At 38.4% G+C, this 144,179-nt stretch overlaps 6 protein-coding genes and 2 long non-coding RNA genes across 22 annotated transcripts in view; 2 read left to right on the forward strand and 6 right to left on the reverse strand.

The window, feature by feature from the left end:
* Positions 1–7,701, forward strand: part of sipa1 (signal-induced proliferation-associated 1) — a 66,284-nt gene extending 58,583 nt beyond the window's left edge. For 4 of the 11 annotated variants that reach the window (XM_083531568.1, XM_083531569.1, XM_083531570.1 and 1 more), the window contains 3 exons: positions 1–71; positions 1,049–1,127; positions 6,298–7,701. The exon at positions 1–71 is cut by the window's left edge and continues 11 nt beyond it. In XM_083531568.1, the coding sequence (XP_083387694.1) occupies positions 1–71; positions 1,049–1,127; positions 6,298–6,441 (294 nt within the window). In that variant the 3' untranslated portion in view covers positions 6,442–7,701. Of the gene's footprint in view, positions 72–1,048; positions 1,128–1,296; positions 5,609–6,297 lie in introns of those variants that run through there. The other 7 variants (XM_083531572.1, XM_083531571.1, XR_014531802.1 and 4 more) reach the window with 6 other exon arrangements.
* A 2,748-nt stretch (positions 7,702–10,449) lies between these two features.
* LOC310720743 lies at positions 10,450–12,340 on the reverse strand. The gene is made up of 2 exons (XR_014531816.1): positions 10,958–12,340; positions 10,450–10,922 (listed from the first exon to the last, which is right to left on the reverse strand). It is a non-coding gene; the product is annotated as an uncharacterized lncRNA (long non-coding RNA).
* A 6,512-nt stretch (positions 12,341–18,852) lies between these two features.
* On the forward strand, positions 18,853–64,139 carry LOC310720712 (sodium/potassium/calcium exchanger 3). 2 transcript variants are annotated; one of them, XR_014531806.1, is made up of 18 exons: positions 18,853–19,360; positions 27,502–27,612; positions 47,000–47,076; positions 48,251–48,325; positions 48,748–48,832; positions 49,302–49,405; positions 53,210–53,284; positions 53,506–53,531; positions 53,799–53,852; positions 55,524–55,666; positions 57,254–57,423; positions 58,053–58,257; positions 58,370–58,536; positions 58,873–58,987; positions 60,086–60,198; positions 61,499–61,564; positions 62,565–63,381; positions 63,511–64,139. XR_014531806.1 is itself a non-coding variant. In XM_083531606.1 (17 exons), exons 1-17 carry the CDS (start codon positions 19,249–19,251, stop codon positions 62,673–62,675), a joined length of 1,809 nt encoding a protein of 602 aa, XP_083387732.1. In that variant the 5' UTR covers positions 18,853–19,248; the 3' UTR covers positions 62,676–64,139. The 2 variants fall into 2 exon arrangements, 1 of the variants encoding a protein (XP_083387732.1); XM_083531606.1 differs by having other exon boundaries at positions 62,565–64,139.
* LOC310720736 lies at positions 63,884–65,748 on the reverse strand. The gene is made up of 2 exons (XR_014531809.1): positions 64,646–65,748; positions 63,884–64,398 (listed from the first exon to the last, which is right to left on the reverse strand). It is a non-coding gene; the product is annotated as an uncharacterized lncRNA (long non-coding RNA).
* A 3,021-nt stretch (positions 65,749–68,769) lies between these two features.
* On the reverse strand, positions 68,770–84,637 carry LOC310720729 (14-3-3 protein epsilon-like). The gene is made up of 6 exons (XM_083531640.1): positions 84,332–84,637; positions 75,507–75,706; positions 74,492–74,598; positions 74,142–74,348; positions 70,825–70,961; positions 68,770–69,860 (listed from the first exon to the last, which is right to left on the reverse strand). The coding sequence occupies exons 1-6, from the start codon at positions 84,390–84,392 to the stop codon at positions 69,808–69,810; spliced, it is 765 nt and encodes a 254-aa protein (XP_083387766.1). The 5' UTR covers positions 84,393–84,637; the 3' UTR covers positions 68,770–69,807.
* A 4,514-nt stretch (positions 84,638–89,151) lies between these two features.
* Positions 89,152–94,184, reverse strand: LOC310720483 (adapter molecule crk-like). The gene is made up of 3 exons (XM_083531060.1): positions 93,510–94,184; positions 89,966–90,534; positions 89,152–89,803 (listed from the first exon to the last, which is right to left on the reverse strand). Exons 1-3 carry the CDS (start codon positions 93,727–93,729, stop codon positions 89,669–89,671), a joined length of 924 nt encoding a protein of 307 aa, XP_083387186.1. The 5' UTR covers positions 93,730–94,184; the 3' UTR covers positions 89,152–89,668.
* Positions 94,185–100,782: 6,598 nt separating this feature from the next.
* Positions 100,783–124,938, reverse strand: LOC310720236 (leucine-rich repeat-containing protein 75A-like). Its single transcript, XM_083530674.1, has 5 exons — positions 124,359–124,938; positions 123,185–124,275; positions 119,354–119,482; positions 113,555–113,667; positions 100,783–101,914 (listed from the first exon to the last, which is right to left on the reverse strand). Exons 2-5 carry the CDS (start codon positions 123,413–123,415, stop codon positions 101,428–101,430), a joined length of 960 nt encoding a protein of 319 aa, XP_083386800.1. The 5' UTR covers positions 123,416–124,275; positions 124,359–124,938; the 3' UTR covers positions 100,783–101,427.
* Positions 124,939–126,806: 1,868 nt separating this feature from the next.
* poldip2 (polymerase (DNA-directed), delta interacting protein 2) lies at positions 126,807–143,502 on the reverse strand. Of its 4 annotated transcripts, none has more exons than XM_083531058.1 (11): positions 143,130–143,502; positions 141,921–141,996; positions 141,107–141,204; positions 138,047–138,146; positions 137,825–137,900; positions 137,135–137,242; positions 136,491–136,627; positions 135,580–135,606; positions 135,341–135,466; positions 134,482–134,561; positions 126,807–129,669 (listed from the first exon to the last, which is right to left on the reverse strand). In XM_083531058.1, exons 1-11 carry the CDS (start codon positions 143,309–143,311, stop codon positions 129,555–129,557), a joined length of 1,125 nt encoding a protein of 374 aa, XP_083387184.1. In that variant the 5' UTR covers positions 143,312–143,502; the 3' UTR covers positions 126,807–129,554. The 4 variants fall into 4 exon arrangements, with proteins under 4 accessions (XP_083387184.1, XP_083387183.1, XP_083387182.1 ...); XM_083531057.1 differs by having other exon boundaries at positions 141,921–141,999; positions 143,130–143,344; XM_083531056.1 differs by lacking the exon at positions 126,807–129,669 and adding an exon at positions 132,797–133,224 and having other exon boundaries at positions 143,130–143,344.
* Positions 143,503–144,179: the final 677 nt, after the last annotated feature.

Raw genomic sequence — 144,179 nt, forward strand, 5'->3', positions numbered from 1 at the left:
GGTGATGGCACTCAGGTAGGAGCTGACACAGTGTTGCAGACTGATGGCAAGCTCAAAGATTTTAAAGACAGGTGAGCAGCAACGAATACTTAATCACACCATTTGTATTGCTTATTGAATAGATTTAGTTATATGCTGAACTTGTATGTATTTATTTTATTTATTTTATTTGCACTATTTGTCACTGTGCATATCCACTTGTTTTTGCCATTGTTTCCTGTTAAACGTTGCACCCTAATTCGGGGGCAACTATATTTTATTCCATTGCATCTGTAATAACAGGCTAAATATTGTGATCATTCACTCAGTACAGGCCATTGATTATGTTATAGTATGTAGTAATAGACAACAAATTTTACTAAAACCAAAACTGCATGTACAGAACAGTGTATCTGAAAATGTAGAAATTCAGTGGAAATGTAGAAATTCTCAATGATTTATAGTGACTTATTTTTTAAAATATGTACACTGCTAATTTTACGTTCATAGCACTTGGCAGACACTTTTATCCAGATTGACTTTGACATTTATCTAATTTATACAGTCTGAACCAGGGAGCTATGAGTCTGGTGGAACTAAAAGATTTGGTGGAAAATCTGTCCATATGAAGTCACTTGCTCAGTGGTAGTAAATGTTTTAAATGATATTCTTAAATAACTGAAATGTGATGATGTTTGTGCATCATGGTATACTTACATTTCAATGTTTTTTTTAAAGAAGAGGTTAAAGAAAGCATGCTAATGTATCTGCGAATTTATCAGTGTACCATCAAAGGCTTTGTAAGACCTTTGAACCAGTCAGATTAAATTGTAGCTTTCATACAGTATTCTATTAGGATGTATGCATTCACGTTCACAATGGAAGATTACTTCAAAGCAAAAATGTAGAAGAAAAACTCTAAAACCAACCACTGAGATATTATTACTGACATCTAAAAATGGCCCTTTGTCTCTCTCTCCCTCTTTCTCTCTCTCTCTCTCTCTCTCTCTCTCTCTCTCTCTCTCTCTCTCTCTCTCTCTCTCTCTCTCTCTCTCATCCTCATTCTCAGTGACTCACCCAGTCACCTGGAGGAGAAGGTGTCCCAGTTGGAGGCCATGCTGAAACGACTACAGGATGACCTCCAAAAGGTACTTCCACTTCCTTTGCCAGATCCCACTGAAAGACTTTGAGTGCCCTGTTCCCACCCCTACAGCGCACACAGTGACCTTTGAACTTCCCCATAAATATCCCATCCTTATCGCTCATCCTGTCCATGTAACTATCCCCCCGCCCATCCCTCACCCTGAACTATCCCAGAGCTATTTCACAGAGCCAGTCAAACTGAGGGATGATAGAGGTAGGGCGGGACAAGCCAAAGAAACCTGTCTTGTCATTGGGCAGGGTGAACAGAGGAGATAAGAAGATGGCCAGAGGGACAGGCTCCCTCTCTCAACACTAAGCGACCAATGGCAGTCGAGGCAAGTACAGCATGAAATTTTTTCTCCGTCACGCCAAAAACCGAATGAAACAACTGAAACCAACCCTGCAGTATCATGTAACACCTTTTAATTCTTAACCTGTGCAACCAAAAAACATGGGTGTTTAAAAGTGGTAAAGGGGGGTGTGTCTTAACACGCAGGGCGGTGCGTTGCGTGGGTAAAATCAGAAATCAGCATTAGTCCACGTCTGTTGTGAATACACTCTCAAATGGAGGTCCTGAATGTACGATCAAAGCAACCCAACTAAATCCTAGAGCACACTTTGTCTGATTGGTACCTCGAGGATGACAAGTCAACAAATAATTTGTTTCTCTGATAGAGATTGAAGAGGCGAATAAGAGAAAAGGCTGGATAACATCGAAAATAATATCCTAGACCAAAAAAAAAAAAAAAAAAAAGGAACATGCTATTAGCAAGATACCTCTCTTTTAAAATTGAATCATTCCAGAAATCAGAATCAGTAGCATGTCCTGGGATTGAAGTGTTAACTGCAATTTATGACAACCTCCATAGAGAAACAAGACGGGGTCTGATCGGATCTGAATCCTAACGCGATAATCATAACATCTTGGTGTGTCTTGACGCTATTTGTTTGTTTTTTGTAACCCTTTTTCCTTTCTTTCATATTTATCATTAATCCTCAGACGTGTTATCATCAATCTAGTTCACATGACCTCACATGGACAACATCATTTTCCAGTTATTCTAACAAAAGTTCAACAATCATATACATTGATCAGGCATAACATTATGACCACTGATTATTTCTTTATCATGGCACCTGTTAGTTGATGGATATATTTATTAGGCAGCAAGTGAACTTTTTGTCCCCAAAGTTGACGTGTTAGACGCAGAATAAATGCATATTTGAGTTTACGGGCCAAATTGTGATGGCTAGAGGACTGGGTCAGAGCATCTCCAAAACTGTAGCTCTTGTGGTTTGTTCCCTGTCTGGAATGGGCAGTAGCTATCAAAAGTGGTCCAAAAAAAGGAAAAGTGGTGAACCGGTCACAGGGTCATGGGTGGCCAAGGCTCATTGATGCACGTGGGGAGCGAAGGTTGGCCTGTGTAGTACGATGTAGACGAGCTGCTGTAGCTCAAATTGCTGAAGAATCTAATGCTTTAATGCTTAAAGGGTCAGGACAGCAAAAGGGGGACCAACACAATATTAGGCGGGTGGTCATAATGTTATGGCTGATTGCTGTATGAGGATTGTGAGAGAATGACTTTGGTCTCTCAAACACATTATTGTCACCACGTGTATAACACGGTTTCTGTTCTCCACATTTGCTCCATGAACCAACCCAATTCAGTTCTTTAGTTCTGAAATGTTTCATGTGAAATATTAGATTTCCACAAATTCAGTTCCTGTATAGGACAAAAACTTTGCCTTATGTCTTGCAATAAGCAAGTCAGCAACGATTAGCAAAGATTAGAAATACAACACTACACGCAACAATGTATTTCGTTTGGTTGATGGTAATACCATGTAAACTATTCACATAGCTCGATAAGTATGGCAACACTTGAATATGCATAAACTGAAAATGACAGCTTTTAAAAGAGAAAGTTCTACTCACGATGTTTTATCATATATGCGCATGTACTGCGAGTGTTCTGGAGCTTTTTTTGTCACAGTAAAAAACTGTCGGTATCCGTTTTGATCATGTCGTCTTTACATACGTTGCCTCATGAATACTTAATCTAGCTGTCATAAGTTGTTTATGTATGTCTTATGTTGTTGCACTTAGTCTGCTTTGTGATGAATGTCCATTTCATCTCATGTATAAATTATGATTAACTAAAACATCTAACATTCCTCCTGTGGTTACAGCAACGGTCTAGCCGAAGCCATTCAAACTGCCATCTGCACCTGAACACATTTCTCTGTATCGCTTCATTTTCTCCCTCCAAATGGACACAAATATTTTTTTGCCCTTGGCAACCGTGAGATCGGCTGCCATTCTTCAATCACAAACAGAACTGATGGTTTAAGTAAACAGTAAAAGTATCATCAGGGTGTTTGTTAAGGCCATGACATTCCATTTACCTTCTGCCGAAGATGGTGAGAAAAATACAGTACGAGAACCATGGTGTAATAAAAAAGCTTTTAACAGTTTTTCTGCAACTGTGATTATTTGTTGTACCGTTTCCCAGGTTTAACTCGCATTTGACAGTCTATTAGAAATGGGTGTTACTTAAAATCAGCAATAGATTCATGTATTTAATGAAAATTTTGCTTAGCCTAGACATATTCAAACTTTTTCTAATAATATATATTCTCCATATTCTCCATGCTTATAAAACATTCTCACTTTACCTTGACAGAAAGTGAACGCCCCTCATTAGTGCACTTTTGAAGCATTGTAAGCGCAGGCTAGAGAGAGTTTTCAGGATGAGTGTGAGTTAATGCAGACTGATTCATCGCTATTTCTCTAAACCAGGGGTAGAAAACCTGTGGCTCTGGAGACACATCTGCCTTTTCAGCTCCCCTGCTGTGTCTCCCTGCAGCCTTTACAAATTGACATTAAATATATATTTTTATAGTTATTTTATTTTATGTTTCTGTTACACAGTAAAAGGTGTTTCAAAGGAAACTACACTTATCTTGGCGCTTGAGGTAACACTGTCTACTTCCCGCACCTTGACCTGATATTGAGGTCTAGACCACTGCTCTTTTAGGCTAACTATAGATAAATCTACAAAAAGCGTAATCTTGGATGAAAACAGAGTTTAATTCTGCATGGACAGATTTATTCGCTTTCACTGCCAAAGATGTAATTGGCAAACAACAATAAAAGACATTTCCATTTTAAATGACAGTTCCAAACGAAGCACGCAGTATTTGTTGAGAAGTACCCAGCTGGAGATGAACGCAAATGAACCATTTTTGGAACTGCTGCAGAAAGCTGAGCAAATTTAACTTCATACAGTAGATAACAACTCCGAACTCAACCCCAGTTGCTAGTTTTGCGGCATCTCAAGAGATTATTAAGCGCGTAAATCCTTTTTCTCATACGATATATGAAAGAATCATTCACTGCGATGCCACTCTCCCATTGCCAGGAAACAATCGTACATCTTGTGTTACATTAATTGAAAGGTCAAATATGTTTTGTGGCTCCAGGTCATGAAATTTACAGACCCCTGCTCTAGACAGACCTTTTGGTGTGTATATTGTATTTCATTACGTCGTTATTTTAAGATTGTCTCTAAAACAATTTTTGTAAATGTTTTTATTACTGAAGTTTATAAAATGATTTGTGATCTCTAATTAAATAAAAATGCTGATTTGCTAACACTCTGATATATCGTATATACATGGTTAACACCCACGCATATAAACCTTTACGCAATTTTGAACCATCTCTTCTTGGCATTTCTTATCATGCAGACTGTTGCATTTTTTGGTAGATAAAACTTGTAACTCAACTGTAATGAAATGAGAACATGTAACCATTTATATACCTCTGGACAAATTACCATGGTTAATTTTTCTGTCCATCTTCACATTGTATGTGTCTGTCTGGTTCTCTTAACAAATGTTGAGGTTATGTAGATATTTTTTCTTTGCATTGGCTTAAAGTGTTTTTTCTTTGTTGATAAGCTCACTCACGTAGTGTATAACTTGTCTTCATCTACAGTCTTTTAGAAGTTTAGTAGAATCTGGAGATCTACAATACTGTGTAGTCTGTAATTCTGTATAGAACGATTTTTTGGGCTGGTGTTTATGTTTGAGTTGAACTACACATATTTTTACATGCACATTATGATTATATAACTGTCACGGATATAGACCAGGGATCAGAAACAGGGAGTAAACTACAATGTCTTTATTAAAACTCAACATGCAAACACTTCATCCGAAGCGTGGCCAGGATCATGGAAGTACAGAGACCACGAGTGGTAGGAAGTCCGGGTGATCTATTGTCGCAACGAGTAGATCCGACAGTGAGTGAGGGGCAATCGGGACCTTATAAAGGGGAAAGGTAAATGGAGAACAGGTGTAGGTGATTAGAGCAGGGCGAGGCTGAGTAAGAGTGTGAGCCTTGGAGGGAGGCGTGGCTGGTGGTTCCCTGACAATAACAACACAGTTGGGGCAATAATGAATAATCTCAGGTAAACAAACCGACATGAACAAAATAAGAAAGCTATATATTAAGTACGTATGCAGTAGCATAAAACTTACTTAATGTTTATGTAGTATTCTACTTGATTGTTTGTGTGTATTAATGAACCTGCTTAAATTTTTAAGTCTGAGATTCCCCTAAACTATAAAATAAATTCCACAGATCCCATTTAGCAGAGAATTATATTAGTTTTTTAGTTATTGAGGTTTGGGTTAGATTTTGATAAGTCACTTAAACATGCAAATAACTGCAAGAAATCACTAATAAATTTTACGAATGAAATAATTTTAGTAAATGTCACTATAGCTGTGGCTATGCTTAATGGACTGCTTATTTCCTACCAGATAAAAGTCATTTCCATGTCTACAGATCCCAGAATAGTGAAAACCTCCTTATCAGGGATGATTTAGTTTTAAACCTGCCCCCTAGTGGACAGAGCTGTATGTGAACATCCGTATGTGCACATGTATGTGTAGTTAAATGTCAAATATGACATCAGCCCCAAACTGTATTCTGTGTCCTCCCTTTCAAAATCGAGTCTTCTGATCTATCTAACCTGATTTTTCTCCAAAACCACTTCCCAATCTCTTTTTTCTTCTTTTCCCCAAACTTTTCCACCTATTCCAAATCTACCCTATGCTCCGGGAGGGCATCGTGTTGACCAGTTGTGTTGTGTGTGATGCTGGCAGGAGAAAGAGGACAAAGCCATGCTGCAGGCAGAGGTGCAGAGTCTGAGACAGAACAACCAGCGGCTGCAGGAGGAGTCGCAGAGCACCGTGGCGCGTCTCATCAAAGTCACCGAGCTGCTGTGCAATGTCAACAAACCCTGCTAGTAGAACGGACCGGCAAGACACACACCAATGACCAATGAAGATCAGCAACAAAATGCTAGCAAGACACGAGCATAGCAATCCAGACAGACCTGCGAGACTCAGAGCCCATGCATAGACTCATATAGACCACTGAAGATTGACACAAAGGTTAGCAAGACATGACGACAAAATCATTTAGACAGAGCTGCAAAAGACCGACTGAATCATATAGACCACTGAGGTAGCACAGAACATCATCCGGTGCCACCTGGTAGATGTTTTCAACCTTGAAAGATGTTGGCATACTAGCAATGAAGTCCAATTTAAAAAGTTAGCTAGCAGAACAGACATCTCCTCGAAACCTGTATAGACAAGCGTAGCCTTTTCAGCTGCTGTGTTGCAGCCTAGAAAAACTCTTTACCAGTGCTAATAGTACAGAAATCAGTCTGAGCATACTAATAACTTGCATTTTACAGAGCCAGGAGCAATACCTTGCGACCGTGTATCATCAAAAACTAGGCCTTTTACTAGTACTAAGAACAACCAGTCCAGAGTTGTTGCAAGAGAGACAGTAAAATGGGCACAACAGAAAACCAGTGACGTTATTGAAAGCCAGAGCAGAGCACAATCTTAACTGCATGATTCCTATTTAACAAGTCCACACCCCAAAGTGTTAGCATTTCAGCCTCAAATGCTGACCTTTTCTAACTCTGAATAAAAGCTAGCGGTGTCCAGTTAGCATGACGAGCCAGTAGCAGCTTTTATTCATTGTTAGACAAGTTAGCATCTTTTGGAATGTGGCTTAGTTTGTGTCTTTCGACATATAGACAGGGCATCAATGTACAATAGACATTTAAAACATGGCTGAGGATTTGCCTAAATTTTTTTTAATACAAAGTTGATCTCCCAGATGAATACAACAATCTAGCATCACTCTCAGTATTAGGAAAAGTTATGGGGCATTTTATTGTGTGGTATTTGATCAGTGTGAGTGTGTGTGTCTGTGATTATTGTGACTATTAGTTAATTTATCCCGCATTTTTAAAGAAGAATTGATCGCATCAACCGTCTCAGACCTGCAAAATTATAAAGACCAGGGTTGTTAGGTATCAACAAATTGAGCTACATCTCTTAATTTGAATACCATACACACAGACATTGCATTTATAAGAAATATTGACCTGGCACCTTTTTTCTACATTCACGACAAATTCTGCAAACCTCATAATTTATTGTAAAATGACTATTCAAACAACAAGCAAAAAATGTATACACATATATATATATATATATATATATATATATATATATATATATATATATATATATATACATACATACATACATACACACACACACACACACACACACACACACACACACACACACACACACTGTATATGTAAACTGAGCAGGTAAAAATGCCTCCAGTAGCTACAAATGACTCCACCTGCTGGACACGAAGGAAACTCCATTACACTTTGACACTGGAACATGGTGCTTGACCGCAGAGGAACTTTGACTTGAAATAGATTGGATTCCTGCATCTAATTTAATGACTGAGCCATTTTTTATGATGATGAACTTTTAAAAAAGAGGCAATCCAGTAATATCTGGGTTTAATAAGTGTTTTCTGGCTGAAGATAGAAACGCATAGACTGCTGTGTGTGCTGAGTTCTGGGACGTATGTATTAGGACTTTATATCCACCTCTTACCTCGTGAAGATCCAGTAATGATGACATTGCAATCTGCTTTCAGAAAAAAAAGTGCGTGTGAATTGTTGGCTCTGGAGAAATCAGCTTGCATTCAAGCTAAATTCATCACAGCAAGTCACCTGGAGTAATCTTAACTCACACACACATATATATACACACAGACAAACAGCCAGAACCTGGTCAATATTACAGTATGTTGTACATAGTCTTTTATCTTCCTCTTGTAAATTTTTTTTTTCTTTTAGCGTCACTGTGATAAGCCGGTACCAGCAGATTCTCATATATGAAGATGAAATTATATCTTTATGTCCACATGATGTACAGCTAAAATGTTTCAGTGTTACTTCCGTCCGAAACTTTCAGCACTTCAGCTTCGTCTAACTAAATCCGGCCAGTTTCGGTCAACTGTGATCGGTGTGATAAAAAAAATAAATATTACACAACGGGTTTAAATGCCACTCATCTCAGTTGCAACTGAAATCCTTTCCAGTTTCATGGTCAGTCATTAAGGGTTTCGATTTGTTCCCGTGTAAACGCGAACTCAAGTGTGCTCAGGCAAGTTTAATGCAAGCCGTCTCTAGTGATGCATTGTGGGATATATTTAGCCAAATGTAAATGTAAAAGAAAAAAAAAAGAATTTCTTGATCTGTTGTCTGTTGCATAGTTTTTAGAGAATGTGAGGGGGTCGTGAAGCACGGGAATGCGCCAAGCAACTTCTGATTTCCCTGCTGTATGTGTGTATGTAGTAAACAAACAAACAAAAAAAAAATTAATAACTTATTAATCTTGCAAATGTGCATTTTATTGTTTAATGTCTTTAAACTAGAGGTGAGGGGAACATCATTCTTGAACTACTGACTCGGCAGGTATAAAAGCTATCTTTGCTGTTGTTTTTTTGTTTGTTTTTTTAGTAAGCTTTATTTTGTAAGAGCTCAAGCATACAACATGGGAATGGGGGGGTTTAAGTACAAATAACAATATCAGTTATTATTAATAGAATTGGTTCCCTCCAGGTTTTGAGTGCAACAAGGATTTTGTATGCCTTAACAGGAAAAGCTGAAGTAATCCTGCTGAAGGGATAACGAGACGCCGTGAAGGGGGAGATTAAGTTTCGTGGCTTGGAAATGGAATTACAAATTTTCCTGTTTCGAATGATCAATACACATCCTTCGTCACGTCTTCTTCCATCATTAGCCCCTTCGTTTTTATTATTTAAGACTTATTACCTATAATGATTTAACAAACCCTTGTCAACATCCCTGCCACTTGGTGGAATATTATATATTAGCAACCACTGAGGTAGAGATAAAGGAAAAGTCCACCCTGAAACACATGAAATGTGTTTGTAGTTAAAAATATATATATATTGTGACGTGATAAGTGAGTCCTGTGCTAATTTGTTGACTGTTGCTGTCTGTTCAGTATTCGTGTGAGAAGTTAGCAGTTGTGTACCTCACTGATATCACGTGAAGCCAATAGCAGTTGAAGAGAAATAATAAAAGCTTTCACTGTTAACATCCAAAAATCATGAAAAAGGCTTCTTATTTTAATTAGCATTTTCCAGAGACATTTATTCATGTTGTATTAATGAAAACTCCAAAGTAGATGCCACATAGTTCAGCTGAAGCTGAGACCGAAGAGACTTGTGTCCGAGTGCAGCTAGTTAGAGATCTACATGACTTCACTGATGGTGGTATTGGCATGAATATTGAAATTTGTAAGCCGGGTATGACAAGGTATAAACCTAGTAGAATAAAGTATTAAAATTTACAAAGATGCTACTATACCCGTGCTGAGTAATGTACTGAAAATAGAACAACGTGTTTATGATAGAAGTTTAAACCAAAAATATTGGACCTCACATTGACTGTGAATATTACATTCCAAATCATTAAGGGTGGATTTTACTTTCGGAAAAAAAAACGATTTTGCAAGATCGTCCTCTGTACCTTCTATATCCTCTAACTAACATAAATTGTCCTATGGCTTCCTAACCTCTATGCTAACTAAAGACATTTCGACTTTACTTGTGCTAATAAATAATTGAATAAGCTCTTAGGATGTTGACAGGGGATCCATTTTCAGAATTATTGAAGGGAAATTTTACGTTTGGAAAGCAATTGTTTAATGCACTTTAAGAGTTTACACATGTTTCTGCGTCTCTGGCATTTTTACATACATTGATAGAGTTACATGTTAAGTGTAGTTATAGGCCCACAAAATGTGAATGCATTGCTTTTGTCAGAAATGTCAATGTCAGTTAATTTGTTGTGTATTAAAACTGCACTTGTTTTTTTTTTCATAATTTTAAGCTTTGTTTTTTTTTTTGCATTTGATTTGACGTTATTGTAAATTACATTGCATTGTATTTGTCTAATAACTCAGACTTTAGCAAGGCATTTTATAATAGACTGTAGAAACTTGATGGAAATGGCTTAGAAATCACATGCATCTTCCCCGTATATAAAACCTGTAAACTAACACACTCGCATATTCCCTCACACCTGCACTATGCATACTGGCCTGTGGTCTGCACAGGGGTTTGTTAACAGGACCAAAGGCAGTGGAATGTACAAAAAAAAAAAAAACAAAAAAAAAAAAAAAAAGTGGTGGTCAGTGGTTCAGCTGTTTTTCTTTAACCCTGTTTGTGTGATGGGCTTAATGAATGAGTGTTGTTCCTCTGTGTGAACTGAAGGGATACTGGCAATAAAAAAAAAAAAAAAAGAACATTTATCTGTATAAAACAGTTTGTATATTACTTTTTTCAAAGCACATGTTTAAAAGGACTTGTTTCGAATTTCAGCTTTAGATACATGACAACGTTTAAGCTCATTAATCCCAAACTATTTATACTGCTTCACTAAGACAAGTGTTTCTGATGCAGGTAATCTCATCTGAAATGCACTGGCAGTAGAACGGGATCTCTTTGGAGAGCTTTATGAATGGAACCTCCATAAAATCCCAGCAAGTTAGTCGTTAATGCACTGTTCATTAGCTTGGCAGTAACAAAGCAAAATCCTGTAATATGAGTAGATGTAGTAAAAATTAAGCTTAGTACAAATAATTAGCAAGACACAGGAAGGTTTGTGCAAATGTCCTTGTTCGGCTGTGCAAGCAACATGCTTTAGGATGTCAAAGCTGTTTAGTGCAACAAATATAACTGAATGATTCCTTAATACATAAATCAATCCTACCAATATGCCCCCGAAAAACCCAGAGGTCGAAATACGAGCAGTGCCAGCATGGTGTGTAAATTCCATCCCTGGTGATTCCTTAATATTCCTCAAACTCAGCTACATCCTTCCAGTTGATATTAAAATAAAATGTGTAGTAGCTGTGTGTACTTTTGTTGTATCCACCCATGATATATTTTAAGAAAATAGAGATGGATTTTATTTACCAAAATGCAAACAAAATAACCTTAGTTTAACCCAACTCGATTTATGCAGTTACTAAACTATATTTGTAATCAGATACCATGTGAAACTTTCTAAAATATCTCAATTCTACACCTGATGTACAGTTGCACTGGTGGTCCTAAGAGCGGTCTATTCATCTTAATATCTTTCCCAAATTTATTTGGTAAAAAGCTACTGGATTGTGTTGATCAGTAGATCGTATTGTAGATTGTATGGAAACATACATACAGAGATTACATCTAAATGTGCAACCATAAGAGTTAATATTTTATATAATATATATTTCTATACAACTTTCTTTCGGCTTCTCCCATTAGGGGTCGCCACAGCGGACCATCTGCATGTTTGATTTGGGACGTTTTTACGCTGGATGCCCTTCCTAACGCATCCCTCCCCATTTATCCGGGCTTGGGACCGGCACTAAGGCTTGTGCAACCCTAATGGCTGGGGTTGGTTCCCTGACCGGTGATCGAACCCGGGCCGCAGTGGCGAGAGCGCCGCATCCTAACCACTAGACCACCAGGAAAACCATAATATATATTTATATATTATATATAAATATAGGTAATATACAGTAATCACATGTACCACATTTACCACCAGTCATTGCACTTCATTTTACTGTAAAATAAATATGTTGGTGCTACTTTAGACTAGTTGCCTCACAAGCTCTTCTTCAATTTATTTAAAGAATACAATCATTGCCAGTTTAGTATGTATATGTAGAAATTGCCACTTTCAATATTTAGTCACTATGCATGTTTTTAGTTTCAGTAGGCCTCTGGTAGACATGTTGAACATCCATTAATTATTATTATTTTTTTTTTAATTAGAGTTGGAATACAAATCATATTAACAAATGCAGCCAAAATTGCAGACTGTGATTTAGGTAAAGTTGCAGCACAGTGGGATTCAGTATAGGTACAGTATTTTGCCTTATTATGACTGTATATATCGTACCTGTAAATGCCACTGCACTGATAAATCATAAGTGACATTATAGGGGAATAGAACATTTAGAAGCAGTATAGGCTCAATTGAGAAATGAAAATAATCATGAATCAAGTGAGTGCTTATTAGATTTTGAGGAATGTCCAAAGAGGTCATTTGACTCTCTGTTGTAAAAATTACAACAATGTTAAAAATGTTATATACATAATGTATACCTACCAGTATACATATACAATTTTAATCTTCACAGCTCTTTTTAAATTACCATTTAATGACAAATATTTGTTAAAGATCTATTATCTGTTTTATCATGATGCTGCACAAAGTAAACTCCACGCAAATAAACACTATATATCTAAAAGGTTGTGGACACCTGCACAGTTCTCGCATTTCATTCCTTTTTGCTGTCATAACAATCTTCACTCTTTCCACAAAATTTTGGAGTGTGGCTGAGGGGATTTGCTCACTCATCCACAAGAGCTTTATTGAGGTCAGGCACTGATGTTGTGTCAGTGTGATGTAGTTTGCTGTGAAACCTGGAATGTTTGGGGGCATTTACTTTTGGTGTGTTTTCGAGAGAAACACCCAGACAAGGTGAGACAACTTTTCTTCTCATTATAGCCGTAATTCATACAGCTGGAAGGCTCTAATTGGAAGATTTCATTTGGAGCAGTCAGGGGTGACAGAAGTAGGTGTGTGAAGGACACACGCTGTAAATCATTTCTATTATTTAATGTAAAGAGTAAATATATAGGTTATATAAAATGGGTGTAATGGAGATATTTAAATAAATGTAATTTGATGAAAATTAGTTTTATTTGTGTAGAGGTTTTTACAATAGACATTATTTAATAACAGCTTTACAGATAGAATACAGATAGTGAAAACCCATCCGCTATATGGATACTATATAAAAAAGGTGCTATTGTATAACCATTGTAGTTTTAACAAGAAGAATATTGTGCTAAAGTTATTCACTGTTCACTGATGGAGACTTGAGTACAAAACTGTTCTTGGCAGTTACAGTGGAAAGTTGTCTTCAAGGACTCTAAATGGTATCATCCGCAATAATCTCCTGTATCTTTTGGCTGTCTATGTTGAGCCATCCTCAGCAGCAGCGAATGGTTTGAGAACTCCAGCCAGAAGGGCATCAGGATGGATCAGGCAGGTATGAAAAACAGAAGAAGATAATTGATTTTGCTGGTATTTATCGATAATGAGCCATTCAGAGGGAATGGTTGCAAAAATACTTCCTGAAATGACACGAGACAGAAACGTTAAGATTCAAAAGAGATCCCCCTCCTCATCACCGAAAAGTGCGTTTATAAATTATTACCTTTTTGTCTACTATAATGTCAAAAAGCACAATTGTGTAGCCAGAAAATTCATTAAAGTGCTAACGTGCCCAGTGCTTTCACTGAAGGAGACTGTTTGTGGCAATTGCAGATGTAAAGCTATTACATCAAATGCCCTCCAAAGCCATCTTCATGCTTTCCAAGTGGTACATTAAACGTGTGTATCGTTAGGCTGTCCATGTAGGCCCATTCTCAACAGCAGTGAGTGGTGTCTGGTTGATGAGAACTTCTTCAAGACGTAGGGCATTAGGATGGGCAGCTCTGGAGAGGAGAATTAGTCAGGAGAAGTAATATCTTAATAGTAGCAAGTGTAGCTAAACAGAAAGAGAGGGAGAGACAGAGAACATCTACTGATCTGCTGCTTAATAAGCACTAAAAATTAGGATCATACACATACACATTGTAAATTTAATAGCCTTGGTTGCAAATTCTGGCTATAAGCATTTTAAAATCCTAGAGATATGCCAAACAATAATTGAAATGTTTTGATGAGGCAGGGTTTACAATTATCAAGGCATTTTTCTGTCCATAGACTATTATAATCTTTGCCTGTTATGTTGCTTAGCAACCATAGTCCATTGTTAATATACTCAAGACATCTCAGTGATTTTATCTGAGGTAAGGGAGGAGTTAAGCACTATGCTTTTGCTTTATCTCATGAAAAAATCATTGTTATGCACTCTCTACCAGCTTATTGCTGCAATAAACAGCTAGCAGATCCCTTTACTGGTCATTACTTTCTTTTACCTTTGTTCTTTGCAGCTGCAGTATTGATCATGACACACATCTATTCTAAGTTGGTCTTCTAGTTTGTTTACCAGGTTTATGGGGTATTATGGGTGATATGCTGCACAAACCCAAAAACAATATTTGTCCACTGGAAATTTAGAGAGCACTACAAAATGTCCATTATTGCACTATATGGTGAATTGGTAATGGTAATGTATTCACTCAATGGTGAATTGGTAATTGCACTATATGGTGAATTAGTAAAGGAATAATAACATGCACTATATATACTTCTTTTAGGCAAGAGCAGAGCAAGTTATATGCTGGAAACATCTAGTAAAATTAAGGAAAGAATAAAACAATAGAGCAGGAATCTAATGTTAGTAAAAATAATTAGTGATGGGGTGATTTGATGCAACCCACCATCATACAGAAGTGTTGCCATGCCAAGGCTTAATTTCTAAAAATATCACATTTTGATGGGTTTTATTCTTTTTATACCACAGCAGTGAAATGACGTTCGTATCTGTTTATGCATATATGAAACATTATAAATGAACTCCAATAAATGTACGTTTAGTGTCACCTAGATAAGGATGGGTTTTCTTTTGTGTCCTTGCTATTTTTGCCAATGGCTTGCTCATTCGGGATAAAATTAGAGGTACTAATTTATACATTAAAAATTTTTTTTTTCATTTATTTATTTCTCTAAATCTTATTTGGGACGATGTCCATTGTTAAAAGCGCTATACAAATAAAATGTAATTCAAGTGAAACAAGCTACTTGCTGTTATTGTTTAAAAATATATGAAGTCATAAGTCAAGTTTTTTCTGCTGTTTTTTTGTTAAAAAGTTGCCTACTGTTTCAGATGATTTATGATTGAAATAAAAAACTTGTGTTTTTTTTTTTTACAGGAAATGATGGGAACAAGGCAGCATGTAAAATAGACTAACGTTTGCACGTCAAATACTGACATCTGCTGGAGAAGTCTAGAGCTGCACGTCGTCTTCAATATTGACAAGCTTCCATCACAAAACCTGACCCCCCCCCCACCGAGAGAGAAGCAATTGAGCTTACATAGCTGTAATGGTTCCTAGGCTATATCCCCCTGATGGAGATGATATGATGAAACAGAGTTTGTTTAGTTTGAGGACAACATACTGTTGCACAGCAACCAGTCTTAAATCGAGTTATTAAATGACCTAGTTGCGCAGCTATGTAAATCCCAGCTGTGATCTGACTCGCTAAGCAGCCTGGCTTTTCTTTAAATTATGCACAGTGTTATGCTCAAGAATCTCATCAGGCTTATGTTGCCTCTTGTGGCTTATGAGATGCAATTAATTGGATAACATGGAATTTTTAAAAAGTCACTGAAGCAATGTTAAAACTACCGCAGGGACTGAGATGAATCTGAGTGGATTTTGACACTGACAGGGTTATCAGTGGACAGGAGTCTGTATTTACTACTGTTATATACACAAAAAGGCCTGAAGATTCTAAACAGAGCTGACAGGTTTACATTTCAGCCACACACTCACACACAACACTCACACACACACACACACACACACACACACACACACACACACACACACACACACACACACAACACTCACACACACACACACACACACACACACACACACACACACACACACACACACACACACACACACACACACACACACACACACATATGCAGGCACATTTGATGACAGAAAATAACAGAGTCACTAAAATTTCATTCTACATTTCTGTTTACTCCTTGAAACAAATTCGTAATCAAACGTTTACACAGATGCTGCATGCATCCTGACAGAAATAAGGACTATATACAGACACAGTGACATAAATTCTCTCACAACCAGGACACAACCTTTCCTGTTGACAGCTCAGCAACAGAATGTACTAACACAGCAAATACACACACTTTAATGCACAAGGAAGGGTTATACATGCTATACTGTACATTTTAAATGCACCTGAATGAGTAAGCCAAGCCAGCTAAGACTTTCTCCTCAGTACAATCAGCACTAATAGCAATTTAAATATGAATGAACAAGAAAATGTCACAAAATGACAAAGAGGCATAGTAAATTTCTTGAGTACCCAACAAAATATTTGTAACTCGTTCATGATTTATCCACAATAGTTCTTTATTCTTTTGTATATATCAAACACTTGAGAATTTACAGTATACACTCAACACTACGATCTACAACTATGCAATTTTTAATGCTATCTGAATTTTTTTAGGTTTGGTAAGGTTATTATATTATTATAGTGTAACAGAACCTATACACTGCAGAGTGCAGTATATGACCACTTGTGCTGGACGTTTGACAACTTAATCTTTATCTATTTGTGATGTACGTTGACTAATTTTGTTTTGGTGCCTCCTGTACTTCAGTTCAAGAAACTCACAGTGCCTAGATCAACAGCTTACCTTTGAAATAGTCAAGAGTCCCCCAAAATATTCATTTGTTTATCAGCACTGAAAGTGGTTCCATAACAGATACTCGACTACTCATTTCCATCACTAACCTGTGTATTTTCTCTGTGTATACGCTTTCTGAGCCTTGCATCAAGTGCAGTTTTCCCAGCACTGTGTCCTTCGAAGGAGCCATCCGTAAACCAGAGGGTCATCAATACATGCTGGCTGGAGTATTTCAGAGTGAGAGCTTTGCTAAACAGTGTGTGCCCTGAGGAACACTTTATCGTGTTGGATACGACACCCATGGACAGTTGATGATAGTAAGACGCTGGCTTATGTCTTTATTTGGCTTGTATCTTCAAGCAAGATGGAAAAAAACATGACTGAATAGGAGGCTTGGACAAAGCTGTGTTCTGTAAACAGAAGGGGGGGGGGGGTTAAGTGTTAAAGTAATGCTTAGGTACATAAAGCGAGGATTTCTCAGTGATTCAAATGAATCAGGTTTCCCTTTCATTTTGCCTTTCAAAGCCTCGAATTCGATGCATAAATTCAGAAAAGCAAGCTGCTGCATGCTTTAAGCAAAAGAATTATCCCAATGTTAGCTTTTATCAGTGCATATCCATTCGGCATGCAAATATTTTAATCAGATCTGGCCCTCTTTACCTTTCAATGCATGTTTTTTCAGCCACTTTAAATAGAATATCATTACTGTACATACAAGCTTGTCCCTTACGTGTGCAATTATCAAGAATATACCACATTTTATAAATTTTTTCAAGCCTTATGATGCAACTTTCCTTTAATATCACATTGTACCAACAAAAGGCTTTATGATTAACATTTCATGTTGCCTTTTGACATGATTACTGTTTTAAACTGCAGGAAAGCTGATCAATTTATAATTTACCATTCAATAAAAAAAAATGAATAAATAAATAAAGAAAATATGGCCAACATTGTGATGCAGCAGGTACTGTAGTGTTGTTGCCTCACAAGACCAGAACCATGGGTCTATACCAAGCTCAGGTTACTGTCAGCGCTTCACACACTTTCTTTGTGTTCCTGTGAATTTCTGCTGGGTTTTCAGGTTTTTTCTTACCTCACAAAAACATGCTGATAAATAGACTATATCCTAAACTGACCCCCATGTGAATGGAAACATGCGTGTGTGTTCATGGTGCCCTGTGATGAGCATGGCATCCTAACTGGGGTTTACTGACCAGCTCATGAATGAACTCATTATTGAATATATCATTTTAAATGTAATTAATTAACTTTAGTTTGGGTCAGCGCTTATTATATTACACATTACATTGTTTATTCACCTTTTGATTAATATACAGTACAGTTTATCTCTGCCAACCAGATGAAATGCTGAAGCCCCCTAGAGCGAATGTTGTAACCCAGTCACCAGGCCACGGACTGGTTCCAGGCCATGAAGCATTCGCACAGAAATAATAAACACTTTTTTTAAATTATTATTATATTTCCATTTGTATTACTAACTTTCTAGTATTTTGAAAAATTACCAATTCCACCTACACCAATTCCACACGAGTTGCAAGTTTTTTCTACTTTTCTGGTGAGCTGAGTTACATTTTCATTAAAAATTTAACAATACATTGATAATTGTATCCTATAATTTACATAATAGAAATATATTGTGCAATACGTTAATGTATTTAGTTATGAGCGACCCCCGTTTGGAAAACAGCTATGGCAAATAATCGTGAAATTTGTCTCCCCCTAGTGGCTCGAGTGCTAAATGCAATGTTAGACCACGACCACGACTGGCTCGTGCTCAGTGTGGGAGTGGTGAGAGAGTGTGTGAGTGTGTGTGAGTGTGTTTGAGAGAGAGAAGGGGTGGTGGGGGGAGCGCAAGAGAGAGGGAGTCGTTTCCCAGCCGTGAGACATGTGAGTACAACCCTGAACTCCCGTACGTCGAGTGGTTTCGCACGCGCGTTACGCAAGCAGGCCGACGCGGACCCGTTAGCGGATTGGGCGCGCGCCGAGGATGCATCTCGTCCACCTGGAACCGCAGGCAAACGGAGCGTAGGGAGCGCGGAAGCGCGCGCGGCAAACTCCAAAGTTTTCGAAGTCGGCCGGAGGGGAAGCGCGGCCTCGGGACCTCGAGACGGTGAATGATGATGTTCTGAGGCTTGGGGAAGGAAGAAGAAGGAGGAGGAAAAAGAAAAGAAATTTATAAGAAAAGAACAAGAGGCGATGAAGGCGGTGACGCGGAGCGGGAGGCGGCGAGCCTTCGTCGCGCGCCTCTGCTTCGGCGGCTTTGGGCTGCTCGCGCTCGCGTGCCTCGCGCGCCTCCAACACCTGACAGGTACGCGCTGGAGCGCATCTTACTGTCCGCCGCAGCCGCGAGCGCGCGCATACACACGCATGCACAAACATGCAAGCACGATTTTTCTTATATAAAATCGTGTTGCAGGTTTAAATAACTTAAAGATTCTGTTGGATTTAGGTGAATTCGTTCTAATTTGTTTTTCCAGCCTGTTGGATTTTTTTGCGCATCTTATCTAGTCTACATACTGTAGTAAGACTAAATTACATCTGAATAATAGGTTATAATCTTACAATAAACAGCACCTTTAATAATGATCAGACTTTTTGTTCATGCACATGATGCATCCCGGGATGTTTCAGCGTCTCCATCAGTGCTCCACCTGCGTCACACTTATAGCATCCTTCCCACCGCCTTTGGTACCTTTATCCCCACCCTCTGCTTTCCCTCCAGTCAATGCTTCATGAAACCACACTTGAGGGGTTGATCAGCATCCCATCCCTTGTTCCTCAGTCTGAAATGTAGTTCTATTAGTGACAATTAAGTCTGGCTACCACACCCTGACTGGCTTGTAGCTTGACCTATTTCCATATCATCATACATGACATGCAGGCAGCACTCAGACGTTCACCTATTTATCCATCTAGATGTAATATCATGCATTCTTGATGCTTGTGTAAGATCCTGAATAGAAATTTAAGAAAACTATAGATCATTTTCCAGTTGCAGGGTACAAAATGTTGCTACTGGGGGATGAACATTTCATGACATAACTCAACATCCTAACATGGATCTCATGGCCATGTGTGAATTTAAAGCTTTGTCGTAAACAGCCACTGTTTAAGTGTAAAGCCTTATGGTGCTCAGTAATTTCGAAAATGAGTGTTGCTCAGTGTTAAGATCTTTATTGTGTGCATCGATGTGGCTATTAGAGATCTTGAGAACCAGAAGAAAGCCAAGAGTTTGTCTCATTGCTCCCATCAGCTGGTTGGAGATTACGCTATGGTGTAGCTAAACCAACGAATTATCTACAGCATGCAGTGTGTAAGTTGTGTTTGATGGATTAGAAGTTGTTCTACGGCAGGGGTGCACACACTTTTTCAGCATGCACGCTACTTCTAAAATGACCATGTCAAAATGCTATGAACGCTATAAAACAAAAAATGCATAAATGCATAAATACATACCTTTTCTTAATGTCACGCGATCTACCCACACTACCTTTTGCGATCGACTAATAGATCGCGATCGACGTATTGAGCACCTCTGGTCTGCGGTAATCTCACCTGAAACGATGCATTTGCTTGTTAACTCTAGCCAGCTAATATATTTATATATATTTATATATTTTGTCGTCTTATCTGTTTATTTTGTTCCTCAGGCTGTCAAAAGATCCAGGGTTAGCATGCGTAGTATTAGTATCAAGCAGATTGAGCAACTTTTTCCACAATACAGATAAATCTGCTGATGCTCATCTATCGGCGCTTGGTTCCGCAAATTTGGAGAACAAATAAATGCCGTTTCAGCTCTCTCAGGTCTCCATCAGATTCTTTCACTTTCCCACTCATGTCTAGCATTTACACTCTCACAGGTTCTCTCTCTCGCTCCTAATTGGCTTCCGGCTCCTGACAGTCACCATGCATCCTGAGCTCTTTCCTACAGTTGTGCTCTGATAATGTTTGGAAGCCCACACCATATTATTGAAGTTTTTTTTTAACTCAATTATGACATTTTCTTCTTTGAAAAATATGCTCAAAATAGAAATAAATGAAACTATATTTTGTTTCTCCCACCGAGTCGATTACCGCTTGTCCCACTTCTTCTTCAAACTGCCTCGAGCTTGCTTCCTTCATCACATATTCATTTGTTTTGTACAGCAACTCATAAGTATCTATGTTAAACATATTTAGGGCGAATCACTCAAGCAAGAAAATCTCACAGCTGTGAAGTACATGCCTGTAGGCGTTAATTACCTGTGCCTAAAAAAAGACTGCAGAATGTCAATATATAAATTGCATTATTATTATTATTATTTTTTTTTTTTTTTAAGGTTTTCTAAAACAATATTATAAGAAGTGCACATTTTTATAACAGCCAAAGCTACTCAAGAAGTCTCAGAGGAACATCATGGTGCATTTGGAGGAAAGAAAGATTGACATGATGTCAGTAATTAATAGGATAATGGGAAAGAATGAATTCTTCACATGAGTCATTAAATCATCTAATACACAAGTAACATGTTTTAGCTTATAATTTTTTTTTGCGATAAACGATTCAAGATGGAGAGCTTAAAAAAAGTAAGAATATCATTAAAAAATACAAATACAATGAAGTTTCTGCTTATTGTAGTTAATGGGATTGGATAATGGGATGGGCAACGGTAGAGAAAAACATATGTATTAATGAATTCATTCCTTTTTATTTAAAGGGGAAGTATAAAAAATGTGATAAAAAAAAAGGGAAAGTAGCAATCTGCAGCCTGGCTGCTTGTAGTTTAACACCATTCTGAGTGCTACTCGGGTTAAAAGGCACTGAAAAATCGTACCAAAAGGATTAGGAGAGTTTGTGTGTGTGTGTGTGTGTGTGTGTGTGTGTGTGTGTGTGTGTGTGTGTGTGTGTGTGTTGACTCCGAAAACCAGCTCTGTGTTCTCTTAGCACCTGCATTTAGTCCCGTCCACGATCAGCACATGTTAATTAGGGAAGTGGCAAATGAAGCTCCACAATAAAGCCACAGGTGATCAGCTTATCCTTTTGATTGGAACTGGGAATAAAAATTAATCAATCAATCAATAAATAAGTCAAAGAAAAGAAAGCAGGGCATGCAGGTTACATAAGTGTTATGTAATTCGGATGAAAGTGCTGTGGCTGTTGTGCAGGGTGAGACATGACACACTAAAACGCATTTTTTTGTGACATTTCAATGATTGTCAAAGATGTTACATTTAATATCATTATGTACCGGTTCTGAGAATATATACAGTACACATTGTATATAGATACACGATTTGTTTTATATATATATATATATATATATATATATATATATATATATATATATATATATATATACGTCTAGTTGTGCTTCAGAAATCCTGTTTTTTTTAACCGCTTAATTAGCATCAGTGACACCTCGACCTAAAACACACATTCCTCATGTTTTCTAAGTTCAAGAATTCAGGAAAGGTGTTGAAGATGCAAATTGCATCCTTACTGGTTCCTTGAACAAGTGTGATGTGTGGAAAATTACTTCTCAATGATTACGACTCCCCCATCTCGCTCTATCTATTTGATCATGACAGGTGTCATGGTGGCAGCGGATATTCTATTATGAGAATTCTCATGTACAGTATCATCTCCCCCTGCTGCTGCTCGGACAATTGTAATATGATTATTGTACCTTTATGTCTTATTTGACTTTTTTTTTTTATTCTCTTCAAAGCCGTGGCCTCTTCATGTAATAGTACACGATTTTAAGTATTTTGATTAGATTTGGACAAATTATAAGTCTATTATCTAGTCCTCTTGGCAAGTGAAAGCTTGTGCTGGCCCAGGCTTATGTTTTGATTGCTTGGAAAATTTACTGAAAAAAAAACATGCTGCACTTAATTATGATTTTTTTTCCCCCCTCATATTTTTATTTATCTGTTAGTTCCTAATTTTTCTAAACTGTCATCTATCATCTATGCATGCTAACTGATCTGGCTAGAAAATGTGTGGTGCAGCAGGTAGTAAGATTCAAATACGCTATACGTTCGGCATTGAGACAGGTTTAAATAGGAAAAAAGAATGGATTCAGATATTTGGAAGACTGAATACATACAGTGAGTGGCATTGTGTTATACACTAATACATTCAAGATATAATCCTTTCTGAAAGATCTTAGTGAGTAGGCCTTATTTTCTTCTATTAAATGAAAGTAAATGAAACACTTGTTAACCTTATCCTAGTAGCTATAAAATATACAAATACAAATATATACAGTGTACAGACAGAATGCATATATAGTGTAGAAAGTGTGGAGATTTGGATTGTAACTAGCTTTTGATGCTGACCTGAGATCAGCGCTGATTCATCAGCTCTGATTCATCTTCTGTTCTGAGAAAAATAGGACAAAACCTCCAATGCAACGGTATGTTATATGGTAAAGAGCAAGATTTAAGGTCGAGAAACCACAAAGAACCGTCTACCACATTTTATTCTGCCCATATAAACTTCCAAAAGAAATCTGTGTGAACTTCAGTGCAATCCTACTGTGTCAGACTAAAGCTGTATTGCCTAAAATTCACACCAGATGTGTTACGTAAGTGTAACCTGTAAGTCCTATCAACATTGCATGTGCATATGTCTGTAATTTGTCTGTTTATGTGTACTTTCCTCTTTACTATAACAGGAATGAATACATATTAAAAGGGAAAAAAACAATATGGTACACTGATTAATAATCGTTGGCTGATTAGAGAATAAATGGACATCAAGGACTGGGTGGTGTAATGCAGCCTAACATGGAGCAGGGTTTAAGTTACCACCCAAACTTTAATTATTTTCTAATTACAGCACATACTGAAACGGTTCATACTGCCAGAGAGATTAATCAAGATTACACTTTTAATGGATTAATGAACATAGTCATTTGCGCTGTTTATATGTGCATCATGAATGTTGTAATTATGTAGATTATCCAAAAAAAAGTCACTTGCATTGTAATAGCTATTATTACATGATTATCAGTCATTCCTTCACTTGAGAGTCATCTTCACTCTGTCTTGAAGTTACTTAAAAAAATAAAACAAAAGAATATGGAAAACATGATTAAAACATTTTCTTTGTAAAATAAGGATAAAAATAAATAAATAAATAAAAATAAATTTTTTTTCTGTCCAGGAACTTTGACAGCCCTGTTCTGCTGAAAGCCTGTCGGAGATTCAGTTTTTGCTAAACAACTCCTTGAACAAATACCGAACATGAGCTTTGAGGAACCACTGAAGAAACAAATCAGTTCTCAGTACTTAAATCAAACAGAACACAAAAAACTGGAACCTTTTCAAGCCACAGTGACATTAATAAGATACAAAGGATCTTTATTCCAGTTTGGACTTTCACTGTTAACGGTGTCTCATAGAATCATTAATCATCCACTAAAACAAGTCCCCTCCCCCTCATGAAGAACCTTTTAAAAGCGCGTGTTTATTATGCGTGTGATGTCTGCCGCACACTGATGTTGACGGGTCTCATTTGACTTGCATATGGCTCAGGACCATGCTCTCTTCATGCCTGCAGCATGAAAGACATGGCGGTGCAACGCTCTTAGCCAAGAGTGACCACCACCTTGTTCTCCTGAACCATAGATAAAACAAAGGAAACTGCTGACTGCTACCTGATGATCATTAAACAGATCTGGATAATAGAACAGTCTGTTCTTATCCATGCCTCCTCTTTTTTTTTTTATTTCTCACCGTGTCGCTGTCTGCGACCTCTCTTCTGTCTTGGCATGACTATGTGTATCACTTAGTGGGGTAAATATTCTCACCTTGGCACAAATGCATTCGTTTCCATGTGCGTGGCATTGAAACCATGTTTCATTTTTATTGTCTGTGCCTGATGACAGAGGGACGGCACACTGTTGATTTTCTCCATATATAGCTTGGTGAAATGGAGGGTCCAAATAAAGCCTGTCCAGAGAAAGAGAGAAGGATAAGAGATTTTCAAATCAATGGCAATTAATTTTTGCAGAAGGAACCCCAAAACTACGTTTGTATATACATTTCTTTATCTCAATCTTGCTATGATGTATTGAGCAGGCAGACATATTTACACAAATAATTCACTTAAAGGACTCACTCAAGCATGGTCTATGATTCAAAGTTGATTTAAAGTTGGAAAAATATTCCTCTTGGTCTTCATCCAAAAGATTGAATGCTGATGAGAATGAAAATATCCCACTCCTAAAAATGGAATGGGGAGGCATCGCTGGAGCCAAATGCATGACATCGGAAAGAGACTTCGAGCTGCTGTCTGTGTCTGCGCTTTGAAGACATAAAGGGACCACCAGCCAATCATTCTTTTGAAAATCTACAGTTAAACACTTGCTCAGCATTTGTAATAAGCCCTAAACTGCAGTGGCATCGAGGTTTTACGTTGAATTAAATTAGTTTAAATAGCTTTTCTTGACATTTCTTCACTCACAATGCCAGATATGTTACTTTACAAGCCACATTGAGACTTAAAGTGAAGTCCTAAGTCATTCTAGCACAACTGTTAGGCTATGCCTACACTAATCTGGATAAATTTAAAAACAGCGTTTTTCCACATCCACACATAATTTTGCTCATCGACATTGAAACATCTGAAACGCTTACTTTCCTGTGCTGAGCCTGAGTTGCTTCCGCCTGTCGTTTATTTACTTTCCAGCTCTTTGAAACTTCGCGCCAATGTTGTTCACCATCTTGGCTGAATTGGTCACATGACTGCATCTCATGACTGAAAATGCATTCTATAGTCTTCAAAAGCCTCCATTTTCATAGTCCGCACTGTGATTCGAAAAACGGCGTTTTCAAACTGATCTACTTTAAAGAGCGTTTGCAAAAAGCAGAATGGAACAGCCAAAACAGAGAGAATAATATGTGTTTTCAAGCGAACATTTGTTAGTGTGGACATGGACTTAGAAACTATGAAAATAACTTGGGACTGAAGTATTTTGCACTCAAGTCTAGTGAGCAGAGACTTTTGTTCATAGTCCTCTTTTGCACAGTACTGTTCAATCAGAGTATACAGTAGGTTTACTGCTCGGCGCTGTTTTGTATTTTGTGTTATGCATATTTGTCCCACACTGTCTTGTGTTGTCTGTCTGCACTGTTTGCACTAGGTTGCACTCGATGCACTTTATTTATCTTTATGTTGTGTGATGTAGATCTATGTTGTTTAATGTAGCACCAGGGTTCAGGAGGAACGTTGTCTCATTTTCACTGTGTACTGCGTCAGCTATATATGGTAGAAATGACAATAAAAGCTTCTTGACTTGACTTGACATAAGGTGACATCCTTAACAGTGATGTAACTATAATGAATGGATATCGGATGTCACCCATATAAGGATGGGTTCTCTTTTGAATCTGGTTCTCTTAAGGTTTCGTTCCTCCTGTCAGCTCAAGGGGAATTTCTTCACCAATTTTTTTATTATTTTCATGGTAAATGAATATATGAACTCTGAACATGTTCTAGACAGCTAGGCAAATCCAGATAGTCAGTTTTTTCTTTCAGAAAGCACAATATCTTGTTTTGCTTTTCTTTTTTTGTACAAATACTGACTCACCACAGAAGTGACCCATCAAATCAACTTGTCATAATGTTTATCAGTACTCAGCATTAGCGTGTGATTACTCATGGATTTAACTTCGCAGCCAATTGTCGTAATTAATCTCGCAGAGACTCCAGTGCCAGTGTTAATCAGCGAGAAAAATAAATACGAGCGACGCACACCCGCTATAAGGTTACAATATTTGCCTTGTTCATTTGGTTCCTCTTCACCTGATGAGTCAAATCAGGCAGAGAGTCTATGAAAATAGTACTTGTGTTCAAAAGCCCTTCTGAGCCGGCCCACTTATGTAAAAAAAAAAAAATGAGACTGTGTGCGTGAGTGTATGTTTTGTAAAGTGATTGTTTTTTTTTTAATGCAGTGTGTAAATGTTTTTGTGGGGTTTCTTTTTCATATTAGGAATCTCCATGCATTCTTCTCTCAGTTCTCAAAAGCATGGCATATATTTTTTTTTTCTGTTTTTCAAATTAAATGCATCTTTAGCAAATGCATAGTTTTTTCATTTGGTTAGTTGTAATGATGTTATATTTGTGATCTGTCAAAACCCATTGGAAGTCATTGTAGCTGAATTGAATTTTCCAGAAAAAAAAGAGTTCTCACTTTGGTTGAAAGAGCACAAGTCTGAATCCTGATGATACCACAAGTCACTTGGGAGTAAATAGAACAGAAAGTGGTCATGATCTTTAAGTAAAAGGTTCTCTCTCTTTTTTTCTCTGTCTCTTGTGAATCAGAGTGAGACTAGCCAATCATGAGGGTCTGTGAGCTTATGCAGAAGAGGGCAGATTACACTTTGTGCTGAACCTGCAGTTTGAAACAATGTGGTGGATTGACTGCATTATAATTCTCATCCTCTCATATTATATTATAGTGACAGAAGCTTCAAGATCAGACCTTGCTGAAGATGTCAGCCATGACTGGACTGGACGCAAGCTGATGCAAGATGGAATTAAGAACCACACTTTAGAACATCCTCGAGCAGGTAAGGTATTCATTCGCTGTATGATATTTATATTTGACTATGAAAGACCAGGTCTGACAGTGGACAGTAAATAGACTGTCTTTGGGAAAGTTCTGGTATGAACATGAACCAAGGTATGAAGGTGGGAATTTTCCCAAGTGGAAATTTTTTTTATTGCTTTTGAATTAAATTCACCTTTTGTACATAAATATTGTACAAGGTGAACACACCATGTTAGGTTATACTGTATGCTTATTGCCTCATCATACACCATTTGTGTAATGTAGATGCAGCTGTTTGTATGCTTTAGTTATTGGCAAACTGTTTCTTCAAACCGTATAACCACCAAAGAGTAAAGCTGGAAGAGAAAATGTTCTTAGGTCGCAGCAAGAGTTTGCCAAAGACGTGCAGTGAAGGAGATGTATACAACCACACATAATGCGTAAATACTGTATATACATCACACATTCAGAATAATAAAAGAATGGTTTCTTAACAGAGCATATGGCAGCTATAATCCACATGTTCCACAGAAGCTCTTGGTAATTGTTAAGTGCTCATGAAATCCAAAAATGTTTTGGCACCTTTTTTTTTTTTTGAACGGCTCTGTGAACAATGCCAGAGACATATTTTGAAAGTATAATATTAAATGTTTTACTCATATCTGTATTTAATAGTAAAAGTTGGCTTTCAAACTAAAGTTTCCCTTATTTATTAACATAAGCCTAATTATCTGTTAGATTTACGCACCAACCAACCGAACGTAAATGTAAATGTTTTGATTTCAATAGCAATGGTTATGAAAAAAATCTCATTATGTGCATAACAAATGAATAAACTGATCTACCGTTAGAAGACAATTAAAATGATAATAAAATCTCCACAGTAATACTGGTAGTCATTCCATGTAATTTTCTCTTGAAGACTGACCCAGCCCCAATTAATGAAAGAAAAAAGGATGTGGCCATCACAGAAAATAATTTGGGGACCCCTGCTGCAAAGCTTTGGGTACAACTATGCTTGAATATCCTGGAAAAAAGTCACAAAAATATATGTTTTAATAGACATTCTTATTTAAAACAGATTGTATTGGTCCAGTCTGCATCCAATCAAAAGCTCTAGTAGCACCTGGCTTACAGTAGCAGCTAATGAGCATCAAAAACATGTGGTTTGAGTAGATTTTTTAAGTCATGCAGTGTCTTCAACTTTAATACCCCATTCTAAAACAGCCTTTTTAGAAAAGCTTGTACCTATTTTGCGTAGAAACTTTGAGCGCAGTTTGAACATATTTGATCTCACTCTAAAAACATGACAGACTTCACTGTGTGATGCTCTGTGTTCTATGATGAGCAGTAAATATACAGCTAGCTTGATGTTAATATACAGAGTATGATAAGAAAATGATGATTGGAGGTTTATTAAGGAGTGTCAAGTCAAGTCAAGTCAAGTTTATTTGTATAGCGCTTTTCACAACAGACATTGTCTCAAAGCAGCTTTACACAAATCAAGAGTTAAGGTGAATGGTGTGAATTTGTCCTTGATGAGCAAGCCGCTGGCGACTGTGGCAAGGAAAAACTCCCTTAGATGTTATGAGGAAGAAACCTTGAGAGGAACCGGACTCAAAAGGGGAACCCATCCTCATTTGGGTGACATCAAGAGTTTGATCATAAATCTTTCAACAATACAGAACACTGAAGAGCGAGAACTAACATGATTACTGGAGTATAAGATTATAAGTGATGTTCTTTATGCAGTCTTATACAGTCTATATGGTTAGTAGCTCCTAGTTTTATAAGCTCAGCATTAGAGTGTGTGTGTGTGTGTGTGTGTGTGTGTGTGTGTGTGTGTGTGTGTGTGTGTGTGTGTGTGTGTGTGTGTGTGAGAGAGAGAGAGAGAGAGAGAGAGAGAGAGAGAGAGAGAGAGAGAGAGAGTTGCCCAGCTTATTTCTCAATACTTTTATTTCACTACCTCTTGTTTTTTTTTTCCCCGTGGGAAGCCCAGTGCCCTCTTTTCCTCATGAGGCTCACTGCAAATGAGAGAGAATGAGAGAGAGAGAGATCTGCCTGTAACAAACCAGTGACAAATGACCCACAGCTCACTACCAGTCCAAAACACGACGGTTGTAAATGCCTGCTTTCGGAAAGCAAACATGACTAAATCCCTGTAGGCTTTCTGACAAAGCTCTTCAACAAATTCTCTACCTGGCTTGTTATAAAGCTATACATCAAGATACAGAAGCAAATCAGGGCTCTCATTCCATCACATGAGTTCTTTAAGTTCTAATTGTGGGTCTACTTCTGTCTCTGAAAGTGATATGGTTCAGCATATAAGGCTTCAACAGAAGTTACAAAAAAAACCTACTTTTATGGTTCTACATTATTACATTTTTTTCTTCGGATTATAAAGCTTATAAAAACATTCTTTTTTGGGTTTGGTCTGGGTGGACATTTCTAAAACAGTGCTTTTTAAAAATTGTTTCCCATAAGAGAGACAAACTGAATGACCCTTGCAGAGTTGATCTTTATTTCTAATAGTATAGCTCTGAACCATAGACTTTACAGGGCTTATGTAATTGTCCATTAGCCTTTGACTAAATTTCCTGTTGAAATGTTTGTTGCATCAGGTGGAATGCATTTTAAAGGGTTTTCCTTTTCTTTTTGAAAAGGTTCATCCCAGACTACGGGTCCTGTAATGGTTCCCCTTGGGACAAAATAAAGGATCAGGGGGTATTCAAATAAATCCAATGGTCCAATTATATAAAATTCCAATGGTCCAATTATACAAGGTCAATCGAATGGATGACTAACATGACTGAATTTTGACAATGTTATTGTTACAAATGTATTTCTTTATAAGCAGTTTATGACTATTAATGAAATATATTAACATTACACAAATAAGAAGGTTATTATTAATCAAAAAAATACTATTAGACTTTTTTTTATGAAATTAAATAAGTGTATGTACTGAAATTGAAAATACTGTGGTATCTGGCAGTGGGATTTGTTTTATTGTTATTGTTATGTCTTTGATTTCACATTCAGGAATGTCTCCAAGATATGCCTTCTTATCCTTGCTTTATCAAATAGCATGTTATGTTATGTTATGTTATGTTATGTTATGTTATGTTATGCAGTAATATATAATGAGAAATGGAAACTGTTCTTGTTAATGTTCACTGTCCTCCTAAGGTCAATACTAACCTTTCAAATGACTTTTCAATCTCTTTAATTTATATCAGTTCACTGTATCCTAATGGGATTCTGGTTGGAGATTTTAACATGCATGTTGATAATGAAACTAGTACATACACAAAGGATTGTCTGTCTTGTCTTGATAGTTATGACACAGCAATATAATTAACTTTCCAACTCATCTAAAATCACACTGGATCACACTGGTTTGTTGTTCTGGTATTAATCCCAACAGTGTCACAGCTACTGATCTCAATTTTTCTGATCATTTTCTGGTTTCCTTTAAAGCTTGCTTACTGCTTTCAAAGTCCAATCAATGTCATACAATCTCATTCCTGACTCATGACATAATGACATTTACAGATGGATTTATTACCATCATCAGCAAAGACTATTTAACAACCCCAGACGGACTGGTATCTCACTACAATGATGGGCTACAGTTATTACTCGATACGCATGCACCTATGAAATTTAGGTCTGTTTAATTAGTTAATTCTGCCCCCTGGTATACATCTGATTTGCATAGGCTAAAAGCTCAAGGTCTTCATCTAGAACTTTTGTGTTAAAACTAGACTTGTTGTCCATAAACAAATGTATGCTTAGCATATGTAAAATTACAAAAAGCTAAATTTGATTATTACTCAAATTTGATCACGTCTAGCGAAGGTAATGCAAGAACTCTTTTTGCTGTAATGAAGAACATTTTAAAGCCTCCTGATTCTCTGCCTATACAGTTACACTCAGCTGAATTATGCAACACTCTTCTCACTTATTTCACTACAAAAATAGAGAATATTCATCAATCTCTGCTGGTCTCAGACCCTCTTTAAGCCTCCCTTGCTTTCATTCTTACACACTCACTTAATTCTACTCGCTTTACCTTTAAACTTCTTACAGACTATGAGATCGTTTTAGTCATTCCGAAATCTAAATCAACTACCTGTCAGTTAGACCCCCTTTCAACTCTATTAGTCAAAGTCTGTCTATCAGTTCTTTTACCTTCTGTCACTGAGATCATCCATTCTTTTCTCACCTCTGGCATTGTTCCCAACCTCTTTAAGACTGCATTAATAACTCCTATTCTCAAGAAACCAGGTGCTGATCCAAATTACTTTGATATTTTTCGTCCATCTGCCATTTTTGTCCAAAATTTTAGAAAAGGGAGTTTCTGCTCAGGTGCAAAACTACCTAGCAGTAAATTACTTATATGAACAATTCCAATCAGGTTTATGCTCTCACCATAGTACTGAGACTGCCCTCTTCATCGATCACTGCAGGTGTCCTGCAGGTATTAGTTCTGGGCCCCTTATTATTTATTATATATTTATTGCCACTTGGATCTATCTTTTTAACACATGGTATTCAATTTCATTGTTAGCTGATGACACTCAGCTCTATCTGTCCTCTAAACCTACTTCTGACCTTTCTCCTTCTTCTCTTTCTCACGGTTTGTCTACAGATAAAGATTGGTTCTCAAAAAATGTTCTTAAACTCAACAGAAGTAAAATTGAAATACTCCTCTAGTTTCTCTATTTAAAGTGACGGTTCCACTATTCCTTCGTCACAGGTCAAGAGCTTGGGTGTTATCCTTGACAACACCCTATCCTTTGAAGCACATGTTAACAAGATCACTCTGGCAGCTTTCTATCACATTCGAAACATAAATTGCTTCTGCACTGCCCTCTCAATTAGGAGCACTACTATTATGGTTCATGCTCTTGTCACCTCACGTATGGACTATTGCAATGCTCTTCTCTATAAACCCCTACAGAAATTACAGTTGGTGCAGAATTCAGCTGCATGAATACTCACTAGAACTCCTACAATAGACCACATATCTCCTGTTCTTCAACAGCTGCTCCGGCTTCCTGTTAAACAGTGCATTGAATAGAAAATCCTGCTTTTTGTTTAAAAGGCATTACATAAACTGGCTCCTTCATATTTTTCTGACCTACTTTTGACATTTATTTCTTCTCAAACTTTTAGATCAATGTCCTCATCCACCCTAGTTCTTTCTTGGCAACTATGGGATCTAGAGCTTTTAGCTACGCTGCCCCATACCTGTGGAACTTTCTTCCTCTTGATATCCGCAACAACAAATCTGTCTCTATTTTCAAATCTATATTATTATTATTATTATTATTATTATTATTATTATTATTATTAATAATAATAATAATATGTTTTGCTAAAACCCATAGTAGCCTTATAGGTTCATTCAATGTAGTTATGATTTGTTTCATAATAAGGTATTTTTGACTAATGGCACAGTGTCTCAACAATTTTCATGTGTGGCTTTTACATTGTTTAATTACTTCAGTAATAAGAATTGATATTAAATAATGTTTCAAAAATCATAATAATACTTAAATGAAAATAAAAAAAAGAGGTTTTTATGTCACAGCACAGTTAAAGCCTTTCTTCGCATATCCCAACTTGTTAGAAAGTTGGAGTCAGACTGCAAAGTCAGCCATGATATTGCACCCTTTGAAGCAGAGAGGTTAAGGGCCTTGTTCAAGGGCCCCAGTGGTAGCTTGGCAATACTGGATCTTGAACCCCTGACCTATAAATTGATGTGCTATAGATGCCACAGGGGATCTTCTACAGAACCTGTTGTGGAGGAACACTGGTGGTAACATCCGCAGCAAATCTAAGATATCTTTAAGAAGTTCCTGACTTCTACATTAGCATTTATCTGAGATTACTGATTCATAAAAGAACTGCTTATGGGGTCACAATAGGTGAGGTAATACAAAGGATATATTAGTAAAAAAAAAAAGAAGAAAGAAACAGTTGTGAAGAAGTGGCTCTAAATACAATAATTTGTACCATTATTGTTGTTAATCATAACTTTCCATTGCCACATACTTCACCTTTTTTATGCTTTCTTCTGGCATTAAAGAAATACAAATACAAAACACCTGTCAGACGAATCTGCAAGGATTCATAACCTGAAAGAGACAGATGTTTGTAATTAGTAAATATTAAAAAAAACAAGAAGTATTATAGAAGGAAATGGTGGTGCAAATTTCAATGTCTTTATATTTTACATTTATGTCATCGGGCAGATACACTTATTCAGAGAGACGTATCAGTTACTCATCATTTGAAGTTGAACAACTGAGCAGTTAAGGGTCAAGGGCCTTGCACAAAGGCCCAGCAAAGGAGTTAACTTTCTCATCCAATGTTAATTATTGAGAGTGTTTTAAGCATCTGTATCTGTATTTAGGTTTAAAACTTTATATATATATATAAATCTGAGCTCCCTGAGCTTTTGCCTCATCGTTGGAAGATTGTTGCTGGCTCGATATCCGACAATGACCAGGAGCCAAGCAGCAAAACTTGCCATGTTCTGTGCAGGGTAGGCAGGAAAATCTTTCTCTCTTCTCTCTTTCAATCACAGCCTCACTATCCAAGTGTGGGCATTTGTGAGCAAAAGTATGTGGAAGAGCATGTACAGCAGTATGAAAAGGATGGAGTTTGCTGGCTTCATGCATCTCAGACGAAGCACATGTTGTCCTCATTTGCGTTGATAATTAGCTGTTATATGGTAGGGGACAGCTGGCTGGCTGGCAGACAGGTGACTGAATTTGGGCAAAAAAATTTTTTAATAAATACTAATCACATTTGTATATGTGTATCTGTTCAGTCTGAGTAATGTATTTCTGTTCAGTTACATCTCTATTATGTAGCAAGGGGTTATGTGAGTTGCTTAAGTTTGGTGTGATTAGTGTTTGGATGTCAGAGATTGATCAGTGGGGGTTTCACTTTGCCCACAGCAGTGCACAAGAAACAAGTCCAGATGCAGCCATGAGTGACTGGAACAGTGTGTACTTACTATGCCTTAGTCACAGATTCCTGATTGTCAGATGAGTTGAGCCGCTAGTCCATGCTGGGATCAGGTCCGGATCAGTACTGCCTTCAGAGAATTAAGCAAAGCTTTTTATTGAGAGACTAGCTAAAATCCCTATTTTGTGGGGGAAAAGAATACTAATAATAATAATAACAACAACAACAAAACAGCTCTAATCACACTCTCTTGAGCTTAGAGTAAATGACACTCCAAATGAAGCTCTTTGAGTGCTATTACACGTCCAGAAGGTCAATTACAGCCTGACACAAAAAAGACCACTAAATTCAAACAAGGTTTTATACATATAAGAGCCGTATTATACATATAAAATGAGACTCTTTCAGCTCCCTAGTGGACATGAACAATTGTGATGATTATGCAATTAGCCTGTGTTCAGACTAGCTTCTCTGCCACCAAGGAATCCAGCCTGGAAAGATTGCAGGAGGAAAAGACTGATCCGACTTTACTCGCCTTTTCTCTTTTTTTCCCCCTTTATGCTTCCTCCCCCTCACTGGTTTGCTGTGCCTTAAAAAAGAATGAGACGGCGGCCCCCGTGTTCAGGCGACTAGCCTTTGAGGCCGGCGTTGCCAGGCAACTGAATGCTAAATTTTGGAAGTGTGTGTATGCAGTGGGGGCTGAGATGTGATGGGGAGAGAGGGAACGAGGGATATAGAGAGAGAGAGAGAGAGAGAGAGAGAGAGAGAGAGAGAGAGAGAGAGAGAGAGCGAGCACAGGGAAATAAATAAATAACGAGAATAAAAGGGAAGGTGCTATTTTTAGACGTGTCAATAACGGTCGCTCAGCAGGGTTTTTATGCATTCCTTTGTTTGCCTTGGCCAGCAGGAAAAAGCATTTTGGAATCAGTGATTTTTTTTCCATTCGGGATATTTTCGTGTACATTCGCGGACACTGGTGAGAATGGGAAGCCGTCTAAAAAAAAGGTCGTTGGGTAGCCAGGAGGGCCAGTTTTTTACAGAGGCATGTCTTTGAGGCCATAAGAATTTGCTGTCCAAACAATCTTTCACAATATCAATCTGAGAAGTAGAAAATAGCAAACATGCATGAGCGTGAGATGGCATAATACGTTTAAACAGAGAAGAGAATTGTCTCTCACTATAGCTGTGAATTTGTCTTTTCAAAGATGTTCCTGTGTCACATACAGCAGAGGTAAACGCAAATAATGTGAGGGTGTACATGTAAATTCCTGAACTTCACATTCCTTTCTACGTGATAAGTCTATTTTTTGTCTCCCTGCGGGTGTGCTTGCTTCCCTGCATGGTTTCATATGACGTGGATAAAAAGAGGAGGGGACAGTGTGATGGAGTGAAGGTATTGATTAAGGTCCGTGCTCTGTCATTCGCTCTTGTTATCTCTCTCTTTCTTTTCTTTCCTTTCATTCTCTTTCCTTCTTTACCCATCGAGTTCTTGTATCACAAATAAGACCGAATATGTTGTTTTGTACCAACTGACACTGATACTGAAATATGTCATTTATATTAAACAATAAGCAAATTGAGGAAATCATGAAATATTTTTTTTTTCTCTGTTCATGTCAGTTGCTGTAAGTTTTATGTTTAAGACTTTATGGGATTTCGTACAACTAATAGAGTGGAAGGACAGCCAGGTTGAGCATTAGAAAACTTCTTACATGACTTATGACTCAATCACACACAATTGAATGGTAGAGGAAGCAAGAACACGTGTCAATGCTCATTGCTCGCAGAAGCGAACTGATGGGCAATCATTGATTAGACAAGTGTCAATAAGTGATTAGAAAATCAAAAATCATTAGTCAGGAGTTTCTTCCATTATCCAACATCTCAAAATGTTATGCTTGCTTTTAAACTGATGCTGAAATGTATGTTTGTGCTAAGGTAGATACCACCGCACGGCAATCAAAACAAGTTCAAAACAGACACGCGCTCTACACTGATTGGTGATTTGCCGCCTGCTTGACCAGTTTTTATCCACTCATAAATAATTTCGAAAAATGTAGTTGAGTAAAAAGTAAGATATTTGACTTTGAAATGTAGTGAAGCTAAAGTTAAAAGTCTCCCAAATGGATATACTTCAGTAAAGTAAAACTATGCAAAAAAAAAAAAAGCTACTTAATACAGTAACAAATTGTATTTACCTTTTTACTGTCACCACCATTCATTTTTATTGACCACATTCACTACTTACCAGGATGCCTCTTATTCCTTTACTGTTTAAATTAAATATGTATGTTTTATCAATATACTGGTATTACTGGTAAGGAAATTCAGTAGTACATTTTACAGAGCAGCTGTTATGTATTCATTAAGTGCTGCAATTTTACATGGTAATAGATGTTAGAGTATGTTAAGAAAAAAAAGATATAGGACCTATACCTGACCCCAGGATCAGCACTGATGTGGGCATAATGAGATGTTATTATATGCTATGTGTGCCAGGATAGAGATTCCTACTGCTCTCAAATCAGTTCTTATTTTTCTGAATCACAATGCAAGAAAGGGCAGAAAGAGCAACATCAAGCTGATTAGTTGCAGTTTGCACCTGTTAGTGAGCGGTCAGTAATGTTATAATGATTAAAATAAAAGGAGTTTGTTGTGTCACACTAATAAACATGGAAACTGGAAACGAACAACTGTTCTAGATTATTATTTATTTTTTTACTTACTTACTTCCGATTTTGATTTTTTAAGCCACTGATGGCTGATATTCATGATGTTATGTTAGAGGGCTGAAAACATTCTAATACTGTATGTGTAACTTATCATTACTGCTGTATTATGAAACTAGTGAATTTTTATGTCAGTAGTTTCAAATCTGTAATTCTGCCATGTCTTTTGTGATTTGTGATAGCCATTTAATATATTATTTGATTTGATTATTTGTAGGTAGTCTATTTACTTTTAGTTTCTCCTTCAAAAGATCATTCAATAAAGAATAATTAAGAAAGTAATCCAACTAATTAATGTTTCAAATGTTTTATATTTTAATATATATATTTTCCTTTTTCCATAATTTGTGTTGTGTAATGTGTTATGAATGTTATAGTGAAAAATAAATAGACCACAATGGACACTATGTCTAGGGGAGGTTTATATTGTGTCATCACTGAGTTAAAGTGTTGAGATAAAGCTACAGTTTTGGTTGGGAAGTAATCAGCCCCAGACTCTACTTAATACATTGCTATTGGTGGTGCTTTTGTTCTTGATCCCATTAAAAGATAATCCATATGTGGTTCTTCTCCAAACTGTTACCACGAAATAGGAGGAACGCCATTTATACAATGTTTTTGGGTAGGTGAGTATTATGAATCAGGAGACCCAAACCAGTGCACAAACCCATGTAAAATGGTTTAAATGGCTTGTAGTGGAAGATCTTACCTGACATTTAAAGATCTCTGACCCTCAACCCTATCTAACACATTTGAAATGAATAAATATACAGATTGTATAAGTATACAATGTACAGACTGTTGTTAAAAGAACATGCTACACAGTGTAAAAACATTCTACAGTATTGCAGCCATCAAATTCAATATTGCAAAGCTGCGTTTCCTCAGTTTAATATGTTTTCTTTGTTCCACTGTCGATAAAATATGTGATTATGTGATTTGCAAATCATTGTATTCTGGAATATTTATATCTACATTTTTTTAAATTGTTGATGTATACAGTACAGTGCGAAGGTTTAAGGCAGGTGTGAAGAAATGCTCTAAAATAAAGATGCTTTAAAAACATATACAGTATGTTTTATTTGGTTATTTTTTATCACTTCACAAAATTTTAAGGGAGCGAACAGAAGAATAAAATCGAGATGTAATCAATATTTAGTGTGACTACACTTTGGCTTTCTTACTTTTGCACTCTTGGTACACTTGCACAAAGTCAGGGAATTTGTAGAATCAGAGTCAGTTGTATGATTAACCAATGATACCAAGCAGGGGATAATGATCATTAGTTTTATATGTAGATTGAAACACAGTCATTAAGTGAAACAGAAACAGCTTTGTAGGAGGCTTCAAACTGGGTGAGGAACAGAAAAACTCTGCTACTAAGTTGAGGTTGTGAAAGACAGTTTCATGTCACAGGTCTTACACCATGGCAAACTGAGCACAGCAACAAGACAGAAGGTAGTTAAACTGCATCAGAAAGGTCTCTCGCAAAGATTTCAAAGCAGACTGGAGTTCCAGCTGTTCAGACCTTTTTGAAAATGCACAAAAATCAGGCAATATTGAGGACTGTAGATTCTTAATGCAGCAGATAAAAGACACATCATGCTTACTTCCTTTTGACATCGGAAGATGTCCAGCAGTGCCATCAGCAAGAACTGGTGGAAACCAGTGGTATACCTATTTACTGTCTAGAGAAAAAAATGGCCAAACGTGGTATTAATGAAAGAATTGAAGCCAAAAAGCCATATCTTCAACATGGAAACAAGGCTTAACGATTGATCTATGAACAAAAACACTGGAACTAGGGTGCAGAAAAATGGAAGCAGGTGCTTTGGCCTGATGAGTCCAGATCTGCAATATTCGGCTGCAGCAGGAGGCAGGTTATTTGCTGAAGAACTGGAGAGTGGTACAACAATGAGCATCTGCAGGTAACAGTGAAGCATGGTGGAGGTTCCTTTCAAGTTTGGGGCTGCATTTCTTTGAATAGAGTTGGAGAGATGGTCAGGATTTTGTCCTTAATTCTGAGAAATGCAGGCAGATCATTTTCCATCATGCAATACGATCAGGGAGGTGTTTGTTTGGCCCCAAATTTAGTCTGGACCAGGACAATGACCCCAAACATACAATGTCATTAAAAATTATCTTTAGTGCAGAGAAGATCCAGGAGCACTGATACTTATGGTTTAGCCCCCACAGAGCCCTGATCTCAACATCATTGAGTCTGTCTTGGATTACATGATGAAACAGAAGGATTTAAGGCAGTGTACAGCCACAGGTTTGGAAGCCCCATACCTGCCAAGTACCTGCAGGCAAAGGGTGGTCACACCAAATATTAATAAAAATCAATAGAGAAAGAGAATGAGAGAAAGAGAGAGAGAGAGAGAGAGAGATGGATTTTAAACTGCTACTGTTAACTGGTACTTTGATATGTTAACGTTAGCAAGTGACAAAGTGATGGGTGACCATTCATTCTCTATGTACACAAAGCTATGCCACACAAAGCTTTCATTTTAGCAACAGCAATAAATCGTGACAAGCGATATTTAAACAAGTCAAAGCAACAAATCAACAAATCTGCAAAAGAATTTTAGGAACAAACAAAAATAATAAATCTAACAAGAAAGTTGCAGGGATCGACAAATCATCTGTCAGTGAAGTAACATGTTTATTATTTCATTTTCTTAACAAATTGAACAGGTAATTTCTTGTATATATAAAAAATATATATATATATATATATATATATATATATATATATATATATATATATATATATATATATATATATACAGTGAGGAAAATAAGTATTTGAACACTCTGCTATTTTGCAAGTTCTCCCACTTAGAAATCATGGAGGGGTCTGAAATTGTCATCGTAGGTGCATGTCCACTGTGAGAGACATAATCTAAAAAAAAAAATCCAGAAATCACAATATATGATTTTTAAACTATTTATTTGTATGATACAGCTGCAAATAAGTATTTGAACACCTGAGAAAGTCAATGTTAATATTTGGTACAGGAGCCTTTGTTTGCAATTACAGAGGTCAAACGTTTCCTGTAGTTTTTCACCAGGTTTGCACACACTGCAGGAGGGATTTTGACCCACTCCTCCACACAGATCTTCTCTAGATCAGTCAGGTTTCTGGCCTGTCGCTGAGAAACACGGAGTTTGAGCTCCCTCCAAAGATTCTCTATTGGGTTTAGGTCTGGAGACTGGCTAGGCCACGCCAGAACCTTGATATGCTTCTTACAGTACCACTCCTTGGTTATCCTGGCTGTGTGCTTCGGGTCATTGTCATGTTGGAAGACCCAGCCTCGACCCATCTTCAATGCTCTAACTGAGGGAAGGAGGTTGTTCCCCAAAATCTCGCAATACATGGCCCCGGTCATCCTCTCCTTAATACAGTGCAGTCGCCCTGTCCCATGTGCAGAAAAACACCCCCAAAGCATGATGCTACCACCCCCATGCTTCACAGTAGGGATGGTGTTCTTGGGATGGTACTCATCATTCTTCTTCCTCCAAACACGTTTAGTGGAATTATGACCCAAAAGTTCTATTTTGGTCTCATCTGACCACATGACTTTCTCCCATGACTCCTCTGGATCATCCAAATGGTCATTGGCAAACTTAAGACGTGCCTGGACATGTGCTGGTTTAAGCAGGGAAACCTTCCGTGCCATGCATGATTTCAAACCATGACGTCTTAGTGTATTACCAACAGTAACCTTGGAAACGGTGGTCCCAGCTCTTTTCAGGTCATTGACCAGCTTCTCCTGTGTAGTTCTGGGCTGATTTCTCACCTTCCTTAGGATCATTGAGACCCCACGAGGTGAGATCTTGCATGGAGCCCCAGTCCGAGGGAGATTGACAGTCATGTTTAGCTTCTTCCATTTTCTAATGATTGCTCCAACAGTGGACCTTTTTTCACCAAGCTGCTTGGCAATTTCCCCGAAGCCCTTTCCAGCCTTGTGGAGGTGTACAATTTTGTCTCTAGTGTCTTTGGACAGCTCTTTGGTCTTGGCCATGTTAGTAGTTGGATTCTTACTGATTGTATGAGGTGGACAGGTGTCTTTATGCAGCTAACGACCTCAAACAGGTGCATCTAATTTAGGATAATAAATGTAGTGTAGGTGGACATTTTAAAGGCAGACTAACAGGTCTTTGAGGGTCAGAATTTTAGCTGATAGACAGGTGTTCAAATACTTATTTGCAGCTGTATCATACAAATAAATTGTTAAAAAATCATATATTGTGATTTCTGGATTATTTTTTTTAGATTATGTCTCTCACAGTGGACATGCACCTACGATGACAATTTCAGACCCCTCCATGATTTCTAAGTGGGAGAACTTGCAAAATAGCAGCGTGTTCAAATACTTATTTTCCTCACTGTATATATATATATATATATATATATATATATATATATATATATATATATATATATATATATATATATATATATATATATATATATATATATATATAAAATACTTGACAGGCCACATGCACAAGTGTTATGATTATTAGAGATAGATTACTATTGACTTTAAACATATGGATTTGGGCAACGCTGGACTTTAACATTCCTTTTAGCAGTAATTTCTTGCAGCAAAGGTCAACTTTTTCCATAGTCTGGAGTGCACAAGTGTCCCAAATGTGTGTGCTTAAAGGAAATGTGTCAGAGGGTTTCATGTGACCAGGATTTGTATTTGTGTGTGTGTGTGTGTGTGTGTGTGTGTGTGTGTGTGTGTGTGTGTGTGTGTGTGTATGTGTGTGTGTGTGTGTGTGTGTGTGTGTGTGTGTGTGTGTCGAGGGACAGCATGGGGTTTTAGCACATGTAGCGGTGCTGACTCTGCCGTGGTTGGAGTGTTTTTCACTTGATAACTTAGCTGGATTCCAGGATGTCCTGCAGACTCTGCAGTCAATAACACAACATTCTCTCTCTATCTTCTGTCTCTCTCTCTCTCTCTCTCTCTCTCTCTCTCTCTCTCTCTCTCTCTCTCTCTCTCTCGCACGCGCGTATGCGCACACGCATAAAAACATACACATGAAGTGAATATACAGATATGTACTCATTCTGGTGTTGAATTTGCTCTGCACTCATCCACCCCACCCTCTTAATATGTTTTAAAATCACATGCAACACACACAGTTCTCACACCGATTGCACTGTACAACATCCCTGCTCTGTTTCTGACCTTCATCCAAAACTCTTGATTGGATCAGTTGTGCAACAAGTGAGGGAAAAAAATGCAGAAATGCAGGCCTCAGAAAAAAGTCAAACTATGAGCTGTTATGGTTACGAGGCCGTGCATTGCTGGGGGCTACGGGCAATGCAGCTCCACAGGGATGGGGCCAGCATCTGATTGGTTACAGCTTTCTCAACCTGAGAACTGATTGGATCGCAGGGCACAGTGAAAGGATCGGAAAGCCATGACCATGAGGTGAAAGGTCAATGTGATGAGTATGTGTTCTGACAGGTTGAGCCTGCGGTGGGCATAAGCCCCGGGTTCCTGCCAGATGTTTCAGCTGTTTTTCTTTCATCTTTTTTTTTTTACTTGTATTTCTATATTTTAACAGCAGATCTGATTGTGTAGAAAAATGAGAAAGGTTAATGACTAAAACAAGAGGGAATTAAACCACAGATGAAGAGATTTATTTTAGGCTTGCTTAGTAATGGCTCAAACAACAAGCACTATATAACAAAGGGCTGACTGGTTTAAGCTGATAACTCATGTAACCATCAACTACTTCTGCTGTGAAGAGTCTCAAAACAAATAATATTAAAGTGGTTGTATTAAAAAAGTAAGGTTCTACTCAAATTAGCTAAGAACAAAAATCTGAGGCAGCACTGGGAATACAATTGGCAAAACTAGACAATTAAAATAAAATGGGGGGGGGGGGCGACCAGGTGATGTTTTTTTAAACATGAATTGACAATTTTAATGAATTTCTGCAATTTAGCTCAACTAATAAGTTATTAATTGCTAAATAACTACTCAGTCAGCTGACGAAAGCAGTACTGGATGTGTAGCAAAACCGTTAATTTTAAACAGTTAAATTCGATAAAAGGGTCACAGCTTTAAAGATTGATCAGTTAAGGAAAATGTTTAAAATAGGATTGATTGTGCAGTGTTGTTAAAATAGTCATGAAGTTTGTTCTACTGGTTATGACTGACACGGCCTTTCTGCTCTCTCATACTCAATTTCTCAAACTCTCTCCTGAGAGCTGGTTTGGAAAAATAAATATTTTTAGCAATTGCACTACTAAACTGCCTGTCAGTCTCTCTCTCTCTCTCTCTCTCTCTCTCTCTCTCTCTCTCTCTCTCTCTCTCTATCTCTCTCTCGCTATCCCTTTCTGTTACTTTCCGCTTTTTTCCATTTGCTCTCGAGTCCATGGGAAAAGCTCGTCTCTCCACCCGGGTTTCTCACTCTTCCACTTGACTTCCATAGGCTTGCCATGGCAGCCCATCGACAAACCAACTTCCCCCCTGGGAGAGGGTTTCCATAGCAACTGCCTGTACCGAAGCCGTTCGGCGAAAAAAGGCTTTCGCTCGGGCGTCCAGGGTTTCTCGCTGCCATGCCCTTCTTTTGGCAGGAGGAACAAGAGAGCAAGAGAGAAAGAAGCATAGGAAGCAGGAAGGAAGAATGACAGAAAATGGAGGTGTCAAGAGGTGTGTGATGGAAAAAGGCTAAAAATTAATAGCAGCAAATGAAAGGGAAAGTGGAGAGAGACGAGTACTCTGGGGCAGGGGAAAGATGAAGGAGAGATAGTGAGATTATCCCGGGGCCATGTGGCATCCCTGCTGCGTTAATGTGTATTTAAACAGTCTGAGCTGCAAGAGTCCAGACTAAAGATACAAAGATTATCCTGATTCTGTGTGTACAAGTGTGTAAGAGTGTGTTTATGAGTGTGTACAGCTTCAGCTATACATATTTAAACCACAGATTACATTTAAACTTGTGTTTAGTGTCTTTATTTCTGTACATTTGTAGCGTTTTGAGGATTAGTGCTGCAATTTGTAATCGATCATCAGAACGCCGCAATAATGACTTTTACATCGGCATGTGCATGCTTTCATTTAAAATGTCACCGGAGACAAAGAAACATTGCATTTCAATTTTAATTTAATATTCATTTCAGTCTATTTGAATATCAACGTGTTTTCAATGTTGCATTGGTACAGACAGAAAATAAAAACAGTAGCAATGTTGTTTGTATGTATTAGAGGTTGACTGTTTTCGGATTTTACAGATACTGATAGCTTGCTAGGTTGGATTGTACTTGCCGATAACTGAATAATATATCCGATTTAACCGATCCATTTTTAAATGGATACTGGATAAAAAACAAACATAACACTCCATGTAAAATAGTACTGAACTTTATTACAAAAATAACAAACAGTACTGAATCATGAAAATGTCCTAATTTAAATAAATATGGATATATAAATTAAATTAATAAATATTGAGAAAAATAAAAGACACATTGAAACTGAAACAAAAAGTAACACTGCAAGTTAATAAAAACAGTTACATCCAAAATGAATAAAAAAGACAGATCAAATAAATAGCATATGGTGTCAGGGATTCGCCTCTAGAGGCAGCTCTCATACTGAATAATTCAACCAGGAAAAACTATCGGCATGTATTTTTGCTGATAGCTAATAGTTACAACAATCAACTATCAGTGCAGATTAATTGGCAAAAACTATGAATCGGTCGACCTCTAGTTTGTATCATATAACTCATAAGTATTGCAGATATATTTCTATTTTTTTCTAGCACAAATCTCGCCTAATTTTACACCCTGATTCTAAGGTTTAAAGAAGACTATCTTACATATTCATGCAAAAATAATTCACTAATCCCACATAAATGCATTCACTGCCTTCACCAGTTGTAAAACCTGTGCACTGTGAAACACCATTGGAGATTTACTAATTACACATTGCCCAATATTACTTTGGTTTTTATAATTAATTAAAAACAGGTCTGTAATTTTGTAAATACTTTCCTAATATTAATTTGTTTTTTGTTATTAATTAAAAACAGGTCTGTAATTTTGTAAATACTTTCCTAATATTAATTTGGTTTTTATAATTAATTAAAAAAAAGGTCTGTAATTTTGTAAACACATGGGGGATGTGTATAAAGTATATGACATTTTGTTTGCAAATGATCTAACAAATGACTAGGGTAATGAGAAATGTGTTTTAGGATACTGACAGTTCATTTGCATTTTGTTTCTGTTTTATTCCTCTCTCCATCCTGCTATCCTTCTCTTGTGCCAGGTCATTTATTAGTTTGTCTGTTTGTCAAAATTTGCAAGTCCAAGTCTAGTTCTCTATATTTGGTGCCACTGTACTTGGCTTAGATCTTTAAGTATAGATTATTCCTTGTGTGATACCACCATGTCTGGCTGGGATTTCTGGTCATGTGGTGTATTCCCGCCTCATGCACAGTGTGATCCGAATTTAGTGCATTGAAATACGTAAATATGTTCAGTAAAAAGTGACACTTGTTGTGAAAGGCCAAAAGGAAATACAGCCAGTAAAATTTATCTCGTCATGAAGATTATACTACTACAATATTGTTTTAAAATGTGCAGTGATACTTGCATCAAGGTGAAAAAAAAACATAATGTAGGCTACTGAAATCTAAGATATAGTTGCATTACAATGCATAAAGATTTGGTTTATAATCACATCACGTCACCAGGAATGAAAATCAAATCAAACGCTGAGGGCTCTACAAATTCTGTGCTCATAGCATGCGATAAGCTAACGACAACATGTTTATTTGTCTATAGTTGCAAACCTGGACACACACAAGCATCTACACTATACACACTGTCTGCCCTGTATATGTCAGAATTCTGGAACGGAGAATAATAATTGCGTCCCACACTTGCAGCAGAAGACGGGATTGTTGCATTCGTGTAAGGAAAGCGGCGGTGGCGTGACGAGGCATCCTTGTTACGTATCTGTGTGTGTGTGTGTGCCTCGGGTGGCGTAGTGATGCTCTGCTGCTAAAAATAGACAGGGCTCTCTTTAGTCGTTAAAGTTCATTTTCTCCTCTGCCTGACTGCTGTTCTAACCTGCACACATGGAGTGCTTAAGGCTCCTGCTGTGCTTACACACAAGAGACATTACACATACTTTTGCACACACATACACATACACACTCACGCTACACACGAGTATAAACATATCTAAGAGCACCTGAGCCAAAGCTAATTGAATTTAGTTTGTTGTCATGCGGTTTACTGCGGTGAACCGAATTCCTGGTAGAACTGAATGACAACAATATTACGATGATATGCATATTTACGACAGTTCGTTCAGGTTCGCTGTGCACTATTGTGAGATATTTAAGTTGACGCTAGACTACACTGGGATTTTAGTCATCTGTGTGTCATGTTTAACAACACGTCATGCTTAGTACACCATCATCCATCCTGTTTGAGTTAAGATTAACTGCAAAAATATGTGCAAATCGTCATTCGTCTCTCTCTCTCTCTCTCTCTCTCTCTCTCTCTCTCTCTCTCTCTCTCTCTCTCTCTCTCTCTCTTTCTCTCTCTCTCTCTCTCTCTCTCTCTCTCTCTCTCTCTCTCTCTCTCTCTCTCTTTCTCTCTTTCTCTCTCTGTCTCTCTGTCTCTGTCTCTGTTTCTCTCTCTTTCAGCCATCCATGAGTTCCCTGAAGACATTTTTACTAAGGAACAGAGGAAGAGAGGGGCCGTGCTTCTGCATGTGCTATGTGTAAGTTAATCACACAATACACTTCTCTTCAATGCTGCCACAAACCCCTCCCTAGAGCTTCTATTATAAGAGATTATACACAATGGATGATTTTAAATGCATGCACTAAATAAAACCAAAAAGCAAACACATAGCATTGAGTCTAAAATAACTTTCTTACTATTATCCTGAAATCACTAACTCAGAAATATGCAATTAAAGGTCTGTTTTTTTTTTTTTTTATCACAAAGGTTCAGATAAGCAACTAACATGACTGAGCAGTTTAAAAAAGGCAATTCAAAATCTGTAATGTACCTGTTTTAATCAGAGTCACCGACTCAGAACAGAGCTACACTATATGGACAAAAAAAATTGGGGCACCTGATTTTCCCAGCCCTATGTGGTTTTTCTCCAAACTGTCCCCATACAATTGTATAGGATGTCTTGGAGGTGGTATCATACAATTTTTCCTTCACTCAAGCTAGGAGACCCGAACCTGTTTCAGCATGACAATGCCCCTGTGCATAAAACCAGCTCCATAAAGATATGCTTTACATGGGACGTTACAGGGCCTCCTCACCCTACATAATTACCTGACTTTACTAACACCCTTGTGGCTGAATGAGCACTTATCTTTACAAGCACAATACAAACTTTAGTGGAACATCTTCCCAGAAGAGTGGAGGCTACTATAACCGCAAATGGGGACTAAATTTGGAATGTGATGTTCAAAAAGCACATGCAAATCTTATGGTCAGGTGCCCACAAACTTTTGTTCATACAGTATAAATACATACTCTCTGTTTTTCTTTCTGAATTTCTTTCTTTCTTTTCTTTTCGTTCTAAACTTCATTGACTCAATATGTTTTGAAATTTTAACTGGAAATGTTGTGCCTTACAGCTTTAACAGTTTTTCTCCTTAATGATGGCACATATCTATTTAGGTTTTTTTTCTACTTAATCACTAATGTCATCCTACTACTGACTAAAAGTTCTTCATCAGGGAAACATTCGCCAAATAAGCAAAATTTTCAGTTTGTATGCATATAAGGTTTTCATGTTTAAATCCATTTTTTGGTCATTTTGAATGTATTGAAAAAATATATGAATAACACCTACAGTATATACAAATAAAACAAAAGTAAATCGCTAAATGAGGAACCTGGCTCTTTACTTAATATTCTTTCTCTTCCAGGCCATTTATATGTTCTACGCTCTCGCTATCGTCTGCGATGACTACTTCGTCCCCTCCCTGGAGAAGATCTCGGAGGTGAGAAAGTCTAATGGAGGGTGCCATATGAGCAGCCATGTGCTGACAGCTCAATTTGTTCCCTTTCCCTCATTTGAGATGTTAGCACAACGTGTCACCAAATCTAGTTAAAGGTCTTGGGGAGCATCTGGAAATTACAGTCCCCTTCAGACAGGCATTTTTTCCCCTTCAAATAGGGCTTTTTTTCAACCAAAGGTAATGCTGCTTTTGTGTGGAGCGATTGCACTAAAAGGAGCTTAGGCAAAGAAATGAGATTGAGCCGAGTCATAATCTTGTGAGATATGTGCCTTGTTTTGGGGATGCTTTTTTTCACACAGAGTCTCTTAATTGACCTCCATTTTTACCACTGTGCTGTGTTAAGGATGTTATGTAGGCTGTCTGACTGCATAATCATCTGTAGTGTTTCTCTTCATTTGCCTCAGAACCTGCAATTGAGTGAGGATGTGGCCGGGGCTACGTTCATGGCTGCTGGAAGCTCTGCTCCTGAGCTTTTCACTTCTCTGATTGGTCAGTTCAGAGGTCACTTCTATGTCATGATCACTTTTGGCATTTGATCACTTTTCTGTAACACAAACATTGAGTATTAAACGAAAAGACCTTTAACCCGGTCTGGGAACTAGGCCATTTAGAGGAATTAGAACCAGAAAATGTGTATGTGTTCTGAATTATTTTATAGACATGTAAATTGTTGTTTTTGTACATTGCAACTTGCATCAATCACTTTGCATTACTGTTACATGACAAACTGTAATTTCAAATGAGTAAAATGAATGCATATATATATTATATTATTATATGTCTACACATTCTTCTTCATTGATCACACAAGATTGTAGAATCTTGAATATATTAATCTCCATTAATCAGTTAAGCGATGATGTAATCCTTCTGGCAGATCTGAGTACTGCATAAAAACCATTTCAAAGCATCATGACTGTTTATAAGCCTCTAATCATAGCCTCGGTTTGATTGACAGGTGTATTCATCACTAAGGGGGATGTGGGAGTGGGAACAATTGTCGGGTCAGCTGTTTTCAACATCCTCGTCATCATCGGAGTGTGTGGCATCTTCGCTGGTCAGGTAACTGTCTGTTCCATCTGTTTTAATTAACACACACACGTAGATGTCGGAAGCAGGAAAAGTAGGCGGACATGTTTGTAAACTACTAAATACATACATTTTGTTTTGACATGACAGGGGATGCTGTTCTATGAAAATAACCAACCGCAAAGTAAAATTTCAGATGCTACCCTGAAGATTCTTTTCCTATAATGACACATTTTATAGTCTTATATCACGACAGCAATTTTCAATAATATCAAAATATGTATTAAAGAATGTGTAGTATGTTTGATCCTTTTATAGTTACATTAAATGGTGCAGAAACTCTTTGAAACTAAACCTTTCTGTTATTAAAACTTTATATTGTGGAAAAAGTCCCTATTAAATCAAAAATGAAGTTTTGTAGCTTTTTCTATGAACATGTTACATAAGCTAGTGTGCTCCAACACAATGTCAAAATGACCAACTTAACAACTTTAATGACATCATTCTGATGACATTACAAAAATTAATAACTTTTATGACATTAAGCACTTCATCTCCTCTTTGGATTTTCTGTCCATTCAGATGCCTTCAAGAATCTGAAGTGTTCTGCTCCAACATTGCCAATGTCACTGTTAGGCAAATGAAATCGTTTTCTCAAGCACGAGTTATAAAATGTGTTTTAGGCTGATCGAACTTGTGCGTTTTATTCAGTTTTCCAAATGTTCATGGAAATGTTGTGAAAAAAAAATAAAAAATCAAGTTATTGTCATTGCTCTGGCTCATGTCCATAGTAATATTAATATTGGTAATATATTAGCCATGGTATTGGCCATGGTAATATTTGTGAATATGTTCCATCCTAAATTCCTGTCTCATCGTAAAAATGACATCAAGACAGTTAAAAGCTCCTTATTTTGCATGCACGTGACATGTATTTTAAGGAGTACAAAACTTTGTTTTGAAGCCACTGTACTGTATAGCCTTATTACGGCTTTATTTGTGTAAAGCTGCTTTGAGACAGTGTCCATTGTAAAAAGCGCTATATAATTTTATTTAATTGAATTGACATGAACAATGAGCCTCCTACTTCTGCATTTATATTTTTTGTGATAGAAGGGTATATGCAAGAGTGAACGGGAAAGTTTTTAGGACTGTGGTGAGACTTGCGATGTTGTACGGTTTAGAGACAGTGGCACTGAGTAAAAGACAGGAGGTGGAGCTGGAGCTAGCAGAGCTGATGTTGAGATTTTCATTGGGATTGACGAGGATGGACAGGATTAGAAACGAGTTTATTAAAGGGGCCGGGCATGTTGGATGTTTTCGGGACAAAATGAGAGAGGCTCGATTGAGACAGTTTGGACATGTGCAGAGGAGGGACATGGGGTATATCGGTAGGAGAATGCTGAGGATGTAGCCGCCAGGAAGGTGGAAAAGTGGAAGGCCAAAGAGGAGGTTTATGAATGTGGTGAGGGAAGACATGCAGGTAGTTGGATTGAAAGAGGCAGATGTAGAGGACAGGGGGTATGGAGACGGATGATCCGCTGTGGCGACCCCTAATGGGAGAAGCCAAAAGAAGCTATAGTGAGACATCTTAAACTACTTTTTTAGATAAAACAGAAATCATACAAAAATCTATATAAGGGATACAAGAAAGGTGTTTGGGTTAGGGTTAGGGTTAGGGTTTTGCTTTTGCCTTGTGCCACTTTTATCTAGTTGTGAGCCAAAAGAAAGCACAAAGAGCAAAGTTATACATTATTAAAATCAGAAAAAGGGACAAGATGAGCTGTGCATTACTATTTAAAACTTCCTTATGGTTTGCATTGCATACATCATAATTATTTGTAATATTATATATTCATATATCTATAGTTTATTATTATTATTATATCTGAGTATATATAGTATTTTAAGCATCTTTTCTTTCTTTCTTTCTGATCAGTGATTACATTCTTAAAACTTGCTTTTGCTTGTACAGTTATTAGAACTATTGATACTGGTATTGGGTATCCCTCTGATGTGCATGTACTCAGATACCATGTGATACTACTACTTGACATGAGGATAGTGTTTGCTGATGCATTACTAAAAAGACAACAGTAAATGACATCAATTGGACATCATTTTATGCGAATATTGTTGGCAATCCAAGCAAAGCAGACACCCTGAGTGTCCCTGAGGAAGAACTATGAGACGATTTATACAATATGGAAAAAAGTACTGGGACACCTTTTTTTTTCCAGTAATAAGTGGTTCTCCCCCCAACTGTTACTGCAATTTGAAAGAACACATTTCTAGTATAAACACATAGTTTGTCTTTTAATGCAGTATCATTTAATTTTTCATTTATTTGGACTAGAAGACCTGTTCCAGCATGAATATATGGTGTACATGGGTTTTTAGTTTAAGATTCTGAGTTGCCAGTTATAGAGCTCTGACCGCTATTGTACTGAACACATTTGAGATGATTGGAACGCTGACTGCACCGCAGGTCTCCTCACCCTGCATCAGTACCTGACTTTACAAACACCCTTGGGGTGAATGAGCATAAATTTCCATTAACCACTGAAATCTAGTGAAATATCTTCCCAGAAGAGTGGAGGTTATTAAAACAGAGAATGGGGAATGAATATGGAATATAATGTTTAAAAAGCACCCATGAATCGCATGGTCGGGGGTCCATTAACTTTTGTCCATATACTTCTATAAGCACCAAACACTGAGGCACAGATGCTTTCTTTTCCCTCAGCCACCAAGGTTTACGCTTCATTGATAGCACTTACTGTAAGCTTATTGCAAATGACAATGCTTGCTGATGTATTTTAATAACGCTCTGTATTATAGTATTGACAGCTAAACAACAGTGCCCTTCACTAATATTGCCACCCATGCTAAATATGAACAAAGAAGGTTGTGAGAATGCTTGTTAGTGAGCCTATGTGTTACCACATATTTATAACCTATGAAACAGACAAAATGTTCACTTAGAGTGTACTTACTTTTGTTGCCAGACACTAATGGCTGTATGTTGGTGGAATTTTCTGAGGACAGTAAATTTATACTGCTTAAAAAGCTGCACATTGACTACTCTAAAATATATCCAAGTTTCATTTCCATAGTATTGTCACTTTAGAAGATAAACTAAAATGGTTGCGGAAACGTGAGGGATGTACTCACTTATGGGAGATACTGTATATTAGCATGAGGGACTTTTTATACAAACACGGGAGATGGAAGTGCACCAGTAGAATGTACATCTTTCAGTATGGCGTCAAATTACGCAAAAATGCATAGTACTGAGTGCAATGTTATTAATTGTTCTGAGAGTTGTGGAGTCCCAGCGTGTTACAGATGGTGCAACGATATAATTTTTTCATGTATTCACATTTCATTTGACTTAATATAGATTTTATTTTACTTTAATCTTTTCTTTCATTTTACTGTGAGCAGCTGCAATCCAACAATTTCCCTATAGGATCAATCAATTATACTGATTCTAAATCTGTGACCTATCCAAATATTCATCTTATCAAGGACAATCGTTTCTCGAATTTTGTACAGACAGTGAAGCGTGTCCAGTAACGACTTTTGCACCATCAAGCACCGCTCAATTTTCGTCTGTAAATGTCACATTCTAGTTGCATTTTATGCTTAAGCCTGAAGCCATAAGCCTAAGAAAAGAATCATCTAAGCAAAAAATTATTTTCTTTCCCTCTTTGTGCTAGAACTTTCTTTTTACCGGTGTTAGCATACCTGCATTAGTATGCATGAGCTGTTTCTGCCTGAAACATGAGTGACAGTGTGTGATCAGTAATGTGAATCTCGTTCTCTCGCTCACAGGCGGTGGCTCTTACCTGGTGGTCTCTGTTCCGAGACTCACTCTACTACATCTTCTCCGTTCTGGCTTTGATCTTGGTGAGTGTACGTGCCTGTGTATGTGCGAGAGAGCGAGAGAGAGATAAACGTCCCTGCGATTAAACTGAACAGTAGTCAAGCCAGACAAATGTTTGATTCTTTAATAAAATACACTTCTGAATAAAACTGATAAAATCCTGATTTGAAATATTTAATAATAACTGATGCTTGTTGCCATTAATTTGCTGCCTTTATTCATTTTTCTGAACTGCTCCTTCTAGGTCATCTACGATGGGTGTGTTGTGTGGTAAGTCTAATTACAGCCCTTCATTACTTTTACATATGAATGAATGCATCAAACAGGCTTATTACCTCTGCGCTATGCTTACAGGGAACAGCGTGCGCAATCAGCGAACATTATTTCCTCTTGTATAACAGCAAGTGTAGTCAATTGAGCATCGCTGTGGATGCTTCACACAGCATTTGTCATTCTTTGGTCCAAACGAACCGACTCCAAATAGAGCATGTATCTGGCACTAACCTTTATTTATCCGTCTTGTGAACTCTCTTTCAGGTGGGAGTCCATACTTCTGATTTCCATGTACGGAGTTTACATTCTCATCATGAAGTGAGTGCAAAAGTTTACATACCCCTTTGGACACATGGAAGAAAACACATATTACATCAAGACATTTAGGCCCTGATTTACTAAGTAAGGAATAAAACAACAGGACGTGGTGTTATGGTCAACGAAAAAACTTCTCATAGAACAATTATATTAAATGTTTTTTTTATCTGTTTACGTGCAGCTTTGAGCAGCTACAGATCCCTCTGTCCGGTGTTGCTATAGAACGCATTTGAATGACCACATTCAATATGAATTTGTAATTTGCTTAAACTACGAGCTAGAACTATGGAAAATAAACGAATACCCTCTGACCGATCGGATATGAGAAGTCAGCAGTTGTACATCACCTCATTGACGAAGGCAAATGAAATGCAAATGAAATTTCCGCTCAGTCCGTTTATTGCAGGTAATCCAAACAAAAAGTCTAATTAGAAGAATATCATGTGCAACACTGGGAGAGGAAGCAGAATATAAATGAGATTTATGTGTTCGATAAATGTTTCCAGTAACTCCTGTGAGTTTGTAAAAAAATGTATCACTGTGAAAAGAGTAAAAAAAATAAAGTAAAGTAAATAAATACTAAAGAAACTGTATTGATTAATGTTAAACATGTAATGTTCTGATTAGCACATTTCAGGTTTTTAATTTTTGGACATGTGCATTGCAGTACATGTACATTGTAATTCTTGTGTGTGTTTCTCACAAAAGTCACAAAAGAGTCACAAAAGCTTTTTATAAAATAAAAGCGCTATACAAATAAAAATAAATTGAATTTAGTTTTTACATGAAATAGAATACACAAATAGACTTTCTAATTCCAATATACAGTATAGTATACATTATGTAGTGAAAATAAACTTTCAATATTGCACATTGTGTAAATAAGTAAAATTGCATGTTCCTGACTATATAAGTAATATGTTGATCAACGGAATTAAGAAGTTAATGCATCGAGATTAACAAACTTGTGGTTGATGATAACGCTGATTATGGTTACTAAGGTAACAGTGAGATTCTTTTTATTAATTTAGTATTATATGTATTTTTTGTCGATTATATGAATTTCTGTCAATTTAACACGTCGTCTCAGTGTCTTAATTTCTACGTAAATTTGCTTGTTTTTAAGGTGACTTTAAAGCAGCAGTGACCTATATGTATGGATTTAATATTTATAATACTTCTTACTTACAAATTCATTAAGACAAACATGCAAAACTGGACACCACATGCACTGCTGATCATGTGATCAAGCAGGCACATGTTTTCACACAAAAAAACTTTCAACTTTAAATGAACATGAATCAAAATAATGATTCTCTTAATAAGTTCAATGGTTTGTATATCTATTTCCAAATGTAAAATCAGGACTTAGTATTAACTTTTAAACCCAAGAGAGGTTTTAGACTCCTTGGTTTCGCTTCTTGTTAATCTTATTTCTAGGTTGATTCTGATGTTGCAGGATACAGTTACTATTATAGTTTTAGGTTCCTAAAAAATTGGACTCTTTGAAGATAGTAGCCAAAAACCAAGTATACAAACCTTAATTTTTTCATTGTTGCATAATTGCTTGCATTTCTTAGTGACAACATTGAAACCATGTTGCACTAGTAAGAATAATATTTTTTGTTTATCCATAAAAAGAGAAGACAACAGATTGTTTGCTGTGTGCAGGTTTAACAGTCAGATTGCGAGCTTTGTGGAGCGGCGTTGCGGTGGTCCGGGTTGGTGCTGTCTCTGTGGAGAAACCCCTCGAAACGATGACACTGTGGAGGATGGAGCCAACTGCAATACATCTATGGTGCTTTTAAGAAAAGGTCACTTCCATTTTTTAATAACTCCATTTAATCCTATTGATAACAAGTAGTTAAACCTGGCCTTCTGCCTTTTTTTTATTACTGCTGAGAGCAAAGGAAAAAGTTTCATTTATGAAATCCGTTTACACTGCGATTGAAACACATTTGTTACACAGAATAATTAGAAGCCATCAGTCTGAAATAATAGTTTACACGATATGAATTTATTTGTTAATGTGCTATTTCTGACATTTTCTTTTCTTTTTTTTTTTGTTTCTCCGAAGAGTTTGTAATAATATTTTGAAATACTATTTTGATTAGATCACTTTAGAACTGGGAAGTTTGTGCTGTTCCGGACAGGGAACACCATGCCGCTGCTGCTCCCGCAGCTCTTCTTTTCCTAATTTAGTGTGAGCCTGTGTGTGTTTGTGCTGTTGCATCAGTCTGTTCATATGTTTTGTGTCTGTGTGTGTTTCGCGCTGTCAGCACTTGGTCATTGTTTTTGGTAACAGTCACATCGTTATCTGTGATGATCTCTGTGTGTTGGCGGAGGAAAGTCTGTGAAACTCTGGTAATCTGACATTTGTCAGTGCCTTTTAAAAAAAATACTTATACAAACTACAATTGTAAAAGTACAGAAAGCTGCAGTTATAATGGTCATACAAACACTGTTTCTAGAACAATACATGTGTAATGGTATTGAACAGTTTTATATAAATGATGATGATGTATTAATAATTTGTATTATTATTGTTTGTGTCAAATCATATTTCTATGCACTGTTCTCAGATCTGTGTAAAATAGTAAATCTCTGTACTGTTCTGAGGTCAGTGTAGGTTAATATATCCTATCTATTTCTTTTCTCAGGTCAGTTTAAAATAATACATCTTATTACTGTTACCCAGGTTAGTGTAAAATAATATATCTCAGTACTGTGTTCAGGTCCTTTTAGATTAATAAATCCTATTGCTGTTCCCAGGTCAGTTCAGAAAAATATATCGTATTACTGTTCCCTGCTCAGTTTAAAATAATATATTTTATTACTGTTCTCAGGTCAGTCTAGACTAATATATCTTGGTACTGTTCTCAGGTCAGTCTAGACTAATATATCTTGGTACTGTTCTCAGGTCAGTCTAGACTAATATATCTTGGTACTGTTCTCAGGTCAGTCTAGACTAATATATCTTGGTACTGTTCTCAGGTCAGTCTAGACTAATATATCTTGGTACTGTTCTCAGGTCAGTCTAGAATAATATATCTTGGTACTGTTCTCAGGTCAGTCTAGACTAATATATCTTGGTACTGTTCTCAGGTCAGTCTAGACTAATATATCTTGGTACTATTCTCAGGTCAGTCTAGACTAATATATCTTGGTACTATTCTCAGGTCAGTCCAGACTAATATATCTTGGTACTGTTCTCAGGTCAGTCTAGAATAATATATCTTGGTACTGTTCTCAGGTCAGTCTAGACTAATATATCTTGGTACTGTTCTCAGGTCAGTCTAGAATAATATATCTTGGTACTGTTCTCAGGTCAGCATAAAAAGTTATATCACTGTTTTTTTCTCAATTTAGTGTAGGTTGATATATATTTATACTGTTCCCAGGTCAGTCTGGTGCAGCACAGCAGGAATCTCCAGTGGTGATGGTGGATGAGCTGCTGATCCTCCGGCCTCACCAGCTCTCTTTTCCAGAGGCAGGTCTACGCATCATGATCACGCCCCATTTCTCACCTCGCACTCGTCTCAGCATGGCCGGCCGTGTATTAATCAGCGAAGTGAGAATGCACCTCACCCCATCAGCATACACTACACACCATCGCACACACTTTTTATACATTACAGTATATCATAGCAAGGTCATTTTCAGATTGAAGTCTTGTAGTTTACATAGCATGGCTCAGCCAGCAGGGGAACAGTCTGCAATGTTTCTAGTAGATTCTTCTTGGTTAGCGAAAACATTAAGAAATACTTTTTCAAAGGCTGAATGAAGGTGATACTGCTGGAAAAGAGAGTTTTCATAGTTTAAGGTTGCTGTCTGAAAATATCTATATACAGTGACCCTATCCACATTCATAACTAGGAGAAAAAACATTAAAAATAGGTATTCTACTTATTGATATTCATTGTTTTGCAAAACCAACTTCTGACCAATCAGATTCGAGAGTAAGGAACAGTATCTTTCATTTTCCAACTATCTTTCTGGTTTAAAAATGTATAAATATTTTTATAATGATTTTTCAAAATCCCATAGTCCTTAATTTGGAAAATTAAATGAATAGAATGATATATAGTATAGATCAAGGTTACTTTGTAATTGCTCATATTGTCATGCTTTAAAATAGATCACTGAGTCAACCCATTCCTGATGTTCAAAATGATAGAAACTGTTGACTTTGTTTTTCAGAGACAGAGGCTGATAAGGGAATCAGGGCAGATGGGAAGCCCTGTGAAGACATTCAGCTCCGGAGGAATTGAGAACGGAGGGAGTGTGGAGAGACCCCTTCAGGATGGAGAGAGGATAGACATTGATGGAACTGTAAAAGCAGATAACTCTCAGCCTGAGGAAGAGGATGACGGCGATGAAATCTTCAGACCTCACCGCTTGCCAGGTTATTTCAGACTTTCTTCTAGTCATTATGGATCAAATAGGCATGTTGTTGTGTCTTTATATCTGAAATAAATGAATAATCATTTCTATATTATCATGGCTGTGTTGAGCAGATAGGTGTGGCGCCCGTGTTAAGTGGGTAGTGTCATGGCCACTGGGTGTGCTGCTGTACTGCACTGTGCCAAACTGTATTCTTCCTCGCTGGCATCGCTGGTTTATGGTCACCTTTATCAGTTCAACACTCTGGATCGCCATCTTCTCCTACATGATGGTGTGGATGGTAAGCTCATAAATGACAAACAAACAAACAAACAAAATGAACAGAATACTGGAGGAACAGCTACTGAAATCTGGTGTGACTGCTACTTAATATTAATTAGCTCCACTTTTGTTTTTGACCAAAGAGCCCACAGTTTTCTTGGTTTTATTTTTGGCTTTCAAGACAAAGACAAAAGCAGAGACAAAAGCTATCCAAAATAAAAGCACAATAAAAGCAGGCCGAGATAAAAATGTGCGTTTCATGTCTGAGTGCTGAGTCATTTTCCCTTTGGTGAAGTCTACCAGCCTTCAAACTTAATGATATTAAATACTGCTATGTCAATATTTATCCCTTCAGGTCACCATTATCAGCTTCACCCTGGACATCCCGGATTATATCATGGGTATCACGTTCTTGGCAGCAGGCACCAGCGTGCCGGATTGCATGGCTAGCCTCATCGTAGCTCGCCAAGGTACGTGATATATATACAGGTGGTCCCTGACTTACAATGGAGATACATTCTGATGACCCTATTGTAACTTTAAAATATCCTAAGTTGAGACATTCCCTAGACTTCCCAGGAATCTTAAAGAATGCTGATCAGTATGGGGTAGTATAAGTGTAATTTGTTAATAATTTAAGACATCCTTCATCTTTGTCTTTTGGCTTCTCCCATTAGGGGTCACCACAGCGGATCATCCGTCTCCATACTACTCTGTCCTCTACATTTGCTTCTTTCTAACCAATTACCTGCACATCTTCCTTCACTACATCCATAAACCTCCTCCTTGGTCTTCCTCTTTTCCTCCTTCCTGGTGGCTCCATCCTCAGCATTTTACTACCGAAATACCCCATGTCCCTCCTCTACACATGTCCAAACCATCTCATTCGGGCCTCTCATTTTGTCCCCAAAACACCCTGTCCTCGTCACTCCCAATTAAAATCTCAACAGAGATGCTGTCTAGCTACACTGTCCCCTACACTGTCATCCTTTTGGAAATCTGCTACAATCACCAATCTTTCATTCCTAGGTACCCCTTTATCTAACTCACTCCAGTACTTTTCCTTCTCCTCCATCTCACAACCCACTTGTGGAGCATAAGCACTGATGACTTTTATCATCACAGCTTCAACCTCCAGCTTCACGTTCATTACCCTATCAGAAACTCTTTTCACCTCCACTTTCCATTTCTCTTTCCATCCACACCATGATAGAACAGTTTAAACCCACCGCCAGTGTTCCTGGTCTTACTCCCTTTTCACTTGGTCTCCTGAACACACAACATATCTCCCTTTCTCCTCTCCATCATATCAGCTAACTCTCTCCTTCTTTACCAGTCATAGTACCAACATTTAAAGTATCAACACTAACCTTCACTCTCCTCCACGTACGTGATTTGCATATTTAATTTGGCGCGTTTTACGCTGGATGCCCTTCCTAACGCAACCCTCCCCATTTATTAAAGTAAATATAGCGTGAAACATGAAATGTTCACTGATGAATCCAAATAGAAATTGATGAGTGTTTTTAAGAGTTGTATTTCCTGTGTGTGTGTGTTGTGTGTTTTAGGTATGGGAGACATGGCAGTGTCAAACTCAATAGGCAGTAATATATTTGACATCTTGCTGGGTTTGGGCTTCCCATGGATGCTCAGAACGCTGGTGGTCGAACATGGATCATCGGTAAACACTCTTTCTCTCATTCCTAAACCTAAATTATGACATAGGACATACATTTGAGATGTTTCAATGGATACAATTCATTGGAAAGGATATTTAAAAAAAAAAAAGCACTGTGTTATATATCTCATCCAATCATACACATCTTTAACCCCATGATAACTGAAAACATGCTCATTGTTTCTATATTTCCTTTGTAATTTTACACAAATGGTGCAAGGCTAATTTAGTTCACCAGGTATGGACAATTGTGATCCCAAAGCATGTCTTTTTATTGTTGTTTTTCCTCAAATTACCACTTTAGATACAGTCTCTAATGGATAAATACACATAATTCATAAAACAGAGGCGATCCACAACCCAGCTTTCATCCTCTGAAAAATTCATACTGGTCTTCACACATCTTTTACCTCATGAGCGTGACCTTAATCTTCCCTCAGCTGAGGCGTTTGTTCGCAGTTTACAGCTCCGCACAGACACATCTGCCTTGACCGCCGTTTACACGCCATTGTGATAGATGACTAGTTTTATTTGACGTAATGTCTGGGTTTGAATTTTTTTTTTTATTTGTCACACACAATCCAACATCCAGAAATATACAAGTGAAATGTTTATAAAGACTGCTCTAGGACATCAATGAAATAAAACAATTATAATAAAATGTGAGAGAATAATAAAGTGAAAAAGAATACACATTTCAAGAATCAAAATAGAATTAAGAGGAAAATAAAATAGAATTTACATTGTAATACAATATAATTGCAGTAGAAATATTGTAAACATTGAAATATACATGCAAAACTTTTTACTTTCCCAGTAGGCAGTGTTTTTTATTATGTTCTTCAAATAATAAAAACTAGTCTTGAATAAGTTGGGATCTTTTTTAAGTAAATGTACACACACACACACACACACACACACACACACACACACACACACACACACACTCACACACACACACACACACACACACACACACACACACACACACACACACACACACACACTCAGAAGTAAGATGTGAATATTTTTTACTGGATTTTCACGAATGCCATTAAAAAACATCTCGTGTGAATGCTCTTCCTGAATAAATCCGTTCGTATCCAGCTGAACAAATAGGACGGTGTTGGTATTTCATTAATACCATGTTCCTTATTCAAAAGTTCTTCGTGGTTTTGAATGCATACGATTGCTATTGTAAGAGAAAAAATCTATAACCAGGATGTTCTGAAGATGTAAAAGCCCATGCAGGGTTTAAATTGATATATTTTGGTGTAATATGTTTCTTTTTTTGCAATGCCAGGTGTACATCAACAACAAGGGTCTGGTGTACTCAGTTATCCTGCTTCTCGCATCCGTCTTCCTTACTGTGAGTAACACTGTTGCTGACACTCACACACTGTAATAAATGACGTTATTGTAGTCAGTGGTGGACAAAGAACACAAACCATGTACTTGAGTTAAGGTAGAGATACAGTAGGTCAAATATGACTCCAGTAAAAGTGTTTCCTTTAAACTTGAGTTAAAGTACAAAAGTATTTGCCTTCAAATGTACGTATCCAAAGCGATAAGCGGAGGAGGAGGGAAAACTTTTTTTTTTTACTTTCACTTCTGTACACTACGTATCCCTAAACATTTAATTTTTTACTTTTTTTCTTTGCTTATCTTAAATTTCGTCACAATCTTCACTTTCTGGCTTCGCCTCGCCATCTAGCATTTAGCATCTAGAATTTAGCGTCTAGCATTTAGCATCTAGCATTTTTTGCTCGCGTAACAAAGCAAAAAATTGACAGAGTGACCGCTCGTATCTCTGAAAACTCGTACATGTATGCACTCGTAGGTCAGGGTACCACTGTATTCTGATTTATTATGGCTGTAATGTTCCTATTATCATTTTTTACTCTTTTTTTTTTTTTTTCAACTCGGTGTATGTGAAAAGACTCTAATGTAACTTTAAGAATACCGATCAATTAGTAAGAATATTAATAGATATTAATAAGTCAAACACTGATTGATAGCATTTAAAATGATCATGAGAAACAGGATTTCCTTCCATCATTTATTACTCTCGAAAACTGGTGCTGAACTGCATGTGCGGCGATCAATACAAGTTCAAAACGGAGAGTGAAGTTAAAGTCTAAACCCAAACGGAAATACTTTAGTAAAGTACAGATACGCGAAAAAGCTACTTAAGTACAGTAACAAATTGCATCTACCTCATCACTGTCCACCAGTGATTGTATTGGGGAACCAGTAGAAGAACAGAATAAATAAACAAAACAGCATCTACTTTAAATGTAGTACAAGTACTTTTTTGTACATGATTTTAAATCCAAGCATTTATTTGTGTGCTTTCTCATGCGTTCCAGGTGATGAGTGTTCACCTGAATGGCTGGAAGCTGGACCGCCGTTTGGGTTTCGGCCTCTTGCTGCTTTACTCAATCTTCCTCCTCTGCTCCATTCTCTTTGGGCAGCTTTAAAAAAAATCACAACCCTGTACATCCTATTTACATCCAAGTCCAACAGTCAAACAAGTTTTGTTCTCGTTTTCAGTTTGATTTATTCACACTGGACATGGTGTTAACCTGAGCTGAATCTCAGGCCAAAGCAGAGACAGTGGAGGAAAGGAAGGAGGGACAGACGGACTCACAGCTCAGAAGGAAAGATTTTGAAACCGGATCCGTCTGGATTACGAATGCAGTTACACTGTACATGTACAGCTTTTTTTTTGGGTGTTTTTTTGTTGTTTTGTTTTATCAAGTTCACACTGAATCAGTTCCAAAAGTGTTCCACTTCATCCATAAAAAGCACTGCTGCCTAATCCTGAGAAGATTGAAACGGCAGTAAACGCGATATATATATTTATCTCTCAGAGTTGTTACAAATGCTCCAGAAGCTTCCACATTCTTTGTGATGGCTGCGCAACGTCAGTATTAAATCAATCAGCCGGGATGAACAACCGCCTCAGACGAATGACACATTCACTGTATATTCAATTTTATTCATTCAGAAGATGAATGCGTACAACTGAGAAGGCGTACAACTGAGAAACAAATCCGCTCTCCGAGTCCGATTCCAAACAAAACTGAGCAGTCAAGGGATCTGAGGATTTCAACTCGCATCTTAAATCACGTTACGAGGCCCGAAAACATGACGAGGATCCGGTTTCACCAGCTGAAGATGATTGTAAGTTACAATGTAGGAAAAAAGAAAACAAGCATGGTTTCGAATTTATTGCAAAAGACACACTGGGTATATCTTCCCAAGTAGCCCGGAAAGTTATCACAGATTAAAACGTGTTGTGATGTTTTTCAGTATAACCAGCCTATCAGAAGCGTGATTCAAGATAAACAGGAAACACTGCATCCACAATCGACACGGGTCAAGAAGCAGGGAAGTGGTTACGTATCTGTCAATATCAGTTTTATGCCTTTTTTTGTGTGTTCTGCCACTTATAAACTAATAACAGCCATCAGGAGGTTTGATGACAAAGCAATCAAGAGCAGGATTCAAAGGATCTTCCTACAAGACGAATAACTCATTAAACATCTTCACCATAAAACTTGGACTTTGACACTAATAGGGAACACTAACTAGGTGACAAAAATATCTACAGACAATCAGTGAGTAAAACCCAACTCTTATCCCATACAATGATTCACCCTGTGTGCCCTTTTTTCCATAGAAGCAGAACAAAATCCTCTTTTCTCCACCATAACCCAATTCCAGCCACTGATGTAGCTCACCAATACATCCGAATTTTACTGGAATTACCGAATATTTTAAAAACAAACATAGTGTGTGAACACTGGGGGAAACATAACTAGGATTTTTAGTTATCAACTAAATGAAATGTTCTAATACATGCCCTGATCATTCATTCTAAGTGACTAACTCATTTTGTTATCAAATCTGGAACTGACTAATCTAAAAAAAAAAAGAAAGCAGAGAAACGTCACAAGAAAACATGCACTCAATACTCAAACATCATACCGAGTACAAATAAAATAGACAAAATGAGTGAAAATAAGGAGCTAGTTTTATTTATTTAGTACCTACTACAGACAGGTGTAGGGGTCACATTATACATGGCTATTAGAAGGTTACAAACTTATGACAAACAACAAAACGGCTAGAAATTGCTGGTTTATAAGATTATTTTTATTTGGAGTGGAAAGAATTAAGCCTAAATATAAAAAAAAACTTTTCCAGGTCCCCTGGTGGTCTAGTGGTTAAGATGCAGCGCTCCCACCGCTGCGACCCGGGTTCGATTCCTGGTCAGGGAACCATCCCCAGCCACTCTTAGTGCCGGTCCCAAGCCCGGATAAATTGGGGAGGGTTGCGTTAGGAAGGGCATCCAGCGTAAAACATGTGCCAAATCAAACGTGCAGAGGATCCGCTGTGGCGACCCCTAACGGGAGAAGCCGAAAAGAAAGCTTATAAAAAAAACTTTTCCAGTATACCAACATTTTTAAAGTAGTTATTAATTGCATATTTTGCAAAATAATTTATTTGTTAAAAATTTCATCAAATAATAATAATTACCGACCTGATATTGCGTAGTTCCTCTTGTGCCACTTAAACAAATGAGACGTCTAAGGCCTGGAATTCCCAAGATTTCTGAAGGTGTGCTGTGGTGTCTGGCACCAAGACTTTAAGTCCTTTAGCTTTAGTGATTTAGCTCGGACATTTGTTACACACACACACACACACACACACACACACACACACACACACACACACACACACACAATACAGTCAACCCTCGATAATTCGCGGTTTGGAACCTGCGGCTTGGAAAATTTGCGGGTTCTCACTTGGAACCGAACTAACAGCAAGTTGTGGATTATCTTAAAATTCGCAGGACCGGGTGTTCAGGAACGTTAGGAATAACATTATCCTATAGCAGTTTTTACTAACAAATTTCATACCATAACATCATTGGAAAGATGATTTCACTAAGGTACCATACGGGCTGCGGGGGGTTCGTCCAAAATTCACGGATTTTCAGAACTCCTGGTGGGTTTTAGAACGTAGATCCGGAGGACCACTGTATTGGCAAAAGTTTATGGACACCTGGACATAAGTATGGTATGTGCTTTTTGAGTATCGCAAGTGCTAATTCGCCCGTATAATTCCCTTCACTCTTCTGGGATGCTACACTAGATTTTGGAGTGTGCTTGTGGATATTTGTGTTGAGGTACTGATGTAGGTGAGGTGAGGAGGCCTGGGGTGCAGTCAGCGTTCTTATTCATCCCAAAGGGGTTTATTAGGGTTATGATCAGAGCTCTATAGCAGCCCACTCAAGATCTTCCTCTCCAAACCATGAAAACCAGATCTTCATGGAGCTCGCATTGTGCATAGGGACATTGCCATACTGGAACAGGTTTGGGTTTACAAGGTCAAGTCAATATATATATATATACAGTGAGGAAAATAAGTATTTGAACACCCTGCTATTTTGCAAGTTCTCCCACTTAGAAATCATGGAGGGGTCTGAAATTGTCATCGTAGGTGCATGTCCACTGTGAGAGACATAATCTAAAAAAAAAAAATCCAGAAATCACAATATATGATTTTTTAACTATTTATTTGTATGATACAAATAATTTTTTATACACAAGTTCATTCTTAAACTTTAACTTTGTACAAAAGCTCTTCAGCTGGTGCGACCCAATGCAGGTGTTTTATCATATAATGATGGTTTCAGCAGATGTTTTTTCCCATCTTGAACAATAGTCAAGTGATGCATGGACGTGTCAGGTAGAACCAGCTCGCTCAGTTCCAATTTCTCACCTCTAAACGTTCGGATTAGTTCGAGTCGTGTTTGTATACTGTACGTAATTTCGTGTTTCGTAAAAGTAACTGTTTTGCACTGACCGTAGCAATACTTCAGAAGCGTGGACGAGGACGTCCCTGTGTGTGCGTGTGGGTTTTTTTATTAGAGTAATTAGAGCTACAGTGATTTGACTAGTAGCATATCCTGCACACAAAGAGGCTCTTTTTTTATTATTTTTTATTTTTTTCCCACAGCGTTGAAAAAGATTTGTAGAAATACATAAAACGTGAATCCTTTGGATTTTTAGCATTTCTAGAATAGCACTGTTACTATTTAATTATTAAATTTTTTTTTTTTTTAGTGATCACGATGTTTGATAAAAAAAAATTATGTTTTTACGGGTTTTGTTATCCTGGTTGTGTATGTTTAGGTACGATCAATGTTTATATTATCGAGATCTTTAAATATTTCATATATATATATATATATATATATATATATATATATATATATATATATATATATATATATATAATGTATGTGTGTGTGTGTGTGTGTGTGTGTGTGTGTGTGTGTATGCAACATTGTTAGTATTAAAAGCATTAAAAAAAGTCTTCTTTATGTTTACTAAAATAAATAAATAAAAGAGCGAGAGAGAAGAATTGACAGTTTTATATAAGAACAGATGTCAGAACCTAGATTTGTGATGTTTTTAATATTTATAAAAGAATGAAGAAAACGTGTATAAATAATATTGCTATAGTGTGACTTATGTTCTAGGGCATGTTTTCGAATGTGTGTTTTAATGGACTGCGTCCTTCCAAAATATTTTACAAGTAGGCTATGAGTTGTCCGATTGATTGATTATCCCACCCTTTATTTGTCCGAATGTTTTCCAGAAGAATTAGACATCTTGGTTGATGTATATATTTATTTACAAATTATTTGTCTTGTTTCTTGATTATGAAGTGTACTGTAAAAAAGAAAAAAAAAAAGAAAAAAATATATCCCTAATATGTACATCACATCACTCATGTTATTGAACATCCTCCACTGTTTTGTCACTTTTCCCTTGCATGAGGACTGTACCATTCGGTTCAAACTATCATTTCGGGGTGTTTTTTTTTTTTTCCCCACTCTTGACCCTTGTGTTTGTTTTGTTTTTTGTGCTTATCTATGAAAAACTCATCACCAGCTTTAACGAAGAAGGACTTTAAAGATCCTGTCAATCGGTTTCGTTCATTTCGCTCATCACTAGAAAAGAAAGGGAAATGTATTCTGTAGACTTAAAGTAACTATTAGAAACCTTTATATGTTGTTGAGTGCAATAAACAAACCAATGTGCAATAAGAATAGTAGCACTTGTATATTTCTGTTTCGAGGTTTAAACGCATTAAAGGAGATTTCTGGCCCTGAAACACAACATTCAGTGTTCTAGTGTGTGATTGTGCGTCATATGCGCGGCTCAGTAGCTCCCTCTGCTGTTCACTCAGCTCTAAGGCTTCATACACACTTCTCCAAATGGAGTCATGAGAGACGAAACATTTTTCCACCACAATGTGAGCAGCAATACTCCATTTTTATTTCAGATTTTAGACCTATTTTATAAATATTTAACACATTTCTGTTCACAGCTGACATGCTTTATGTGATATTATTAACCCTGACACTATTTTAACACAAAACTACTAAAGTTGTACTTTGCTACAACAGAATTCTTTTTTTTATATTTTATGCTGACTTACAAAAGTGATATTTGAAGGCAAAATATTGACTAAAAATTTCATTGAGAAATGACATTTTAAATGACATATTACACAAGCTCATTAATTTAACTAAAACCAGACAATATGGACAAATGATTATGGACAACTGACTATTGGATTCATGTGCTTTTTGTACATCCAATTCCACATTTAGTCGCTATTATCAGTTATAATAACCTCCACTCTCCCGGGAAGATGTTCCACTAGAGTTTGAAGTGTGCTTGTGGAGATTTGCGCTTTTTCAGCCACAAGGGTTTTGGTAAAGTCGGGAACTGATGAAGGTGAAGTGAGGAGGTCTGGGGTTCAGCTAATCTAAAAGGAAGTAAGATGATAAAATCGTCTATTTATCCAATATTTTCTGAGCATCTCAGTAAAAGCATCTAAAGGAAATCATTTCTCAAACATCGTGATGGGAAATTTGGAATAAATTTTTTTTTTTTTTAATTTAGGACCAAAGCAAGGAAAAAAAAAAGATTGAATTTCTATTAAAATATATGCAGGGTGATTCAGAGAAAAATAGAAACCTTTTCCCAATAGAATAAAATTCTTATCAAAAGCAAATCTAGTAAAATAATCAATTTGTTTAAAAAAAAAAGAATAAAATGCATAAATGTTTATTTTAGTTTTATTTATATTCTAAACATACTTTACTCATAACAGTCTACCCTCTCATACATAAACACAAATCCTAACCCAGTTTCCAAGTATCGTAATGCAAAATACATTTTCCAAAATAAAAAAAAGGAGAAATTGTTTGGCTTTAATTGAGTCCCAAAGTAGGAAAAACGATTTCATTTACATAAAAACTGATAAATCCTTGCCGGGTAACAGTGGGAACATTCATTATCGTAAAGCTGCTGCTGCATCTACACATAACGCATCCCATAAAGCGACATCACCTGAAAACCCTCTGTTTACGTTTCTACTCCACCTGTATTCATGTCTGCACTACAAAAATATGTCTGTGTAGAAAAATCATCATCAGTTTGAAACACATTGACCTCAGAAACCGAAGACACACGAGACGTGTTCTTTTTAACTTAAGTTTGGTTTTATTTGAAGGTTAAAGTTAATCCCATGCTGTGTTTCAGTAAGAATACAGATGGTGCGTTTTGGCTCCGATCAGAATATCCAGTAGTACAAATCAGATTCAAGTTACACATACTGAACGGGTGAGAAGTAAACGAGAAAGTTCTAGAGAGCAAAAGAGGAAATCGGAGAGGGAGAGAGAGAGCGCCTAAGCGGAGGCAAAGAAACCTGCATCTGAAACAAGTTTGACGAAAAAATAAAAGCTGAGGAGTTCCCCTGGGGTCTTTCCCCACCACTCAATAATTAGACATGTTCACATGCACTGCTGGAGCGACGTTCTGCATAGAGGCCGGTGTGTGTGTAAAGCGACAAAAACAGACTGGTGGCCAAACACAACGGCTTTAAAAACGAGCACCTGAAAATATAATAGGCATCCCTTGTTTAATGTTTAAAAAATATATGCAGAAAGGGGGGAAAAAATGCCCTTTGCAGGGTGTTGCATCTCCCAGAATAGACAGCAAAGATTTAGTATCCCAGCTGCCAGGACACAGTCAACAATGTGTGTGATTACAGAACTAATAAATCTGACAATCACAAAACAGAGGCAAATGACGCCGTACCGCTACCACGCGCTGAATTAAAAGCAAAGTGAGACATAAAATAAGCCCATACGCAGACGACACGCAGAGACTTTTATACAAATAGACCAGCAGGGGAAGTTCGCCACAATGCTCATTCACTCAGGAGATCGAATTCATGTGTGGATTCATGTAGTGCCATGATTAAGGGCAGGAAAGAGAGAGGGGCAGGAGGGACATTTAAAAATGCCAGGGGAATAACCCAAAAGAGTAGAGCGCTAAACCGACATACAGAAGAGAAAGTGGAAATGTGTGGAAAAGACAGGGTGACTTCGGAGCTCTTTTGGTGACACCATGGAGACCTGAGAGGGATGGGACCGGACACTTGGGATGCGATAGAGAGACAGAGAAAAAAAAGAGAGAGAATAGAGGGGGGGAAAAAAGTGTCCCATGTGATGTCTCACTGGGTCTCGTCTTCCACATCCTGCAGTGCTTCTTTATTCTGTTCTTCACCTGAGACGAGAACAGATCACATGTAAGCTAAATTACATTTTGGTATAAACACAACTTCAAACATTAAATCAATACATTTTTAAATGTGTAAAAGTGCTAACCGTACACAATAGTGCAACCAAGGATGATAACTGAGTGTGGTTTTTAAAGTGACTATAAAGCTCACTCACACACACAAGGTGCTGTGTTGAATGTGTACCAAAAAAAACAAAAAACAAAACATTAAAATTCACAACCTATGCAAGGCGGTTTTAGCTCTACTGGAACTTCATTAACAGGCATGAGAACCCTGCTAGGATTTCTTAGCCGCTTGCTACTTGGCAACATAGCCAAGGCGACTGCATGGCCAACTGGCTCACGCCGACGTGTGGTGAGGAATTAGCAAGGAGCAAAATAAAGGCCCAGAAACAAAAAGAACAGAAAAAGTGATCAGTGATGTCACACGGGCTCCGCTAGCTGGAGTAAGAATTCATACAAGTGCAAAAGAGTAGACGAACACAACGTGAACAGGAGGCGCACACTGCCCTTGTGACAATAAATAGATCTTTACTTGGACACACACAGTAGGATGCAATGGAGTTAGTGAGAAGCAGAGGAGCAGCAGGGGTGAGAAAGAAAAGGTGAGATGAAGCACAGCAGATAGAGAGAACTTACAAAGAGGAGCTCTAGTGGGAAATGAGGGGGTGAGGTCCTTACGAATCTATGCCAGTCACATGGAGAGAGTGAAAAGGTTAGAGAACTGGGGAGCATACATTAGAGAGAGAGGAGAGAGAGAGAGAGGCGAAGTAACAAACCAGGGAAATGGGGGGGACGGGACACAAATGACAATTTTGAGAGGTGCAAAATAAAGAAAGAAACAACCAAGCAAGAAAAACAAGAAAGAAATGAAATTAAGGGGGGTGGGGGGGGCTTTGGGGGAGCTTTGGGCTGCTCTGGGGCTCGACGGTTTTGCGTGCTTTCTTACCGTCTCCCTGCATGTCTGAAGTCCATAGTGTCAGGTTGTCACGTAGCAGCTGCATGATAAGTGTTGAGTCCTTATAGCTCTCCTCACTGAGTGTGTCCAGTTCTGCAATCGCATCATCAAACGCAGCCTTCGCCAACCTAAATTGAGGAGAACAACCGGGTCAAAGGTCAGGCCAATTTACATTTCACGCAATCTCCTTTAGCTCTCATTTTAGCCAGCTCACAACATCTGTAGAAAATTGAATTCTACAAAGCACCTTCACTACAAATACTAGTTATAACACACACACACACACACACACACACACACACACACACACACACACACACACACACACACACACACACACACACACACACACACACACACAATTCGGTTAGGGGGAGGAAATGCAAAACAAAATTGCTTATTTTCTTTAATTCATGCAGTTTATAAATATTATTAATATTTGTGATTAACATTTAAAAGATTTTAAATAAAAGCTCTATTAGGAGGTGATCGGAAGACAGGAGACCCAGGAGACAATTCTGGGTCGTTTAAGACTTGTTTTGTTTGTAATTCCATTCATGTTCTTTCATAATTTGGATGTCTTCAGTACAAATGTTCGATATTAAAAAGTAATAGAAAATAAAGGAAAACCATGAAAGGAGAATGTGTGCCCACAATTTGAATGGTACTGCAGTTACTATGGAAACAAAATTGTCACAACTGTTGTTACAAAAAAACTAACACCTGCAGATATTTAATATACCATATTGTAAATTGTTATGATTTATCCAGCTATGAATAATGCCTAACAGACCGTCACACGTTGATGAATTAGCGAGGTGCTGTGGCCACGTCCCATCAGGCGCATGGCTGATGATTCACAAAGACATGAAGGGCTGGTTTGATGTTTCACACTACACACAGCAAATGGCAGCTTTTTCAACAGTGCTTTCTATCACGCTCATCCGTAGGTGGTTGATGAATGAAATGCGGCGTGATCAGAAAGAAGACTCGAAATCGTCAGAGCTGCTTTTATGCGTACTCGACATGAATATATGCATGTGAGGAATATGACAATAAAACACATCGAAGAGGATTAATCAGGTTAAACTCAAGCCTGAAAGGTTTCTACTGGACTCATTAAATACACAAGTCCCCTCTAGAATAAAACTCCATTTAGCCTATAGGATAAATTTTTTTTTTTTTTTAAATAACGATTGGAAACCATTGGTAATCATGTCTGGATCTGGAAACTGTGCGTGTTTACAAAGTTACAACAGACATTTTTACATGCGACAGTTAAAATCTCGCTTCAACGGTCCCTCACGAATGTATACGTTTGTTTAGACTTCGCTGCACACTTTGAGTGCATTTTATTTTTTATTAGTTAAATATATTTAGTTTTCTTTTTTATTTTTACTTGAAAACATACACAACAATGCCAGGAGTATGTTAAAAAAAAAAAAAGGAAAAGAAAAGAAACTAGAGAGTTAGCGCAGTGTCACTGTGGCCACTCACTCCGTACCAGAAATAAGATTTGTTTGGCACATGCAAGCAAACGCTTAAGAATCTATAGCGCTAGCGTTAACCGCTAACCAGGAAGTAGCTAGCAGCAAATGCTATGGATTCTTTAGTGTTTTATGTACAGCTTCAAGAATTTATTTTTAAAGGAGAAAATCCTGACAATTTCAAGTAGAACATTTAAGTAGAACATATCTTTAAGAAAATTAACATTAAATGTAAAAATAAAAACATCTTTCGGCTTCTCCCATTAGGGGTCGCCACAGCGGATCATCCGTCTCCATAACCCCCCTGTAATTTCTGCTTCGTGCTCCGCATATTTGATTTGGCACGTTTAATGCTGGATGCCCTTCCTAACGCAACCCTCACCATTTATCCAGGCTTGGGACCGGCATTAAGAGTGCACTGGCTTGTGCAGCCCTAATGGCTGGGGAAAAACATCTGTATTACCCAAATGAGGTCAACCAAATAAACTATTTAATTACATTTTTCAATTTATTTAATTACATTTAATCAATGTGTCAATTTCATTGATTACTCAATTTAATCAATATAATAAGTGTATTTAATTAATTTGATTCAATTTATTTCTATAAAATATTTTATATATTATTTAACCAAGCCAGCATTTTATTTAAAATTGTTTTAAACATATAAACTCTTGATGTTCACATGTTAATAATAATAAAAAACTGTGTTAAAAAAAAACGACAAGCAATTTTAGGTTTGGCATTTCTTCAACCTAACCGTACTGAAATTTACCGAACCGTGACTTGAAAACCGAGGTGCCACATCTTCCACAAACACAGAGATGTAATTTGTAGGAATTCTCATCTGAACACCTAAGTGTTGCTGAAGCATTAAAAAAAAATGTATGAAGTCTAAAAGGCATTTCTATCTCCACAGGATCAGGAAATCATAATAAAGATAAAGGTTTAAGGACGTATCCTTATTCTGTGTTGTGTTATTAGTGTTTTTTGGGAAAACTTTAATAGGACAAGCTTATTTTATACACACAGAACAGCAGCTGCTCCCTGTGATTACATTCAACAAGCCATTTAATCATGGTGGCGCTGAAGTGAAATGCCTCATGGGTTGACTCACCCAAAACTGACTGGCGTGTTTGACTTTGAACCATAAATAACCTGACAGCTCTTTTAACTCGAGCATTCATTTCAAAGTAACCGAGAGGTACTGTTGGTGAAGAATTACTGAGCAAAGACGTGTCTTCAATCATGCGATTTGTAACGCAAACGGATCGGATACGAAAACATAACGAGACCAATCCGATCCTGTGGTGCTGCTTTCACACCTTTGGTTACGGGGAAGAAGAAGTGCGAGATGAATCAAACGAACTTGTGTATTTTTGACTTGCAGCATCTTTGTAGATGCAATCTGATAAATATGGTTGCAAGGTGCAAAGTGAGGCAAAGGGCAGAGCTGTAGCACTGGAGAACTCTAAATAAATACTGTGTTCTAAATACTTGGGCAGGCAAACAATTTGAGAAAAACGCGACGCAAACAGCAATCATGAAGAACTTAGATGAATTATTAGATAATTAGACAACTGTGTTTGCCGTGCTTAAGTGGATTTCATGCACATTTAGTAAAAGGTTTGTTTACCTTATTCCTGACTAATGTTTATCAAACACATTTTCATGTTTTTTCACATTTTTGAAGATTGCATGCATCCTTCCCTCAACTGAGCATGCACAGAAGATTCCGTGGAGACTAAAATGTAAACGTGAATAAGGAATAGAAGTTGAAAGCTTATTTCGGGGTTTATCCTAGACGCTTCTGGAGCTGACCTGCAGGCGCGGTCCGGAGAATTGAGGATCTCGTAGTAGAAGACGGAGAAGTTGAGTGCCAGCCCCAGGCGGATGGGGTGTGTCGGCGGCAGTTCGATCATGGCGATGTCGCTGGCTGCTTTGTACGCTACCAAGCTGTTCTCGGCTGCTTCCTTCCTGTCGTTGCCTGTAGCAAACTCTGCCAAGTACCTGTGGTAGTCGCCCTTCCTGTGTACACACACACACACACGAGCATCTTAAAACTTGTTTTTGAAAAGTTGTAATGCACAAGCCAGACATTAGAAAACATCCAATAAAAGAAAAATCACCATTTCTGGGTGAAAAAGAAAATCGTGTGAATGCGAACGTACATTTTGTAATAGAAAACCTTTGACTCGCCCGTGTTGGCTGCAGGAATGAGGTGTTTGTCCAGTACATCCAGAATGTCATTGCAGATTGATTTCAGCTCTTTCTCAACCTATAACGGAAACACATGTGTTTTATATAAAAGTAGATTACAAGCCAACACTATGGGTGCAGGATAAATCAGTCACAGTATTAAAGCCATTTAAAACACACAGATGGTTAGAATTAGAGAAAGGATATACACCCATGCCATTATGGTGCTAATGGATTAGGCTAATGTTATAATTACTGAAATGCCATGCAGGTTGAAAACAACACGGTGGAACATCCGCCGAGTGAAAAATAAAAAATGCGTGCAACATCTGGTTTCGATGACCTTAAAACAAAACTAAGAGTCAATAACCTAAGGGTGCTTTCACACTTGTGTTTGTTTCTACAGAAGGAAAGAAGAACACCAGCTGGAGTGACACTGGTGTCAATATGGAGCAGGAAGACGTGGAAATCATCGAACAATGCGCTCAGAGTAACCATAGCGACATTTCCAGTCAGATTGGTTAGCTTACTAGCCTAGCGTTTCATCTAAATAATCTACATTTATCAAGTTACACTGCATGCGGATGAGAAAAATAGACGTTAACAATAAATAACGCGGTGATGGTAAATAATATAAACGTCCATAGGTTCTTGTAAGAACAAGATTTTCAACAGCGCACATGTCCCCCGTTTCCCCCCAACTTGCTTACTGGCTGTTTAGGAAGCAAAAAGCCACTATTTTTTAATTCGAAAGCTTCATTGTAACAATACATAGAGAAAAATGATCACAGGCAGCTTAATTTCAAAGCAACAACATTAAGTCGGGAAAAATTCTACTGGGAAAAAATCTGGTGGAATACAAAAGCACCAGAACAGATAATTATGGGAGAGATAATGGTGTGAATGCACACTTTGATATGAAATAGCACAAAAAAAAAAACAGGTCAATGTGGCAAGGTAACAGTTTTAAAAGGGATGCAGTCTCACTGTTTGCCTGTATTCACGGATCATTTTGAGTTTGTCTTCTCCGCCTTTGCTCTCCTCCTTCTGCTCGATGCTGCTGATTATCCTCCATGAAGCTCTCCGTGCGCCAATGACGTTCTTATAGGCCACGGATAGCAGGTTCCTTTCCTCCACCGTCAGTTCCACGTCTTTCCCGGCGACGCTCTTCATAGACTCAACCATTTCTGCAACACATATAAACAGAAAATTCATAACCCAAACCAAAGAAGCACTAAAAGCTCAAAGAGAAATGCATTTTTTTTATTATTTGGTAATGCTTTTGGACCTGGATAGTTTGTGCTCCTCACATAGAAAACTGACTTTTGACATTTCTTCTAAAGCTTCTTTTTTAGTGGCCCTAACTGCTGCTTTCGTGTGCACAGAAGGACAAAATGTGAATAATAAAATAATTTTAAAAAGGTATACATGCAGACAGGCCCTGTGAAACCTGTCAGTCATTATTTCACTAGATTATACCTGACAAATGCCTCCTGTCAACACTGACAAGAGGAAAATTTAATTACTGTGGAAAAATATACTTAGTCAGACAACACCGAAGAGCTGATTTAGGTGTGTTGGGAACAGGGACCAAAATATATATATAAAGTAAAGCCAACTGTCTGAGTCATAAGAGCTTTGTAAATGTGTTTTCAAAGAAAGCTGTAAAACATGTGTATGATTCAAAAAACAGATTTTCAGAGTAAAAAAAATACGGTATGGTACATAACAGCCGATAAAATGATTAGTTAAGAGAATCATTTATTTTTCATAAACAGAACAGAACTTTGGCTTTAGCATTAAACCTAAAGCATAGATCTGGTTACTCTCACATTGGAAGGGTTACAAGCTGTGGCTATTTCTAAAACACAGTGACCTTTAACCTTTCCCACTGAGCTTGTTGCCAGGCAACCCTTAAGTTGAGGAGGCCATTATGAAGGGTTGATCGTCTTTTCTGCCTAAGAACAGAGACAGGTTAAAGAGTGTTCAAGCCCTCAGGCGATTCAGCAAGTGTCAGCATTACAAAACAAAACCTATTAGTTTAAAAACACAATGTCGGCACATGGAGAGGATGAACTGAATGTACTCTGGCCAAGAACATGAGTAAGTTCACCATTGTAGTATTTAAGATCGGGTTGCTATTCTCTGAGTCACGGCTAGATGAATGCGAATGGCTAGACTTTCAACGTTATCGTCTGATGTGGCTATGCTGCAGTGTGAAAATGCAAATATCATTATCGCCATATTGTATTTTTTATTTACAATACTGACGTCAGAATCAAATCACTTTAATAACAATCCATTCATCCATTCAATCCCGAGCACCGAAGGCTTGCCGCAGCCAAATATTGAAGGGTTTGTACAGATGAGGGAGATTAGAAATACCAATATTAAATGTCGAAGATCAGCCAAATCTTGAATAGTGCAAGAGCTTCATAGCTTAACAATGAAGTAACCAAGAACAACTTATTAATCGTATCATTAAAAGTGGAATGATTACTCCTCAACAAGCAGTGCATGGGGAATCTCTTTTTAACTAATTAACTCATGCTGGGTTGTTTCTGTGAAGAAAAAAAAAGCATTTGAGTATGAAAGGTGGAGCAATCTGTGTAAAATCAACATTTGTATTGTATTTTGCAGATGGCAAGTTGACAACAACGCATCAAGAAATCAATATAAAAGAATACATTGTTTTGGAATTTTTTTTATTTAAATAAATACAGATATTTTGTTTATTAGTGAAGATATAAGCATCAAGCATATAGAATTGATTTTAATTTGTATAATTAAATGTTATATGCATAAATTAAATATACAAACAATAAAAACGAGCATTTGAACGTAGTAAAGCCACAGTAAATCACATTAGCTTTGTTGTGTTTAATATAAAATGCTCCCAATGCCTTGGATGACTCAGGACGCACACTTTTTCCTGCTGTTCGCCATTTTCCCAAGCGGCTGTGTAATCTTAGCATCACGCTAACCCGTAACTTGAGCAGCCCAACTAATTGATAACGACGTTAGTTGACGACTAATATAATTATCGATCATTATTGATTTTATCGATTGGTCGTTGCAGCCCTAATATACACCCAACTTTCGTTCTGTCGAATCTTCGAGCAATCACAATGGGGTGGGTTTTATTTATTTATTTTATTGCATGTCAAACATCTTACTCATTTAATCATTATAAATACTGAATGTTTACTTCATGCAATCAGTTTTTTGCATTTATTTACATGTAGATTAAAAAATGGAAAGGATTGAAAAAACCCAGAAGCAAGAACACTACTGGTCATGCAATTTAAATGAACCTCCACTAATGCAAGCTCTGTGAAACCAGACTTGCATCCTAAGGGAGAAAAATCCTATCAATCTACATATATTATGAATACAGACGGCAAACAAGTGAAGCCTATGATGACAAATCCCCCAACGACATTAACAAAGACCATGCCCAGGAAATCCTTGGGCATAAAGAACTTTCTTTGTCCACTCAAATCTTTATTAAATACATAATGAGAAGACGCCCTTTAAAATGTGTCATATCGTCCTCGCTTCCTCTCTTTAATGGACAGGCTGGTGGACTGCAAGTGTGTTTTGCGCAGAATGCACAACAAGGCGACGTTGTAATTCTATAATGTTCATCTAGGATCTGCTTCTACTGGACTACGTGTGCAGCAACAGAAAAGGGGCAAAAAACAGAACAGAAACACCCACTGCTAATGCTAGTACAAGAACAACAAGCGCTGCAGCATGAGCTCCTGGACAATTCTGTGGTGGTAGGCATGCACAATGCGAGCCCAAACACGCAACAAGGATCTGCTTTATAACTCTGTCCCAGAGGAGCCACCTGTGTCAGACAGACAGATGCACTCTGCAGATAAGCAGTGAAAGCAGGGGATGAGATCATCGGAATGGGAATGCGGAGTAGCATAACGTAGTAGAACTCCGAGCCAAAGCTGATTCATGGCTTGTTTCATTTTGTGAAGGACAAAACATTAAATACGAAGTCAAATTTGCAGGGTTTTTTTTTTTTTTAAACATCCGTTATCAAATTTAGCTTCCATTTATGATGGAAAATGTCCATGCTGGTTAAGCTTCCAACTTCAGGTAGTGCAATCACATGCATTGTGCTGCAATACACACCAATGATACCAAAGCAGCTCTGCTACTGGTTGAATGAATGCTGCAAATTCATCTCAGTTCAAACTCAAAGTCACAAAAATGCTATTTGCAGCGATCTAATATGATCCAAGACGTCTTGGGAAACGTGGTTTTACAAGTTTCACGTTTCAACTCGAATGAGAAACTAGATTGATTCCTTTAATCACAAACTGAACGTCGAGAGAACAAATGCCAGCAGCAGTGTCTGAGTTAGGTAGTCCGACAAGCGAGGATGATGTAAGACCTGTTCTTCAATATAGATTACACTGTGTGAAACTACATAGCAGAAAGGGGGCGGGGGGTCATCACCATTACACCACTGCGCTGGAATTCTCAAAGGTCAGGAGCCTCAGTCAGCACCCAAAGCACTGCCGACACCGCACTTCCTTATAACAGGGAGAGGAGGAGGGGGAAAAAAAAAATGACAAGATGTCGAGCAAGAGCCTCTTCTAGCAGAACTTCTTTTCTGCCCTCTGGAGAAACAAGTGAATGGGCAGGATGAGCCTGTTCTTTTCTGAGCTTATGTAAGAGACAAAGAACCACCCCCTGCCAAACCCCACTGCCTCTCCTCCCTCTGAACTCTTTCACACAGATTCCTCACCCTGCGAGGTCGGCCTGCTCAACCCCAGCTGTACCCGCTGCCTCCTTCTTTCAAGCAGGCTACGTAGAAGATACTTCAAAATCTAATACGTACAAGATAATTCATCCATGTTCTCCAAGTGTTCCATAATAAATCCATGTTCCAAGGCAATGGCAAGCCCTATTAATCTTAATAGCAAACAAAACAGTACCAATGTAATTACTGTTATATGTAATATGTCAAAGTAATAAAATGCAAGCTGCTACAAAATCATGAGACAAATTATACTTGAAAGGGACTTGCATATAAAGTGCTCCTTCTGCAATATCACAATCATTGATATTGAAGAAAATGGGCAAATCTTTTGTTCAAACCCGCAAAAGGAGTGGTTAATTTTTACATAATCGTAAATAAATACCTCCTAAACAGTCCATAGCAAAAACTGACCCCAAAACAGCTCGACTACACAAAGTATTCCAAAAATAGAGCCACATCTAGATCACTCTTGATAAATGTCAAACATTGATTAGTGTTTGGTAGAGCTACAACAACTAATCGATAAAGAAATTAGTTGTCAACAAATGTCGTTATCGATTAGTTGGGCTGCAAGAGACGGGTTAGCATGACGCTAAGATTACACAGCCGCTTGGAAAAATGGCGGACAGCACAGGGTCAACCGGCAGCAAGAAAAAGTGTGCGTCCTGAGTAATCCAAGGCATTTGGGAGAACTTTATATTAAACACAACAAAGAAAACTATACCTGTGAGTTATGCAAAGTGGAGCTTGTGTGGCATGGAAGTACCGCAGTGATGCACGTGGAAAAAAACAAACAAACACACTTGTCACGGATAAAGGCAAAACTTCAGCACGGTAAGCAACATTGTGAAAATGGTTGATTAATGAAGTGTTATTGGGTAAACAGTTTATTTGCTAACTTCGGGACAGACGCACTGGATCTGTTCTGTCATGATTTGCGAGTATCAGGTTGCGCAATCTGCTTGCGACATAGTGATGGATTCAATTAAAACGGTGAGAACAAACTAAATCTAAAAGCAGCAAGTAACAGCAGCGGTAAACGATTACATTTTTAGTCACTGTTGTGGTTTTTGGGTAATGATTATGCATTTGTACACCGATGCATAGTTTTTCTTTTAAATCAATCCCGTTAGTTTGCTTCGTTTCTCTGTTTCATTCTCTTTTAAAGCATTAACAGTTAACTTCTGTTCTCAAATGTGATTTACTGCGGCTTTACAAGCTTCAAATGATTGTTTTCATTGTTTGTACATTTGGTATGTATATATAATTTAATTATTATACAAAATTAGTTATATATTCCAGATGCTAATATCGTCACTAACTAACAAAATATATGTCTATATCTTTAAACAGAAATTGTCAAAACATTGTATTATATTTTATATAGATTTTTTAAGCATGGTTGTCAACCTGCCATCTGCAAAACACATTACAAATGTTTTAATTGAAAAAATGTACACAAATTGCATTTAAATATCTTATTCAGGGTTTTATATAGTATATAGCAAAAATCTAATAAAAAATGTTTTTTTTAATCCAATTAATAGATTCATTGGAAAAAAATCATCATTGTTCAATCGATTATCAAAGTAGTCATTAGTTGCAGCCCGAATTGAGAAATAAAACCACAAACATGTCCAAGCATGCGGTTCTCATCAGCAATTTGCTCTTCACAGATCCTCTGTACAACCTTTAATCGCACTACTTTCCCTTCAGTGCCCTAAAAACTCAAGTGACCTGACCTGCACAAACACGTTCCAGTGCACTGGATCTGCCTTTAATTTGGAGCAAAAAGTCCAGAGGCATTAGAGCCCTGGAATACCTCAGAAAGCAAAAGAAGTTGCTAGACAACTAAAGCAGCACTCTTTAAATATAACCAAATATTTTTATGGCATATAACATTTACAAAGACAGCGCAAAGCAAAAACCTAGGTTGCACCAAAACTAATGCATCATCAATACAAGGAATCCGTCTTTCAACTGTGACTGAATCACAAATAAGTATGCAGTGGACTTTAAAGGGCTTCAAAGTGGTTACATTATACACTAATGCAGCGAGCATATACAGGCAACTGTAACCTGAGGATTTTGTATCACTTGGGAAAAGTAAGAAATATAAAACTGAGCTAAATATTAGTGAGGCAAAACCTTTCTGGAAACATTTAATCGCATGAAAAATGTGAGTAATCCTAAATCTAGGATTAAAATATACATGTAAAATAGAAAGAAAAACTTAAAATGACATTATACTAAAAATTACTATGCATGTCATCCAGGAGAAAAATTAATCTAGCTAGTGTTGCTTTTTTTTTTTTTTTTTAGCAAACATGTGTCCATATTTCCATTTAGTTTCAACAGATTCTTACATCATTTTACTCTCATATTAAGGAGAGAGTGAGATTTCTCCTTCTGTTCATTTCTACCTAAATCTAAAAGATACAACCATGCTGAATTTCTCGTCTTTTTATTTTCGCTCACCTCTTCATATACAAACACTTAGATATAGAAATCATTTAGATTAGATGGATCCTAAAAACTTGAAATCTAACACCAGATTTTCTCCACGATTATATTATTGAACTTAACTGAAACACAGTGACTGAGAGAAGAAGCTTGTTGGGTTTAGGAGTCGAGCCAGAGCATTGTTCCTTAGATTAAAACTTGCAATGCGATTAACAGTCGACGTTTCCTCTATGTTTTAGACCAGACTGCACCCTAATGTTGTACACTCCTGCAGTATAGAGGAGGTGTGTTTCTAAAGCAACCTATTCTGCACTGTTAGATATTCTGATTGCCAAAGGAAAAACCATTTCTCTGCAGTGTATTAAACATGAATATAAATAGCTCTTCAGACAGCAGCAGAGTGATTTATTTATTATTATGATGTCAATTCAGCCTATTCATAGAACAGGCATTGAATGCAGCATATACATATATATATAAAAAATACACACACTCAAAAGTGTGTACACTTTTTAGCATCCATTGCAGTATATCTTGTCAGGGTACAAAACTATAGAAATAAAACTTGGATATATTTTAGAGTGGTCAACGTGCAGCTTGTATAGCAGTATGTATTTACTTCCCTCTAAAAAAGAAATAACTCAGTCATTATTGTCAAAGTAGCTGGCAACAGAAGTGAGTACACCCTAAGTGATGATAGCTGTATGTCACTTAACCATGCACAGCCAGATGTTCGATTCATCATGTTCATGTTTTTGTCTGCTTGACAGGGCCATACAAATTTGTGTCTCTTGTATTATAGCAGTTAAAATTTGGTGCATTGAGTACAATTCTCACATACTGAAATGTTCAACATGGACCTCTCGAAGGATTTGCTCTCCACAAAGACAGCCAAGAATATAAGATCGGTAACACCCTGAAACTGAGCTACAGTACAGTGGTCAGGGTCGTACAGAGGTTTTCCAAGACGGGTTCCACTCGGAACAGGCCTTGCAAGGGTCCATCAAAGAAGTCGAGTCCACGTGCTGTGCATCAGGCTCACGAGAAAACCCACAAACAGTGTGCTGAAGACGACCTTTCCAAGAGCATGAATTACTGGAACCATGGCCTGTGGTCTGATGAGATTAAGATAAACTTGTTTGGCTCAGATGGTGTCCAGCATGTATAACGACACCCTGGTGAGAAATACCAAGAAAAGTGTGTCTTGCCATACAGTCAAGCATGGTGGTGGTAGCATCATGGTCTGGGGCTTCATGAGTGCTGCTGGTACTGTGGAGCTGCAGTTCACCGAGAGAAACATGGATTCCAACATTTACTGTGGCATTCCGTAGCAGGACCCGATGCCCTCCTTTCAGAAACTGAGCAGAACGACAGTTTTCCAACATGACCTCAAACACAACACCAAGATGAAAACTGCCCTGCTGATGAGGCTGAATTTGAAGGTGATGGAGTAGCCAAGTATGTCTCCAGCCCTGAACCCTACTAAGCACCTGTGCTGCATCTTCAAGCGTAAGGGGGAGAAGAGCCATGTGTCGAACACCCAGCAGCTCCGTGATGTCATTATGAAAAAGTGGAAGAGGATCCCAGCAACAACTTGTGCAGCTCTGGTGAATTCCATACCCAGGAGGATCAAGGCAGCGCTACAGAACAATGGTGCCCACACGAAATATTGACACTTTGGACATGTTAATTTAGGATGTACTTACTTTTGTTGCCAGGTGTTAAGACAATAATGGCTGTATGTCGAGTGAATGATTACTGCTATACAAGCTGCACTCTGGTTATAAAATATATCCAGGTTCTACCTCAATGGAAAAGCTGTGCTACACATAATAGAACCACATGCTCATGTCTAGCATTACTCGTGTCCACTGAGACAGAAGCTACGGCTAGGAAATATTTTGTACGCCTTTTTAGCCAAATTCAGCAAATATATAATACTACTGGAAGTCACACATAAACGAATTTTATATTGTATTGAACTGAAAATAAAAAAAATCAGTCTAAAACCCGACATGCGTGCTGAAGCGAATCCCTCAGTTATAACGCGCCTCACAGCGTTAGCATGTCGTTAGCATCGAAATGAATAGGTTTTCTAATCTGAACGGGTCAAAATGTCCGCTCGGGTTCTATAATACGTAGTCCTGGGTACGATTATGATCTATTGTAAAGCTTCAAATGCTTGAAAATGTGTCCTTTAGTGAGAATATCAAGGAGTTTGTTTGGGGTTTTAACACACACACACACACACACACACACACACACACACACACGATAAGGCCTAAGCAGCCCTTGCTCCCCCCCACACCCCCCTCCCATCCCATTAATCATAGCCGCTTGGTGAAAGAGTCCCTGCTTTTCAATTAAAAAATAAATATTTGTACTTTCTCCACACAGTGAGAAATAAAGTATATGTACAGTTGCTCAAACGGCCCTGAGTCATAAAGACGCTGCAGGTAGTAAATGTTATTTAGAAAAGGAGCCCTGTGAGGAAGCTATCAGGCTAACAGGAGAAACTGTGGAGCGGAGGGGAAGAAAATAAAAAACGGCTCTGTCACTCACTCACCGTCATATCTCTCGGCTTGTTCGGCGAGTTTTGCCTGGTAAACGAAGTGGTCTCGGTCCATGGTGCTTCACCGTGTGGGGGGAAAAAAAGAGCGAAGAAAGGGGGGGAAAGAAAGGCTCAAAGGTGGGCGAATCAGTCGGTAGATCCTGGCGGAGCGACACCACAGCAGCCGGACTTCCCGCTCTACCGGTAGCTAAGGCGTCACTTTTCCCCACCCGTATTCCCCTCAAAACCTCGCCCCCTTGCTATTCCATTGGTTCTACGCGCCCCGGCTCGCGCGTGTTCCAAGACGCAGCAACCAATCAAGCTACGGCATTCCGGACAGATCAAAAGAAGTCCATTCGTGAGTGGGCGTGGTTTACCAGAATGAGGATGGGGAAGAAAATGTGAGTAACTGGATTCCAAAGATGGCGTCGGAACTCCATAAAGGAAGCAGGCGGCGGAGCTTAGTGCTTTACCAGACACGCGTCCGCGCTGCAGCACAAGTGTTCTAGAAAAATGTGTTTCTAAAAAATTGAATAATAAAAAAACATATTTCTATATTAAACGATATATTGAAATAGTATATATTTTATGTCTTTTGACGCATGCGTCCAAAACTTGGGGGTGCCAAATCTTTTGTCAACCCTTCTCAGGCAAAGATGTCCAATTTATTCATTTAAATCCAGTTTATAAAATATAAAAACACATTGTGGAAAAGTTCAGCTTTTTCTTTTATTTATGCTGGTCACCGAGCTTTCAATTAAATTAGGTATTATTCAATTAAGAAACAAAAACAAAATCAGCTCTGATAATACGCTTTATTTACTAAGTATAGTAACACGCTATATGGCCCATAGTATGAAGATCTAAAGTAAATAGAAAATATCAATCTTCCATGCAAGACAAAACGGAAGCAAAGCATTCTAGGTATATTTATATATAAAAAAGGTTTTGATTAAGGAGGTAAGGTGCACAATACCACAAGTCAGTGTGGTGAACAAATCTGTACATAATGAACTTGCATGAATTACAGACCTCCTGAAATTAAACGTTTCTTTACCACATTTAAGGATAAAATGCTGTAAATGTAATAATAACTGTATAATAAAACGCATCAATGGCATTTCCAAGACACTTTCATCGTTCCCCCCCCCATTTTTTACTTGTTGAAGCTGGAGAACCTCTTTCTTATTCTATAAAAATGGGTGTGCGTCATCAAGTATTCATTTTAAATGCAGTAAAAGAAAGTTTTGATAAATTATTCGCTTCTCAGTTCAGTACCCACCCTTTCGTTTTTTTTTTATCAGTACAAGTGAAGCACAAAGAGCCTGAACTCCAAAAAGTAATTAACATGTAAATAAAAAAATAAAAAAAACAACAAAAAAAAAAAAACAAGTGGTATAGAGAATGAATACTGATCAACCTTATACCAGTCAGAGAAAAGCATTATTACATGTCTATTTCAGAGACATTTTATATTCATATAAAATAAAAACCCACCATTTCAAATATACAAAAGCAATAAAAGAAAAAATTCAACACTTGGTCATTGCAATTTCAATAAGTGGTTTAAAAAGCTGATGTGACGAACAAAACCTGTGTACTTATTAGGGACTGAGCAAAAACAATTTGTACCATGATTCTTTTCACACAATAAACAGCATGCATTTGATTCTGCTGAGGTTTGTCTAACAAAGCATTAACACTAGAATCTGCACCGTGCGTACGTTTTCAAATATTTACAGAAAAACATTACAAAATGTACAAAAAAACTAAAGCATGGAAAACAGGGAACTTAAAAACAGCCAAAAGTGTGTGACGGACAGATTTTTTAAATTTATATATATATATATATATATATATATATATATATATATATATATATATATATATATATATATATATAAAATGATAGATCTAGATAGATAGCCTGATACTTATCTATTGCGAGATCATAATGCGATCATTCAACACCTAGTTTCAATACTGTTTCTGACATCGTCACCCATAGTCATTATACCACTATGGTATAATGTAGTACATGGTATAATGCAGTACAACAGGAGGCAATTAGTACTCTATATAATAAAATAAAAAAAATAAAAAAATAAAAACACCAAAATACCATTTGGGACAATCTACATTCTGCATTATGTAAAAATACCAATAATAACAATAACATGAGACTTATAGAGTTGCACTCGAGCAAACAATTACACATATCGAGAAAAAGTCAATGAGTCGGTGTTAATAATGGCATTGAGACGTTTCGGTTAAACACACGTTAGTCATATAGGTACCTGACGTTGCACCAACGCAACCATATAAAACCTCTGTAGTGCCCCGAATGACAATACTGTACAGAATTAATAGAGTCGGATATACACTGGAATATAGAGCATAGCCAAACACCGAAATTTCGAGGCAAGTCTATGATGAAGATGTACCAGGAAATGACAACAATATTTAAACATAAAGTCGCACTTGATGCTTTAATACTGTTTCCATCAGTGAGCATAGCTTATGTAAGAAATGCATGTTACTGTCTTTCTATAGTCTGTAAAAGGATGGATAAACTGCCTCCTTTTGGGGGTGGAGAAAAAGTACTGACTATGGGGTTAGAATAATGCCACTAGAAATGTAAGTTTGAATGCAAAAGTTTCTACATGGATTTTATAATTCATAGGAGTCCTGTAAAGCTTTTTTCAAAATCTGTATTTTATATATAAAAAAAATAAAATAAAATAAAAAAGGTTAAAAACCTATTGGGAATTTAGAGTATACGCATTTTTGAAACGTCGAATCGTACGCCGTTCTGCTCTTTCCTCAACCACAATATTCGATTTCAGTTCAAACATCCATTTTGGTAGCACACAAGTTCAGCATTCTTAATGTTATGATTCTAACACAAATAACCTCGAAGAAGACATCATATAGTAATATTTAAACATCTTCAACTAACGGAAGCCCCATGTTTAAAGCTTAAAGTTCTTCGAAGTTCCTGAGCATTTAATGAACCGTTCCTGATCAGTCAGTATGTAATCCAACCAAAATCCCAGATTATATAAAAAAAAAAAAAAAGAAAGAAAAGAAAATTTACAAGAATTGTTGATGAAACAAGTGTGAGGTCTAATGCGCGTGTTGGTCTTTTTGTGTCACTTACTCAGCAGAAAGCACAGGAGCAAGATAGCAGCGAGACCAGACATGCTCCACCTGTCTGTGTCAATCTGTACTGCCTTTCTTTAGACTCATATTTCTGCAGGGTCCCTCAGAAGGGTCCCTAATAAAGCCTAGAAGCATTACAGTGTTTAGTCTGACAGGGAAATGCAATGAAAATTAACTGGTGCAGACATGCAAGAGGTCAGAAGGTCAGTTTCGGTAGAAGTGGATGGACACGGTCCAAATGTTTTAGGGAAACGAGGCAAAGCAGTCTGTTTCAGTGAATGTCTGGAGAATGTCACAGAGGGAAGGTACAACCTGTGCGGAAATGAGCGGGCGTGGCTGGTTTCTGAGGAAGCAGGTGGGTGTCAACAATATCTATGATAGTGAGCAGATATAATGGAGTTGAGCTTTGTTTGTTTTGGAGTCAGTGAATGGACATAGCCAGTGTTTCTGTGGAAGTGGATGGGTGTGTCCAGAGGTTCTATGTGAATGAAAGAGCATGAACAGCGTTTCTGTGGGAGCGAATGGGGATGGTCAGCGTTTCTGTGGGAGCGACTGGGGATGGTCAGCGGTTCTGTGGGAGCGAATGGCGATGTCAGCGGTTCTGTGGGAGCGAATGGCGATGTCAGCGGTTCTGTGGGAGCGAATGGCGATGTCAGCGGTTCTGTGGGAGCGAATGGCGATGTCAGCGGTTCTGTGGGAGCGAATGGCGATGTCAGCGGTTCTGTGGGAGCGAATGGCGATGTCAGCGGTTCTGTGGGAGCGAATGGCGATGTCAGTGGTTCTGTGGGAGCGAATGGCGATGTCAGTGGTTCTGTGGGAGCGAATGGCGATGTCAGTGGTTCTGTGGGAGCGAATGGCGATGTCAGTGGTTCTGTGGGAGCGAATGGGAATGGTCAGTGTTTCTGTGGAAGCACATGGGGATGGTCAGTGTTTCTGTGGGAGCAAATGGGGATGGTCAGTGGTTCTGTGGAAGCAAATTGGGAAGTCAGTGTTTTTGCGGGAGTTAATGGAGATGGTCAGTTTTAAATGGGAGTGTTTCTGGGAAAAAGCGATAGTTGTGATTAAAGTTAATGCAACAGTCTTTGCTTTCTTTCTTTTCTTAGCGGCATGTCGTTTTTTTTGGTTATGTTCATGGCGAAAGCTTAGTTTTGTTATACAATCTGATAGAAAATTTAAAATAAGACGTTTAAGATTACTTTTCACCTTTTCAAGAGAGTCAGAGTAGAACAATTTTAGGGCTATAATTAACAACAGTATTGGTTAATAAAAGCACTTGCACATAATCAAGCTGCATAGTCTCTGCATTGTTTACCTTTGGCACCTAAAATTACATGGACAAATGCAGAAACTGGCAAACAGATATAAATTTGAAATATGAATTTTTGGGGGGGGTTGGGACACTATTCTTCCTGAAATTCTCATTCAGTATCCTGAGTCCTCCCATTCCTGCAAATGTAACCCCCCCCCCCCCTCCAAAAAAAAAAAAAAAGCATGGAATGTAAAGTCTAAACATCTCTCGAGAAATTCAAGTCCTTTCAGACAATTTCCTATTAGCAAACAAAAGATCCCGAAAGGATCCGAATTAAATGCGAATCAAAAACTAATCAGGAATTATAAAAAGGGTAAAATACTAATGTAACTGGTAAAAAAAAAAAATAATAATAATAAAAAAAAATAATAAAATAAACTAAACTAAAAAATAATAATAATCCAAAAGTAGGTTGTTAAAATAGAAATAAACTTGTGATGGCACAAATATATTTTTCCTCATCAACATAGTACCTATATCTCAGCACAGCAGGTGACTGATAACGTTGTTACCACACCAGGGCGTTGCTTAGATGAGAGCTGTGCAAAAGAGTCTCTCTCGGTCTCCTGCAGCAGGCTTGCGGTAGTCCATCTCTTTGTCCAAAACGTTTCTACTACACATGAATTAATTTGCGAGGCACTGTAATAACCAACCTGTGCCTACATATGGATTTCATTACTTGGTGCTCTGTAGTGCAGATGTTTATGCTGCACTATTACTTTTTTAAAGACTGTGTGTGAAGTGAAAATATCACCGGTTTTTACAGCATGGGGATCATCCAATACTGATGCAGCCAGTTCTGGATTTTAGATTTAGCAATTTTAGAGGGGACACAAAAACAGGTTAAGAACTTCAGTAGCGTGTGTGTCGGTGTGTGGGTCTCAGCTCTCTTCCTCGGGCTGTTGCGGGTCAAGCAGGCGAACGTGTGTGAAGGGGAAGTGGCCTTTCTTGCCCTTGCATTCGCCTTCCCACTGGCCATTTACATTGATTTTCGTTACACTCACCAAGTCGTCCACCTGCAAAAAAAAAAATAAATAAATAAAACAACTAAATATTTTGCTGTAAATTTGTGTTATTAAATGATAAAATAAAATGTTTATATCTCTAGCGTTAACATCTGGAAACACAGTTTGTACATGTGCTCCAACACACTAAAAGAAAGAAAGAAGTGCACGTACCTCGAGTGCAAGAGCAGTCTTGTCATATGCATTAGGCACCCTCTTCTGGATGGCCCTAGCGTACACAGGCCCATTCTGGAGGTTAGGCAGCTGAGTGTTAACCACAGGATGGGCGTAGTCCAGCTTGCCAGGAACCGGAGCTCCGTTCTCATCCTGCGCACTGACACCAGACACTACATGCCCTACAGGACCTCCACCGGTCGGCGAAGCGGGTCTGTATTTCTCCACATAGGGCACAGGAATCAAGCCTTTGCGTCCGTCGGAATTCTGAGCGCTCCACCACTGCTCCTCGGTCTTCTCGAGCACGCGCAGCAGGTCGCCTTTGCGGAATGGCAGGTCCTCGTCATCGTTTCCCGGGAAGTCAAAGAGCGCACGCACGTACTCGGCCTCGTCTTGCCTCGCTGGGATGCCCGTGGGCCCTGGTCCAATCAGACTGGCGTGCTTGGAACGTGCCACGACGGGTTCAATGAGCGTTGTGGTGTCCAGATAGTGGATCTTGTAGAACTCCAGCAGGCCTGGAAGTGTGTCGAATTCCTGGTCGCCAATCCGGAATCGAGACTGAGGCAGACCTGGGTTTTTTTGTTAATATTAAAAGACAGTAGATCATTAGAACATCAATTATAAACTGCATGACAAACGCATGATTAACCACAGTTTAAAAAAAAAACAACAACAACAACAACACCACCAAAAAAAAAAAAGAAAAAAAGTACATTTCAGCACTAATGTACGAACGGAACGATGATTGACTAAACGTCAAACTAAATGTGTTTACCGTTAAAATCATTTGTGCTACTAAAGATATACAAAACATATAAAGTCTCCTAATCACAGTACATGCATTCAAGACACATCCGGGTAGCGTAAAAAACACGTCATGCTCGCTGAGCTCACTGATAAGCAGAAGATAAAGTGTGTTAAACCATCAGAAACTGTCCTTTTTTAATATAAAACAGTATTTGTTTAGCAAAGCAAACATGTCTCACACACACACACACACGTTATATACACTGTGCTTTACAGTCACCCTGCACTTGTGTCACCCAAACCATTCACCCTTGGCACACTGCTTAGCACCTTCCACTTCCACTTGGAAATTCCACTTCTCCGCCCATCCACACTGAGACCTGCAAGCGCCAACTTAAACGCCAGCCCATGACAACTAAGACTTCCTACTTTGATTCCCACATGTACACAAAGTGAGTCACTATTTAAAAAGTATAACGTATAAGTCTGAACTAGTTCTATCCACACACTCCTTTTCCTGTACTTTGAAAACTCGTTAGTGGTACAAGATTGTGCATTACACCAAAAATAATAATAATAAAATAAAAATTACTCTGCCACGCCCATCCGTCGAGGAGATAATCCAGATGCAGACGTTGTACCAAAAGCATGAATACATTTCATACAAAATTCATTCCTACGTCTAAAAATAGCACAGAAGAAACAAACTGGCATTAAAAATAATAAACAATTTACAGGTTTGCTATATAAACCTGCACTAATTTCCTTTACGAAGTATTTTAAATACGGCATTAAACGAACTGTGACTCTGAATGATGCTGGGCCCAGACTCAACAAACAACCATGTACAGAAATTTTAGACTTTATAATCTGGTTTATAGACCTATCTATTTATATTTGAAAAAAAAAAAAAAACAGACAAAGTATGTCATTAAAAGAATTAAAAACAAAAATGTAATGGTGCTATAATTCATATTGTAAACCAATACAATGAAGTTACAATAGAAAGCATTGGGAGTCGTTCTCAAATTGCAACCCCACATTTAATACAATAAGCGGATTTAACAGTCAATTCTAGGTGTTGAATGGAAGGAGTCAATTCCACAAGCTAATTCATCAAGTCAATTCAATATGATGAATAGGTGGAGTCAGTTCAAGGTGTTGAATAAGTGAAGTCGATTCCAAGAGTCAAGAAGCGAGTCAAATCTTCGAGTAAATTAAAGGTGTTGAAAGTGTGTCTCCATATTACTCTGTCCTTTACATCTGACTCTTTCAACCCAACTACCTGCATGTCTTCCCTCACTACATCCATAAACCTCCTCCTTGGTCTTCCTCATTCCTGGTGGCTCCATCCTCAACATTCTTCCACCGATATACCCCATGTCCCTCCTCTGCACATGTCTAAACCATCTCAATCAGGCCTCTTTTACTTTGTCCCCAAAACATCCTGTTCATCTAATAAACTGGTTTCTAATTCTGTCCATCACTGTCACTCCCAATTGAAATCTCAACATCTTCAGCTCTGCTACCTCCAGCTCCACCTCCTGTCTTTTACTCAAAGCCACTGTCTCAAAACCATACAACATCGCAGGTCTCACCACAGTCCTATAAACTTTTCCTTTCACTCTTGCAGATACGCTTCTATCACAAATCACTCCTGCTATCACTCTTCTCCACTCACGCCACTCTGCCTGCACTCTTTTCTTCACTTTTCTAACACACTCTCCATCACTTTGCACTGTTGACCCCAGGTACCTAACCTCCTCCACCTTCTCCACCTCTTCTCCCTGCAACCACACCACTCCACTGCCCTCCCTCACATTCACACACATGTACTGTCTTACTCCTACTGATTTTTATTCCCCTTCTCTCCAGCACATACCTCAACCTCTCCAGGCTCTTCTCAACCTGCTCCCTACTCTCACCACAAATAACAATATCATCCACAACCATCATAGTCCACGAAGACTCCTGTCCGACATCGTCCTTCAACCTGTCCGTTGCCACTGCAAACAGGAAAGGGCTCAGAGCCGATCCATGATGCAGTCCAACCTCCACCTCGAACCAGTCTGTCGTTCCTACTGCACACTTCACTGCTTTCACACTGTCCTCATACATGTCCTGCACCACCCTCACATACTTCTCTGACACACCTGACTTCCTCATGCAATACCACAACTCCTCTCTCAGCACCCTGTCATACGATTTCTCTAAATCCACAAGTACACAATGCAACTTCTTCTGACCTTCTCTATACTTCTCCATTAACATTCTTAAATCAAATAATGCATCTGTGGTGCTCTTCCTGGGCATGAAAACCGTTCAATTCAAGGTGTTTAAGGGTTCAATAAATCAATTGAATCTACCCCCCAAAACACACACACACACACACACACAAAAGTATGTACATATTCAATTTGAAAATACTGTCGTAGATAACTTTTTAAAAAGCATGTGTGTTGTAGTTCTGAAAATTGGCCCGAACTAAAATCCGAGAGCGACTGACTAAGAAAGTGTTATAGAATATAAGCAGCGTTATTTTACACAAAATTTACAGCCTAAATTGGTATTGAATTTCATTTTATTTAACTCTAATACTAGCTGTCTGGACAGAAACTTTCCAAAACCGTGTACCCGCAAAGGAGTCGACTCCAAAAGGAATCGACTCCAAAAGGAATCGACTTGATTTTGGGGAATTCTGGACGAAGTTGGCGCTTCATTCCAACATCGGGCTGAAAAAGGGAGTGTAAAAGTTTTTACAAAATAAATACAGCAAACCCCATTTTTTCCTCCTCACCAGTTCCAGACTGTCGATTGTTGCTCCAGCTGTTGATGATATAATGCGAGACTTTGGAGTTCTCAGACACGGACAGGACATAGTCACCCTTACTGGTGGTCGAGTCCCTGACCAGGAACACTCCGTGCCTCTGTCCCTGCAGCTTCGACACCGCGTCTTTACGGTTCATAGGTCCCCAGTACCAGCTATCCCGGTCATCGGCGTCAAAGTGACCAGCCATGGCTGAATTCCCAGTCCAACCCAAAGGCTTTCTTTCAGGCCTCGGTCCAATCCGTGATCCAGAACTCGCACAAAAACTTCAGCTCCCACAGAAAGCTCCTGCTCGGTAAACACAAAACACCATCGGGCCGCTTTGTTCCACCACTTCACATCCGCTTTCTGAATAAAACAATACTTAAAAGTAGCAGGAACTAACTTGCAAACGCGCTTTCTTTCTATAAACCAACTTTTTTGTTACAATATAACTTGTTTCGCTCAACTATTCCAGCTACTCTCGAGCTGAAATGGCGGACTTTGAGAGAGGTTTTGACCTCACAGACAGGATATGACGTCACGCCAGTGCAAAGACTAAAAAAATGCTGTCTGACCCACCGGCCATGCACATGAGGTCAAAGAACCTAAATCCCACCTGGACATTCTCACTACTTAAAGCAACTCCAAAGGTCCTTAAAACTATTAACTGTCATATTTTTGATATTCTTGCAATTTTATAATATGTAACTGGTTTCCTTTCCTTAAGTGCAATGGTGGTTCAGTGGTTAAGTGCTTAATCATAAGATTAAGGGTTCAAGTCCCAGCACCACCAAGCTGCCACATTTGGGCCTTTGAATAAGGCCTTTAGCCCTCTGTGCTCCAGGGGTGCTGTATCACTGTTGACCCTGTGCTCTGACCCCAGCCTCCTGACAAGCTGGGATATGAGAAATTGTAGTAAGTGGTTTCATTTTAATTGTTACATTGGTTGAGGTTACTCTCAACCTCAACCTCAACCCAGGCTCTGTGTAACTGATTTCCAATCTGCCACTCTTGAGCACTTGAGCAAGGCCCTTAACTCTCTGTGCTCCAGGAGCACTGTATCATGGCCGACTTTGCACTCTGACCCAAGCTTTTCATAACTGGGATATGGGATATAATTGGGATATGAATAAGAATTTCACTGTGCTGTTATAAACAGCAGCTATGCTAATTCCTCTCCACTGTTTTTCTTTCTCTACCCATCCTGAGAAATCCTGAAGGTGCACCAGCTCCAGTTGTGTCCCACCTCATGAAGATTATGGACCTTCAAAGAGTAGATGCCGACCCCGTAAACATCCCGAACCATCTAGAGACGTACCAGCGCCATTTGGATCCCACTTCATGCGGAGTATGGTATTAGGCCTCTTCGAATTTTTAAAGGCTCTGACATGAAGGAGTTGGTGTTGGATATATTATGATCTTAAATGTTGAGTTATTTTAACAGTTGCTCAGTAGAACTTACTGTAGAATACTGTAGAAAGGAAATCACTCACAATCACACACTCCGGTGTTTACAGATCTTTGGCTGTAAAATTTAGAAACAAAACATTGTATTGGCTTCATGAATTAATGTGCCTGGTATTCGAATACATTTTGAATAGTATTATTGTGAATTAGTCTGGAATGTCACCTGCTGCATTCAGTATACAAAAAAAAGTCTAGTGTGCAGTTCTGACACCAAGTCAAAAGGTGGCAGTGTTATACAATAAATCTGTGGCTATAACCTAAACCTTGTAAACATTGTATTGTACTTATATTACGGTGTACCGTTGTGTTGTATGTTACAAACCATCAAAGGGTTGTGGTCACCTGCATACTACATTTATGTGCTTGAAATATTAACATATATGAATATCCTATACCAAATTTATTTCCCCTTTACTGTAATAATGACCTCCATTATTCTGGGTAGGGTTTCCACTAGATTTTGGTGTTTTGCTGTGGTGTTTTTTTATTATTCAGCCATTTATTTTGATCACTCGAGCACTGATGTTGAGTTAATAGGACAGGGACATTTCATCAGGGTTCCAGTCCCAACATGGGTTTAAGGTCACGGCTCTGTGTGAGACACTCAAGTTGCTTGCCTTGTATACAGGGGTACCGATATACCTGAACATGTCTGGGAAACTTTATTTTCAGTGAAGGAAATGAAAAATGCTACAGAATACAAAGAGATCCTGTGTTAATTGTGTTTCCACATATGTGGATGAAGGTCTAAATGCACAAGCTTTTGTACATTGTACCTGATATGTGTTTACATCCCTGTAAATTAGTTGGTAGTTGAAGATGTTTCCCTAGATTTTGGAGTGTGCTTGTGGAGAATTTTGGTCATCCCGGTACTGATGTAGGTGAGGTGAGCAGGCCATGGTTGCAGTCAGCATTTCAGTTAATCCCGAAGGTGTTCAATAGGGTTAAGGTCAGAGCTTAATAGCAGGCCACTCAAGATATTCCACTCCAACCCATGTCAACCATATTTTATTGAACATTATGACCGTTGATTAAATAACACAGATTATTTATGGTTTCATCATGACTCTGGTCAGTGGGTGAGATATATCAGGCAGCAAGTGAATATTTTGTTCTCAAACTTGTGTTAGAAGCAGGAAAACTGGGCAAGTGTAAGGATTTGAGTGAGTTTCACAAGGTCAAATTGTGCAAAACTGCAGCTCTTGTGGGCTGTTCACAGTCTGCAGTGGTCAGTATCTATTAAAAGTGGTTCATGGAAGGAACAGTGGTGAACTGGGGACAGGGTCGTGGGCGGCCGAGGCTCATTGATTCACGTGGGGAGCGAAGGCTGGTCCGTGTGGTCCAACAGACGCGCTCCTGTAGCTCAAACTTAAAAAGTTAATGCTGTTAATGCTCGACGGATCACGACTGTTTTAGCAGCAACAGCAAGGCCAACACAATATTATGCAAGTGGTCATAATGTTATGTCTGATCGGTGTGTATAATAAAATGAATTTAGATGGTATGTCTATAGATATACATGACGACCATTCTCAATATTCCTAATGGTAGTAATGACAGATCTGGTGTCCCAAGATGTGTGTTCACACTTGATCTGTTTTCTCTTCATCTCATAGAGAAAAGCATTACCTCATTCTTTCAATCAATCAATCATCTGCAGTGACAGGGAAGGCTGAATCAGAATCCAAGGCTAAACCCCAGGCCGTTGTCAAGAACAGCTTTAGCAACTTATACGTTCCATTTCTTCACTATTATCTCCTATTCCAAAATGACATTTCCCCCCTCAGTTTATTCCCAATAGCACTCATGACTGACGTGAGCATGATTTAAAAGTTGCTTTTAAACTCCTTTCATATGAACTCTGGAGGCGTGATTAAGTCGAAGAGGGCGGTAATTTTCCCCCTTCCCTCTTGCCTGGTGGTTCATTAGTGAGTCTGTCTGGGGATTTTGAGATTGATGGGGAGAGCCTTAGTCCCTCACACACTCATCACTAACTATAGATATTCTGCCATGCATGCCAGCAGCTCATTCCCTCTAGGCCTTCTTCACAGACTGTCACTGAAAGCTCAGCATGGACTGCAAGAATTAGGAACACAAGGCCCCGAACACCCAAACGCACACTAACAAGCGACTGGGTTGACTGATTTCACCCCAGGATTGATTAGTGCTGCATCACTAAGTACTGTACATTTAAACACTGTAATATAAAAACAACCTGCAGTTATAGTTAGGTCATAGTTAGTCATACTTAAGTGTAAATAATTTCTCATATTTGTCTTTGACTTACAAACCAAACAAAAAAAAAAGTTGTTTGTTTTTAAAAATAAAATAAAAAATCATCTGGAAAAAGGACATTTCATGTCAAAGTATGTTTGCTTTTTGATTATCTTCAAGTGGTAGAGAAAAAGAGAAAAAAAGACAGGCTGGCAAGAAAGAGAGCGAGAGGCAATATGGCAGGAAGGAAGGAAGGAAGGGAAGGAAGGGAGGGAGGGAGGGAGGGAGAGAGAGAGAGAGAGAGAGAGAGAGAGAGAGAGAGAGAGAGAGAACGTTTGAGAGGAAAGATAGATGAAGGAGAGTGAAAGAGTGAGAAAGTGTGAGACAGACAGAATAAGAGAAAATATACCGAGAGTGGAAGAGAATGAGAGAGAGCGTAAAGGGGAGAAGGAGAAAAAAAAAAACGTGAGTAAAATAAGGGGGACCAAAAGGAGAAGAGAGAGAGAGATGATAGAGTAAAAAAAAAGTGAGAATGAGATGAGAAATGTGAGAAGGGTAGAGTAAGAGGGATTTAGAAGAGGGTGATGAGAGGGGGAGAAAAAGTTTGAGAAAGAAAGAAAGAAAGAAAGAAAGAAAGAAAGAAAGAAAGAAAGAAAGAAAGAAAGAAATATAAGAGAGAGGGAGGGAAAGATAAGATCGGTATAAGAAGGATGGAGAGATAGGGTGAGAAAGACAAGAAAGAGAGAGACATAGGAAAGATGGAGAAAGAGAAAAACAAAAATAAGGCAGGGAAAAGTAAGAAATAAATAGAAAGATGAGAGAGAGAGAAATGGAAATGTGGAAAAGGTAGAGAGAACAGAGGGACCTTTCTTAACTTGTTTTTTTTTTTTATGCTATACCATCTAGAGACTATACCTAAAACTGTGCCTAAAAATTTGTTTAACTTTTTGATGAAGAACCACATATGGCTGGAAAGGTCATGTGTCCCAATACTTTTGTCCATATAGTGTATCTTTAACAGCAAACTTAAACAAATTAAATTACTTGATTTTTTTTCTCTGGGTGATGAAATTCCAGACTAACATACACCATTCTCACTGATGATACTAGAATCAATCCACTTCTTACACATTCTTCTCATGTCATGGTTTCACGTGAACTCTGGTAGAAGTAACAACCCAGTTAGCAGCTGCTATGTTGGTAAATAAATAATTGATGACATCATCTGTAATTGCTCTGCACCTAATAACAGAGGCATGTCTCATGAGATTACTTCAAGCGTTCCATCGTGGACTATGGGACAACAATGTAGGAGTAGAAGCCAATACACAATAAGTTGAGTAATATGTGTGTGTGTGTGTGTGTGTGTGTTAATCAAGTATGAGCTGTAGAACAGTTAAACAAGCATGATTTAACTGTTACAAGCAGGTTACAGCCATTTCAAAAATGAACCTTTAAACAGGATTACAATCTTGTAGGAAGTACTTTAAAAGAAATGACATCAGAAATGATCAAGCTCCTGAATCCTCTATACATTATTATGATCATAATTCTCTTTTTTTTGTGACCGTGTACACTGCACTAAGGGGTGGAATGCAATTCATCTATCTCAATCTGTTTAGTAAAGACTGGAAGAAAATCCCAGCAGTAGAAATGTCAGCACTGTCAGCATGGCTTAGAGTTCTGGCTTTGACAGTTCCTCAACCTCAGCTACATCGCCCCAATCCATAATCGATCGCATCTATTGATGTGTGTTTTTTTTTAACAGTGCTTGTGCAATTTGCTTGTTTCTCATAATGGAAACTAACCTAGTAGCTGCCGAGTTGCAGGTGATTACGGAGAATGATGAAATGAGTAGTGCAGAACTGTTTAGTTCTCACTCTCCAGTGTTCTGTATTGTTAAAAGATTTATGATCACACTCTTGATGTCACCCAAATGAGGATGGGTTTCCCTTTCGAGTTCCTCTCAAGGTTTCTTCCTCATAACATTTAAGGAAGTTCTTCCTTGCCACAGTTGCCACGGCTGCTCATCAGGGATAAATGCACACCATTCACCTTGACTGTTGATTTTTGTAAAGCTGCTTTGAGACAATGTCTGTTGTGAAAAGCGCTATAGAAATAAACTTGACTTGACTATGCTGGAACAGTTTAGGGAAGAACCATATATTGTCCCGATAATTTTGTCCATAAAGTGTATTTAGTAAAGCTTACAAGAGATGCTGTGAGTCATACTGAAAGTCCTGCACTAGTAACTCACAGATGCAGTAGTGTCAAAAGTGTCAGGGTGGAACTAATGAAAATATTCGACTTATTTTTTCATATGGCGGCTGAGGTACTGTAACATCATCACACCCCAATATGTGACTGAGTGGCAATGACAGCTGGTCAGGAGAGAGAGAAAGGCAATGTATCCTCATTGAGAATGTGTATCTTTACCCAGTTGTGAAGTTGTTTTGCTACAGAAGACTACTGGCTACTGTAGGCAGGGGATCGGGATACTAGAATCTGAGGCTACAGTGGATACAGACATTGCATGTTCCTGTGCCCAATGTATCAGGTATCTGCCTCAAAGTTGTTTGATCTGAGATGCTTTTCTGCTTACCATGGTTGTATACAGTGGTTATTTATCTTACCATTGCCTCCCTGTCAGCTCTGGCAATTCTCACATTTCTGCAGCTCACTTGATGCTTCTTGAGGTTTTTTTTTGGTATTGTTTGCACCATTCTGTGTAAGCACTACAGGATCCCGGGATATCAGGAGCCTGTTTTCTGAAAAAAATACAAAGAAACTTCTCATCTGTAATCACATTTTCCCCACTATGATGTTCGATGTGAACATTAATTGAGGCTCTTGACCCGTTTCTGTCCGACTTTGTGCACTGCCCTACTGTCACATGATCGTCTGGAAAATTGCACAAATTATTTCTTAAACACACCAATACGTTTTTTCTACCATCTTTTAGAAGAAAACCTCGATTTTTCATACCATTTCCTAAATTAAGTTGTAAGGTATCTTGGGGACACTAAATTGCCCCTTGGTATAAATGAGAGTATGTGAGATGTCTACAATAATAACCTTTTCTTTGAAAACATATTTTTCTCTCCATTTTGGCCTTCCGTCCACACGGTGACAGCGTTTTTAGTCAATGAAAACGTAGCTTTTTTGAAAAAACACGTCGCAGTGTGGACTGTGAAAATACCGGCTTGCAATGCATTTTTAGTCATGTGACAGTGCCTGTCTCTTCAACATTGCTGCAAAGTTTCAAAAAGCTGGAAAGTAAATAAACGGCAGGCGAAGATGACGCAGGTCGAAGAGGTTTAGGTTTTGCACATGCGCAGTACAGGAACGTCAACGTTACAGTGTGGATGAGCAACTTTTGGGAAAAGATTGAAAGCGATAATGTTGACGCAGAGCGATTTTTTGATGAAAATGCATCCCGATTAATGTAGACGTAGCCTACAGTCGCCGGTGAGTGTATCGTTTATAAGGGTGCCATATGGGATTTGAAGAATGAGAAGAGTAGATTCAAGCTAAGTGAAAAACCATTTTGTGGTTAAATAAAGAATTCTTAATGCAAATCTGAAACTGTAAACTTTATGATGAAAGCATGTGCATTATCGAAGTATCATTTCGAAAAGAATTGTGATGTATCCAGGCAATCATCATTTTCCAGCTCTTGCTACCCCAAGTACACCCATTCTAATGCAGCTGAAATCTGGCCTGATTCAGACGAATGCCAAATCAGATTATGAAAATCCTTCATTTGCCTGGAATTATGGGTGATTCTGGACAGTCTTCAGTCAACAGCCACGTCATTTCACCACCGGGTTTAAACACACATCATACAGGCACATTTGTGTTTTCCAAACCTGCTGAGCTCAAGATACATCTTAAAATCTCAAAAATCACAAACGCAATAATAGATCAACCCCATTGTCACTAGAGGACAACCATGAATGTGTCCAGGAAGAAATCTGGGCTGGGTATGAGCCCAGGAAGTTTTTGAAGATTAGAAAAATACGCTGAAGGCTACAAATGAGAGCACATGTCATGAATAAATTCCTCTATCTGTGCCCCAAATAAGAACACGTATCCTGCTGAAATGGTCCATTTATATATATTATATATATATATTACACACAGACTCCACCTACAAACATTTAGTTGGATGAAACATCAAAATCCCCACAATTTCTTGTTTTGTCAAATCCACCCACCACCGTTATCATTCTGGCTCTTCCCCATCTTGTTCCAATCCTGGAGTGTCACATGCCCCACCTCCTGCCCCACCACCCTGTTCTGGCTGCTCCTGTATAGTGGGTAAGTTCCCCTGCTTCGGGCAGCGCTTGCGCAGGCTGAGTAGAAAGGCCTGAGGCAAAGAAAAGATGTCAATGTTGTTACCGAGGTCGACCCACGCCAGAGCAGGGAAGTTCCTCGGCTCCTTGAGGGCGTCAGTGAGCTGACGCAGGATGCTCCGGGTCAGACGGTTGCCATTGAGCGCAAGGCTCTCGAGAGCAGGCAGAGCGCATAAGGTGGGCATCAGCATCAGCAGAGTATCGTCCGTGAGCTCAGTGAATCCCAGCTCAACGCTACGGACACGGGCAGAGTTCCGCTGAAGGTGCAACACCAGGCGGTCTGCGTCACGTCGTGAAAGAGGGAGCCCGGATAAATCCACAGTGCCATCCGGCGACAGGGAGAGAACGGCCTTCAGACTGAGAAAGAGAGAATGTTAGAGTGGAACAACATTAAAACCAGTGGTGGACAGTAGCAAAGTAAATGTAAATCATTAGTGTACTGGAGTAGCTTTTTTTGCATATCTGATCCCTACAGAGGAATTTCCATTTGAGGGAGACTTTTACTTTAACTTCACTATATTTTTGCAAAATCGCTTGTTTCTTTTTATTTATGAGCGGGTTAAAACGTAACTGACCAAACACACAGCAAGCCACCAATCAGGGTCGAGCGCACGCTCTGTTCTGAACTTGTTTTGATTGCCGGTTGGTGGTATCTACTTATCACAACATACAGTTCAGCGTCAGTTTAACAGCGAGCAGAACATTTACAGAGGAACAAATGATGGAAGAAACTCCTGCCTCGAACTCACCATGCCAATTTGCACAATTTTTTTTAAGTAGTAAAAATAAGAAGATTTTGGACTCGTGCTAAGTTAATTAGATATAAATCAGTGTTTGACTAATTATTACCTATATAAATAGATTGGTGTGCAGAGAGTAACATTAGGGTCTTCTCACAAAACCGAGTTGAACATTCTTGCCATATTAAATCATAGTAATTTGAATACTTAAGTACAGTACAGAACTTCACAGATGCTTTGCTATGGATTTTTGTAACCAAATATTCTTTAGTTTTAAGTACCACCATTTAGTAGGAAACCAGGGTTTCTTGCCATCCCCCAAAATATGGAGGGTGAATGATTGTGTGTAAGATGTCTGGCAAAGTGTATTTGTAGGTTGTTACTGGACAAAAGAGGTTTGGTTTTACAATAACAATGTTTCTTTTCTCTTTTTTTTTTTTTTAAATGAAAGAACATTTCACAGAATCTACTTACTTATTATATGTATATAATATCTGTATTGTAAAGTAAAGAAAAACTATGAGTGAACTAAAAAGACATTTATAATTTTTTTAAATTTTTTTTATTTCCAATGTAGAAAGATGTTTACAAAAAAAGCAAGCAGGAATGCTAGGAGAGAAAAGTATAAGAAAAACAGAAGAAGGAAAAAGAAATGTGCAATGTGGGCTGGTGTGGCAGGCAGACGCTTCATTTAAAAATGATGTATATGTTTAATATACAGTGCATTCAAAAGTGCGAGACACACACACACACACACACACACACACACACACACACACACACACACACACACACACACACCTACACAGAGTGAGAGAGAGACAAAGAGCACGAGAGAAAGAAAGAGAGAAATGTTCTAAATCTAATACAATCTTAACTGACAGCTTCCCACACATAATAGAACCAGTTCATAACACACACACACACACACACACACACACACACACACACACACACACACACACACACATTTTCTTCTCAATTACTGCACAAGAGTGGGCATGCACACAGAAACCCATACCAACACACACACACACACACACACACACATTTTGTCTCTCTTTCCAACAAACCGAAACCTCTGCACTTATACACATAAATGTTGCAACACATAGAGACAAACACCAGCAAGAACATCCCCCCACACACACACACACACAATCACTCACAGAAACACACATGCAGTTGCACACACATGCAACTGCAGGCCTCCCTCAAGGGAAACACACACGCCTGCACAAATAGTCTGTTCCTCTCAGTGTAAACAACAAAGAGCATGCTTCTATCTGATGAGTCATGATCAGGAAGCACTGTTCTGTTTGATTTCTGTTCTCTTCTAAACTGCATGTATTAACACGACAGATTGGCAGAGCGATAGAGGGAATCATGGGTGGTGCGTGTGTGTGTGTGTAGGGGGGGTGTAGAGCGAGACAGGCTGGGCTTTGCAGTGTTCTGGGTTTGTTTGTGGATTTTCTTGTGCTTTGTGATTTGTACTGTATCACTGGCAGAATTATTGAAACTGCTTTTTCTATTTTGATTTCGTACTAAATTATCCAATGAGGTTCTGCTCATGACTGGTAAAGAAACATTAAGAATAAAACTAGCAACACTGTCCAATCGCTGTTTGAATTCTCCAACAGTTAAATACAATCACTTAGAAACCGTATGACACGAATGCAAGAAGAACATAAAGAAAATTATATGCCACTGAGAAACCAGATCAGCGTTTTCTTCCGATGCTATTTTTTGAAGTAATCTGTTTTAGCTGCCAGTAGCCGATTACATGCTACTGCTACCAAAAAGAGTCAAGTTTTGGCAGCGTCCAAATTTTCGTTTTGACCAAAATTTTTCAGTGAGCAGAATATCGGCAATTTTTTTAACCACGTTTCTCAAAAATCTTCACTGTGTATACAGGTAGACGCTGACTTACGATGTTCTAATGAACCTATCGTAACTTGAAAAAAGTCAAGACATGGCCCAGCCTACCCAGGAGTCTTAAAGAATGGTGATCAGTATGGGGTGGTATAATACAAGTTGTTAATAATTTCAATTACAGTACATCATTTAGCAAAACAGGACAATTTACAGTACCTTACTGTATAAACTATACAGTATATATGTGTGTTGTGGACAAGCGCCGCTTCGCTAGCGGAAGGAGGAGGCAGACGTGCTCTGCTTCAGTGTTTGCCGATGCCGATAAAAAATGAACAAAACAAGAGCTAAAATTTGGCTTCCAAACACCAAAAACACACAAAAAATATGCGGCGTAACACCCAGATAAACTGAACTCTGTCGACTGCTGGCAAAAGGCAGGAAATGCCTACATCCTGCCAGTCTCCCAAAATATCGTGCTGCATCCGATATTTGCCCGCCACACGAGACTAAAATATTGTTACAATTTTGTCGTATCGTTCAACCAACTCGAGGACCACGTGTTAATACAATATTATAAAGTGTGTTATGGAATTCGTCTCATACAATGTGACAAGGAATAATCGGAACATGAGATGATGTTACTTTGACCATTCATAGTCGTCTTTCTTGGTGGTTTTCATAAGTTCTGTTTTTAAATTCACAGTTAAAGTGCACCATTGGACTCCAGACTCTATTCAACCATGCCACAAATAGACAGTGGCGCACACACACATACATATTCATCCACAAAAAGACCCAAAGACATGCACAGGACCACAGCTGAAGCCAGTAAAAAAAGCCATTGTTCAAAGGGCGAGTTGTAAGCCTCCTAGTCAATACTAACACAATTAGCGAGGCTTTCCCAATAATGGACAGCTTTTGACCAGCGAGGCTCAGATCTATAGGCTCTGCCATCTCAGCTATTAGAAAGAGAAGTTGTCAGTATGCTGTGGGGATCCACTAACTCACAGTGACTCACTGAGGGACGGGTGGAAAGACAACTGGGCTGAAAGATTGACAATAAATAGAACGTTACTGTGCCATTTGAAACAGACCAAAGGTCTTCATGATTCATTCATGACAGACAAAAATGAGGCAAACAACCTGCCATGTTAAAATGTTTATATTTCTCACTCCATGATTGTTTTTCTCTTAGACTTTTACTATTTTTGCCAGCACTTACTCTGGCTCTTGGGTTGGAAAAGTCAGGTGTCCCTATTGTGTATTTAAGCTAAATTCGATTTTCTTTTACGTCAAATTGTGTTCTCACTCAAGTTATGGAGTTGCAGCTTTTCTGCTGGTTAATAAATGCAACCGTTGATTTTGTGGCTTGTCCCGATTGTCTTATTTGAATGTTCTGGCTGTAGCTTGAATTTATTTTCTATGTTATTGTCTGTTTAATCAACTGCATTAAAGGAAATCGTTAACAAATGTATCAACTTTGTTATAAATACTGTAATAGACGTGCACACCTTTTAGCCGATTTGTTTCACGATTCGGCCTTCTTTCCCAGCCTAGCTAAAGTATGTCACAGAGACTATGATCCATCATCCGATCAACCCTACTCCTTCTGCAGTCTTCACCATGAGAATAACAAGTGCTTGTCTGTGCTTTGAATGTGCAAACCATCATCTTTCCTTGAAAGAAAACAAGGACACAAGGAATTGGGGCTAAACGTATTTATCAAATGAAAGTGCACTGAAGTGTTACTTCAGAAAGAGCTTACTTATCGAAGACGAGCTACACGGGACATACCAAATGCACATACACTGAACGTTATCAATGTTTGGCTGGAATCTTCAGTCATTGGTTAAAAAAAAGCCGCAGACAATTGTACACAATCAATTAAATAAATGTACCAAAATATTCGCAATTTGATCAAAGCAACGAAAATTGCTTTTATAAGGTGCACAAGTGACGACATGATGTAGAGGTTGAATAAAATTTCATTTCTGATCTGAGAAAACGCTCCAAAGCAACCGAGATAAACTGCGAAAGGTGATGGGCTCCAATCGATTTCTGAGTCACAGGCTGATGGACGTGTTGGGCAGGGGTCCGTTATGAAGTACCCTACTCAGTGTGAAGGGTCCACTCTGTCGGGGTGGAAATGAACGGCCATTTGGAAAGCGCTTGAATGTCATTTTTGCAAAGCTGTGGAGGTTTTTGCTGCACAATCGCTGATGAGAACAAGACGTGAACTTGGAAGCTGCAGGATGGAGCTAAACATCAAACTGCAAAAAAGTGATGGGCTGCTGTGCTACAGCATGTTACTTCTGGCTATTTTGTTTACATTTTAATGTCACTAAATATAACACTTCTCACTTGGACTTGAGTTAATCATTGAGGTCAACCTGTTGCCATGGCATTTCTTTCATCCAGCAACAAGCAGTGCAAAGAAAAGTGTCAATCAGTTTCTTTAGAACATTTCGAAGGGCACTTTAAAGTAAATGCTTTCCATTATTTCAGTTTGGAACAACCCTACAAATGGCTGTTGGGTGCCCTACTTGGAGTTGTTTGCTACGGAATGGATAACTACATTTTTTAAAAGGTATGGACAAAAATGCACAAAAGTTTGTGGACCCCTCACCATGAGAATCTTATGTGCTTTTTGAACATTGCATTCTACATTTAGCCCCCATTTGTTGTTAAAACAACTTCCACTCTTCTGGGAAGAGATTCCACTTTATTTTAGAGTGTGATCATGGAGATTTGTGATAAAGGGTGTTAGTGAAGTCAGGTATTGATGTTGGGTGAAAAGGTTTGGGGTGCAGTCAGCATTCCAATTCATCTTTCAGTAGAGTTGAGGTCAGCGTTCTATAGCAGGCTACTCAAGCTCTTCCACTCGAAGCCATGTACATCATATCTTCATGGAGCTGGATTTGTGATCAGGGGCATTGTCATGTTCGACAGATTTGGGTCTCCTAGTTCAAGCAAAAGACAAATTAAATGCAAACGCATCCAAAGCCACAATTGAGAGTTTCCAACATTGTGGTAACAGATTGGGGAAGAACCACATACAGCTGGAAAATAATTGTGTCCCAATACTTTTCTCCATATAATGTAGATCTGCAACTTACTATTTTGGTAAAACATAGTAACAACAATCATGCTCTGAGATTCCAGTCAAAATGTTTGGACACTGCCAAAACGTATATATATAAAATACGCTGTTAGTGACTAAGAACCAAATTTGTCAATGATGATGGCACATGGTTTCAGAATTTTCTGATGTAAACTATTAGTGAAAATGCACAAGGCTGAATTTCTTCTGTATGGCAGATATGAATTTCAACAGTCCAAATTTATTTCTTTGATTGCATGTTTGATTTATATTGTTTGCAAAAGACCAGACAGGATTCACACTTTTACTGTACTGTAATTTTTTCTTTTTTGTTCATCCATTTGGCTCTGTCGCCAATTGGAGGTTCACGAGATTCACCTTTGACCTGTTTTAGAGAAACAGTTGATCATTGGTTGCTCTGATGCCATACGAGTGTATGAGCTTCATTAAAGAAATTCAAAATTCATTTACACAAATCATCAATTCAAGTCGCATTTACAAAAAAAGATTTTAATAGAAACTTTAGATGAAAGGTGATGACAACTGGTTTAACCTTTTTGCATTCAATGACTTGATGCCCAAATGTTTTGAGGGTTAAGGGATGAAACTAATATAATATATTTTGATCAACATGAACATAACTGATCATGTAGGAAACAGCAGACAATCGTACACAATCGATTAAATGAATGTACCAAAGCGTTCGTAATTTGATCAAAGCAACAAAAAATTGCTTTTATGAAGAGCACAAGTGACATGATGTGGAGGTTGAACAAGTAATTTGGTGAATTTTATTTTTGATCTTAAAAATGTTCCAAAGCAAGTGAGAAAAACGAATAGAAATTGAAACTTTGACTGATTATGAAAACCGGTTTAACCATTTTGTATTTAATGTCATCTGATGCGTAGATGTTTTGGGGGTTAAGACTATTCAGGTGAGGATCTGTATAATGTATTTTGATCAATATGACAAAAATATAAAAGTAGGAAACAGCTGTATACAATCAATTGACTACATGATGTGGGGGTTAAACAAGTAGTTTTGAGAATTTCTGATCTGAGAAATGCTCCAAAGCAAAACTATAAGAATAAGAAAATTCCCACATGCAAACATGTTCTAATTACAAAGCAGACAAAACAGAGTAAATGTTATGCAATGTTACCTCAGAGTATCATCGAGCTAACTTAGAGCAATATTACTTTCTCCAGTTTTATTCCTTTCAGTTATAATTTACCCTTGCAGAATGTAATATATTGCTTCATACTTCAAGTTAATGTACATCTGAGAGTACGCTAGCTGTGGGCATTTTAATAACAGCGCATAGAATCAGAAAAGTAAATTGTCCATCAGTTGGTCCCTTCGGTGATACGCTTTTTGTTTTGTTTTTTTACTTCATTTTGGAACAACCCTACGAATGCTACCTTAAGGGGCACTTTTCCATTCTCATCACCATCCCTCACTGGTTTACGAATCTCTTCACTATGTGTATGCACAAATCCCGAACCCCTTCACCCTCTTGCAATTTATTCCTCTCGTTCTCGTTTTTTGCCTTTATCTCTTCTCTCGCTTGTTTATTCTTTCTAACTAGCGATTTGACTTTCATTATTTCTAGTTTTTTTTGCAATCTGTCTCCTCTTTAGGTTTCTGTCTCTCTCAGTTTCTCTGCTTCCCCACCCACAGAGCCATCTCTCTCTGTCTCTCTCTCGCTCTCTCTGCCCTCTAACGAGCAGGGTCACTGCGCTAACAGGGGCTCTCCCTCCTGCCAGAAGCATGCTGAGTGCTCCGAAGCCATGTGACAGGAAAACTGGCTCACAATGAAATGAACCACTTTCTCACAGGAAATGAGATTATGCACCTTAATTGTCACTGGTACTCAGTTTAATTGGTTTTTCACTGCTTGGCTCTTGACACCAGTGGTTTCAGAGCGAGGAGACACTGCACTGTTTTATAAGTGTCTGTTTAGGTTAGGGAACGTTTCACATGGACATTGACATGGGGGTGCTGTTTTTCCATCTCGGGCAACTATATTTAGTTTCCAGTGTTTTTCCGCATTCTTTCTCTAAAAGTCAGATGTCTCAATGTCTATTTTTCGATTTCATGGATTAGTTCTGCTTTGCTGTTTTATCTTTTGGCTATTATGTTTAGAGTGGACAGACAGACAAGTATACAGACTGATTAAGATAGATAGATAGATAGATAGATAGATAGATAGATAGATAGATAGATAGATAGATAGATAGATAGATAGATAGATAGATAGATAGATAGATAGATAGATAGATAGATAGATAGATAGATAGATAGATAGATAGATAGATAGATAGATAGATAGACTCATCAGTCCCTCAAAGTCTGTGTTAAAATAAAATTTTAATTTAACAGTAAATAAAAAGATAATTCTTTAAAGTAAATGCAGCAGTCATTAAAAAAGCAAAATGGACCGTTCACCAATCAGCTAACATTAGCAGACCTTGACGATGTCTATGATGTTTAATTAACAGAGGAAGCTGCAAATCATGATCTCATTTACGATATGATTAATTGTGCAGTCATTTTTCATTTGCAGGTATAACAAGGATTTAACATATTCACACACACACACACACACACACACACACACACACACACACACACACACACACACACACACACACAGTACACACAGTACACACACACACACACACAGTACACACACACACACACATACACAACAACAAAGCTTAGATTATTTCCTTATTTCCTGATTCTAATTCAAATTTGGTCATATAATCAGTGTTTATGAGAACATGCACCATGAATGTCTTACTCTCTTCCTACTCACAATATTAAAAGTAGGTTTCTCATTACTGTGGAACTCCTAAATGTCCATAAAGCTGTTAACGGGTGTCATTTCATTGCAATTGTAGCTGTTCTTTGAGAAACATAACCGTTTTTGTTTATTCTGTTACTGTGTTCTTTTGACGACTCGGTGCTATAGAGAAAACACTAGCCTGAAATTATTAGTTTACACTTAGTGTTCATGTTTCCCAGTTACCTAGCAACTGTAACAATTTAACTACTCAAATCCCAAGCTCATTTTATTGTGGGTTTTTTTCTGCTTTCCCATGTCGAAAGCACATATTTATAAGTTCCATCTGAGCGCACCATATAACCTGCATTTGTAAAACGATCGCTCTCTTTGGGAAAGCAAGCCGAGCGAAACGATGGTTTGAAAAGCACAAGCTGAATACATTATTAATGACGCAAAAGACAAATTTCCACTCTAATAAACTATCTATCTAACTAACTATCTAACCAACAAACTCACTGACTGGCTAACTACCTGTAGTGATCAATATCTCATGAAAGTGAGTACACCACTCACATTTCAGCAACCATGTTATTATATGTTCTCAAGGGAAAATACTATAGAAATTAAATTTGGATATATTTTAAAACAGCCAATGTGCAGCTTGTTTAGCAGTACAGATTTACTGTCCTCTAAAAAATAACTAAAAATACAGTCATTATTGTCTAAATAATATCTTATAACTGGCAACAAAAGCCATGAGCACCATTATTATGTAGCTTTGCCTTATTCCTTCTGGGTATAAAATTCAGAGCTGCACAGGTTGTTGCTGGGATCCTCTTCCACTCTTCTATAATGACGATTAGTTCTGGAGACATACTTGGCCAGTCCAACACCTTCACCTCCAGCTTTCTCAGCAAGGCAGTTGTCATCTTGGTGATGTGTTTGAGGTTGTTATCATGTTGGAAAAGTGGCGTTCGGCTCAGTTTCTGAAAGGAGGGTATCACCTGGTCACAATACATGTTGGAATCCATGTTTCTCTCAGTAAACTGCAGCTCCACAGTACCAGCAGCACTCATGCAGCCCCAGACCAGCACCACCATGCTTGACTTTAGGCTTTCTTTTGAGCCAACTTCAGTAGAGGCTTCCTTTCCAACTACCATTGGGACTCAATAAAGCAAATTCTCAAATGCTAAAAATGTTAACTCAAATGTGTGCGTGTGTGTACGTTATTTTTGAGAATAGAAAGAATGTTCCAGGGCTAGTGAGGTCCTAATCCCTTAGGACAAGCTAAACTTTGGGAAAACCACACACACACACACACACACACACACACACACACACACACACACACACACACACACACACACACACACACACACACACACATGATCCTGCAAGGTTAAAATAATCACATATTCCTGTCCTTGTGGGGACAGCTGGTCTTCACAAGATTTAAAAACACAACAGGAGTTCAACATAAAGATACAACTATAGGTTAAGTAATTGATTATTAGTGTATTAAGTAATTAGTATTTTGTGGGAACAAGGGGGGAAAAAAGGTGGATGAATATGTTCATGAAAAAAAGAGAGCTGCAAACACATATCCTTTTCTGTCTGTCTTTCTATGAATTCAGAATATTTTGCTAGACAGTGCTTCATTTTAGTGCATTTCAAAAATATTATTATGCATCCAAAGTATTCCTTCCAGCAAAATCTCCCAGTGAAAAAGGAACTGCAAATCCTTTGACGTTTGTGCCAAAATAAATGCTCAAGAATTTCTTGGAAACTAAATCACCAAGTCCAAATGTGTTTCAATTCCTGAGCAGGGAAGCAGAGTAGCTGCTATTACTCTCATAAAGTACATGTAGTAGCAATCTGGCTTCGATAGAAAAATTACACCATTGAGCGTGGTTTAATGGCACGGCGAGATCTTAAATGCGAGCAGGGCGAAGTGACGTGGAGGCTAGCAGCAACGTGTTTGTAGCATATATATATATTTGTATGCTTTACCCTGGGCAGAGTCGCGACGAATCTGGGACATATCCTAGGAATACTGGGTGTGTGGCATTAATACACACAGTCAAATGCATGAGCACACACACACTCATTTATACATATGGAATTATTAAGCGTAACCTAATTCATTAGCATGTTTTCTGCCAATCAAAATGGAGTCCCTGAAGATCACCTCTTGCAGATATGAAACCAGTGGACCTTCTCTATCAGAATCACTGACATTTGAATTCTAATTACATTTTAATAAATGACGTGTTGCCAGGCTCTTACCGTAAGGAAATTACCCTATGGCCAGCACCGTGAACACTGTAGGCATCCTATTGATTATAATCTATGTTGCTTTAAGCTGTTGCTTTAACCAATCGGAATCTGATTGCTTATTTGTTTACTCCAAGGCCATTTAGAAGGCATCTAAACACATCAGCATTTTCGATCGAATGGTCAGACCGAGTGCTAGTCAGCTCTCAAACGACATCTGCTGCAAACTGCTCTAGCTCGAATATATTCGTATGGATTTAATAGCTATTTATTGCATTCCACGTTGACTGACAGAGAAGATATTGATTTGGTCACAGATATACTTAGAAAGACATTTGCAAGACAGACTTTTTAAGAAAAGCTGGACATCGTGAGAAAAGTTCGGCCAATGCAGTTCAAAAGAGTTTTCATAACCCATTTACACTTTTCTTACCGGTAGAATCTGCACAAAAACACATAATGGAAACAGAAATTTAATTAAAAAAATTTTTTTTTTTAAATGCAAGGAGAACCCAGGGGTCATTTTATGAGGTCAATATCGATGCTTCTGCCAGAGATGATGTATGCAGGTGGTGCAGCTGTGGCTGCAGTGAAAGGAGACTTGTTGAATTGTGTTCAATGGGTTTCTTGCTTTAGTAATGGCTTTCATTCTTGCTGTATAAGACACCTGTGTGATGCAGCGCTCTGTTATACTGCGTTTCTGTATAATATTAATGGCTTTTATAGTGGTGGCATCATAATAATGGTTGTAAGAGGTGGATTAAGTCAGGCAGGACACCACTTAAGGTTTAGTGTAAAATGCACTGAATTTAATCTCCTTTTTTTGACAATATATGCATTACTAATAAATCTTGTCAGGGAATAAATTTGTGTTCACCAATCAGTGGACAATACAGTGCCCTCCACTAAATATGAGCAAAGAAGGCTGTGAAAAAAAATGAACCTTCTGTTCAAAATATTCCCCAAATACTCTGCTCTCATGGAAGTCAAACAATAGAGACAATTTACACAGCCTTATGCATATATATATATATATATATATATATATACACACATGTTGCCGATATTAGTGCACAGTATGTACAGCTTAATCCACTGGTGGCACCTTGACTGGAGCTGTTATTAATTTCGGGAGGTGCCATCATGTTTATGCGTCACAAGAAAAAACAAATAGTCTAGGGATATTTTTGAATGAACACCTCATTGAGGAGCTCACCTGGCCTGGGGTTTGCCCTTCAAAAGGCCCTGCCGCCTCCAACGGGGATGAGGACTCAGGTGATATGTCAGCTGGCGACATACCTTCTCCATGGCACTCAGAGACTCACCGTCCTGTAAAAAAGACAGAGAGAAAGAACAAGTTTGATGTTTTATCCACTGTGTTATTTGGGTATTAAACTGTTCAACCTGAGCTTCCTAAACCTCTTTCGCAATTCTCTTTCGCAATTCTCTCTCTCTCTCTCTCTCTCTCTCTCTCTCTCTCTCTCTCTCTCTCTCTCTCTCTCTCTCTCTCTCTCTCTCTCTCTCTCTCTCTCTCTCTCTCTCTCTCTCTCTCTCTCTCTCTCTCTCTCTCTCTCTCTCTCTCTCTCTCTCTCTCTCTCTCTCTCTCTCTCTCTCTCTCTCTGCTCATACTACTCTACCCCCTTTTCCCTATCCACACACACACACACACACACACACATGGAGCTGCTCAGCAGGAGCTCTCCATGGGACAGGACTCCATGGAGTGTCTGTCTGCCCAATCGCAGGCTTTATGGATCGCTTCTCGCTACGGGGAGCCACAAATGGAGTTGCGTTCCAGAGTTCTAGATATGCATTTGTGACCTTGCATCTCTTTCCTGCTGTCTATAAAACTGTTCATTACGTCAAGCATGGCACAAACAGATCCTAAACGCCCACTGATCCAGAGGCGGGTCCATAAGTTGGCAGCAGTCATGTCCTCCTCTGATAAAGGATGTCCTGTTTCGAAAGAGGAGCATCATACTGTGTATATATGTGTATATATATATATATATATACAGTGAGGAAAATAAGTATTTGAACACCCTGCTATTTTGCAAGTTCTCCCACTTAGAAATCATGGAGGGGTCTAAAATTGTCATCGTAGGTGCATGTCCACTGTGAGAGACATAATCTAAAAAAAAAATTCCAGAAATCACAATGTATGATTTTTTTTAACAATTTATTTGTATGATACAGCTGCAAATAAGTATTTGAAAACCTGAGAAAGTCAATGTTAATATTTGGTACAGTCGCCTTTGTTTGCAATTACAGAGGTCAAACGTTTCCTGTAGTTTTTCACCAGGTTTGCACACACTGCAGGAGGGATTTTGGCCCACTCCTCCACACAGATCTTCTCTAGATTAGTCAGGTTTCTGGCCTGTCGCTGAGAAACACGGAGTTTGAGCTCCCTCCAAAGATTCTCTATTGGGTGTAGGTCTGGAGACTGGCTAGGCCACGCCAGAACCTTGATATGCTTCTTACAGAGCCACTCCTTGGTTATCCTGGCTTCGGGTCATTGTCATGTTGGAAGACCCAGCCTCGACCTATCTTCAATGCTCTAACTGAGGGAAGGAGGTTGTTCCCCAAAATCTCGCAATACATGGCCCCGGTCATCCTCTCCTTAATACAGTGCAGTCGCCCTGTCCCATGTGCAGAAAAACACCCCCAAAGCATGATGCTACCACCCCCATGCTTCACAGTAGGGATGGTGTTCTTGGGATGGTACTCATCAATCTTCTTCCTCCAAACACGTTTAGTGGAATTATGACCCAAAAGTTCTATTTTGGTCTCATCTGACCACATGACTTTCTCCCATGACTCCTCTGGATCATCCAAATGGTCATTGGCAAACTTAAGACGTGCCTGGACATGTGCTGGTTTAAGCAGGGAAACCTTCCGTGCCATGCATGATTTCAAACCATGACGTCTTAGTGTATTACCAACAGTAACCTTGGAAACGGTGGTCCCAGCTCTTTTCAGGTCATTGACCAGCTCCTCCCGTGTAGTTCTGGGCTGATTTCTCACCTTCTTTAGGATCATTGAGACCCCACGAGGTGAGATCTTGCATGGAGACACAGTCCGAGGGAGATTGACAGTAATGTTTAGCTACTTCCATTTTCTAATGATTGCTCCAACAGTGGACCTTTTTTCACCAAGCTGCTTGGCAATTTCCCCGTAGCCCTTTCCAGCCTTGTGGAGGTGTACAATTTTGTCTCTAGTGTCTTTGGACAGCTCTTTGGTCTTGGCCATGTTAGTAGTTGGATTCTTACTGATTGTATGGGGTGGACAGGTGTCTTTATGCAGCTAACGACCTCAAACAGGTGCATCTAATTTAGGATAATAAATGTAGTGGAGGTGGACATTTTAAAGGCAGACTAACAGGTCTTTGAGGGTCAGAATTCTAGCCGATAGACAGGTGTTCAAATACTTATTTGCAGCTGTATCATACAAATAAATAGTTTAAAAATCATATATTGTGATTTCTGGATTTTTTTTTTTAGATTATGTCTCTCACAGTGGACATGCACCTACGATGAGAATTTCAGACCCCTCCATGATTTCTAAGTGGGAGAACTTGCAAAATAGCAGGGTGTTCAAATACTTATTTTCCTCACTGTATGTGTATATATATATATATATATATATATATATATATATATATATATATATATATATATATATATATATATATATCTGTCTCTGTCTAGGCAACCAAAGAAATCTGCTCACCGGAGACTGGGAAAGTTGAGACAAATATGTCTGACCAACTAACAGCCACATTTGTCTTTTAATATCATGTTCAAAGTTAAATGGTTGATCAAAAACATTACTTATTCGTTCTCAACATACCCCACGGGCACTTTAGATAGGGTAACCTGATGTGCTTTTCTGTTCCTGTAGTCCATCAAGCTCTTGATTCGATGTTGATGCACACATCTCCACACCACGGTTGTACAGGGTGGTTACTCAAGTCCCCACAGCCTTATTTGACAGTTCAAACCAGTTTGGACCTCATTCTCCTCTAACCTGTCTCATCAACAAGATGCTTTAGCTAACAACACTGCATGTGACAACCCCCCCACACAACTGTGGCTCAGTCAAAGACACTCAGATCACACTTTTTTCTCATTATTATGATCACTGGGACTGTCAGCTGAAGCTCTTGACCTGCCTCTTGACCAGGATTTCTTTCATTCACTGACTCCATAATGATACCTGTGAATGTCAAAACAAAATTCAACAGGAACATGGAACCACAATAGTGTATATCTGTATTGTGGTTCCATGTTCCTGTTGAACATGGAACCACAATAGTGTATATCTGTATTAGTTGGGCTACATTATACGCGGTGGTATCAAAACTTTTCTAAACTAGCTTTGTAACACGTCAACAGATGCAACAGACGCACAGTCACAGGGAGCACCGATCTTCATAATTCAGTGTGCCAAAAGACATCGTCCTGTCTGACCACGTCTGCGATTTGCGTCTGCGGCAGCAAAAGCAAACATGAAATTCTGTGTGAAACTGGGCAAAACTGCCACAAAAACTTCTGACATGATCCGGCAATTTTACAACGATGCTGTCTCCGAGGTGTTTTGAGAGCGGAAGAACATCACAGGAAGATGAAGAGAGATTAGGAGGACTTTTAATGAGCTCAACCCCCTACCCCATTCGGCAACATGTGCATGATGATCATCTAAAACCCACAAAAAAATGCTGCAATTGCCATACAAAACAGTCCAGGCGATCCTCAAGTGTTATTTGAACATGTGTTACTGCCAAGTTCGTCCCCAGGCTGTTGACCCAGGAGCAGAAGAAACACCGCGACAAAGTCTGCCAAGTATTCTGTCAGTGTGCCGTGAACGACCCGTCCTCCATGTCAAGGATCATAACCTGTGGTAAAACTTGGGTGTACGGATCGACCCTGACACGAGCAACAGTCTTTACAGTAGAAGAGCCCACCATTTCCAAGACTGAAAAGGGCAAGGCAGGTCCACAGCTTGACCAAGTCCATGATATTCATCTTTTCTGACATTCGTGGCATTTTGCATAAAGTAATCATCCTCAGAGGACAGACCTTCAATAACGAGTACTGCTGGCAGGTTTTCACGTGTCTGAGAGAGGACATTAGTTGAAAGTGGCCGGATCTCCACACCTCATACCCTGCTTTCAAGCTATGCCACTAATGGTGTACTAATTCAACACACTGTTTAAACTGGTATGACTGTATTTCGAATGAAACACAGCCCTGATTATCTTTTTTTTAAATCATCAATTAAGAAAACAATAAACACAACAAAATCAATTAAAAGTTTTTTCTTTCCGTAAAGCACACACACACACATTTGCACTTACAGTGCGCACACACACAAGCGCGTGCGCTTATAGCGTGTATACTCACACAGACACACAAACACACCCACGCGCTGTGACAAATGATCAGACTCAAACTTCCTGTTCATCTCCATTACTCTGTCTCTGTATCTTTCTATCCTTGTGTGTGTGTGTGTGTGTGTGTGTGTGTGTGTGTGTGTGTGTGTATGCAGCTCAACAGGATTTATGCTAATACCTTAGAAAATGCCTCTTTTATCCTCTTTTCACTTCCTGTGTCCCCATTCAAGAGGAGCTCGGCCAAACGCCACAAACACACTGGCGTGACACAAAAGAGCTCGGGCACTGGGCGACATCAAAAACGCTGATTACAGATGCGCGCACAAATACACACACACACACACACACGCACACACACACACGATGAATAATACTCATAAAATGAATATAAAATATAAATATGGAGAGACATGCAGCTTGCCTATTAACTTAACAACCTGTGAGGAATAAAAGACTGTGTGCGTGCGTGTGTGTGTGTGTGTGCGCGTGTGTGTGTGTTTATACCCGGGGGAAGCAAACACATTAATAAGGAAAACCAACCAAAGCAAATGAGCGAAGTAAACCTTTCAAACAGTCTTGTGTTTTTAAACATCTTTGAGTGTGTTTGTGTTGGTTCTCTGGCTGATGCTGTAGATGCTATATATAGATGAGAGAGAGAGAGAGAAAGAGAGAGAGAGAGAGAGAGAGAGAGTGTGTGTGTTTGTCTATAAGGTTGGAGTGATGGTACCTTATATCACTGCAGCTCCATGTGCACCTTGACTGTGCATCCTCTCTGTAATAACCTGAGACTAGGGCAGTAATGAGGAATCACTTCTCTACAATAAAACACACACACACGTTTTTATCCTAAAATCAGCCATTCTTTCTTTAAAGTGGTCTGAAAATGGAACGACTCACTGATTTTCCCAGTAATTATTTTATTCCCTATAAATAGAGAAAGAAAAACAGAATGAAGGAAGGTATGAAAGAAAACCGTAACTGTAAACTCGAGTTCTTGATGCTACGCCTTTCAGTCCATGATACACCATGCAATAATAAACGTTTACCTCCTTCCTTCCTTCCTTCCTTCCTTCCTTCCTTCCTTCCTTCCTTTCTTTCCTCATTCCTTCCTTCCTTTCCTCATTCCTTCCTTTCTATGATCCTTTCAATGTTTATTCCTTACTATTTTTCTTTCATTTGTTCCTTCCTGTCATTAGTGCTTTCATGAACGTGCTTATTTTATTCCTTCCTTCCTTTCTTCCGCTTGTTTGTTTTCACTCATTACTAATTCATTACTAATTCATTCCTTTTCATTCTTTCCTTTCATAGTTTTATTCCGTAATTCATCCATCATTCATTTCAGTCCTTTCTTCCTGAAGAAATGAAGGAATTGAAAGAGACAAAGGTGAAATAAGAGAAAAGAAAAAAACGAAGAAGACAACAAGTTGGAAGAACAGAAATAAGGAAAAGCGGAAGCAAAAGAATAATAAAAAAAAAAAAAAACGGAAAAACAAAGGAAAAACAAAGGAAAAAACGCTCCAAAGGAAAGACAAAAGGAGGAAGGGAGGGTGATTATTGATAAAAGGAAGAAAAAAAGAAAATGTGTGTGTATAAATGTGTGTGTGTGTGTGAGTTTGATCCCACCGTTTTTGGACAGTGCATGTAGCGAGCGAGGCTGATGATAAGGTCATGAGTGATCGGGTCCACCATATTGCGAAAACTGGCATACCGGTACAGCACATCATCCAGAGATGTCGACTCCATGCCTAAATCCTACACACACACACACACACAAACACACCACATATACAGTCAAACATCTTGTATGTTTCATAAAAACACTTTTATGTCACCCCAACACCTGCTGGAATGGTTCTGAAGATAACCCTTGACATTCACAATAAGAAATGACATATGGCCCTTCATGCAACTTCGAGCTTTGCACTATATCTTAAAACCAAAACTGTTCTATACATCAGGGTTTCCCCGAAAACTGAGCCGATAATTTGGTACTGAGCTCCACTGAAAGAATGAAAACCTTATTATTTTCAGATTATTTGCATTATATTGACTTTTACTGATCAGCAAGGTGTTTTAATTTAAGCGCTCACCGATTCTGCATTATGGTAGTTTGAGTTGAATTTTCATGATTTAAGTCATAATTCAATTCATAATTAAATCATGTAATTATGTATAATAGTAATATGATATGCATGTTATTATGTTTACTCATACATGTGATACCTGGCCCCAGGCCCTCCCAGTCCATGGGAAAATTGTCTTGCATGAAACTGGAGATGCAAAAAAGTTTAGGGACCGCTGCTATTCAACATACACAAACATTGTACACTTACACTTTGCAGAAATAGATTCGATTCGATTCGGATTATTTCACATAAATGAATATCCTGGCATAGTTGCTTTTAAAAAAAGTTTTTGGTACATAAAAACCGCAACACTGGCAACCCTTCCACACAGAGTGAGCATGGGGCAGCGTGAGTTGTGTCCCAGTGGGTCTCTATAACCGCTAGTTGCAGCTTCGAAATGAGCCAGAAAGGGCACATCCTCGTGATTGCGAAACATCAACAAAGGTGAAATAGGGTATTCGATGTTATATCGTTATATAGGTCATAATATTCGTTAAACGTTAAAACAGCCCTATGAACACCACCACAACTCAATAATAAAATACTGTATGCAATAAACTGGTGCCCCATCCGAGGTTTAACGCCCCTGACCTGGATAAAGCGGGTTACTAAAGATGCAGCAATTAAATTTTACCTACATGACCCAAGGACATGGAAAAGTTTTTCTGGTCGTGTCAGAACTCTGTAAGGTTTTCGACCCAAACCCAAACTTGTGCATTTTGCTCTTTTAAGGTCGTGTCGTTTTACATTATCGATGCTGCACCTTCCTTCCTCAACGCCTCTTCTTCTGTTTGCCTTTGGGGAGAAATGGAAACTTTTGTTCTCGCAACTAGTATGAGATGTTCAGAAGGACAGGGTTGTATGTGGGTTCGACATTGAATTGCAATGCGGAAAAGAAAGGTATGGCAACTCATGTGTGGGTGTGTGTGTGTGTGTATATGAGAAAGTAGAGAGAGAAAGAGCAGAGCGAGACAAAGATTTGAACCGCATGTGCCTTAAGTGTAATGAATACAGAGTTTATTGATCATAGATGGACTAAGAGATAATCAGAGTTCTTCCAGGAGCACCTAAACTGTTATTAGCATTAAAATAGCTAACCCTTTAGCACCAAACTCTCAGGAGCTGCCCGTGAATTTCCTAGTCAGGAAAACTTCTACGTGTTTGGCTCGACAAATATCAGAGTGCCTTGGAGAGACTGATGCATTTGATAGAAAGCCTAGTGTGCACTCATGATAGGTAAATACATTAGAATCGATCTGCTGACTGCATGTGACATGATGAAATGGCCATCTGTTATAAATCACCCCTTACTTTTTGGAGCGAGTGGCACCAATGGAAAGTAGCTATGCTTTTGAAAAAAAAAGCAAAGGCAGAATATCATGAGAGAAAAGGAGAGAGAGAGAGAGAGAGAGAGAGAGAGAGAGAGAGAGAGAGAGAGAGAGAGAGAGAGAGAGAGAGAGGACATGCAGAGGCAGGCGGTCTTCTGCATTACCCGTGCACACTAATGAAGGTATGGACGTATTAAATATTCATGGACGGATACATCCTCTCTCTTTTCTCTAGGGTATACTGTTTCTGAAAGAAACAGAGAGAAAGAGAGATGAAGAGGCATTATCCGTAATTTACAAGATCATCAGTGTGTGTGTATTTTTAATACACACCTATATACACAATATCCGCAGAGCATGGGTGATCAGGTCTATAACCAGGATCATGGTAGCAAAGCCACACAATGCATTAGGGATGTCAAAGTCTCTCTTTCTCCAGCTAGTCAGGGCCATGTGGGTGGAATCCCTTGTATATGGATCAGAACGGATAGCACTCCCTAAATGTGTGTTTCACTGCTCTGTGATTGGCATCAGGAATTCGTAATGTTCCAACTAGGGCTTTCCCATGTTGTGCATTTTTTGCTAGCGACTAGCGAGCGGATTTGGCTGGCGACATAATAAATAATTTGGGTTTTATTTTCCTGTAAGTGCTGAATTTTTGCAAGTGGCCTAAGGAGCCTTAGTTTTAACAATTGTCCAGTCCTCAATTGATTTCTGACACTGATTTATTATTTTTTTTTCTGGAATATCTCGTTGCTGTGTACTCCATAGAGAGAGCCTGGATAGTAAGGATGGTAAGATTGACCGATTTGCTTCGGTGCATCAGCATGAAAGTTAACAATGTGATGCATCGATTTAAAAAGTGTGCATTAAATACAAGTTTGTATTGTAACATATTTGCATTGTTAAATAAAAAAAACCAACACATTGTTATATATCATTATTAGTAGATGCGGTATACTTTTATTATTAAGAAAGTGATAATTAATAATAAAACTATTTGTGACCAATATTTGATATGTAGATTGGTTTCTCCTCGCTAAACTGTTTCTCGAGCTTGCTCTCTAAGTAGGCGTGTCCAGAGAGTCACATAGAATATAGATTAACATGGCAGAGGCAGAGCTGCATCTTTTTGGAGACACAACAGAAAAAGAACGTCTTTGGTTCTAGTTTTATGTAATCTTTTTACTTTTTTGCACTGAAAAGGCCTGTTTGTGAAAGAAACATGAGTTACTGTAGAAGTCAGAAGGCACTTAAGTACATTTATGATTGCTGCCTGTCTGAACTAAAGAAAGCGTATCATATAATAATAAATCATTGTATATTTTCCATTGCATCGTATCGCATCGCATCGCATCGCATCGCATTGAATTGAATCGAAATCAGATCACACTGAATCGGCATTGGGGTGAATCGTAGCGCATCGCATCGGTAGCTGCTTTAAATGTATCTTTCATGTATCGTATCATTGTATATGCTTCGAGATGCGATTCGCATCTGCCTCAGTAATGGAAAACAGTTGAATAACTCTTTAACCCCTTTCTCTTATTCAGATGCTCATATTCAGGGGTCTTTTTTCTGTCCAAATCCTGCCAAACGTCTTTCTTGCTTGACAGCTGTGAAGATGGAAGCATGGGTACTAGCATGTGCTTCCTTCTCCTTCTAAACAAGCAAAAATATATATTCTGTACATAGAAACTACAGGCATCTCCACTCTACCAACAACAACATAGAGGACTGAAGGCCATATATATATATATATATATATATATATATATATATATATATATATATATATATATATATATATATATATATATATATATATATATATGTGTGTGTGTGTTCATGATCATGTTCAAATCTACAGTATTCAGATGAGATAATCCCTAAAGGCAAGGGTGAGAGCTGAGCACACACTGCAAAACATTATTGTGGGAAAAAAAATATTATTTTGCTACGCTTCTCTAAACGGTTTTAAAAATCTCTGATTAGTTTACCTGTCTTAGACTTTTCAGCAGCTCACTGGCCTCATCTTGTCTCCCCTCCTTCGCCTTCATTAGCATGTCCTGAATCATGCCAACACGCCGCCGGTATGGTGCAGGTACCCCTGGATTCTCTGGTCGCTCACCAGAAGATGACCGGAACAGGACAGAGCTCTGCGCTCTTCTCCAAACCCCCTGGAGAGGCCCAGAGCCAGCCTCGGGCCCTTTAGACTGCCTAGCCCCCATCCTGCATTACTGAATTGCCAGGTGTAGCTGTACGCATCACGACTCCTTTTGCTGATGAGGTTCTCTCTCACACTCAGTGCAAACTATTTTCAATACAAATTAATTCTGATTCTTGATTTGTGCTGAATGAATTTTTTTGAGGGACATCTAGGCTGCTCTGTAAGCAATTCAAAAACCCAGATGATTCTATATGACAGTTTGCAGGGTATTCAAAAAAACTATTTTTATGTAAATTATTCTTGAAAATATATTTGCAGTTCAAAATGAAGTAAGTAATACACCAATAAAATGCACTAACACTGTAAACAAATTCCTCCCAATCAAAGGAATCGATTCACATGAAAGAGCTGGTTAAAAGGATTCAATTCAACTTACTCACTTAAAAGTGTCGTTTAAAAGGAATCGACACACCCTACTCGCTTTAGAGAGTCGTTTTATTAGGAAACGACTCATTTTACTCACCTAAGAGTAATTTAAAAAGAATCGATTCTCGCCTTACTTAAAATAGTCGTTTTAAAGAAATAGATTTAACTTACTCAATCTTAGTTAAAAGATTCGTTTAAAACGAATCGATTCATCTTACTCATTTAAAAAAAGTCATTTGAAAAGCAACGATTCACCATACTCACTTAAAAGAATCGTTTGAAATGAATCGATTAACCATACTCACTTAAAAGGGTCATTTAAAATGAATCGATTCACCCTACTTACTTATAAAAGTCTTGTATAAATCGATTAATCTTAGTTAAAAGATTTGTTCAAAACGAATCGATTCATCTCACTCATTTAGAAAAAGTCATTTGAAGAGAAACGATTCACCATACTCACTTAAAAGATTTGTTTAAAACGAATCGATTCATCTCACTCATTTAGAAAAAGCCATTTGAAGAGAAACGATTCACTATACTCACTTATAAGAATCGTTTAAAATGAATCGATTAACCCTACGCACATAAACGAGTCGTTTAAAAAGAATCGACTCACTCTACTCACTTGAAGTAATCAAGTGATGAATCGACTCGCTGTTCTCGCTTCAAAAAAAGAACCAATTCAATGTCCGGTTTGCTTCATGCTGTCGGCTGGTTGTTTGACAGGCGTATTACTGCATTCTACGCCTTTAGGTCTTCGGGCAGGAGGAGGCAGCTGACCGCTGAGCGAAATCCTGAGATAAACCGTGAGATATCACCTGGTATCAACCGGCAGAGCTCTGAAATAAACACATCGTCCGCCTTAACTTTTACTTCCAAAGAAAAAAAAATGTATTGGGGACGGAAAGAAGAGCCCGAGTTTCCTCCTCTGTGTTCTTGATGGAAATAAACCCATAACCCTGAGGAGTTGTTCAGAGCTTCCATGTGGTTCGCGATGAACACCGGGAGCGCGCGCAGCTGGTGTTCTGTGTCTCGCGCTTTCTCGGTAACTCTCTCCCTGTCAACATGACCCTTAATCATCATCATCATCATCATCATTATTCTCCTCCTCTCACTGAACCCCTCACACGTGCACCGAGTGTGTGCATACGCCGAACATCACCGTGCAAAAAAAAAAAAAAACATTACATGCAAACTTTCACACGTTTTCACAACTCACTGGGAAATGCACGTGGTTTAATTTTGACGTCATTCGTTAATTTATTTATTTTTTTCCATGCGATTTTTTACATTTATTTTTTTCTTCACAATCAACTGAGTTTTATTATATGAACACTGATCGTTGCATGTGATTTACATATGAATCATGAGGTCATTCTTATAAAGAGACCTTTTTTAAAAAAAAAAATATTTTATTTTTCATATTTTCACGTGATTCTTACATCTGATGCATTTCACGGGTTTTTTATTTTATTTTTATTCTTTTAAGATCTTTTTAAAATCTTTTTATTACATGGTATTTTGTTTTATTATTATACAATTTGTAATTTAAATTTTTTTTATTACACATTTGTCTATAATTATTACTACTTTGTACATGTTATTAAATAATTGCATATTTTAATGACTATTTTAATGACTATTATGATTATTATGATTATCATTTTACATCCTGGTTCTTTTTGAATGCTTGATTTATTTATTTATTTATTTTTAACATTGTCCACAAAGAAAAAATTTTCACATGAGATATTTTACACATGATTCTTTTTGTTTGTGTGTTTACATGTGCAGTTTTATGGTATATACAAATTACCCACATAATCAAAAAATCATAAAGTCATCTGAAATTATGTTTACACACTTAGGCACAGAGTTAGTCTACTGATGGAGTGGACTTTCTTGGACCACTTCTGGCTTTAGGAACCACTGCACCTCGTGGACACCCCCTCAAAATCTGCTGTTTTGTGAATGTTCTAGTTGTCCTGCCATTGTCCGGCCCTAGTCAGAGTTTTAAGATGCTATGTAAAGGATTGACTTGAATTGAGTGGATGTTTGCTGTAAACTGGGTGTATTTATTTCCTGGTGTAAATCTTGTGAACTTTGCACCTCTTCCTCAAAGCTGGACCTTTGCTCTTTTGTTTATGAGTCATGCTACTCAGAAAACAATAAATGTAATTCTTACACCTGATTAATTTTTCACATGTGGACTTTGCACCTTCTACTTATCCCTAATGCCGGTGTGAACGCTGCTCGAGTCGATCTAAGGCTGTTTTACACTGGTTTTATTTTGCAATAGAAATGCAGAGGGTATTTTAGGTGAATCTCTTGGATGTGAAGATTTTGTGTGGTTTGTCGCCATCTGCTGACCAATATCTAAATTCATTTAACCCAATTTATCAAGCAGGTTCTTTACATCTCATCTCTGCACTATTGATGCATTATCACTACACATACATGTTTCTACACTCATTCTTATTCCATATGTCCATACCCAGTTTACTCAGCAGCATGGGCTTGGAGATCCTGGACAACTGAAATGATTATCAATGGCAAATTTATTCAAAAACTGGGTTTCCTGGGAGTTCTGGATCGTGAATGGGATGTTTCTACACTTTTGTTGGAGTACATCTACTTCAGGCTAATTCAGCTGAATAGATATGATTTGGAAAAGCACACATTTCTCTATATAAGATGTCTAACAACAGCTTTTCTCACGATGTCCATCTTGTAGATATATCTGTGACCAAATAGATTTTTTTCTCCTCGGTCAACCATTGTGGAATAAAAAAAATAGCCATTAAATCCACACAAATATCTCTGAGCTGGTGTGGTTTGCGAGCTCTGAGTAGTCACTAGTGCACTCTCTGACTTATCAAAGGACGTGAAAATTGCAACATGGTTAGACGCCTTCTAGAGGGCCTCAGAGTCAGCCAGTTGAAATCCAAACGGTTAAAGCAGTGGTCCCCAACCCCTTTACCTCCATCCTTTATGAACGAAAAAATAAAGAAATAAACAGCAAATTAAATTTGATCTCGGATTTTATTTCCATCAGTCAATTATCACAACGAAAAAAATGCATAGGTGAGTTTTCCCTTGTACACACAAACAATCGGGCTCTTACTGTATGTAACTCCTTATGTACAGACACAATCGAAAATATCTCATGGCACATCATCTTGCACACACACACACACAAAAAAAAACAAAAAACCCATAAAATTCACTGATATCCCAGTAATGGAACGGTGATGTGACATCACGAAGAGCATAACAATTACTGACACTGGACAGGAGACGAAACTGTAAACAATTTGGATTTCAATCCAATTTTCTCATTCATTCTAACGGCAGCAATTTAAAAGGAAAATAAATTCTTGGAACACACACAAAAAAAAAAAGTTCATGAAAACATTCCCAATGAATTTTAAAATGTGTCACAAGGATGGTTCTTAATATGCAAAGGACTCTGGATTTTTTCCTTTAAAAGGCTTTAACCTCACACACATGCACACACGTATAAATACCATATGTTTGGCTTATCAATATTATTACTCAATCGGGCAGGAGCTTATTGCTTTAAGCAGACTGTCATATACCTTTAACACACTATACAGACGAAAGTATTGGGACACTTGACTTTTTTAAACCATATGTGAAATCAGAAGCACACGATTGAACAGAATGTCTTTGAATGCAGTAGCATAATATTTTCCATTCACTTGAACTAGAATCAAACCTGTTTAGAGCTCAGCCCTCCAACCTACTGAACATCTTTGGGATGAATCGTACAGAAACGCTGACCATATCCCAGACCTGCTCACTTCACCTACAGCAGTACCCGACTTGTCCTTGTGCCATTATGGCTGAATGAGCACAAATCTCCACAAGCACACGCCAAAATCTAGTGAAGTTATTAGAACAGCAAATGGGGAAGTCAAAAATCACATACAAATCTTAAGGTCAAGTGTCCAGGAACATTTGTCTGTATACTGTATCTATCAAGGACAAATCCAAATCCCTAACAAAGTAGAAGCTTCTGTAGCTCTAGGTGGTATTTAAAACATGTTTGATATGAGAAACAGACCTTTCTCAAGAGTACTGCTCGAAAAAGCAAAGGGAAGAGGAAAAGAGAAGGAATCATTCAAAAACAACAGGTCCAGGAGAACACCATGTCCTGTACATGTGTGTTTTCCTCACTCTAACACACCCTTTTCAACGGTCATATGTAGTTAAATAGGTTTAGCAATTTCTTTTTTTTATTAGTCAGTTCATCTGTTCTTCTATCAAACCATCCATCATTTAGTCCTAAAACAGGAAGTTTACTCAGCCAGAGCATGGAGCAATAACAGACTGTTACTGGAGAGGTCTTTCAGATGCCTTTTTTGCACCGGGTTTCTACTACTAGCATCATGGTCCCTGGGTCTTAGAAGAATCTCTGAGACTCTGTTCAAGCTATTTTTGCCAAGTGCATACTACTGGACAAAAAAGATTTAAATTAAGAAAAAAAAAAAAACAACACCACAGAAAGCAAGACCAAAATGGCTTTTAATACTTTTAACAACAAATCACTGGTCAGAAAACTATCAAGGATTAAACTAACAGACGAAGGAACTTTGTATAAAATATTTTTTCCATTGGATTTGGTTAAAGCCGTGTGTGTGTGACCCTCGAAAACACCTTAGTGGCAGCTTGGCGATACCGGGGCTTGAACACCCGACGTCCGATCAGAAACCCAGAACCTTAACCACAGAGCCTCCACCTCCTGCAAATGATGCTCCAGTCAGCTTTTCCTTCCAAGCAGTTCCTGGGAGCACAATTAAACAAGCACAGAAGAGTCTCGGGAGGGCATTCGTCTTATTCTTGCTCAATTTCTGGCCAATCATTTGTTGGTGATTGAAGGCATTCACATTTTGACATTAGTGCATGCTCAATTTGCCCAGCAGTGTTTAGCCAACAGTCACAGGGAACCAGGAACCAATAATTCCCCGGGAATACATCAATTAGGTGTGTTAGAGGGAGGAAAAAATGCTAAAATACACACAACAGTGGTTCTTCGTGGTACTAACACATTTGACATGCATTTATTCATTACATAAGTTTCCACTGGGGCAAAAGTTCAACATAACAGCGCACTATGGCAACAAATCACGATTTACCAGTCAGCTTTCGTCAGAATCACAAATCGAGCTTGTTTTAAAACAATTCACAACTGAGCTTTCATTTTAAAATCTGGAGCAGATTCGTGTCATAGGGACCCACAAACTGCATGTGCAAACTTCTCCATGACCAAAATACTCCTGTGTAAGAAATGAAGCATGCAGGAAGACAAACGCTGAGAAGAAAAAAAAATAAATACACTGGGAAAGAAGGAACCTGCACACGTCTTGTCAGTTTTTAAACTAAAGAAGAAAAAAGCTAAGTAATAGATGAGCTGGAAAAAGAGGGTGGACAAAGTAAACCCTGTGTGAAATGCAAATGGCGTCATCTATGTGGATGTTCAACCATATTAGTGCACACTTTCTTTTTCTTGCCCCCACCCAAACAAATTGTGCGTAACGTATACCTAAAAAAAAGGATGAGATTACCGAGCATCTCTATCTGATAGATACAGTATTGAAAAGGTGACAATTTAAAATCAGTCTCAAGAGAAGTCCAAGTTCACGAAAAGGATTTCTGGACTGATCCTTCATTCATGATCCGAGATCAGGGTTTTTATCCTCGGTGGTAGGATTTTAAATGCGGGATAAACGGCTGTTCGTTCAGCCGCTCTACCAGTTGTATCCTGCAGGAGGAGACTTGTCATCTTTGTTGCTCTCCAGGGAGAATGGAGGGATTCGCACATCAAAGTGTGAGCCGTCGGTCCGCTCGATCCGGAATGTCCCCCTGAGTGTTTAAAAAAAAAAAGAAGAATTAATTATAAACCAGTGCTTTTGATTCACACCAAAAATCTCTCCTTTTTTAGTGTAAAATAAATAGAACAATTGTAAAAATTTGAAAAAATCTAAAAGGAAAAGAAACTAAATAGTAATATTTGTGAACTCATTTGATCATTTCTACCCTGAATAAAAATGCAACGCATGAACACATGGAGACAAGTAATGCAATTATTTAATACAAAAATCACCATGTCTATTCATCTAATAAAATATTTTCAGAGATTCTCTATGTGGTTCAGGTCTGGTGAGTTTGCTGGCCAGGTAAGCACACCAACACCATGGTCATTCAACCAACTTTTGGTGCTTTTGGCAGTGTGGGCAGGTGTCAAATCCTGCTGGAAAATTAAATCAGCATCTCCATAAAGCTGGTCAGCAGAGGGAAGCATGAAGTGTTCAAAACCTGATAAAACACAGTGGACCAACACCAGCAGATCACATGACAGTGCAAACTGTACACTGGACCTCAAGATGTACTTTCCTTTCATCTGAAAAGACGACTTTGTCCAGTCTTTTTTGTCCTTTGCCCAGGTAAGACACCTCTGACGTTGTCTCTGGTTCAGGAGTGGCTTGACACAAGGAATGCAGTCCAATCTGGGAATCCCCCCAAATTCTTGAATAGGCTTCGTTCCACCTTCTTCTACCACATTTTTTTCTTCCATTCACCGACAATGAATGTGCTTGGATACAGCACTCTGAACAGCAGCTTCTTTAGCGATGACCTTTTGTCTTACCCTCCATGTGCAGGGTGTACGTGATCGTCTTCTGGACAACTGTCAAGTCAGCAGTCTTCCCCATGATTGTGTAGCCTGAACCAGACAGACCCATTTAAAGGTTCAGGAAACCTTTGCAGGTTTTTGCATTTAAGGAGCTGATTAGAGTGTGACACCACAAGTGTCCAATATTAAACCTTTTCACAATTTCCACATTTTCTGAGATATTGAAATTTTTTGGTTTTCATTTCATTGTTTTTTTTTTTTGACTTCCTGTGATAAATGGAACCATGAATTCTGCTGTTTACCAAAAAATTCTAAAGGAGAAGGTCCGGCTATCTGTTCGTGACCTCAAGTTGAAGCGAACTTGGGTTCAGCAGCAGGACAAATGATCCAAAACACACCAGCAAGTCCACCTCTGAATGACTGAAGAAAAACAAAATGTAGACTTGAGTGGCCTAGTCAAAGTCCTGACCTGAATCCTATTGAGATGCTGTGGCATGACCTTAAAAAGGCGGTTTATGCTCAAAAACCCTCCATTGTGGCTGAATTACAACAATTCTGCATAGATGAGTGGACCAAAGTTTCTCCACAGGGCTGAAACAGACTCAATGCAAGTTTTTGCAAACGTTTGATTGCAGTTGTTGCTGCTAAGGGCGGCCCAATCAGTTATTAGGTTTAGGGGCAAACACTAACAGAGAGCCATGTAGTGTTTTCCCATCAATCATAAAAACCTTCATTTTAGAACTGCATGTTGTGTTCACTTGCGTCTCTCTTTCACTGATATGTAAATTAGTTTGATGATCTGAAACATTAAAGAAAGCACTTTCACACCAGTGTAGTTTAAAATGTAATTCCTAACATTTCTGAACATTCGTCCCCGCTTCGAATTACCGCAAATTATAAGATATTTCGCAACTAATCCGCATTTGTTAATTCATGAGGGATTCTCATGCACAGAGAAAACCAGTGCAGGAATGAGTGACTACTAAATGAGGCCATATGTTCTTAAAAATATCTATAAAATCAAGTGATCTGATTTGTTGAAGTTCATGATCATTTTGCTTCGACACACAAATATCCAGTAATTTTATCAGTGTAAAGCATAATTACGGTTCTGACAGTAGTGATGTAGAAGCACGGTGTACAGAGAGGCAAAAAACAATCTCAGCTAAAGAGTTTCCTTTTTTTTTTTGTTAACCAGAATTTAGTCAACAATATCCGACGTGCCGCAATAATAATTACTATCTGCTACCACCATCAACCTGGAGATTACAGATTTTATTTTTAGTTACAGATACATAATAAAATCACTTTTCCCCCTGAGTATGTTCAATGATTCATAGGGTCATTAATGAAATCATAGTTCATTCAATCATGGAAATGATTAAATCAGTTTCCTCAACAAATACAACTTTCAACAAGTTTCACAGCAGGACACTGAATACATGAATAAATTATCCTAGACAGATAAGAAAAAATTCATATATTAGACTTGCAAGAACTTGCTAGTTTTATAATGGACTTGCATTTTGCTTTGCTTAATTATACTGAGAAAAAACACAAACCCCTATTAAAAAGGTTTGAAAGCTTTCTAAGTGCTATTGTGGGTCGTGTTTGGACTTTAGCAATCAGCCTATAAAAGCTCATTAGAACACATGCATCGGCTGCAAAGTGCAGGCAGGTTGTTAAGTCAAGTCCGGGAAAGAGATGTAGGGAGGGACAAACAGGGAAAGAGGGATGGAGGAAGAGAGAGGGGGGGGGGGGGTGCCTTTAGTGCGAAATGCTTTTGTAGTCATAAGTAACATTCTGAAACATAAGCGGAGATCTAATAAATCCATAAAGTAGATTACAAGCTGATCACAGGTCCAACTCAGAGACATTAATACGTTTGCTTATAGAAAATTTCCAATTTCAAAAGCAACATGCTGAATAAACAAGAGAACTTGCTTATGGTTGTTTTCAAAACTTTATCCTTCCCATTTTGCTTGGTTCAACCACAACTGCGCAGATAGAACAATAGAGATTTTAAATATCTTTAGTCTAGTATTCACTCTATAAAAGGACAAAAGTATTGGGAGACCTGATTTTCTCCAGCCATATGTGGTGCTTCCCTAAACTGGCACATAGTTGTAAAGGACGTTTTTGGATGCGATTCCCTAAACTTGAAAAAAGGAAACCCAAACCGGTGATTTGGAACACTGACTGCACCCCAGGCCTCCTCGCCATGCACCAGTACCTGACTTCACCAACACCCTTGTTGCTGTATAATAGTCTCCACAACGTAATTACGACTAAATGTAGAATTAGGCATTTAAAAAAAAAAAATAATAATAATAATAATAATAATAATATAAAAAAAAACCCACAAAAAAAACCCCCAAACCTTAAGGTCAGGTATCCACAAACTTTTGTCCATATAGGTTACTTGTTCCTGTTAAGAGCTTGTCTTGTCCTTGAATCCAAATTACAGTATTTTATAATATACAAATTATTTTCATTATTATTATATTAGTTGATGCATGGATCAACTAATGGAGAAAAATAAGGCTAAAACAGCTAATTAATAGGTCAGGGATACGTTGTTGAAGATGTAAGACAGGAAGACAGGCTGGGCTTGGCAGGGGTTTGGACGAGCACAGCAGGGCAAGGCTTTGAGCTCTTAAGCCAGTGAGGTGAAGGGGCCGGGCAGGAAGCTGTTGGGGATATCATCCTTCTTGCTTTCGAGAGAGAAGGGAGGGATGCGCACATCGAAGAATGTGGCGTTGGGCCTCTCAAACCGGTAGGAGCCCCTAGATGGTGCACAGACACAAGAGGAGGCACCGTCAGAGACACAACGTCTCAGGCCCCCAGTGGTTCGGCTCAATTATAAACATGATCAGCAGATGCGCATTCACTAGCAAACAAGGATCAGATAGAAACCTCCAAATACAACTGGAGTGCAAATTTTACAAATATAGGAGCACACATCTATTCAAGAGAAATATACACCCTATAACTGTTTACTCAATGCCTGCCACACACACACACCATAAAAAGAATAAAAGATTCAGAAAAAGCAGGAATATATACACTGATTCTTCCATAAACTTTCACAGCATTCCAAGTGTTATTAGTGTGTGTGTGAAAATGATAGCCATAAAAACGTCAAAAGTTCTCTCTTAATCTTGCTGATTTATTGGCGACAATAGTTGAGTTGCAGCTATTGGCAAAAATCCATATACATAGTTTTTCCGGGTTGCGTCTTTATTCTGGTCCGCTGTTATTATACAGTACAAGAGTGGCCTCTAGAGGTGAATCACTGACTCCACATGCGGTTTGTTGAAGTGTCAATTATTTTGTATGCAACTTACTTTTTGTTGGTTTAAATGCATGTCTTATTTTTGGTCAGTATAAAAAAAGTCCCTCTGCGGGTCCTTAAACAGTAATAGTAAAAGTAGTGTCCTTACAAAACAAGAAAAACAACAAAAACCAGCCAACATTAATTCCCATACACGCTCCACAAGTTTTACAGAATGGCATGAATGTGATGCTTATGATGTTGAATAGGAAAGAATTGGAATCTGACTGCTATTTAAAGTGTTAGCTGTTTTAGCAAAACAAACAAAATAGTATCCTTATTTTTTGTTTTGTTTTTTAAACCATGCAGCTTCGAACGCATTGCACCGAGCTGCATACATGCACGTGTTACTGAGCATGGTCTGTGTTTTGTGAGCTTCATGGTGCTTCACCATCAAATCTTCCACTAATGGGACATTTCATGGCCTCAATCACTAAAGAGCAAAAAGTGCACCCTATACACACGTATCCTAAGCTAAAAAGTTACTAACCGAACATAAAAAAATCTGCTTTACATTTTTCTCGAATGCAAACATACTCAGCAACTCATCTCTTATTTGTTCCCACAAAGATATCATTTTAAAAAGCTATGAGCCGTTTGCTAAATATGAAGAACGATATTACCTATATAAGAAGTAATTCTAATAATAATAATAATATTTTAATCATCACATTTGAGGACTTAACATTAGAATGAATGAATCACTCACCACATGTGTCCGCTGGGGGCTTGTAATGAGACGTGACTGCTGTACTGGAACGCTGGCTGCTCTTTGGACAATACAGGCTCCTATCACACAAACACAGATTAAATTAAGATCTTGATTAGGTGTACTTTGCAGCAGACTACGACATGCATTTATAACAGTTTATAACAACGCAATGTTTCAATTAAGGCCATTTGTGGTTCTGAACAATAAAACAGACCTGTAATGGCAGGTCTACATAAACTCATCCAACTAAAAAAGGAACATTTGTAGCAGCGGAAAATGGGGGTAAACTCCTCTGAGTGCATGTTATATAATCACGTCAGCTTGCTGAGAGTGTAGCAGAGAAAGTTACTGGGTAAAAGGTGAAGAAATGTTATGTCCAATCTGGGCTTATGCAAGAGCCAACCACTGCAATAAATACATTGCACTATTTTCTGATTTTATAACCGACAATTAGCCAATAAGAAAGAGTTGGTGGTTTCCAAACCATGTTTGCAGTAAAATGCAAACATAAGCTTTCCAAAACCTATTTTTCACTACATAGCAGGTTACATCAGCCTTCCTGTGAACCAGAACATGTTCAATTTCAAATCCTCAAGAAACAGATCTACACAGGCTGCGAGCGTTTCAAAACAAACAGGAAGTCTGATCCTGCACAACCGATAAAACTATTTTTATTGGAGAAATTGCAGACACCGTTCCATATCATTTGACTGCCAGACACCAAAATGTGGTCTTGGCCAAATCCCATTACAATCCAGCTCACATGACAAATGACTGGGAACACATTTTTGACATCCCTCCCATCCAGAACATGGACCATTTTGCACTAAATTCTTTTTTCTTTTCAGACACTCACCCGGCCCACCACTCCTCTGCCTCTGACTGTCTCCAGCGTTCCTGAAAGGCTGAAGATCCTCCAGTGTCGTTCTCTCAGCTGCACCACCTCATTGCCCATGTTCTCGAGACGGATGCAGTAGCGCCACTGGTTTAATGAAACACACACATGCACATCAAGACAAATGCAAAACATAAGCACAAAGTTCTTCAAATGTTATTAATTTGGTATAAACTGGGATAATCTTGGCTTTGACTTACCCAGTACACGTGGGAATTCTGTGCTTCCTGTTAAATAATAAAAAAAAATTATTAGCAAAAGCAAGAATTTAGAAACACTGATCTCACTAAAGAATGTACTATGACGGAGCTCATTTTTTTATTTTATTTTTTTTATAAAGAGGTCGATGATAGGGACCGTCATCTGACAACGTTTTTTCCAGCTTCAGGTCCATCGTTATTAGGATAGGGGCCTCTCGAGCTAAATAACCGACACCACACGATGTTTGCTTTAACACGAGTCTGTGCACTGCACATAAAGTGCACGGTGAGTGCTATATTATATTTATTATTCATAATTTATTAATTAAATAATTACATTTGTTAATTAATATACAGGTAGTCCCCGAATTAATTGTTAGAGTTAGGATTTTTTTATCTTCCGGTGTCGAAAGCAATACGAACATTTGTTGTTTTTTGTTTTTTTTACAATATTGCCATTTTCATATGATACATTGGGACACTGCCAGGATGTGTCGATCTCCCGGGGTGCGAGATGCCTTGCTCTTGTCAGCGGTCGACAGAGTTTTTTAGCTCTTCTCTTGTATCACCCGGACACTGCAACAGAGCATGTCCAGCTCCGTCCTGCACTCACGAACCAGCGATCGTGCACGTGCCCATTGGCACATACATATATACTGTAAAGTTTAAACATTACGGTAGGGCAAATTGCTCTATTTTGCTAAATGATGTACTAACCCATAACAATCACCATTATTTAAGACTTCAGGGCCATTGAAAGATTAATTACCCACTAAAATTCACTAACTAAAAATAAAAAGAATTCACAGTAACGAGTCAGTCCAGGTCTTCAACATTATAATGTTCTCAATGGTTTAACAATTGAAACGACAGCAAAAATACATTTATACATTATATTTGAAGAGCCTTACCCTCATGCCCATGTAAAAGGGGATGACAGTCACTCTGATATTCTCTGTAGTTTCCCTGTGGACATCGGACAACTCCAGCCAAGGATGGTTCTTCTCTTGCCATGCACGCAGTGTGTCTCTCGCTATAAATGAAGGCACTGATGGAACACAAAGTTATACGGCATCAGACAAAGAGCCTGGTCAGCAAAAAAATAAATAAAAATAATTTGTTTTCAAATGCTAGAGATGATAGATCAGCAATATAATAGATAATAGAATATATTAGAAAATATCTGGGTGGAGTCAATGCAGTTAATTTTTATTTGTATAGCACTTTTTACAATGGACATTGTTTCAAAGCAGCTTTACACAAATTCATAGGAAAGAATCAATAAGATTGTTCTTTATAAGTGTAGGTTTGTCCCTAATGAGCGAGCCGGTGGCGACTGTGGCAAGGGAGTAAACTCCCTGAGATGGCAAATGGAAAAAACCTGGAGAAGGAACCCATCCTCATCTGGTGATATCTCACTAGATATCACAATATCTAGTTATATCTGGATATTGTAATATCTTCCTGTAAAATCTCTTGCTTATATAGTGATTAAGCATAATTTAATTTTCAATGGACATATTTTGAACTGCAGTAAGATATTCAAGTTGAATACCTTTAGATGGGTTGAACATGAGAAACCTCTCAAACAGCTCATGCTGAATGGGCACCTGGTCTGTAGAATTATATGGCAAAATATCCTCATGGCTCACGTAGTCCAGACCTAGAAACACAGATTACACACTGAGATTCACAGGCTAACAGGTTTAGGTTTATGCAGCACTGCTAAATTGTCCAATTTGATTCATCAGAAGGTGTTGGATTTCTTTTTTCCAGAAGCCCTGACAGGACTGGCTATAACTCAAAAACACACACATTGCAACATATTACTGTTAAACGTCACACACATAAATCTCGTATGGCGGATTCTTACGTGCTTCAGCGGCATGTATATGTTTTTTTTTTTCTCTCTCTTGCCTTTGACGGCATTGTTTTCAACAAAAACAAAAAAAATATATATATGAGTCAGGGGTCTACAGACTGTTGTCCTTAGAGTGTATATAATTATCTATCATTCTGAATCATTCTGTAAGGTGACATTTTCCTTCAGAACAGTTTCTAGGCAGTGTTACTAAATTGACATGCTTCACATCATTAAACATTAAATGTCAACAGATGTCAAGGAAAATAAACTGAAAAACTTCAGGATGGTAAAAGTTACTTCTTTTACATTTTTTTTTTATATATGATTTGACAAAGGGAACATTACTTCATTAAGCAGCACAAGGAATGTTCATTTGCTCACCTGGGATAGCATACAGAGCTCTGCTGTCATCATGATTGGCTAAAAATGTTACTGCTTCTGTCTGTGATCTCTGCGACTGCCAATACAAACGCATTTGATTAAAATTACCGTCGACAGAACTACACGTTTTTTTTAATGCAGTCCTCATTTGTAGAAAGTGTAAATAAAACCATTAATGCGTGATTGAAATGCAAAGGATAAGTGTATAGTGCCTGCACTTACTATGTGTGGACAGTCTCTGGTGTCAATAAGGACTTGATAATATGTGTGTGTTTTTCCTTTCACCTCCTTTGACCCATGTGCTCCGGGAGTCTCTGGTTTACTGTAATAAAACACAATCTCTTAGTGACAATACACAAGATACAATTCAGGTTGTTTTGAGCTTCACGTCATGATTCTAGGGGAAATACACAATGTTCCTGTAGCCATGCTTCTGGTTTCAGGTCTTGTCAGAGACAAAAATAGAAACAAAAACAACAGCACAGTAATTCATAGCACCATGTGACAGTTTACTCAACTGAATAATGAGACTAATCCCTCTTATATTGCTTACTGATATGTTATTCTAGGCCACCAACACACCAGCATTTTTCCTGTTACGGATAGTGTTTGAATTTTAAAAACCTCATAAACCTTGTGAAAGATCTGTTTTGAGTACCAAGTGTGTGGAATCTCCCAGATCTTTCGTACAGTGAGGCTTTTCAATTAAAACACAGGTCATGATCCTGATGTTGGAAGAAAGGTTTTAAAGATGAAAGGACTATTTAAGCATCTTCCTTGACAATGTCATGATTTTTATGGAAAAATGGTTAAACGACAACATTCCCAGCAGCGGCATTGAGCTCGGGGGTCGCAGTGTTTTCGGGTGGACAGGTCGGCAGTAGACTCTGGTAAGCGCAGAGGTGGAGGTCTGTGCATTTATGTTAAATCACGGACTCTACTGTTACTGAAAGTCATTGCTCTGTTCATTTAGAGTATTTGATGATTAAGTGCAGACCCTTTTATTTACCGAGAGAATTCTCAGCCATTGTTGTGACTGCGGTGTACATACCTCCGGACGCTAATGCTAAACTAGCTATGGAGGAACTGCAGGCAGCTATCGGCAAACAACAGTCTGCATATCCCAAAGAAGCCATTCTCGTTGCTGGAGATTTCAACCACTCCAGCCTGAGATCTGTTTTACCAAAATTTCACCATAATGTCTCCTGCTCTACCAGAGGAGACAAAACACTGGACCAGGTATACACAAAAATACCTGGGCCATACACGGCCATTCCCCTCCCCCACTTAAGTCAGTCTTGTCACATCTCTTTGTTAATGCTACCCAAATACACACCACTGATCAAACAGGTGAAACCTGCTGTGAGGACAGTAAAGGTATGGCCAGAGGGAGCCATTTCTTCTCTAGAGCAACAGTTTCAGAAAACTGACTGGAACATGTTTGCCTCACAGGCCACACTGGACTCTCACACAGACATTTACACATCATCCGTTTTGGCCCATATCAAAACATGCATTGACAATGTCACTACCGTCAAACATGTAAAATGCTTTCCTAATCAGAAGCCGTGGATGAACTCTGAAGTTAGTCTCCTGTTGAAAGCAAGAGATGCTGCTTTTAAATCTGGCAGCACAGAGGACTACAACAGAGCCAGGGCCAACCTGAAAAGAGGCATCAGGAGAGCCAAGCTCACATTTAAACTTAACATAGAAGAGCACTTCCACAACTCTGACCCCAGACGCATGTGGAAAGGCATCCAGACCATCACGGACTACAAACCTACAGCTCGAACTCAACCAACCAGCTGTGCCTTCCAACCGGACAAACTCAATCACTTTTTTGCTCGTTTCGATCGTGGAATAGGACATTTCCCCTCAACCACGGACTCTCCTACTGCTTACAGTCCACTTTCACTTTCAACAACGGACGTCCATTCAGCGTTTAGCAGAGTGGATGCACGCAAGGCAGCTGGCCCGGACGGCATACCAGAACATGTTCTCAGAGCATGCGCTGGACAACTGGCACAGGTTTTTACTGACATTTTCAACCTGTCACTGGCCCAAGCTACGGTTCCTACATGCCTGAAGACCACAACCATCATACCAGTGCCTAAGCACTCAGCTGTCGAATGCCTTTTGCCCAGTTGCACTCACCCCTATCGCTATGAAGTGCTTTGAGAAACTGGTCCTGAATCACCTCACTGCAGGCCTACCACCCACGAAAGTTTGCCTATCGCCCGAACAGGTCAACAGAGGATGCAGTTTCCACGGCTCTTCATTCAGCCTTCACCCATCTGGATTAAAGCAACAACTACATCAGAATGCTGTTCATTGACTTTAGCTCTGTGTTTAATACAGTCCTCCCCACTGTACTGATCACTAAGCTCAGTGACCTGGGTATCTGCACCTCCACTTGCAGATGGATTCTGGACTTTTCTCACCAACAGAACTCAATCTGTTAGATTGGGCCACCAGATATCCTCAACCATCATTCTAAACACTAGCATCCCACAGGGCAGTGTTCTGATTTCACTACTCTACTCTCTGTTCACCCACGACTGTGCTTCTCTGCATAACTCAAACATCTTCATTAAGTATGCAGATGACACCACCGTTGCCGGTCAGATCATTAACAACAACAAAACGGCCTACAGGGAAGAGATCCCAAGCCTGACAGCATGGTGTGCCACCAACAACCTGACCCTCAACGCCTCGAAGACTAAAGAGCTCATTGTGGACTTTCGGAAATCCAACAGCAGGAGACATTTCAGTCAAAATCAGTGGCACTGAAGTAGAGCTAGTTCCTGGGAGTTTACATCTCTGAGGAACTGTCCTGGCACCAGAACACTTCAGCTCTGGTTAAGAAAGCACAACAATGTCTGCCCTTCGTTATAGAGTCTCAAGAAAGTTAATCTGTATATACATACACGATCCAAACTTGGAACGCAGACAGACAAGTGCGTTTGGATGCTTTTAGAGAGTATGCATGAATAAAGATGAACAATGAGACTAATGGGGAAGCTGTTCTGCAAATGCACACATTGTAGAATGAAGTACATTTGCGCCTCATGCTTTTTCGAATATGACAAAGAAAAGACAGTGTTTGCAAGACAGTTAAAATAAAAAAACAATCTTCCAGCTTAAAAAGTTAGCATTTCCCTCCTAAGTGTATTATAAAATCAAAGAAACATGCTGAATGCTTTGGTTAAGCCACACATACACAAGAAACGCAGGGCAGGGTGTGGGACATTTTGCTCAAAAGCAATTGGGAATGATGCTTACCTGTCAGATGCTGGAGGGGTGACGTCGCGGTCATAAAGTCGAGCATGCCAGGGGAACAGGATGATGCCTCTGTAGCCAAACACACTGTGTAGGAACAACTAAAGCACATACATACGACATTGATCAGAAACAAAGCTGCAACTGCAATAAATTGGTTAAAAATCACTCAATCTAACATTTTTTTGGAGTTTATGATTGGATTGTTCACTATATTTTACAATATTTCTGTCTAGCATTCAAATGAACTAATAATACTAGAAATCTAGGCTTAATCAAATAACCAGTTATTAAGTATAAGATAGTATTATTGTAATCAGACAATTAGAATATTGGCAAAAGTTTACCAACCACTTTTTTCAGGAAAAACAGCTAATCTAAGATTTCTGTATCATTTGACCTTTTAGCAACTACATTATAAGTAACCAATGATCCCTTGACTGTACTCCAAATCCCGATTCTGTTCAGTTTGTTGAGTTCAAAATAAGAATAAAGGCCAAACTGCACTGGTTCTCTCACTCATTGAAAAACAGGTGCTACACTTGTTTTGCTTTGCCAGATATGAGCAAACTAAATCGTTTCTTATGTGGATGTGTCTCCCAAACTTTGTGGCAGACTCTTTCACCACCTGGACTCAGGAAATTCATTGTTTATGAGATTGTTTAAAATGAGACATTGACCATGTATCATTGACTATGTATCATTCATCAATTGATCCAAATGTTACTTTCATTTGTTTTCTACTAGAGCCAAAAATTGTCTCGATATCTAAACAAAATTTAAACGTGTACGTGTTTGTGTATAAGTAACCTCTTACCTGCCCTGTTTCATATTTGCCATGCTGCTTTGGTGCTTCAAATACACCCACCGTCTCAAGCACCTTCCCTTCTGCCCTTCTGGCCAAAATCAAAAAGAAGACACAGAAAAAAAAAAGAAAAGATGTGTTAGCAAATGTCAGTGATCCACTCTACAAGCAAGTGCGATACATAGAGGTCGTCTCACACATGCACAAAAATATGGGACGTAAATACAGGATATAACCACACACACACAAACTTATAATCAATAACCCTAGGGTCATGAGGAAACACACTAAATGGTAAAACAATATTCTGAAACATAACACTTCAACAGTAATATCCTTATATTTTTTGACCCGAACAAGTCTTTTCTGCTTGTTGTTCTTCCAAAGTAATGGTCTCTTTGCTGCAATTCGACCATGAAGGTTTGACTCATGCACTTTTCACTGAACAATGGATGTTGAAATATATCTACCACTTGAACTCCAAGAAGCATTTATGTAAATCCCCAGCTTCTGGTGTTGGTTGCTGTAATAAACTTTTCCTCTGCAGCAGAGGTAGCTCTTGTTCTTGCTTTCCCGACATGGTCCCCATGAGAGCCTGTTTCATTACAGAATTTGATCCATTCGAAGACTGCACATGGGGACACAGTAGTTGTACTGGCACTAATAGAGCTGTTGACTCTGTACCTACTCTTTCCTCTACACAAGACAACTGCTGGTACATTAAGAAAGCAAAAAATCTCACAAATGGACTTTTGGCAATGATGGAAGAATGCCATGCGTTTGTCAGGCTGCCATCAAAGCTAAATGTAGCTACATTGAGCAAAATGTAAAGTGCACGTCTAACTGAACAACTAGCTGACCTTAGCACGATTACACAAGCACGCACTCGTTGCTAAACATGTCAGCAGTGTTAGCTAGCATAGCCCCATGTCAAATAATACTGTACACTATTTCATCAACTTGCTAAAATTAGAAAGAAAGCTTTTAATTGTTTACAATTGTCATTGTAATAAAAAGTAATTTAACATGCTGGGTATTTTACTAGCTAGCCATTTAGCCACCTAACACTGTGCAATACTCTATACTCCCGTCCTATATAGTATGCCCAAGCAGTATGCTTCTCTGCACTGTTTAGCATGCTACATACTTAATAGTATGGTAGGTGGCTCACTTGGCTAATGCTGACTAGCACGCTAAACTAAACACGGAGCAACTTCATACCTGGACGACATGAACCGTTTTTGTTGCACATTCAGGAACCCGCATGTGGAACACTGCAAGCGTCGTCGGTTCACTTCGTGTCTGCTGTGGAGCTCCACACCGAGTAGCCGCAGTGTCTGTTTCCTACTAAAGCTGGTAAGAGTAGACAGAATCCCCCAGCTCCGTAACACACACGCCGCCATCTTTGTTTAGCATAGCGAGGTCAGAACGCAGGCTGCTCATTTAAAGACTCGAGTCGAGTCGAAGTCTGATCTGAGATCAGCGCCAGCTGGCGGAATTGACGGCAATGCTGCTGTAAGAGAAAGTGATAAACTGATCTGAGGTCAGCACAAGATCGTATTTAATTACTGCCTCTATTTAAACATTTGGAGTGTAAACGATTCCGCTTCAGGCTGATCTGAGATCAGTAACAGATTGCGATTTGGCGGTATTGATGTTGAAAGGCACTGTTATAAACTGATCTCAGGTCAGACTAAAACGGCTTGTATATTGCAGTTATTTAAACCGGTCAACGTGTATGTATCTAACGACGCTTCAAAATTATCTGAGATCAGTAACAGACGCTAAGGTAGCTGTAATTATGTTGAAAGGCCCAGTGATATAAACTGATCTCAGGTCAGCCCAAAGTGGCGTGCAGATATTATTGGTATTTAAACCGGTATCGCAAACCGCTTTAGGCTGATTTGAGATCAGTAACAGATGGTGATTTAGAGGCAATTAAATTTTTTATAGAACCTGATAAACTGATCTCAGGTCAGACAAAGCAACATGTGTTTGTAGTGCGTCAACTTAATTGGAATACAATTCTTATACTTTAACTAATTTAATCACAAATACATGTATATCCCTGCTATATGAGCTCATGAATTTTACTTTAATATCTGTTCTGTATTTTATTAAATGAAATTGCATTATATTGTTTTTACAAAAAATAATTACACCAAATGATATCTAATAACCGTACAATAATAAATATAAATATACATGTTGAGACATATGATGTATCATGTATTATTATATACAGTACAGACCAAAAGTTTGGACACACCT

The sequence above is a fragment of the Silurus aristotelis genome (genome assembly GCF_946808225.1).
Source record: "Silurus aristotelis genome assembly, chromosome: 26".
In the NCBI taxonomy this organism is placed as follows: domain Eukaryota; kingdom Metazoa; phylum Chordata; class Actinopteri; order Siluriformes; family Siluridae; genus Silurus; species Silurus aristotelis.

Bases quoted from the DNA above. Each gene is read 5' to 3' on its own strand.
- LOC310720712 (XM_083531606.1), top strand. From the start codon at position 19,249: ATGAAGGCGGTGACGCGGAGCGGGAGGCGGCGAGCCTTCGTCGCGCGC. The intron at 48,833-49,301 runs GTCAGTTCAGAG...TTTGATTGACAG, and splicing joins GCTTTTCACTTCTCTGATTG to GTGTATTCATCACTAAGGGG. The intron at 53,285-53,505 runs GTGAGTGTACGT...TGCTCCTTCTAG, and splicing joins CCGTTCTGGCTTTGATCTTG to GTCATCTACGATGGGTGTGT.
- LOC310720729 (XM_083531640.1), bottom strand. From the start codon at position 84,392: ATGGACCGAGACCACTTCGTTTACCAGGCAAAACTCGCCGAACAAGCC. The intron at 75,707-84,331 runs GTGAGTGAGTGA...TATGTGTTGCAG, and splicing joins ACAAGCCGAGAGATATGACG to AAATGGTTGAGTCTATGAAG. The intron at 70,962-74,141 runs GTCAGCTCCAGA...TCCTCAATTTAG, and splicing joins TCTCCGGACCGCGCCTGCAG to GTTGGCGAAGGCTGCGTTTG.
- LOC310720483 (XM_083531060.1), bottom strand. From the start codon at position 93,729: ATGGCTGGTCACTTTGACGCCGATGACCGGGATAGCTGGTACTGGGGA. The intron at 90,535-93,509 runs GTGAGGAGGAAA...AAAAAAACCCAG, and splicing joins CAATCGACAGTCTGGAACTG to GTCTGCCTCAGTCTCGATTC. The intron at 89,804-89,965 runs GTACGTGCACTT...TTTTTTTTGCAG, and splicing joins AGACTGCTCTTGCACTCGAG to GTGGACGACTTGGTGAGTGT.
- LOC310720236 (XM_083530674.1), bottom strand. From the start codon at position 123,415: ATGGGGGCTAGGCAGTCTAAAGGGCCCGAGGCTGGCTCTGGGCCTCTC. The intron at 119,483-123,184 runs GTAAACTAATCA...GTGTGTGTGTAG, and splicing joins TGCTGAAAAGTCTAAGACAG to GATTTAGGCATGGAGTCGAC. The intron at 113,668-119,353 runs GTGGGATCAAAC...TCTTTTTTACAG, and splicing joins ACATGCACTGTCCAAAAACG to GACGGTGAGTCTCTGAGTGC.
- poldip2 (XM_083531055.1), bottom strand. From the start codon at position 143,311: ATGGCGGCGTGTGTGTTACGGAGCTGGGGGATTCTGTCTACTCTTACC. The intron at 136,628-137,134 runs GTATTCAACTTG...GTGTTCCATCAG, and splicing joins CATGTTCAACCCATCTAAAG to TGCCTTCATTTATAGCGAGA. The intron at 133,225-134,481 runs GTGAGTGATTCA...TGCACCATCTAG, and splicing joins GCCCCCAGCGGACACATGTG to GGGCTCCTACCGGTTTGAGA.